The sequence below is a fragment of the Caretta caretta genome, chromosome 6, assembly GCF_965140235.1.
Source record: "Caretta caretta isolate rCarCar2 chromosome 6, rCarCar1.hap1, whole genome shotgun sequence".
In the NCBI taxonomy this organism is placed as follows: domain Eukaryota; kingdom Metazoa; phylum Chordata; order Testudines; family Cheloniidae; genus Caretta; species Caretta caretta.
In genome coordinates, this window is record NC_134211.1 from 17,868,097 (window position 1) to 18,009,790 (window position 141,694).

Here is a 141,694-nt window from a genome sequence, read left to right on the forward strand (position 1 = left end):
TATGGCCCCCTTCCCCAGTTTTCTTCCAACTGATGCCCTGGGTGCTAGTGAATGGTCTCCATGTTATGCCTTGGTTTTAGTGCTGCTGCGCCCTGTCAAGCCACGTCCATTGAGTGAAGGGGATTCAACAGCTGCTCTAGACATCATGCCCCTTTGGAAATTCTCTGCGTATGAAGAGGTTACCCCCGGCTGGCAGAGAAGGCATTAAAATGGGCCATTCTACTCCCCCATTCCCCTCTCACCCACCCACCCCACCTCTCTTTCTCTCTTTTTCTCCCATCTGGAAAACAAAGCCAAGAACTAGAAGAGCCTGGCCATGGATATCAGCCCTAGAGGTGAGCCATCCAGTTCAGGGTTAAGGGTGATCACAGGGCAGCATGGGGGAAGCTTATACTGGTGCTGCCCTTGCTGTACCTATTTGGGGAGCAAACAGATGTGAGTCTCCAGCAGTCTGTTAATCTGGCCCCTCTCCCTAGCAGTCAATCCCCCAGAACCCTTGTAAAGCCAAGGAAAATGCAAACCCCTGGGAGAGGAGCAGCAGCTGCTGTCCTCCTGGCTTCACAGCTGGACCTGCCAAGGAACCCAGCCATGTGGGAGAAGAGTGGGTGTGATGGCTTAGCTGCACTCAATGACCTTACTGTGTAGATCCAACCCCAGATTATAAGTGGGAGAGGATGTGCGGAGGTGGCTTTGGACAGAGTTTGACAAGTGCAAAGCCCAGAGGGGCCTTTCCCTCAGCCCCAGGAAAGTGATTATTTTGTACCACTCCTAATGGTTTGAACTCTGTGAGGCAGGCGCTGTGTTTTGTGGTCTGGCAGCCAAACCAGATGATTATTGTCCTATTGTGTAGGGCTCCTGCGTCTTGCAGGCTGCCTAGAAAATAGCCACTTATACCTCTGATGTTGCCATACTGATCACTTCATTGTCCTGGCTTCTGTCCTCTTCTCGCACGAGTGCCCCCTGTCAGGCTGGTGCAAACTGGACTTCCGTCTGTGCTAAGGGATGGGAGCATCCTCAAAGCCCTGGGTACAAGCTGCCAGAAGAGAGTCATGCAGCTAACACACGCAGCAACTGGACAGCAAAAGCCGATCATTAAGCAGGTTTGTTTTGTATCCAAAGCCCCATTAAGAAGATACGTTGACCAGATAAAAAAAACTCCAGGGCCAGGAACAAAAGTTCAAGAGTCCAGGGCATTCCATTCCGCTCCTCTAAGTGTTTTTGTGGCTTTCTGCTGTACTTAGAATAATAATCATCTAAATGGGACTGACCACTGTCCAGACTCTCCAAGCTTACTCTTTCCCCTCCCCCCCCCGCCCCATTAAACCTACTTTCTCCTCACACCCGCCAGTCCTGCTGGGTGGTAATTTCTCCCACTTGCCACCCTCCTGGCTGCCACAGCGTTCCATACTCCCAGAAAACTTTGGCAAGCACTTCCCGGCTAATGTCGTTCAAACATTTCATGCCGCTCTGCACGGTTTAAAATAACAATGTGGTATTTGGCGCCAGCCTTTGCACTGGAGGAAATGGACGCCTCGGCCTTGTGGTCTGACGCACAAGATGATTTCCCCGCATTGAGCCAGGATGTCGGGGCATGACCAAAGGAGAGTTCAGCATGTCTCTTATGCTTCCTTCTTTACAGGAGAGGGAACATGGTGGGAAAAGAGAGGACGTAGGTGCTGTCACTGAACTTCTACTGCACTTTAGCGCTGAGGTGAGTCCTTCAAAGCAACGCCGCCACCCCCCCCCACTCTAAACACACCTTCCTCGCCAGCGTTCACACAGGGCAGCGAGGGGTAGTGCCCAGCACGGCCAGGAAGGGGGTGATGGTTCCATTCCTGGCCTGTGCTCTCTCTCACTGTAGGCCTGGGAAGAGCTGGGGGGTGTCCAAATGAGGCAGTTTGCCTAGCTCGGAAAGCGGGGCAGCACCTCACATTGCACAACGGCGGTGCCTTGTGGCCCATTCAAGCTGCAAGATTTAACCGCTTTGAAGATAGCCCTGCCCAGTCCCATTCACCCAAAAGGTGAGTAGCTATAACATGAGGCTTTAAAGGTAGCAAAGGACAGGTTTGTGATTAGGCCGCTAGCTTGGTACTCAAGATCTGGGTGCAATTCCCAGCACTGCCGGCGTGACCTTTGGCAAGTCACTTAATATCTGTGCCTCAGCTCTCCGTCTGTCAAATGGAGATAATATGTACTTTGGTCTATTGAGACTGAGCTCTTTCAGGGCAGGACTGTCTCTCCCTCTGTATGTCCAACACCTAGCACAACGGAGGCCCTAGCTGAGCCTGGAGCCTCAGCTGCCACGCTATGATGAATGAATAAAACTAATGACTAAGAGGCGGTCAGCCTGGAAGCAGAGAGCCAGGCAGAGGACAGGCTTCTGAGGCAACAAGTGCAAAAGTTCTCAATCCTCCTTTGCCGCCAGGCGGAAACCAGCCCTCAGTCCTGGAGGGTCTTTATCCTGAACTGACCCCTGCATTTTTTTTTATCTCGAAAGGAATTCAGAAATGGCTTTTAGCCAGAAGCCTAGTGTACCCGCTGCCCTTATTTAAATCTCTAGCCACTTCCCAAAGGTCGGAGGGCTGGTTGTCTTGCTCATATGCTATAATTAGAAAGAAACGGTGTTTCTGTCAATCTCAAATGATTGCAGCCCTTCAGAGGCACTTTGCTAGTGGGGGTTCATTTGGCCTGCTAACAACAAGGCTGCAGGGGCTTGACTGAAAGCTTGGGGTGGGGCTGAGTATCCTGTATAGCATCCCTGAAAAAAAAAAAAAGCCAAGTAGTCTGCAGTAATGTCCCCAGCCCTGCATTTTATAGTGATGTGACTGCAGTGATCTGGATCCTTACAGCTGATATTTTCATTAGTGACATGTCCTGAGTTTCTCTTTGACATTTTAAAACAGGGGTGGGAAAACTACAGCCTGGGGGCAGCATCCGGCCCTTCAGACATTTTAATCCGGCGCTCGAGCTCGTACCGGGGAGCAGAGGCTTGCTCTGCGCGACTCCTAGAAGCAGCAGCATGTCCCCTCTCCGGCTCCTATGCGTAGGGGCAGCCGGGGGGCTCCGCTCTGCACTCCACCTCTGCTTCTCCCATTGGCTGGGAACCACAGCGAATGGGAGCTGCAGAGGCGGTGACCACAGATGGGGCAGCGTGCAGAGCTGCCTGGCCGCGCCTCCATGTAGGAGCCGGAGAAGGGACATGCTGCTGCTTCTGGTAGCTGCTTGAGGTAAGCACTGCCTGGAGCCTGCACCCCTGACCCCCCTCCAGCACCCTAACCCCTTGCCCCACCCCGATCTCCCTCCCGCCCTCCTAATGTCTCGGTTCCACCCTCCTGCACCCCAGAGCCCACACCCCAGCCAGAGCCCTCACCCCCCTACCTGCACCTCTGCCCCAGCCCGGAGCCCCCTCCCGCACCCTGAACTCATTTCTGGCCCCACCCCAGAGCCCGCATCCCTAGCCGGAGCCCGCACCCCAACCACCAGCACCCCAACCCCCAATTTTATGAGCATTCATGGCCCACCATACAATTTCTCTACCCAGATGTGGCCCACAGGCCAAAAAATTTGCCCACCCCTGTTTTAAAACATATTAGGCCCAGCATCTGCTACAACGCAGAGTTCTAACCCACAAGCAGAGGGGATGGTGCTCTTTGGTCACAAACTCCCGGCTTCCATCGGCTTTGCACTGCCTCTGTGCATCCGTGTGCAAGGCTCTGCATGTGGGGGAAATTAAATAATCAGCCCACTCTGTTTTGGTATTTAAAATAGGAGAGCACACAGAGTGGCTGAGCCAAAGCCCCCTGAAGTCGAAGGATGTCTTTCTAATGATGCCAGTGGATCATGCCGTAAGTGCTCATAAAAGGCCAGACAACATGACCAGTACCATTGGCTTAAGGCAGGCAGGAGATATACCTACGCTTCTTCCACCGCCCCACCAGGGCACTTCACTCCTGACCTGCAGTACCCCTGCTATTGTAGTGCTGCACCCCCTTCTCCAGCTCTGCCTGTGCACCTTAATCCTTGCCTGTGGTTCCCCTGCTATTCCAATCCCCACAGACACCACACTGTGCAGAAGACTTTGTGTAACATCGCTCATTTCCGGCTCTCCCACCCTCTCCCTCCACTGCTTTGCCTAGTGGTCATGCGGAGTCTGTAAAATGTGGGTATTTTTCAACTCCTGCCCTAAACTATTATGTTGTTTTGTTGTGTATTGTTCACTCTTTGCCTCCTTTCAGAGGAACAGCCGTGTTAGTCTGTATTCGCAAAAAGAAAAGGAGTACTTGTGGCACCTTAGAGACTAACCAATTTATTTGAGCATGAGCTTTCGTGAGCTACAGCTCACTCCACGGTATACATCTGATGAAGTGAGCTGTAGCTCACAAAAGCTCATGCTCAAATAAATTGGTTAGTCTCTAAGGTGCCACAAGTACTCCTTTTCTCTTTGCCTCCTGTCACCCCAGAGGTGGCTGCATTTCCCCATAAGTGAGGGAAAGGGTCCCTAAAGAGTTTGTCAGTTAGGATGCATTGTGTGCAAGCCAGGCAAGATCCTCCTGAAAGAAGGGTGCTGTCTAAAGGTAAGTCACCATCAGTCTCATTCTGCATGTCACATCAGCCAGCCGGCTGTTCATTCCACAAAAGCTGATTGAGCCCAGTCAGCTTTCCTTTATAATGAGGTTGTTTGGGGGTTTTTACCTCCAGGTGTGGTAGACCAGCTGCAGCTTGACATCTAGAACTAGCTCAGAATCTCTTCTGCTGCTTGCTTGGAAACACACGACTCCTGGGGACAAGTGCTTCTTAGTTTTATGCGAAGTTCATTTGAGCCAAGAGAACTCGGTGTTCCTTCTGGAGTAACCTGCTGAGTAGACAGAGCGTCCTGTCAGCAAACTCCATCTCTCCCTTGCAGGAACATACCAATACTTGTTAGAAATCCTGTATGTCTTGGCATGTTTTTGAAAGTAAAACCCCAGGATGCTGCAGGTACTGATAACTCTACAGCTGGCAAATCCCTGGCACCCAGCTGCGGGTTTGCGGTTGATGTTGCTGGCTGAAGGTAATTGTATGCAGATTGCTGATGGAAGAGTAAATACTTCATACTGCTACAGACTGTCAGATATTTAAAAAAAAAAAATTCAAACAACCCTCAATCCAAAACTATAGTTTAATAATTTGGGTCGCGGGTTCAAAGTCCCCCTCCTGTCCAGGGATGAGGGCCAAAGTGCATAATCTGAGTTCCGTCTCCCTGTTCTTAGTGCTGGGGATGCCTCCCTGAGACTGACATCTGCGTTCCTTCAGGGTCCCTCTGCTACAGCTGCACCATCCGTACAACAATACAGCTGTATTGTTTCTTGACTTTAGCAAAGCTTTTGACACGGTCTCCCACAGTATTCTTGTCAGCAAGTTAAGGAAGTATGGGCTGGATGAATGCACTATAAGGTGGGTAGAAAGCTGGCTAGAGTGTCGGGCTCAACGGGTAGTGATCAATGGCTCCATGTCTAGTTGGCAGCCGGTATCAAGTGGAGTGCCCCAGGGGTCGGTCCTGGGGCCGGTTTTGTTCAATATCTTCATAAATGATCTGGAGGATGGTGTGGATTGCACTCTCAGCAAATTTGTGGATGATACTAAACTGGGAGGAGTGGTAGATACGCTGGAGGGGAGGGATAGGATACAGAAGGACCTAGACAAATTGGAGGATTGGGCCAAAAGAAATCTGATGAGGTTCAATAAGGATAAGTGCAGGGTCCTGCACTTAGGACGGAATAATCCAATGCACCGCTACAGACTAGGGACCGAATGGCTAGGCAGCAGTTCTGCGGAAAAGGACCTAGGGGTGACAGTGGACGAGAAGCTGGATATGAGTCAGCAGTGTGCCCTTGTGGCCAAGAAGGCCAATGGCATTTTGGGATGTATAAGTAGGGGCATAGCGAGCAGATCGAGGGACGTGATCGTTCCCCTCTATTCGACATTGGTGAGGCCTCATCTGGAGTACTGTGTCCAGTTTTGGGCCCCACACTACAAGAAGGATGTGGATAAATTGGAGAGAGTCCAGCGAAGGGCAACAAAAATGATTAGGGGTCTAGAACACATGACTTATGAGGAGAGGCTGAGGGAGCTGGGATTGTTTAGCCTGCAGAAGAGAAGAATGAGGGGGGATTTGATAGCTGCTTTCAACTACCTGAAAGGGGGTTCCAAAGAGGATGGCTCTAGACTGTTCTCAATGGTAACAGATGACAGAACGAGGAGTAATGGTCTCAAGTTGCAGTGGGGGAGGTTTAGATTGGATATTAGGAAAAACTTTTTCACTAAGAGGGTGGTGAAACACTGGAATGCGTTACCTAGGGAGGTGATAGAATCTCCTTCCTTAGAGGTTTTTAAGGTCAGGCTTGACAAAGCCCTGGCTGGGATGATTTAACTGGGAATTGGTCCTGCTTCGAGCAGGGGGTTGGACTAGATGACCTTCAGGGGTCCCTTCCAACCCTGATATTCTATGATTCTATGATTCATCCCCATTTAGCATTACAAGCTCCTTGATGTTGCAGCTGGCTGTTAAGGGATGACTGTAAGGTCAGAGCAGAACAAAGGCCTGGAGACTCACCGTGCCGAACACCTCCAGCTCTTGTTGGGCCTAGTTTTGGGTTGTCCTGTCTGTTGCTTAGGCTGCTCGGCCATAAAGCAGGCAGAAATAGCCCCGGGGAATAACTCCAGAATAGGGGGTTCTGTGGCTGGTGTGGAGTTCCCCCAAAGGTGCTACATAGGCCTGCCTACTCTTTGCCCCTGGTATGGGACATGTCAGGAGAGGGAAGGATGGAGGGTGGTTCATAAGAACCTATTGCTGTCAGAAAATAATGAAGGGCAGTAATTCTCTGCTGTAATTTACACTGCGGGCAAGGAAGTTCCCAGGCAGCCTGCGAATATGAGAGGTGCAGAAGTGGCTGAATCTTCCTGCAGGTGGAAAAAGTCAGCCGAAGCTGTGGGGGCTGCTAAGAGACAAATGGTCCTACAAACAAAACAACAGGATAAAACCTACCATGCTGTAGAAGCAGAATGGTTCAGTGAGAGCCAAATCTGGCTCAGGGAGAGGTTTTTGCAGGAGGGGAATTCATTTAGATTTGCTTGTCACAGTGTTTATAATTAAACCTTTCTGTAGCTCAAAGACTAACTGACAATTATGGTAATGTCTGCTCTGGAGATTATTCATCAAGATTTCAAGATGAAAAAATACCAGCCAATTAAAATAAAAGCTCCCCTTCATTCAAACGGCTCCTTTGAGTCTCATGTATTAAAGAGCATGGTCAGGCACACTCAGGGTTGTGGTGTGATGGAGCACTTGAGCATTCATAGGTCGTTCCTCTCCGTTTGACTGTCATCTATTTAGCTGAGTCTTTAGAGAGACAAGGTGGGTGAGAGAGACAAGCTTTTGAGTTTATACAGGTTTCAGAGGAACAGCCGTGTTAGTCTGTATTCGCAAAAAGAAAAGGAGTACTTGTGGCACCTTAGAGACTAACCAATTTATTTGAGCATAGTGAGCTGTAGCTCACGAAAGCTCATGCTCAAATAAATTGGTTAGTCTCTAAGGTGCCACAAGTACTCCTTTTCTTTTTGAGTTTATACAGGGGCTCTTCAGGTCTGGTACCCAGAAATCACCTACTACAGGACAGGCCCAGCAAGGAAAATAACAGAACACCACTGGCCATCACGTACAGCCCCCAGCTAAAACCTCTCCAGCACATTATCAGCGACCTACATCCTATCCTGGAAAACGATCCCTCCCTCTCACAGATCTTGGGAGGCAGGCCAGTCCTCGCTTACAGTCAGCCCCCCAACCTGAAGCAAATACACACCAGCAACTACACACCACACCACAGAAACACTAACCCAGGAACCAACCCCTGTAACAAACCCCATTGCCTACTCTGTCCCCTTATCTACTCTAGCGACACCATCAGAGGACCCATCCATATCAGCCACACCATCAGGGGCTCATTCACCTGCACATCTGCTAATGTGATATGTGCCATCATGTGCCAACAATGCCCTTCTGCCATGTACATTGGCCAAACTGGACAGTCCCTACGTAAAAAAATAAATGGACACAAACTGGACATCAGGAATGGTAACATACAAAAGCCAGTAGGAGCACACGTCAATCTCCCTGGACATTCTATAACAGATTTGAAAGTAGCTATACTTGAACAAAAAAACTTCAGAAACTGACTTCAAAGAGAAACAGCAGAACTAAAATTCATTTGCAAATTTAACACCATTAATTTGGGCTTGAATAGGGAGTGGGAGTGGCTGGCTCATTACAAAAGCAGCTTTGCCTTTCCTGGAATTGACACCTTCTCATCTATTATTGGGAGTGGACTACATCCACCCTGATCGAATTGGCCCTGTCAACACTGGTTCTCTACTTGTGAGGTAACTCCCTTAGTCCTCTTGGCCAGCAGTCATTCCAAGTTAATGGTCTGATCATGGGTCTCCATTGTCAATAGTTACCTTGGAGAAACATGTTCATAGAATATTAGGGTTGGAAGGGACCTCAGGAGATCATCTAGTCCGACCCCCTGCTCAAAGCAGGACCAATCACTAATTTTTGCCCCAGATCCCTAAATGGCCCCCTCAAGGATTGAACTCACAACCCTGAGTTTAGCAGGCCAATGCTCAAACCACTGAGCTATCCCTCCTTCTCTTCATGTGCTCGTATATTTATGCCTACATCTGTAATTTTCACTCCATGCATCTGAAGAAGTGGGTTTTTTACCCACGAAAGCTTATGCCCAAATAAATCTGTTAGTCTTTAAGGTGCCACCAGACTCCTTGTTGTTTTTGTGGATACAGACTAACACGGCTACCCCCTGATACTTGACAGGTCTGGGAAAGGTACTCAGTGTCACAGCTAAATACATGGTGGAACAGATTGTTTAGTGTAAGTAATTTAACACCCCACTTGAGGTGAAGTGGCCCATTAACTCCCCTCCAGTCATAGAGAGGAAAAGAAAGGGAAGGGGGGAATCAGATCGGGGGAGGGGGGCTTCTTTGTGGGTTATAGATTATTGTAATAGACCATAAATCCAGTGTCTCTATTCAGTCCATGATTTTTAGTGTCTAACACAGTTATGAATTTAAGCTCCCAGGCTCGTCTTTTGAAAGTGTTGTGCAAGTTTTCTTTTCTTTTTCTTTTTCCCCACAAAGCAATCATTCTCGATCAGACCTATCAGTTCTCATCCTCCAAGAAAACCTGAACAACACTTTCAAAATACAAGCTCACGCGCTTAAATTCGTAACTTTGCTAGACACTAAAAATCATGGTCTTCTTAATAAAGGCACTGGGTGTATGGCTTATTACAACAATCCGTAACCCACCGACCTCCCTTTTTTGTCCTATGACTTCAGAGGTGCTAATGGTGTGCAGTGTAGTCGTAGCCGTGTCAGTCCCAGGATATTAGAGGGACAAGGTGGGTGAGGTAATATCTTTATTGGACCAACTTCTGTTAACGCCTTAATGCTAAACAATTTGTTCTTCCTTGTATTTAGGTCTGAGCACCTTTCCCAGACCTGATGTAGCTTGAAAGTTTTGACTCTTTCACCATGTTCCAATAAAAGATACTACCTCATCCACCTTGTCTCTCTGCTTCAGTGAAATACATGACTGGGCTCAATTCAGGGGTAATGGGGTGAGATTCTATGGCTTGTGTTAGACAGAAGGTCAGACTAGGTGATCAGACTGGCCTTAAGGTCCATGACGCCCCAAGGCCCCCATCCTGCCTATTTATAGGGGGAATTAGAAGAGTGAGGAGGAACCTCTCCACCTTCTTCTTCTTCTTCTTCTTTTTTTAAGGAGTAAATTCCTAGCACTTTTCCATGTAAAGAGCCTTAAAACTTCAGAGTTACAAACCAGCCTCTAAGGCAGAAAGTGCCTTGCAAGTGGGCTTCAATTCTGCAGCAACAGCGTGATGTGGTTCTGATGCTCTCTTACCCACTCTGGTAAAGTGAGGCAGTTAAGTGTGAAAAAAACAAAACCAAACCAGAAGTACTTGTGGCACCTTAGAGACTAACAAATTTATTCGAGCATAAGCTTTCAGGGGCTACAGCCCACTTCATCAGATGCATTGAATGAAACATATAGTAAGAAGATATATACATACAGAGAAGGTGGAATTTGCCATATAAACTGTAAGAGGCTAATTAATTAAGATGAGCTATTATCAGCAGGAGAAAAAAAAATTCTCCTGCTGATAATAGCTCATCTTAATTAATTAGCCTCTTACAGTTTGTATGACAAATTCCACCTTCTCAGTATGTGTGTAGAGATCTATCTATCTATCTTCTTACTATATGTTCTGTTCAATGCATTCAATGAAGTGAGCTGTAGCCCACGAAAGCTTATGCTCTAATAAATGTTAGTCTCTAAGGTGCCACAAGTACTCCTGGTTTTTTTGCGGACACAGACTAACACAGCTGCTACTCTGAAACCTGTCAGTTAAGTGTGAGGGGTATATCATTAACCTTCTCTCCTCCCACACCCCCAGCCCAGTGCGTAATGATTTGATAATGGTGGATAGGAATTTGGTTAGAATTGAGGTGAGAAGTAGGGTGACCATATTTCCCAAAGGGAAAAACAGGACACAGTGCGGGGCTGGCCCAAGCTGATGGCCCTAGAACCTCCCCTCCAGGGTTGGCCTGAGCTGCTCGCCCAAGCCCTGTCTCTTCCTCCCCCCCGCCACCTGAGCCCTGCCTCCCCTCTGTGTGGGGCTGGAATCACTGCTTGTTTCCCCCGCCCCCCGGCACATTTCTCCACACTTTATCCCACTTTTTTGGCAGAAGTGGGCGTATTTTCTGTTTGCTTTTGCCAACTGATCAAGTCAGCAATAACAAATGGGACAAATACCCACTTCTGCCAAAAAAGTCGGGATGGCTGGGACAGGGGTTAAAAAAGGGATTGTCCCGGCCCAAATGGGACATATGGTCACCCTAGTGAGAAGTGGGTGATGAAAAATATAACACAGTCCCGCCCCAAATGTCAAAGGCCAGTCCTGGATTCCAGCATTCACAAATGCAAGTGCATATACAGCTTTGTACATTCCCTCAGCACAGCCATGGTCCCTGAGTACACCCATCCCCACTTACAGTCCCACAGCACAGCCATGGTCCCCACCTCCAAAAGGAAGGATTTAAAGGTTGCTTTTGGGCTCTGTCAAAGCCACACCAATGAAAACGAGTGAGGTATGAAAAAATTAGGCATGTAATTTTAAATGTCTCATTGAAACACTTTGCAAACCCCTTATTCAAAGAATCAGGGGCTTTTTAAGCTGCCTTCCAATTAATCCCTAATGAGTGAGACTTGGCAGAATTTCTTCCATTATTAGCTTTATGGTACTGGCTCTTCTGCTTAAATGTTTAAAGCAGTTTGGCTTAAGCTCATAGAACTGGTTTAAACTAACTTTAGGGCTGGAACCCAAATCTGGAAAATGCAGTATTATTGTGGATCGCTGTTCACAGAAATAACTGCTTGCGTACACACACTGACAGGTGGCCTGTATGTAGCAGAGGATCAAAAACAGGATGTTAAAAACCTTGTTTTCTCTTTTTATTCTTTTATCCCACTGAGACTTAGTGATATTTTGCACATTCGTTTATTCTTTAATATCTTCCAGCTGGCAGCACGTGGCACATGGCACAATCTCCCCCTTGCTGGGTAACGAAGGCAGAAGTTTTCCAGTAAGGAGACTGTACTATTTTGTTCTCTGTGGAGATGAAAGACCCTAACCTCCAAGGGTTACACACAGCCACAAAACCTGGCACTCTCTGTTCTTCATGCTAAATGCTTACTCCTGCAGTGCTGGATTAGCTGTAGAGACACAATCAAAATGTCCTTGCTTTAAACAAGACCAAGAGAGGACTGATTATGCAGGGGCAGGGAGAAGGGATCCAGAGGCAGTAGGGAGTCATATGCAAGTGGAAATAATGTGCAAGGAATGAGCGAAACAGGCCCATATCTAGGCAAACCCAATGGCCATTGGCTAAAGCAGGACATAGGACTCCCTGCTGCACAAATGCATACCTGCATAACTTGAGCTAAACAAACATTTCCATAAGGTGCTAGGGCTTAGATCCTGTAGCCAGTGTCAGATAATTGCTGGAGAATTTGTCTGACATATTCTATCCAATAGAGGGCAGCTGAGCACATGCACACACTAGAAAATGTTAAGTATTGTGCATTATTAAAGTCGGGCTGGGGACACTGATTCTCCAGGATCACATTCTAACTGGCTGATGGGGTTTTTGATGATGCAGCTGTGCGCTAACTCCCAGCTGCCTGAATCTGGTACCTCCTCAGTGGAAACTCACAGAAAATGCTTAGACCTGTTACGCTGAATGGAGAGAGGTACTAACAGTGCAGTTAACGTTTAAGGGTGGGAAGAAAACAGATACCCACAAACACATTTTAAAAAGTTATTTTAAAAGAGTGTAATTTTAAAATGTGACTGAATCAGGAGGTGAGTAAAATCAGAGGAATGGGCAACTTTATGAAATAAGTGGAGAATAATCTTACTGTAAAGTTACATTGTGATACCTGTAGAGTCCATCCAGTTATTCATCACCTGGCCATCTTTTGCACCCTTTACCGTTTCTCAGAATCAGTGGGAGCTACCACACAGCTGCATCATGGAAAGCCCAACCAGCCAATCAGAATGTGGCTTTGGAAAAGGCACAGACTTCCCCGTTCCATAAATTGTGGGGCCGCACTAAACAAGGGACTATTTGCTTTGTCTTTTGGCTCTGGTGCTTTGCTGTGGATTGCTGAATGTTCTCTGATCACCTGACAACTCAGCACAGGCCTTGTGTACGCTAGGAGCTTTCCCTGCTGACAAAGTCAGCATCAGTACCTTATGCAGAACTACAGAAGGGTGAGGTGGGGAAAGCACGTTTTTCCTACTTGCCATGAAGCAGGCCAGGGTTACAGAAAGGGTCAGTTTACCATTGCTCAGGGCTCAGCAGGCACTCATCACTAACGGTGGTCTAACAGGATGGTCTACCCCTTTAAGGAGTTGGGCGGGAGGCGGGGTAGGAGGCTGGAGCCTGCTGGGATGGGTCAGGTCACTGATGCCTGTAAAGGTGTGCAAAAATTACAGCTGGAAAGGAGCTCGAGGAGTGAGGTGAGAGCTGTGTAGAGCAACGGGCTGCTGTAGCCTGTGGTGGTCAGGGGAATAGCTTTGTTTTGCAGTAGAGTTCTGAGTTAACATATTGTTGCCTGAGATAAGGGCCTGAAAGAGAATTGGGGGCAGCATTAGGCCTTCCTGGGCTGGGGAAGTAGGCCAACAGGCCTCCAAAGGGGTACTCCAGAAATGGTCAAAGGAAAAGCAAAGAACACTGCCAATGCACTGGGTGGGGGGGAGGTTCAAAATGTTGTCCCTATGATCCACTGACTGCTATGGTGTGTACCCATCACCAGTGGAGTGAGAGAGAAATCTAATAGTCACATCGGCCTGGATTAATCGAGAGTGTAACTCCATTAACTTCCTTGAAGCGACACCAGCAATGAATTTGGCGGGCAGAGTGGAAGCTCTTCGCTCTCCACCAGATAGAAGGTGTCTTAGAGAGATCCTCAGAATTGGGCATCAGGCAAAAATGGTGCGATAAGCCATGATCCAAGGCTTTAGAACTTTACAAAATATCTTGTCAGTTTCAAATTGAAAATCTCCTTTTAGTTTGTTAATCCCTTTATAAAAAAAACAAATCTACAAGATCAGGTTATGTTGTTCCAATGATGGGGAGGGGCGAAGGGGTATCCCTGTCCAGCTACTGTGTCTATGTGACTTTAATATTTCCTCATGGGAAGTCTCATTTAGAAAAGAGCTCGGAGAAATGTCTAACTACTGTGATCCAGTAGGTGGTGGTGCTAACCCAGGAGGTTAGGAAACAGGCAGATTCTGGCTCAGCCTTGCATTGCAAATAACCTCCAGCTTTTCTGCCTGGGAGGGGAGCTGCTGCATACAAATAGATATAAAAGTGAGAGCTGATTGAGTCCTTTCAAAGCAGCATCTCATTCTCCCTCCCCTATTAATTTCCTGCATCTCTGATTTCCGCATTAGTCTGCTACCTGCACAGGGCAAGGGTTACTCTGGGGTCTTATGATAGGAACTTGCCTTATCATTAAAACAGGAGGAAGGAGTAATGATAACAATACTTAGCCCTTCTCTAGAACTTTCCATCTGGAGACCTCAAAGCGCTTTTACCAAAGAAGGTAAGTGTTGTTAACAAGGCTGTGACCTTTATTGTAGCCTCACAGCCTTTCCTGTCTGCTACCGGAGAATAAATGTGTGCAGAAAGCTCAGGAAGATAAGAAAGTGGAAACCTTTGGTTGTTTACTTCCCTTGTTCTGGGAAGAGGAGGAGAAACCCCAGTGAGGTTCCCCAGCAGTGGATCAAGGGTTTTCCAATGGGGGAAACAAATAGGATGCAACTGAGTGCTGTGCAAACTAGCTGGATCTTTAAGAAAGACAATGAAGCACACAATGCTTTGCACAAGCAGGTTTCAGAGTAACAGCCGTGTTAGTCTGTATGCGCAAAAAGAAAAGGAGTACTTGTGGCACCTTAGAGACTAACCAATTTATTTGAGCATAAGCTTTTGTGAGCTACAGCTCACTTCATCGGATGCAAAGTGAGCTGTAGTTCTCGAAAGCTTATGCTCAAATAAATTGGTTAGTCTCTAAGGTGCCACAAGTACTCCTTTTCTTTTTGCACAAGCAATCATCCTGGGACTTTTTGCCACGTGCTCAGTTGTATTTTCTACCAGTTTATTAGCGTCTAGGGGCAACTCCCAGTGAAAATCATAGGAGTCAGTCCACTCAAATGGTCGTTTGTCATGGGCATGCGTGGATACATTTTTGGGGGGCTAGGAAAGAGTAGGATAAGAAAGTTCCCCAATGGCAGCAGCCACAGGCAAGGTGACAAACTCCCCTATCAATATACAGATTTTAATGTAAAAAAAATATCAGGCCACATGGAGCCAGAGTTTTGATAATGTCATTGGGTGTGACGTCCTTTCACTGTCATTTCCCGCATTGCTTAGTATTTAATAGAGACCTGGGGTGAAATCCTGCCCTTACTGAAGCCTGTGGCACCAGGATTTCACCCCTGAGGTTTATCAGCAAGTTATTATGGTAGATAATCCCTAACTGAATGTTCACCATAAACATATTTGCTAAAACATCCGAGGAAAGAAAAAGCAATGAAATTGGGGGCAATTTTACTGAAAGTTCCAATGCTGTCATTTAGTTGCACTAGGGAAGCATCCATAAATAGAAGGAATAGTGTACGTTTATGATGTTACCGTACAAGATCTAATGGTACAGTCTGCCTGTGTTATTGCTTCACAATACAGGGCATTGAAAATTCTAGTCTGGCATCACCGCCCATTCATCTTGCTTTTGCAAAGCATTTGTCAAATTAATCCTCATTTTAAAGTCAGCCCTGGAAGCTTTTTCACCATGTTGTTAAGGCTGTTGGCCACAAGCAACTTAGTTGCTGTGCACTGCAGTCCAGTGGGGGCTTTATTTTCCTTGTGCAAAGTGGTTACAGAATGCTGAGTGAGATGGGAAGGTCTGTAGTCTGTAAAGTGTGAAGAATATTTGCATCTCCTGGTGTGTTCCAACCTTCTGAATCCTGCAGAGTGTCCAAAATATATGGACCAAGTTGGTGGATACAAATGTCAGCCAGTCACTGAATATCATCTGGTGGATTACACTTCGGTGCTCATGCTTCACTCTAATTGCAGATTCCTTTGCCTAGCTGCAGGTGCCTTTGTAGCCCCATTGAAGAAGACCCATAGGAATTCTGCTGCTTTTCATTCCACCTCTGGCCAGGCTTTAGGATCACAGTCACTGGCTCAGATTCCCTGCTGGTATGAAAGGGGCTCAGCTCTGTTGCCCCCAGTGAAGAAGAGCTAATTTGGCTAAATGACAGTAGGTGACTATTGCGGCCCGGATGCTGATTGGATCGTTCTGGCGACGATGCACCCCCCTCAGCCCACCCAGCCTCCGTGTGCAATCCTGACCCTGACGCCCTCCCAGTGACGGGCGTGATACCATGAAGCTGAGGAAGGAGCTGATCCTTCATGAGCTCCAATCGGTAGGCCTCCGTTTTGGGAAGTTAGCATCTGCCAGTAATGAATTATGAATACTGTGGCGTTGTGAGAGGCAGGTACCTTTGAGGTCTGATGTGAGCGATATACCTTGTAATGAGGGGTAATTGAGAAGCACATTTTGCTATGAGCTGCATGAATAACTTCCGAATGTGATGCACCAGAATGGTGCATGGGATCTGTGCATGCACCACTGCCCTCTGTAGGACGGAACTCAGATCAGCCTTGTTCAATCACTTTTCTATGAACACATCTAACATGCTACCCTCTTCCCCTGCCAGCCGAAGCTGTGGGATCCATTCCTGATGCTGCATGTACAGCTAGTGTATGTCACCACCCGGGAACATAACCAAGATGCCTGCTCCCTTCCAGGAGAATTCAGAGATGGAACAGATCTCATGGACCATCCGATTCATCTATCTCCTGTATGGGATGCAATCTCACCTCGGAGGGACCCAGGAACTTTCAGAAGATGAAAGTTACAATTCAGAGCCCTGGATCCATAGTACTGCTGCCCCTGCAGCTGATCCCATAGAGCAGCTCCTATAAACAGCTGCCTGGATATTGCATTACACCAAAGGGCCCCTCCGGCTGCTGTCACCTGATGGCCCTGGATTAGTAGTTAGTATCTGCTACTCAGCTGTGCCTGCAGAGTTCCGGCCATTAAGGGGGTTCTCTGATTATTCCTACTCAAGTGATTCCCGCTTCAATTTTATAGCTCATTTGAATGTAAAAGATATAGATACAGGTGCATTTGAATGATAGACTTCAGTGATTTAATGTCTTCAGCTGCCCGTTTGGAAATCTACAGATAATGTTGCTAATCAAAGATCCTTCATGTGCCTGAATTTTTTACCTAACCTTTGACACACGCAGACTGGAATATGGTAGAATGCCACACCATTGGGGGAGCAAAGGGAGGCTAGCTGGGTAGACTGATCAGCGTACAAAGCCCTTTGAGGGTAGCAGTGCAGTGTGTGTGGAGACAGAAGTGGGATACCCATAGCTTGGGAAGAAAAAAAGCCAACTTTCAATATATTAAAAACAAAATTGTCCTTACAATGCTGCCATTGGGAGAAATATGGACTTACTAAAGTAGCTGAAGCCTACGTATGGTTCTTGTGGGGGGAAGCACATGCTACTTTAACAAGAAAAACTCAGAATAGAGAGTGCTGACAAAATTAAAGAGGCTAATTAAAGAGCACTAGCTTATTGGTGCAGTCTTGGCTTTGCCAGGGCAGAAGGGCCTTCCATGAGCATCTCACAGTAACACACAGTCAAGATATAGATGTTGACTGGAAAGCTCTACAGATGATCACAGGACACAGAACAGAGCAGACCTGTTGTTCCTCTGTAACCCCAGGTATTGAACAAATACTGTTTTAGTACAATAAGGGAACAGTTCCTCAGCTGGTGCAAACGGGCATAGCTCTGACTTCAGTGGAGCTCCACTGATTTACACCCACTGAGGAACAAACCCCAGTTCCTGCCGCCAGTGAGATTCATAACCTGCTAAACCTGCTTTGCTGTTGGGTAAATTGGGGCCACTTGGACTCTGCTTGATTTGTCCACCTGATGTGGTCTGCCCCGTGCTTGGCTTCCACAAGCCGCACAGCTAATGATCAGTGTGGGGTTATGAGCCATGAGGGTCAACAAGAGGTAATGGTGGAACTGATTGACAAACACGAAATCCCCTTTTTGTGTGTGCAGCTAGTATTACATTGCAGCAGGCAGGGTGTTAAAACTGCTGATAACAATAAAACTTCTAGTGTCTTGTAACAGGATGTTATAAATAGCATAGGAAGGAAAGCCGGAAGGCTCCTACACTTGTGTCCTGGCTGGAATGGTGTCCATTGTGAAATGTAATAGGCAATCCATTTCAATACACAAAGTCAGGCACTCTCCTTTTAAAAATAAACTGGGTTCAGTTTCTAACAGGGGTGGGCAAACTTTTTGGCCTGAGGGCCACATCTTGGTATGGAAATTGTATGGTGGGCCATGAATGCTCATGAAATTAACAATGGAAAATTAACACTACTCAAACATCAGAGTCACCTAAGCCAACAAATAGCAGGCACGTGGGCTTGCATGTTCCAGGCTCTGATGGCGTGTGAGGCGGAGCTGGAGTAACATGGGGGTCCTCACGCCCATCATGCAGGTCCTGAACGTGCAGGAGTGCCGAGTGGGCGGAGCGGATCAGGGCAAGCACCTGACCTCGTTTCCCAGCTGGAGAGCCGGAATGGGGCAATGGAGCTTGCTGGCCGGATTAAAAGGTCTGATGGGCTGCGGGCTGTAGTTTGCCCACCCCTGTTCTGTCAGCATCTGACTGGTAACAAAACTCACGTTAAAAAGCGTCTAGACTAGCGTGTGTTATTGCAGAGTTGGTGAGCAGGCCTCGTGTACTCCTCTGGCCTCGTGTACTCCTCTGGCCATTTCCTGGGAATATGTTGGCATGAGACAAAGGTTTTCAACTGAGTATTTCTTACATGACGGGCTGTTAGCGAAGGGTCAGTGTGGTAAACATTGTGAAGGAAAGGGCTAGTCTAGGTCTGCTACTCAAAAGGGCCACTCTCTGGTTCTATATGCAGTGAACTTCCTGGCGATGTTCAGAGCGCTCTTCCTCCCATGCTACAGTGCAGTGGTTCTCAACCCACGGGCCACTTGCAGCCCAATCAGCACCCAGCTGTGGCCTATGTGACATCCTCAAGGCCACACAGATAGTGTATATATTGTTTGGATGTGCCTCATGTAATGCACAGAGTGCTACATATGTCTTCCAAAATGGTAAATAGGTTGAGAATCAGTGTTACCATGTATGTGTGTGTGTGAATGCGGTGCGAATAGGATTTGCCTGCATGACAAAACCACACCAATTGGTCCCCTTACCGGGAGCCTCAGCAAAGAGGCCAAAGCTTAAATTGGCTTATCAACGGAAATACCCCACTTCATCCACCTAGATGTACATTCGCTTCGGCCATATGGCAAAACATGTAGAAGCTTGCATTGCTTTTGGAGGACAGAGAGGCTGTTCCCTGCTCCAGTGATGGACCTTTGGAGCATGAGCCCTCTGTATTACAGCAAAATGTTTATCCCCCACCCTGTCCCACCAAGTGGCCACCCCTCTCCCAATGGGGTCAAACAGCCTGTCCCCATTGCTCTCCCCACATGGCCCAGCCTTCACGTCAGCTGGTATCTGCTCCAAGCTCTGCACCCAGCCCTGCCATATCTGATTCCCTGCTCACGCTGGCATGGGGATCGAGACTGGGGCAGGCACCAGGCCAGGGACCTCCTCTCTGAACTGATACAGATGACAGAAACATTGAAGTGCTAACAGCCTAATCTGGGGGGAAGGAATGGGGTGAAAAGCTGAGGGAAGACTCTAGGCTGTGTCTGTGTGGATGGGATTACTCATGGGGGACTAATGGACTCCTGGAGGATTCTAACCAGAGGGATTTCTGTAATCCCCTCTCTACTCCCTGCCCCCACAACAGTCCCATGGCCATGGACTTAGAGCTATGGCGAGCATGACACTGGGCAGTGCTCTAGCCATCTTCCCCTGGACTCAGGTCTGGGAGCGGCAGTCCTAGCCAGGGAACAGCCAGAGACACGCTGCCCCACTGCCAGGGAACAAGGACAGAGTATGTCCTAGCTGAGGGCAGGAAACAGCCAGTTCCCCCTCCCAGCCCAGGGCAAGCAGCAAGGTCCAGAAATCCAACCACAGCCCTCCACCATCCAGCCCTGGACAAGGGGCAGCCAGAGGCTTCAGACTCAGCAGGTACATCTAAACTGCGATTAAAGCCCCGCGGCTGGCCCAGCTCAGCTGATTCTGGCTCACAGGGCTCGAGCTGCAGTGTAGACAGTTAGGCTGGGGCTGGAGCCCTGGCTCTGAGACGCCGCAAGAGGGGAGGGTCTCAGAGCCTAGGCTCCAGTCCAAGCCAGAACATCACAGCAATTTTTAGCCTCGCAATCCAAGTCCTGTGAGACAGAGTCAACTGACCTGGGCCAGCTGGGGGTGTTTTATAGCAGCGTAGACATAGCCAGAGACCCTGCTGATGTGACAAGCTAGACAAGGGATGCCAAAGTGTGGGGAAGAGGTACAGCCCAGACAGGACCGGGCTATAAGGCTGTGCCTGGGGTTCGTTCCACTGTATCCGTTCGTCATTATGGTCCATCCCTGATCACTAGTGGGAACCTGCTGTGTAGTGTGATGCCCCTCTGCTGTCTCACCTTTCTCCCCAGGGCCAGGCACAGTGTCTCCTCATTGCTCTTTGAGGAGATGTCTTTGACTGATTCCTGGTAGTTTGCGGCAATCTCTCTGCCTTGCACTGCTTCATACTTGGGACACTGGAGTAGAAAGCATCTCTCTAGCTAGTACACAGGTGACTAGACCTTGATCCATGCACATGGTTGTACCAGAGCCCCGCTGCAATCCACGTCTAAACCCCAGAAGCGTGGGTTTCAAGGAGTGCCCAGGGCAACGATGCTAGCGCACCTCGGGGGCGTGGGTTTGAACATCCCTTGGGCTGTGGCACAGCTTCATAACTAAACCACTTTGTAGTGGGCATGGGGCTAAGGAGTGTGTACAGGTCCTGGGTTCAGTTGTCCTCCGGCCCCATTCCCACAATGCACTGACCCTTTCCTGCTTGACTGTTACCCAAATCTACAAAGGTTCCGTTCCCCCACAATTCTCACCAGTAGTAGGGAGCTGCGCTGACGACTTTCCGTTTTCCACTGCACTCTCTGCACCAGTTCATGGAACCTGCTCTGAGAGCTGCCTCCTGATCAGCCAAGTACATCCGGGTGCTTATCAATGTGTGGTCAGAGAACGCCGTCCTCTATGGCTTCTCTCACAGCACCGGGAACATCCAGCTGTACCGAGACGTTTTGGAGAGGCTGGCACAGGAAGGCATTCATTGGACTCCAGCCCTGGGCTATGAACAGGTAAAGTCCCTCAGACTCTTCTGTTACCAGACGGTAAAAGACTCCAGTTGTTGTTCCAGGAGGGGTCCTGCAATGTGCCTCTTCTTCAAGGAGCTGGACCAGGTGCTCTCCAGGCTCCCAGTACCAAGCCTGAGGTGACTTACCCCCCACTGGCCTCATCACCCAACCATATGCTGAGGAGGCCGTGGAGACTGGAGGAGGCAGCCCCGGAAGACCCAGAGGAAGAGGAGCACGTTATCCTGCACCTCTACCTGGAGGAACCAGCTCCAGAAGCCCCTTCTGATGAGCCAGAGGAGGACCCTGAGGCTCAGTAGGAACCAAACCCCAAAGCTGGTAAATTAAAATCCCACCCCTCTTTCTCCAGGGCGGCATGCAGGACAGGAAGGCCCCGCCCGCCCAAACGGTCCTTGACCAAGACACAACTGCCAATTGAAAATTTGATTGAATTACCACGAACCACTATAAGCTTCTGGCAGAAGCTATAGCACAGGTTATCTGCGAACTCTTGGATTGTCCCTGGGCCTGTGAGGTTTGTCAGCCAACTGGCTGACAGTGAGAGAGGGGACGGGAAAAGCCCAGTTAGGGGATGAGGGGAACTTTTTTGCTTCTCCAAAGTTACAGCTGTTTTTGACTCCTTTCAAGATCACAATCTTTCACTACAGTAACCTCCTTCCCCTGCCCTTTACAAACAGGAGCCATGCACAAGGGGTGGGTGGGTTTAGTATCAGGGCTGGGTATGTACAGGAAGGAGAAGGGGAGCCTTTGCTGCTCCAAGGAACGTGACAGCGGTCCTCTATCACAGTACAAATGTTTTCAAGCATTCCTGGTCCCGGGGGTCTCACAAGCTGGTAGAAAGACGACAGGGCTGGGAGGGGGCCACTCCAGTGTCTGCACAGACACCCTGCAGTATCCCTTTGCAGGAGGGAGGTGAGTGGCTTACGGTCTTAATCAGAAAGTTCAAGGACCACAGTACAGTAGCTGTGACTCCTTTCTCTGCTCTTCGCTGGATGAAGGAGCCAGATTCCCTGAAGCTGCAGGGGCTGGCCTGGGGATGATGGGGGCATTTGATGTGGTTTGCTTCTCCGCATTCATGCAGGCTCCCCTCTGCTAGCTTGGAACAGTGAGTGAATAATTACACTTTCGACTGAGGTACTCACTCTGTCCTTTCAGTGGGCAAAGTACTGGGATTGTGGGTGCCACCAATGGCCCCCGCGCAGTTCGGAAATCCTATTCTCTGGAACCCAGCTATTCTTTTTGGAACTCTGGTGAAGGCAACCAGTCATGGGCAGATGAGTGTGGATAACTTTGCAAACCTGCACCCATAAGAGCCCAACAGTAGACTTCCCCACCCTGAAGTGGTTTGTGACTGACTGGTAGTGGTCTGGAGTTGCTAGGTTCCAGAGGGCAATTGTCCCAGACTGGCATAGAAGCACGTGGCTGTGGGATGGAGCGTTCTGCCATTGTAGGGTTGGGGTCAGCGCCTCACAGAGCTCCAGAAACCGTTGTTTCCTCGTTCTGAGGTTCTGCAGCCACAGGTCATCATCCCAAATTTCCAAGACGATGTGATCCCACCACCCTTTGCTGATTCTCCTGGTCCAGAAGCAACCGTCCACCCATAAACATACAGTTGCAAGACAGGCACTCTCCTGTGTCTCTGAATCATGAGGCAACAGCGGATCAATCACTGTTCTGATCACCCATCTTCAGCTTGTGAGAAAGATTAGAGTCCCATTCGTGCAAGATTCTTGCCGGTCACATGCTGCAACAAAAGCACATTTGTCCTGCATGAAGGATCGGAAACACATCATCTGTCTCTTGCTCCATGTCTTCCACCAAGTTGGACAGTAGAGAGGGGTAAGTGGAAACTGCCATCCTCAAATACGTGAAGGCAGCAGACCGTACCAACAACATACTGCGAGGAGGTTCCTAGAGTGTCTCGTGTGATGCACAGAACTGTGGGATACCACCCCTGAAATGCTAATACCAAATGCACGTACCAACAGCAGCAGTGGGACGCATGTATACAGGTTGTACTCATGTCCAGCACAGAATATGTGAACACTAAGCAGAGGGATGGGATACATGCACAAGCATAAACATGGGGAAGTGTGTGTCCCAGTGTAGACATAGCTTCTATTTCACAATGTCACGTTGTCTGCACAATTGCTTCTCCCTGGGTTAAGACTGTGCTTTGTCCTTCAAGGAGCTACCAGAGTTGCATGGATACCAACCCAAGGAGAGGCCAGTGTCAGCATAACAATTCCCATGTTCCTACAGCCATTCCACACTGCAGCCTTGTCAGGCTTAAGTTCTCATAACTGGGATATTTCCTGTCATTTATTTAAATAAGGTGATACATATTAATCAAATATGCAAATTATGCTTCACTTGCACAAAATCTCCAGATTGCTAGAGCCTCAGACTTAACAAACGTGTAGAGATGCCCATTGAGCTTTGTAGCAAGAATCCAGTCGTTTTTCAGTGGCAGGCGTAAGTGGGAGATAATTACTTTGAAACTGTCTCTCTTCTGCAGTTGACGAGAAATCAGCCAATGGGCTTCTAATATCCCTTTGGTAGTCAATGTACACCTACAGCAACATTTAAAAACTCCAAGTAAATAATTATTTCAGATGCTTATGTGGAAAATGTGGTAAAAAAAATCTTGGATCACAGAGGGGAACGGCCACTGCAGGAGTGCAGCAATTTTATTCTCTCGTTCGTGAGATCCTGCACTAAGTAGCAAAATGTGAAGATTTCAAATACAGTTTGTGACACTGGTAAACCAAGTGCCAGCTCTAGCCAAGGCCATAGGCGTTAGCTAAGAACTGACAAACTCATAGCTGGAAACCAAACCAGCTCACCTGTATGTTAGTTTTGTTCAAAACAGGTATTAGTCTTATAAGAATGTATTTAGTGTTTAGACTGTATGAAATGCATGTAAGTTGCTGCATGCATTAATCTCACTTGTAATGTCTGTATTCCATGCTATAAGGACAGATGTAAGTTTTCCTTTATAACTTTGAAAATGTTTGCTCTGAACTTGTGAACCCAGGCATGGGAATCATCCCCACCACCCATCCAGGAGGACTATCAAAATTTAAGTGGGCCATCAAAGGTAAAAGCTTTGTAAATTTCCCCATCCACCCATGGAGAAGGCCTTGTCCCATTGGTTTGACATCAATCCCAAGCAAGATAAAGGAGTAACTGGTACAGGACTTAATTAATAAAGAACTAAAGGGGGATAATGTAATTAATGCAAATCAACATGGCTTTACGGGAAATAGATCTTGTCAAACTAACTTGATATTAGGGCTGCCAATTGATCGCAGTTAACTCACGCGATTAACTCAAAAAAATTTACTGCAGTTACAGAAATTAATCACAATTAATCGTATTGTTAAACAATAGAATGCCACCTGAAATGTATTAAATATTTTTGGATGTTTTTGTACATTTTCAAATATATTGATTTCAATTACGACACAGAATACAAAGTGTACAGTGCTCACTTTATATTATTATTTTTTATTACAAATATTTGCACTATAAAAATGATAAACAAAAGAAATAGTAGTTTTCAATTCACCTCATACAAGTACTATACTGCAATCTCTTTATCGTGAAAGTATAATTTACAAAGGTAGTTTTTTCATAACTGCACTCAAAAACAAAACAATGTAAAACTTCAGCTCCTACAAGTCCACTGAGTCCTACTTCTTGTTCAGCCAATTGCTAAGACAAACAAGTTTGTTTATATTTACAGGAGATACTGCTGACTACTACTTATTTACAATGTCACCTGAAAGTGAGAACAGGCATTTGTATTGCACTTTTCTAGCTGAAGTTGCAAGGTATTTACATGCCAGATATGCTAAACATGCATATGCCCCTTCATGCTTCGGCCACCATTCCAGAGGACATGCTTCCATGCTGATGATGCTCATTAAAAAAATTATGCATTAATTAAATTTGTGACTGAACTCCTTGGGGGAGAATTGTATGTCTCCTGTTCTGTTTTACCTGCATTCTGCCATATATTTCATGTTATAGCAGTCTTGGATGATGACCCAGCAAATGTTCGTTTTAAGAACACTTTCACAGCAGATTTGACAAAACACAAAGAAGGTACCAAAGTGAGTTTTCTAAGGATAGATACAGCACTCAACCCAAGGTTTAAGACCCTGAAGTGCCTTCCAAAATCTGAGAGTGATGAGGTGTGGAGCATGCTTTCAGAAGTCTTAAAAGAGCAACACTCCGATGTGGAAACTACAGAACCCAAACCACCAAAAAAGAAAATCAGCGTTCTGCTGGTGGCATCTGACTCAGATGATGAAAATGAACATGCATAGGTCCGCTCTGCTTTGGATCGTTATCGAGGAGAACCCTTCATCAGCATGGATGCATGTCTTCTGGAATGGTGGTTGAAGCATGAAGGGGCATATGAATCTTTAGCACATTTGGCACATAAATATCTTGCGATGCCAGCTACCACAGTGCCATGCGAACGTCTGTTCTCACTTTCAGGTGACATTGTAAACAAGACATGGGCAGCATTTTCTCCTGCAAATTGTAACCAAACTTGTTTGTCTGAGTGATTGGCTGAAGTAGGACTGAGTGGACTTGTAGGTTCTAAAGTTTTACATTGTTTTATTTTTGAATGCAGTTACTTTTTGTACATAATTCTACATTTGTAAGTTCAACTTTCATTATAAAGAGATTGCACTACACTACTTGTATTAGGTGAAATATACAATTTCTTTTGTTTTTTACAGTGCAAATATTTGTAATAAAAATAAATATAAAGTGAGCACTGTACACTTTATATTCTGTGTTGTAATTGAAATCAATTTATTTTAAAATATAGAAAAGACCCAAAAATATTTAAATAAATGGTATTCTATTATTGTTTAATAGAGCAATTAATCACGATTAATTATTTTAGTCGCTTGACAGCCCTACTTGATATCTTTTTTTTATGAGATTACAAGTTTAGTTCATAAAGATAATAGTGTTGATGTAATATACTTAGACTTCCATAAGGCATTAGAGTTGGTACTGGACAATATTTTGATGAAAAAGCTAGAACAATATAAAATTAACATGGCATACATTAAGTACATTAAAACTGGCTGATAGGATTCAAAATGTAATTGTAAATGGGGAATCGTCTCTGAGTGGGTCTGTTTCCAGTGGGGTCCCACAAGGATCAGTTCTTGGCCCTACTCTGTTTTTAGTATTTTTATCAGTGACCTGGAAGAAAACGTAAAATCGTCACTGATAAAGTTTGCAGATGACACAAAAATTGGAGGAGTTGTAAAGACAACAGGTCACTGATTCAGAGTAATCTGTATAACTTGGCAAACTGGACGCAAGCCAACAATATCCATTTTAATACATCTAAGTGTATATATCTACAATCAAAGAATGTAGTCCATACTTGTAGGATGGGGGATTCTATTCTGGGAAGCAGTGACTCTGACAAAGATTTGGGGGTTGTAATTGTTAATCATCTGAATATGAGCTCCTAGTGTAATGTGGCCAAAATGCGATTTGGGACACAGAAACGGGAATCTCAGGTAGGAGTAGAGAGGTTATTTCACCTCTATTTGGCACTGGTGTGACCCCTGCTGGAATACTGTGTCCTTTTCTCGTGTTTGCAATTCAAGAAGGATGTTGATAAATTGGAGGGGTTCAGAGAAGAGCCACAAGAATGATTAAAGGATTAGAAAACATAGTGGTAGACTCAAGGAGCTCAATTTATTTAGCTTAACAAAGAGAAAGTTAAAGATTGACTTGATTGCAGTATATAAGTATCTACATGGGGAACAAATATTTAATAACACGATCCAATGGCTGGAAGTTGAAGCTGGACAAGTTCAGACCGGAAATAAGGTGTAAATTATTAATGGTGAGAGTAATTAACCATTGGAACAATTTACCAAGACTCATGGTGGGTTTTCCATCAGTGGCAACTTTTAAATCAAGATTGTTTTTCTAAAATAGCTGTTCTAGGAATTATTCTGGACAAGTTCTATGGCTTGTGTTAGACAGGAGGTCAGACTAGAACTAGATGATCGTAATGGTCCCTTCTGGCCTTAGGATCTATGACTTCTTCCCCAGGAAAATGTTGTGACTCTCTGAACCAGTAGCATATGATAATAAAATGATATAGAATATTCCACAGCAGCCGGGCAGTGATTTTAAAATGCCACAACTATTTATATTATCATTAAATTTTACTGCAAATCCTGCTGTTTGTTTCATAGTTATTATAAATAATTGCTAAGCTACCCAGGTGTCTTCTGAAGTTCCCTAAAGTCAAGGGTCACTTCCCACCTATGAAATGGGGTGTCTGGTAGTATATGTGATCCAGCACTGAGAGGTGCTACTCAGCAATGCTGCAGCCAGTTTTCATGCCGGGCTTCCTCGCACCTTTAATTGCACAGCTTTTTACGTCTCAGGATAGAAACTCTCAGAAGTTAGAGACAAAAAAGCTGTGTTCCATCATCGGGTTTCACCCTGCTCCCTACAATGTCTTCTGCAGAGATTTGCCCATAGAAGATTTTTGTCCCATTCCCCCTCACCCTTACTAAAAGATGTGGATGGGGCAGACTTTCCTAGCCCCTCTGCAGAGACCACAGAGTTTAGTCTTCAGAAGGGTCCCCTTCCCTGCATCCTAAAATACCCAGGGGATTTTTCAAGAGCAGGGTAACTTCATTTTGGTTGCTTCAGACAGAAGAGGAACCCTCTCCCAAATAGCTGGCAGCCAGTTGTACAGTACTGTACCATGGAGGAGGGGAGATGGCTTCCTGATCTCAACTCGTGAGTGGGTGGTGCCCTGCAGCAGGCGTGACAGCCCTTGTAACTTTATCCTGGCAAGTGCAACCGAAGGTTCTACTTTTATTCCTCTTGTACAGTACGCATCTAATCCTCGGATTGAATTTTACAATGAGAGCTACTCGGACCGTGGTGCTTGATTCCCATTTATTTATTTCTAGTAGAAAGTGAGGAAGCGCAGGGACATCTTGTTCCTTTTTGCTTTATTCCAAGTGAGTCACCAGGCGGGAGACATTTAAAGCAGCTGAAACACAACATCTCAGCAAGCTCCCTCTCTCGGAAAGGGTAGGGACATTAGTATCTATTAAGTTATTCCTACCATCCTTCTGATTCATCTTTACTAGGCCTAGGCTTCCTTCCAGGGCACCTGTGAACTCCCACCTCCTTTCTCCTCCCATCTCAGCCTTGCTGCTACATCATGAGCTGGGGCACTGGTGCCGAGAACACTAACATGGCAAGTGTTTGGAGACCGCAAAAGGGAAGGCTGCCAACTTGGAAATGATCATCTAGTACCCACAAGCATTACTAAGGGAAAATTGCTCAGCCCAGCAGTTTGAGAGGTCGCAGGCTTGGGGGCGAGGGGGAGGCTAATAAGCTGTGACTATATTGGGAAATAAAGGGGTTTTTTTATTACACTTGGGCTTTTCAGAGCTTCTGCTGATGCCAGCTTGCTAAGGAAGACATCACGTGCGACTCTACTACCAGCGGCATGGGGGATTCATGACAGCAACTGTAAGCTTGCTTCAAACATGCCGGACTCCAGTACAGTTATCCAGAACTTCACCATCAAATTAAACATACTAACGTCAGTGGAGCACCACTGAGGTACACAAGCTGAGGAACTGGCCTTAAGGGGCTCGGGTTTTTTTGTTTTTAAATGAAAGCAGGATAGAGACTTTTCCTGGACAATCTCTGGCACTCGTTCCCATAATGTTAGCGTCACAAACTAGGTTCCTCGTTAGCAATGGCTATCCTCTCCGCAATGCTCAATTGTAACTAAATATGAAATTTTAAATACACAGCATGGCTGATTCCTGAGGGGGTGATCTCTCCCTGTGAGTGTTTTGATGGCAGGGTGGCTGTTTCCCTGCACAAAGAACAACCCTATATGTTAAACAAGTTAGATTAAGGAAGGCAACAGCAGCAAGAAAAAACAAAAGTAATGTACCAATTGGAAAGCGTCAAGTGTATGTCTCCTCTGTAACGGGCTTCAGCAACTCCTCCTGTTAAGAACAAAATGGCTGCAGTCACCGGAGAGAGGAAGAGTTCTGAGACACTTAAAGTCAAGGACACTTAACACAAAAGGTACGACGGGGTCAAGATGTATACATCAAGTGGTATCTTCCAAAATGGTGGCATTTGGGGAAAGCCGGTTGAGTGGTAAGAATATCGGATTAGGTAGCAGTACCCCAACTTCTAAGCAGCTACTGTGCTTGCCTCTGGCTGTCTTTATGGGTAAGTATAAATTACCGTGTGTTGGTTAGGAATAACATACGTAAACTGTTGTTGTGGGGTCACAGCAGACTGCTTTGTATTTATTTTTAAAGCAGGTTTTGTGTCAGGTAGAGGTGCCGGACTCACTGACAGCACCTGTCACCAGAGAGGAGTGCAACAGAAATGCACGCATCCATCAGATAGCTCCACCAAGGCCCACTCTGACCTGGAGGCAACACTTATAAGGGTAAGAGGAGAGTTCAGTCTCTATGGACCATTCAATCCCTGACTTGTCCCCTAAACCTGTCAGACGTGGGGGGTTCCCCCTTCATGAATGCTCATGCCATGGGGAAAATTTACTGTTGCAGTGATGTACACCCTATACATATATTGCTGCCTACCTTGTGTTACAAGGTAATTTTCCAGTGGTTTGATCATACAATTGTGTGACCCCAATAAATTGTATATGGGTGGTGGCTTTGTGCTGTGGACATCTGCTGTCTATTAAGACTGGGGCCACGGGCTAATTTAAGAAGAATAAGCCACTGAACAGCTGTCACTAAAATCTGGGAGTTGTTTTAAACTAACAACTTAGAATAAAAGGTTCCCTATGCCCCTACCCACCCCCTGAGCCACCCAGTATTAAAATGCTCACAGGAGTAATTGCCCTTTAATAATCTGAGGATCTGTATGGTGTCAGGGTCAGATCCTTCGCTGGTATCAGTGGACACAGCTCCACTGAAGTCAACGAAATGAGGCCAATTTACACCTGTTGAGAATGTGCTCTGTTGTGCCTGAAACTCGTCAATGAATTAAATAGCTAAAGAAGTCAAGGCTGCATTGACTGACCCTGAAACCTCAGAAAGCTGAAGGGAAATTAAGCCCAGCCTCAATCTGTTAACATTCAAAAGGAGATTTAGGAATCAGACACAAAAGAAAATGAAGACAAGCGGGAAAATAAAAGTACCAGCAACTGCTTGTCAGTTTCCCTGACGTTATTCATAGATTCATAGATTCATAGATATTTAGGTCAGAAGGGACCATTATGATCATCTAGTCTGACCTCCTGCACAACGCAGGCCACAGAATTTCACCCACCACTCCTGCGAAAAACCTCTCACCTATGTCTGAGCTATTGAAGTCCTCAAATCATGGTTTAAAGACTTCAAGGAGCAGAGAATCCTCCAGCAAGTGACCTGTGCCCCATGTTACAGAGGAAGGCGAAAAACCTCCAGGGCCTCGTCCAATCTGCCCTGGAGGAAAATTCCTTCCCGATCCCAAATACAACCCCAATTCAATGTCCACAAGACCACCCACCCCACCCACACACAAGGCACGAGCACATGTCTGCCACATGTCAGCTGCTTCACAAGGTTAGACACTGAGGCATGGTCATTGTCGTGGTTTTCCCAGCACTCTCCACACGCTGGAAAATGAACGCTATTCAGGGCAGAACTAGAGTGAGCGTATCTGAGTGGCAGGAGGGAGAAGCAAATGCCAAAGCCCCATAATACACCAGCTAGAGAAACAGCCTGGGGTTAGGAGAAGAATGATAAGGACCAAGCAGCAGAAACCCCCTGGGAGGGGCTGAGGCGATCCACTATGTAACACAGAAGGGGGTACGGGAGAGGCTGAGAGAATCTGCTGGCCAAACACAGGGAAAGCAAGGAGTGCAAGGAAGAGAATTCTTAGCACCCCTTGGGAAGGATTTGCTGCCAGTGTGCCAGCCTGTTCCCAGCAGTGAGAGACCAGGGAAGGCGACAGCTGTTGCTGAGATAGAAGATCAAAGTGAGCACTCACATACTGCAGCAATTCTGGCACCCACAAATGTGGCAATAGCCCAGCACTGGGTACTGGTACCCAAGAAGGGAAAAATACTTTAGCAAAACTATGAGATAGGAGTAGATTATAAACCCACCCATCAGTTATTGGTCTTTCTATGGAGACAATTATTGATTTACCTAGTAAATTACACCTATCAATATAATAAAAGGGGGGTGGGGAATCACAATGATCAACAGGGCCACAGACTTAAGGTTGAAGGGGACTATTATGGTATATCTCTTGAGATGAGGATGGTGGGAATTGTATTACAGACAAAGAAGCAGAAGATACATCACTATATTTACAATATAGTGCAAAGAAAAGCAAGGTAAAAAGATGGTTCTACTACTAATGCCTAAAACCAGACCAAGTTCATTAACAAGGACTCCAAACTTTCTAAGTCTTTATTGGATACGTGATTATTTTCCCCATTGACAATCATTAATGCCTTTAATTCATTCTGGTAGTGAAGGGATCAGATCCTTTCTCCAGTGTCATGTGAGATGCCTCGTATGGGCGTTTCAAACGTGCCAAGATGACTTCGGAACACAAATCCCATTGAAAGTCAATGGGACTCGTGCAAAGTCACTCAAGCACTGCTGAAAATCCTACCCTTCTGTCAAGGTTCCTTCCCCACTCTGAACTCTAGGGTACAGATGTGGGGACCTGCATGAAAGACCCCCTAAGCTTATTCTTACCAGCTTAGGTTAAAAGCTGCCATCACCAAAGTGTTACACAAAGAACAGGGGAAGTGCCCACTTGGAAACGTCTCCCCCCAAAAAATATCCCCCCAAGCACTACACTCCCTTTCCTGGGGAAGGCTTGATAAAAATCCTCACCAATTTGCATAGGTGAACAGAGACCCAAACCCTTGGATCTTAAGCACAATGAAAAAGCAATCAGGTTCTTAAAAGAGAATTTTAATTAAAGAAAAAGTAAAAGAATCACCTCTGTAAAATCAGGATGGTAAATATCTTACAGGGTAACCAGATTCAAAACTTAGAGAATCCCTCTAGGTAAAACCTTAAGTTACAAAAAGACACAAAAACAGGACTATCCATTTCATTCAGCACAGCTTATTTTATCAGCCATTTAAACAAAACAGAATCTAACGCATATCTAACTAGATTGCTTATTAACTCTTTACAGGAGTTCTGACCTGCATTCCTGCTCTGGTCCCGGCAAAAGCAACACACAGACAGAGCGAACCCTTTGTTCCCCTCCCCCCCCAGGCTTTGAAAGTATCTTGTCTCCTCATTGGTCATTTTGGTCAGGTGCCAGCGAGGTTATCTTAGCTTCTTAACCCTTTACAGGTGAAAGGGTTTTTCCTCTGGCCAGGAGGGATTTAAAGGTGGTTAGCCTTCCCTTTATATTTATGACACCTTCATTGCTATTGGCAACACTACACTGCTGGACACAGCTCGGGGGGTATGTTTTTATCTAGAGCACAGATTAAACCAGGGGCGGGCAAACTTTTGGCCTGAGGGCCACATCGGGTTTATGAAATTGTATGGAGGCCCAGTTAGGGGAGGCTGTGCCTTCCCAAACAGCCAGGTGTGGCCCAGCCTCTGCCCCCTATCCAACCCCCCCTGCTTCTTGCCCCCTGATGGCTCCCCTGAGACTCCTGCCCCATCCAACACCCCTGTTTCCTGTCACCTGATGGCCCACCCTGGGACCCCGCCCATCCACCCCTCCCTGTCCCCTGACCAGCCCTGGACCCCCTGCCCTGACTACCCCCCGCCGCCCCTCCAACCCCCCTCTCCTTCCTGACTGCCACCCCTGCCGCCATTCAACCCCCCTGTTCGCTGCCCTCTGACCACCCCGACCCCTATCCACACCCCCGCCCCCGACCACCACCCTGAACTCCCCTGCCCTCTCTCCAACCCCCCCTGCTCCCTGCCCCCTTACCGTGCTGCCTGGAGCACTGGTGGCTGGCGGCGCTACAGCCGTGCCACCCAGAGCACCAGGACTGGCAGCCGTGCCACCTGGCTGGAACCAGCCACGCCACCGCGCAGCACAGAGCACCGGGTCAGGCCGCGGCTCTGCAGCTACGCTGCCCAGCAAGAGCTGTGAGCTGAGGCCGTGGGGGAAGGGAAACAGCGGGGGAGGGGTTGGGGGCTAGCCTCCTGGGCCAGGAGCTCAGGGGCTAGGCAGGAGGGTCACATGAGGTGGATGTGGCCCACGGGACATAGTTTGCCCACCTCTGGATAAGACAGATCACACAGGAGCTTTATCTGTAGCCCTTGGAAGCTTGAGATTGCTAAACTATCTCTGTGAAATGTTAAAACTGAGGACAAACCTTCTTGGACCACCATCCAGTTCTGTGATTTGTCCATTTCCACCTTGCTCTGCTCATACACGCATGCCCCTCTTTTATTTTTCTTAGTTCTGTGCATTTCTTCTGTTGTGAAACACATTGTTACTGGGGATTTTTTCTTTAAATAGTGCCTAGATCTTCAAGAACGTGAAGGCCATACCACCAATTGTTCTGTAGACCTATTTTATGTCTTAGCTGATCACATATTTCTAAACGTTACGCACAAGTTTGCACAGTGCTTTCATTAATGTCAATCGCAAAACTCCCATTGGCTCCAAAGGGAGCTGGATCAGGACCTGAGGTAGAACCACATAGCTTGTGATATTCTAGATCTCATTCTCCACTGCCCTACACCTTGCACAGTCATTGACATCAGTGCAACATGGATGTAAAATGCTACCACATAACAATGGTAGTGTTTTACACCCACATTGCCCTGGTGTAAATAAATAACATAAAGTGCAGTGCAGTAGGGGATCAGGCCTATTGCATTTATGTAGCACCTTCCAGCCAAAAGTGCTTTGTAAACCAAAATACAAGTTATATCTGGGGATCACATAACTTAATCCACAGCTGAACTGCATCATGTGGTGAAACAAGGCTCCTATGGCACCTACAAAAGTATCAAAAAGTCTGATAGTTTGTGCTAGACACATTAGGCCAGTGAGTAATCCTTGAAAGAGAGGACAGACAATGGAAGAGTTGGGATTTTCAACATGCACTGTTGTGCACCTGAACCTACTTACTATGGGCTTAAACCAAAATCCACTGAAGTCAATAGGAGTCTTTCCATTGCTTTGACTAGGCAGGGGTGATGCCCTACATGACCTAGGCTGAGGATACGGTCATGTTGTGGTACATCATGGCTTCCAAAAAGTGGGCATCGAAACTATGCATGTTTATCCATCTCTGAGCCTTAGGGCATGGATGCCTAGAGAACATCCAGACAGCTGGTCAAAAAGCATGTGTGCAGAAGGCTAAAAGCCACAAGCAGACTAATGGCCTGAAGTGAGGGAAAACGTTAAAGGCAATGGACAAAGTGGAATATAGTAGACTGTGAAAGAGATGTGTTAATCTTTTATAGAAACCTTGTTCTGGCTGGTTGGCTGTGGGCTAGAGGCAAAAGCTTTTCAAACACGAGCAAAGTAAGAAAAACATCCCATCGCAGAGAGGAGGAGGTTGATTTTTTCCAAGATAAACATGAGACGAAGAGATGGAAGAAAAGGTCGGCCTTGCTTTGAAAAATAGGAGAAGTGCACCAATATTTTCCCTTCACTCAGGTCAACGAAAAGCCATTTTTCTTGGCTGTGGAAGGTAAACACTCAAGATCATTTGAGGAAGACTAAACAAGGTGAACTGCAGTTTTGAGCTCTTAGTTCCAAGAAACTGGATCACACTGTGATTTATGACCAGCAAAAAAACCTGTTAAAACCCGTGCTCAGAGAAAAGACAATTCACAAGAGGGCAGGGACAAGTTTCCACCCAGTTTAAATCAGACACAAGGTTCAAACTGCTTCCCCAAAGATTGTTAATTTGGGAGCACAGATTAAGTTTTTCAAAGCCTGCTAAAGTATTTAGATGCACAATGCATTAAAATTAATAGGAGTTATGCAGCTAAATCCCCTAGCTGGCTTTGAAAAATCTCAGCTACTGTCTTGAAGAGGGGAATCCATTAAGACCACCTTGAGAATAACAGATCCACCAACCCCATTTTCTGCAGAGAATGGGAGTCTTCCCGCTTGGATTCAGAGTCAAGCAATATTGGAACTAAACAAGAGTGACTAAAGAAACTTTCTATGCAGGCCAGGCCTTGATGTACAGAATAACCATTAAAAGCAGTAATATGAGAGCCTCCTAGGCTAGATAAATATTGAACTGCCCTCAAGATAGTACATCTCTTTCTGCCTGCTTTTTGAAGGATGGCTCAGATTGGGCCAGCACCCATTCTCGCATCCCACTTACTGGTGACCAAAGGCTATTGTGCTTCTAAAGTCCATCTTTCATCCATGAGGAATTGCTTCCTGGAACCCCACCCCTCTTGCATATACAGGCCCACACCCCACAAACCATAGCAGTCCATTTCCTTGCCACTGCAGGATTTCTCCATATTGGACACTGAATAGGATTTTGTCCCCTTTAGTTTTAAATGTCCCATAGAGAAGGGGCTTCCACCACTCCCATTGAGAGCCTATTCCACAGCCTTAGCTATTTCACAGTCTTCCCCTGATATTCACCCTAAATTTCACCTCATTACTTCTCGTTGTGCCCCATGTGTATCACACTAAATAGCTCCTCTCTCTCCTTGCTGTTTACACCCTTCACATACTTCACTCTTTAGCCAAGCCATACTAATTTAACTCTTTTAATCTTCTCTCTTAACTCAGTCCCTCCAGTATTCTCCTTGTTTCTGTTCTCTGAACCTCTACACATTTCTCATTCTTTCTCATAAGGAATCTATGTAGTATTTGAGGTGTGGGGATGATAATCTATCAGATGTCTCCCACAAGATTCCCTCGTTTTTACCAGATTGGAAATAGCATAAAAACTGTGTGTGTCCGTGTGTGTCTTGAGCATTTTGGTGCTTTCAAATCTGGATCAAGCCCAAACTGAGAAGCACAGAGGTGTGTGGAAAAAATGGGGGAAAATTAACCAAACTTGTGAACCTGAAATATGGTTCAGTTTGAATTTGGGGTATGGAACCAAGTTGCTCCTTATTTTACCCCGACAATCTTTGGGCTTTGCCATTTCCTATTGATAAACAGAGCTGGGATTTAAAGATTCTCCATGGTACACAGACATATACAGGTAGCTGAGGTGTCCTACTTGTATGAACTTTGAACTCATAGATCTTGCCATCTTGGGTCATTATTGCTCCTGGGAGCTCCAGCCTTGCTGACAGTCTGATCCAGTTCCCACTGATATCGATGGAAAACTTGCCACTGATGAGAGTGGGAGATGAATAGGGCTCTGAATGTCTGATCCAAAGCCAATTGAAGTCAATAGAATGGCTCCCATTGGCTCCAATGGCACTCTGTATGAGATTCTGAATGCAGTATTTCCTGGGGTATTGCATTGCAGCTTGTAATACTGCTTGGCCAGTAGCACTGCGACATCATTGCTACTTGAAATATTATAAAACTAAGACCCTGACATCCACCTGCTTGGTTCTCCCCAGATAGGTGGGTCACAATGCAGTATGCGAGAAAGACATTGGCATGTCATTTGCATCCTCCTCATTATAATTTAGAGCCTGTGTTAATCCTATGCTGATTAAGGACCATTAATTGAGATTTTAAAAAAATCTTTAACAAAGTATTACAAATATTTTTAGTAACATATTTGTATTTTTTAATTGAATGAAACTTCTGTTACTCTGAAAAGTGGTTTTGTAACAATGGCATAGTGGCCGTGTCACTGTGTCTCAATGTTTTTCAAATCAAATTTTCACAGTTTAAAAGTAAAAGGTTTGCCCTCCTCCCTCCCCCAAACCAGACTTACAAGCTCAAAACAGGGGATCTGAAAGTCAAGCTGGGTTTTTATCTTCTCATAGATTTTAAACCATTATGATCACCTAGTCTGACCTCCTGCTTCACCCAGGCCATAGAATTTCACCCAGTCATTCCTACATCAAGCTCTCAACTGCTGGTTGAGCCAGAGGTTCTCAAACTGGGGGTCAGGACCCCTCAGGGGGTTGCGAGGTTATTACATGAGGGGTTGTGAGCTGTCAGCCTCCACCCTAAACCCCGCTTTGCCTCCAGCATTTATATATTTAACGTATATAAAAAAGTGTTTTTAATTTATAAGGGGGGTTGCACTCAGAGGCTTGCTATGTGAAAGGGGTCACCAGTACAAAAGTTTGAGAGCCACTGAGCTATAGCATATGTCTTAGAAAGTCCTCCAGTTTTGAAAAGCAGCAAGCAATGGAGAATCCACCACATCCCTAGGTAAGTGATTCTAGTGGTTAAAAAGCTGCATCTTCTTTCCAATTTGAAGTTGCTAGTAGTTGGAACTTCTAGTAGTTAGAGTTTTGTTATGCATGTGTTTGCTAGATGAAAAAGCTCTCTTCTATCAAATATTGTCTTCCTATGTAGGTACATCCTCATCACTGAAATAAAGATTCTGCTGACCAAACTGGGCCTTCAGTGACAACCGTGCAGCTCCATTGTCTTCAGATGAGGCCCTCAATTACCTCTATTGCCTTGAGTGGAAATGCACAGATGTAACTGATATGAAGACAATGGGGTTCCGCTGGTGGCCCTGCAAATAGAATTTGGTTGATGTGCAAGACAAAAAATCCTAGTTCACTCAGGATGGGTTCTTTCAGGATAACAGGAGAGAATGGTAATAAAATCTTACTTGTCACCGAAGTTAGCAGACAGGGCTCTCTGAACACCCCTGCACACAGAGCAGATCTGCTGAGTGGGAAGAGGATACCTGTACATATTTACTTTGTACAGTAAAACTACACTGTAAGAACATTATTTATACTGTTTGTTGAAAAGTGATAATGTACTGAATGATAGAATACAGATCTGATGAAGACTGAGGAACAATTTAATTACACACATCCAGACCACACCCTTCTATACAAATACCCCAAACAAAATCACTTCCTTCATCCCTGACTATCATACAACCTGTGCACACTGCAATCTTCTACACACCATTCACCCACACACCCAGGCTCCACCTTCATATCCCCTGTGCAGCACACACACTCAGCCTTCATGCGCTCATCTTTCCATGCACATCAGAAAACAATCCTCTGGCTCTCAAGAGGGGCAAATACATTGGGATGTCCTGATTAGAACTGGTCCAAAAAAAAAAAAAAAAGGAATAACAGTTGTAAAGCAGAACCATTTCTTGGATTTTTGAAAATTTTCCATATTTTTTTTTAATTTTGAGACTTGACCCTCCCACCCCCTCTGAATGCAATAGAATGAAGGATTTCCAGCAGGATTCTTTCTTTCTTTCTTTCTTTCTTTCTTGTTTCAAAACTCTGTCAACTGTTAAAAAGTTAGAGCAGCAGAAGAAAAGTGAAACTAAGAGAGAAATTTTGAAAGGGGTTGTCACAGGGTGGCTGGCTCCTGTGAATGAAGTAGGTCCAATTCCCCTTATGCCAGGACAGGGGCTCCCAGTTTGGCCAATTAAGAGGGCGGGAGCAGCATGTGGAACTATAAAGGATGAGGGAACCTGGATGCTGAAGAGGAGAGGAGGATGAAGAAGAGAGAGACTGTGACCGACCGACCAATCAACCTCGTGGGTGATGGCTGCCAGAGTCCGTCAGAAAAGGCAGATAAGAGCTGCTAGAGCCAGAATGTGTTTCTGGGGGTGAAGGCTGAAGGCAAGGAGAGCAGCAAGGGGGGTAGGGGAGGGTTGCGGCTGACCTCCCCAAGGTAGGGCTGGAGACAGCTGCAGGCAGCAGGAGGAGGAGGAGCAGGAGCAGCTGCTGCCTGCTGGCTCTAAGCTGGGGAGCTGAAGCCAAGGGACGGAGAGGGCTGAAGCCAGGGGAGCAATGCAGGGGCTGATGTCTCCACAATGGAGAGCTGGACCAAGGGGAACAGTGAGCGGGCCAGGAGAGTGAGGGGTGCTCTCCTGGTGAGGAGGCTCTCCCGGCAGAGATGCTGGGGTCGGGTGGGGGTTCCTGCTGGGAAGAGCAGGGCTGCACTCCAGCTACAAGGATTGGGGTGGCTGTCCTGGCAGAGCAACAAAAGAGGACCAACAAGGAGCCTAGGTGTGGCAGACAACACCGGAGCATGGTATGGAAGGACTCCCAGCAGAGAAACTGGTGGGGGTGCCCGGTGGGATGAGCAGAGTCGTAAAACCCTATATACCCTGGGTGTGGGAAATGACTGTGTTTGGGGCTCTTTGTTAAGGACTGACTTGCATTATGGTTTCTAATAAACAGGCCCCATGTTTCTGCTGTCTCTGCCCCATACTTCCTTTCGGGGCTGGCTCGCGCCATTTTCGAATTGCTGTCAGCCAGCATGGACCCAACAATGATCTGCACCGCTATGTGGCACCCTCCTTTTCTCACGGACCCTCCTGCAGTAGATCTGTATCTGCATGACTTTTATGCTGGATAGCTGTAAGGTATTTCATTTTAGGACTGTCATTGAAAACCACTCACGGCTCTTGTAGAGCCCAGCAGCACGATTGTTCAAGGGCATCCACCCACAAGCATCGCTGACACATTGTCTCTGACAGCTGCAGTAGCTGCCTGTTGCTCAGCAAGTGCATTTCAGGATATCACTGGTAGTGTTTTGAGGCCTTGGATAACACCGGACTGCTCTGCCTGAAGCATTGTGTGCTGCCCTGTCTTGTGCTGTGGCTACTAAAATCTGCAGGATGGAACTGCTGGCCACCTGACGGCATAACTTGGTAAGGCCTCTTCCATCAAAAGTCTGTGACTATGGAATCGTCTCTACCTTGATACATGCAATTCTGCAAAATCCTTCAGAGCCAAGCTCAAAGCTGTGAGTTTTCTTTTTAATTCAGTGTTTGTGGGGTAGGAGTGGCTATCATTTCTGGAGAGAGAGGGAGTTTGTTTCGCTCTTCTCTGAGGTGTGGTTTATTTGGGATATGTTACTGCATAAAAAAATGTTGGTTTCAGTTATTTTTTGGTTAAGGTGGCCAGTTGAAAAGGTGGGCCCTGCAACTACCAAGTTCTCCCTGTGCCCACGCTGACTTATACCAGCTCTTGTTCCTCTCGTGGGCAGGCCCTCATGGTTCCTTTGCTTTTGATTGGATGCTGTCAGGGTTCCCTCCCCACTCTGAACTCTAGGGTACAGATGTGGGGACCCGCATGAAAGACCCCCTAAGCTTATATCTACCAGCTTAGGTTAAAACTTCCCCAAGGCTCAAATTCTTTGCCCTTGGAGGGTATGCTGCCACCACCAAGTGATTTAACAAAGAATCAGGGAAAGGACCACTTGGAGTTTCTATTCCCCCAAAATATCCCCCCAAGCCCTTACACCCCCTTTCCTGGGGAGGCTTGAGAATAAAATCCTAACCAATTGGTTACAAAGTGATCACAGACCCAAACCCCTGGGTCTTAGGACAATAGAGAAATCATTCAGGTTCTTAAAAGAAGGATTTTACTTTAAAAAAAAGGTAAAAATCACCTCTGTAAAATCAGGATGGAAAATAACTTTATAGGGTAACAAAAGATTCAAAAACACAGTAGAACTTCCTCTAGGCTTCGTTTCAAAGTTACAAAAAACAGGAATAAACCTCCCTCCAGCAAAGGAAAAATTCACAAGCAGAACAAAAGATAATCTAACATGCCTTGCCTGGCTTTTACTTACAATTTTTGTAATATGAGAGACTTTTAGGATGGTTTATAGGAGAAGGAGTTTTCTGACCTGGTGCTTCTTGCTTCCCAAAAGAACAAACAAAACAAAGCCTTCCTGCCCCCCCCCCCCCCCAGATTTGAAAGTATCTTCTTTCCCCATTGGTCCTTTTGGTCAGGTGCCAACCAGGTTATTTGAGCTTCTTAACCCCTTACAAGTAAGGAAGAATTCTAGGCTACCGTTAGCTGTATGGTTATGACAGATGCTTATCTCTGTCTCTCCCCTCTGGATCTGAGGTTACTTTTTCGTTGACTCAGCCTTCATTATGGTCTGAAGCCAGTTCCCTTTCCGTAGCTGTGTCCAGCAATCCCTGTCCCCAGAGCATTGTTCCAGGTACCGTAAACAAAATAAGGTTTAAAAAATCACAAAATAAAAACAATACAAATAAAAAAAAATTAAAAATAGCTTAGACTCCATGTCCTAGCCAGGTGACCTTCCATTGCTCCTTCCTCCTCCATGGATGGAGAGCCTCTGTTTTATCATCTCTCTGGGGCTGTGCACCCAGGAGTGAAGTCTTCATTAGCGCACTGAATGTGTTCCTCATCCCTTAGGGCAGGTGGGCAGACTGTTGCACAATCATCCATTGAAGACAGTGGGGCTTGATGCCAGCCCGGCATTCTGCCTAAGCATTGCAGATTGCAGGATCAGAGTCTGCGCTTAGGTGTCAATACGCAATTACAACTGTTTCTCTGTGTCACCTCACATTTTAATTAGTTTTCCCCTTTCTCTTGATTAGAGCTGCGCGAGTGCGGCAAGAAACATTTCTGTGAATATTTGTTTGGATATCAAAATGACAGTGTTTGTGCCCCTTGTGTGCATACCTACAGGTTTGTTCATCCGAACAGTGAATTTTTAAACAAATGCTACAGGATGTTTGCAGCCAGCACATCTCAAATCCATACCTGTGAGTATTTGCTCTATGCAGTGTTGTGGTAGCCGTGTCGGTCCTAGGATATTAGCTATAAGGTGGGGGAGGTAAGATCTTTTATTGACCAACTTCTGTTGGTGAGAGAGAGAGACAATCTTTCGACCTACACAGAGCTCTTCTTCAGGTTAGCTCACTACCAGCTTGTCTCTCTCGTATTTGCACTAAACACCTGATTCCAAGAATTGCACTTAGCTAATGAAGACACAGAAACATACCACATAACATGTACCCAATCCAAAGAGCGCACAACGTGAATATACACTATTCAGTTTCCATACACTTTTTTTTTGTAATTCCCAGCTAACTTCCATGGGTATTTCAAAGGAGTTTTGCTCCTTTCAAAGGATTCTTCTGAACCTTTATAAAAGGCTGTTGAAATACAGACATGGGCACACTATCACATGCTATGAAAGCTGTGATTAGGGTGACCAGATAGCAAATGTGAAAAATCGGGATGGGGGTGGGGGGTGGGGCGTAATAGGTGCCTATATAAGAAAAAAACCCAAATATCAGGACTGTCCCTATAAAATCGGGACATCTGGTCACCCTAGCTGTGATATGATCACTGGTGGCCATGTGGCTAACAAAATCAGCCACTTATTTGTAAAGCGTGTTGCGATCGACTGATGAAAAGCACTATGTCAGAGCTGGGTATTTATTATTTAAATCGAACCGATAGGAAATGGCTTGACCAACATAATAATATTTTAACCAACCAAATATATTCCAGGCACATGATAAAACATGTAACAACCACAGCCCTTGTCCTGAAGAGCTCAAAATCTAGATTAAAATGAGAGAGTGAATTATTGGGCCAGATCCTCAGCAGGTATACATTGGATTAGTTACATTGCAGCCAATGGAGCTATGAGAATTTGCACCTTCCAAGGATCTGGCCTACAGAGTACAGAATACAGATACAGAGTGTGAGGGTATGTATGAAAGCTTTGAGTATGAGGCTTTGGCTTCACGGCAGATAAAAGGTGTGTGTTTGCACTGAGATCACTAATTTGATGTCAAATCCTAGAGGAGACAAGGCACAGGGAGTCTAATGTAGCTAACCAAAGTCATCCATAGGTGGAAGGTACAAGGTTGACCTTGACTAGCTACAACGAGGTAAAAAATATAATCCCTTGTCTCCGCCAGGATTTTAGACTGTGTTGGAATATCTCAGTGTAAACACACTCTTTGCAGTGAAGATGGAGCCTGAGTTTGGAGAGATGCATTACGCATAAAGTAGCGAAGTCCTCGAAGCCGTATTTGATTTTATTTAGTCATCTCTGGCACATTTCCAGCACTCCTCTATCCACCTCTCAAAGTGTAAAGCCCTCCATTAGAAAACCTAAAAAGAAAATTTCACGACAATATGCTGATTCATCAGACTTCCAGAGGCCTTTTTTCAAATAGACTCCCACAGAACAGATTAAAGACATTCTCTCCAACTGCATCCTATAGTGAGAGACTTCATATAATTCACCCTTCCATCTCCGGCCTCTCCCCTTTGGAGGCCCCCAGCCCCACTATGGCCCTGATCCAGGAAAGCACTTAAAGTTAAGCACACCAGTAATCTAGCTGAAGTCAGTGGGACCAGTCACATGCTTAAAATTAAGTTCCCACTTAAATGCTTTGCTGGATCTGAGCCTAAATGCCTAGGAGAAAAGAGGCTTAGCAGCCTGCCTGGAAGTGAATGAATCCAGTCTTTGCTGGACCAAGCAGGGAAGTAAATTCAAGAGATCCTGTCAAAGAAAATGCCCTCCTATCCACTTGCATTTGTTTGTTATCAATTGCCCTCAGACATGCCGGCCCCCACAGTGGCAGCATGGTGTGGCAGACAGGTGGTCCCTTAGGTAACTGGGTCCCAAACCATGTGGGATTTATAGGATAAAGCCAGCACTTCGAACTCTTCCTGGAAATGTACTGGGAATCAAAACCAGCTCATCAGCGGTCACATGACATCCGGGCGTCGGTGACAACGGCTTACGTGAAAAGGGAACATTTGGGAAACAAGCCAATTAATTTTTACCTGCCTTAGGGAGACGAAATGAATCACGCTCTCTGTGGAAACTAGCGCGAGCGGAGAATCGGGCCTTTGAGTGCTGCAAGTGGAGCTGGGGGGGCCACAGGTACCTGACTAAACCCAGCCAGTCTGTGTTTGTGTTTATGCCTCTTTTTAAGTCAGGGAGACGGCATCTTGTCTTTTCATGGCAATGCCACCATGCAGAAATTGAAATGCCCTGCGAAGAACAGATACCCATAACACCACGCTCATATATAGCATCTTAGTTCAAAGGCTGTGCAAAATAAATATAAATAACATTGTAGGCCCAGGCATGCCCCTGGTGAATAGGAAGTGTGACAGAGTGAGTGCGGCGAAAAGATTCAGCTTTATTTCCCGGACCCAGTCATCTGAGCCGGGCCAGACTTCCGAAGATTAATAGCCCTGCGTGACATGGGTCAGCGTGTGTTAATGCCCCTGTTACAGGGAAGTGACTTTCACAGAGACTTCACCTAAACCTGAGCAGATGTGCTCGTATTAGTGTTTCTCTTTGAGAGAAGGAAAAAAGCCAAGCAATGTTTTTCCTTTGAAACAAATGTTATTTCACATGCAGGAAACCCAGCTGAGTGCCGAGCACTTGTAAAGAGAAAGGAGCTGATCCTCCGCTGGTGTAAATGAGCATATCTCCATGGGCATCAAGGGTACTACACTGATCTACACCACATGAGGTTTTGAATGAAATTATGCTTTACAGAGAGCTTCCAGTTTTTACTACGCAACAGGTAGATTAATCTAACGCTTCTATTTGGGGGAGGGAGGGCTAAAGAACTTGTTAAACTTTTACCTGAGTGACTTGCACTTTTGGGGAATCCCATTCACACCCTTCTCTTTATAATCAGCAAATATCCACTGTGATCTTCTCTGCACCACATGTCCCCTTAACGCTGCATTGCAAGCTTGAACCCAAAGCTGCGTGGAGACTTGAACGCTGCATTTTCCCTATACAGCTGCTGCTGCCCTCTCCCTTACTCCCAATCTAATGGTTATACAGGATCCAAGCTTTTCAATGCATGTTTGTCTCTATAGGGCCACAGACAGTGTTCCTGATTAGGCACAGTCTGGCATGCCAGAGAAACGTCACAGCTCAAGCACCTGGGACAAATCTGGCAGGGGGGATGGATCTGACACCACACGTTTACAGCTATATTTTGCAGGCACTCTCCCTTTATGCAGCTAGTGCACTGCTGGCTAGAATAACTTCCCCTTTAGCAACATGTGCTGAGTGGTGAAGAAAGCTTTAAGAAGTGGGTTTACTTGTTTTTATTTCTGGGAGGGGGAAGTTGTGAAGTTATTTTTGGAGAGGAGGGGGAAATAACCAAAGTTAAAGAGAGCTTCCCAGCAGGTTCCGAAAGAGAGAGCTCCGTGTCCTGAAGCAGAAGGTTTCCTTGCAAGATTGCTTTAATAATTTTGTGTAAAATGCCCCATGCTCGTCCCAGGAACCAGAGTCCGATCCCAGAGGTGACGTGGGACTCTGGGCTCAAGGAGATGAATGAGACCTGGAAGGGAGCTATTGCCTGCCTTGGGGTGGCTGTCTTCTTCGTGATGACCATCGGAATTATCTACTGGCAAGTGGTGGACCAGCCAAACAAGAACTGGATCTTGAGAGGGAGCACCAGTGGTCTCATCTGGGAGCGAAAGTCCCAATCCCTTGTCCTGCAGACCCTGAGCGAGGAGAAGACCCTGGTGGAAATCAATGTGGACAACTTCCCAGACATGGAGCAGCCCTTTGTGAAGAACTTGTGCTGGCTGAACAAGACGGAGTTCTGCTATACCTGGGAAGCAACGGCGGATCTGGAGATCTCCCTCGAACCTGGTCCCTCTGCTGGCACAGAGTGCTACAGGATAAACTGGACTCCTCTGCACTGCAAGGTTACACTAAAGGTAATGGGGATTTGGTTTAGTTATAAAAGAAATGTGTTGTTTTATTAATGCATCCTGGTGCTTTTTGGGCCAGATCCTCAGCTGGTATAAATCAGCACAGTGACTCCAGTGAAGTCAATGGAGCCACACCAATTTACATCAGTGGAGGATCTGGCCTTATATATTTATTCTAATTAAAAATAAATAAAATAAAATAAAAAAAATAACATTAAGCTTGTCCTGCTGGCAGGGCCGGAAGAGAGAGGGAGATCTTGTGTGTGTTTACTTTTTGTGGAAGGCATCTGGACCACATAATGATGGGATGATCATACAAAACCCTAGACAGATGGGTACTCCAAAGTACTCCGGGTGCTACTGTCACCATTAAAAATACATTAATAATACTCAACCAGTCAACTGTAGCTACCTCCTCATAGTGCTGTGGTGTTAACTAGAGGGCAGGAAAGCCACATTTAGATAGAGACTGAATACATATATACACTAACACATACAAAATAACAATGGTGTTTAAAATCAAAAAGCTAGAAAAGGTTATTCCTAAACACAGTTGCAATAGATTTATTCCAATGGTCCCTGGTGGGAGAACGGCAGCACCCTCCTTCCTCTGTAACTAAAAAGAACTTCTGTAAAATAAATACCTACCACATATTTGCACTGGCACTGAAATCCTGTGACTGTACCAGGTTTCAGAAGTTGCTTCTCTGTCTATTCTAAAAGTTGGGGAACTTCCTCTTGTGTTCCCTCAGTTTGTGTGATGTTCTTGTGACTTACAGAGGGCTTAAGAGTATTTTGTTATACAATATTTAGGAAACGGAAGAATGAATCAACTCGTCTGGATCTGAGCACAGCACTTTCCTTTCTCCTGATACATCAGGTGTCAGCACTGAGAACATTAATAAAATCTGATTTCTTTGCTGATCTATACATTATCTAGATAGCGACATCTCTGCTAGCTGTACAGTAAATCCACATTTAAAACACACTTTGCTTTGGAGTAATTTTTGAACGTAATCGGGGAGTGTAGCATACGTGTGTGATTTGTTTTAGTTTGTTCAGATCTATACTGCCAAGGTGATGAGTAGGACAGAGTTGATCATTTTCCAAGTAAAAATCAAAAACTGTTGGAAAATATGATATGGGGAAAGTCAGAAACGGTTAGTGGGCCAGAGTCTCAGCTGGTAGAAGTCAGCTACTGAAGTCAATTGAGCTATGCTGATTTACATCAGTGGAGGATCTTTATTTTAATACTCTGGGCCAAATTCCTCCACCTCAGCGAAACATTCAATTTGAGGACAGGAGTGGATTTGCTCTGTTTTTCAGTAGAATTTGTCCCTCACTAGCACCCAGATAAAAAATATTTTACAATGTAGTTAAACCATTACAGAGTTCAGAGATTCAGAAATTTTTCTTGACATTTAGGATCAGTCTCAAAGGGACCCCATAGGAACCTGAGCCACGAATACACATTTCATATTATCAGGAGACAGAGAATAATTATTCTCTTGTAGATTTCAATCAATCAGAATAAGGCAGGACTCCGACACACATAGGTGTTTCAAAAAAGGTAGGAAACAGGAGTCTGATCCTTCACCATGCTGAGAGCCCGCAACTCCTGCTGACTTCAGGGGAAGGTGAAATTCCTCAGACATTTATAGGTTCAAATCCAGGCCAGTGGAGAGTAGGGGGTGAATGTGGTTGTAAAAGGTGAAAGGGATTAAGCTGGGAGAGATGAGCAGTGTCTCTAACTTGCAGCAACAGAGCTGGTCAGAGAGGAGAAAATGAAATGGAAATAAAAGGTCTTTTCGGAAACAATCCAGCAAATTAGCTGGCCATATATGTCCCTTTATCAGAACATAGGATAAATTATAAATGTTGTTGCTGGCTGGCTGGCTTTTACAGTTGTACTGAGAATCTGCCCCAGATTGTCTCCATGTCCTTAGAAGTTTACACTAGAAAACAAAAATAAACCCCCTAACAGTTAAAGCCATTTACTGATGCACCGTGTGACACCAATAAATCCTCTCTCTGTGCTGAGCCATAGAAACAGTCCTGTGAGACATGGTTCTGTGTCTTGTTTTGACTGCATTCCATAGTTACACATATAGGGCCAGATCTTCAGCTAGCGTCAGTTAGCATGACTCCATTGACTTATTCAGTTTGCACCAGCTAAGGATCAGGCTCAAATATGTTAAAGTAATCTATGGCTGGCTTTGAGTCACAGTTGTTTGGCTGGTAGCGCCTGTTTTTCATGGACTCAGCTGTTCATTTGCAATGCTGAATACAAACTGAAATAGCCCACTTGAAATAGCTGAATTTCCCTCCCCAGTACCCCAATTCTGCACGAATCACTACACAGAGTTTGGAGCTGGTCATTCTTTTCAGTAGTTGAAGCTGTAAGTGGGACTAGCTGCTAATGCTTAAATAACCAGAAATCTCCTTTCCCCCTTGAAATACATCTGGGCTTTCACAGAGGCACTCAAGAGGCCTTGTTCTAATTGCCAGAGAATTTGAAGTCATGTGGGAGGTTAAGTCTCGCTGATCCTGCTGCTTGGCAAAAAGGGAAGGTTTAGAAAGAGCAGAGGCAACAAGAGCATTTGAACTGAAATAATATAATTGATTGTATTTAGGTGGTTTAGGAAACCAGGAGGCAAGGGGGGAAAAGCCACGTAACTCTTGATACTTTCCAGGTTTGTCTTTGTTTTGTATTATGGAGTGGCAGTAGCTTGTTGACTCTTCTGAAAAATATTCTTAGCGGTTTTTTGGTTCATCATGTCACCAAAACACCTTGACCTGGAATCTCCAAATTTGTTTTGCTTGCCTTGCTGAGGAGAGGCACCGTTGCTAGCACTGGGGGACCTTGGTACAATGTTGGGGAGGAAAATATAGTGGGGGAAATACATATACATATATTATGGCAGCATCAATAGGGACTCGATAATTAAGGATGCATTGAGATTTGCACTTGGAGTAGGATGTAAAGTGTAGAAAGACTCACGTTTTACATTTTAGTGACTGAATTGGTTTTCAAGTTCAATACAGTAACTTCAGAAAACTGAATTTTCATAATATTCGTTAAAATATTTAGCAGCTGTTGCAAAGGAAACATTTAAAAACTATCCCTTCTTGGATTTCCTCCTAGCAGCCTGACCAGTCTCTTATATTGCCTTCCTGAAGCTAAAGAACCAGTCACCACAAACTCAAAACACACACACACTATGTTAAAAGAACATTATTTAGGTTGCAATGTTAAGTACCATTAGGAAAACCATGTGTGATGGCTCATGCAACCTTAATTACTGGCTCAGTGGGCATCCATTCTCTGCGCAGAATAATGCAGGATCCTATAGATATAATTAGGGTGAGCAGATGTCCTGATTTTATAGGGAGAGTCCAAATTTTTGGGTCTTTTTCTCATATAGGCTCCTATTACCGCCCACCCCCGTCCCGATTTTTCACACTTGCTGTCTGGTCACCCTAGATATAATAGTATGATTGTGTAAAGACCGTACCATAATGCATACCTGAATTATGGTTAAAAGAAAAGGAGGACTTGTGGCACCTTAGAGACTAACCAATTTATTTGAGCATAAGCTTTCGTGAGCTCCAGCTCACTTCATCGGATTATGGTTGTAATCCTAAATCTGGCACTTCGTAACTTTCAGGTGCTTGACTCTTCAACATAAATAACATGATTTTGAAAGGTACAAGGTAGGTGTGGTAATGTCTTTTATTGGACCAACTTCTATTGGTGAAAGTCTCTCACCAACAGAAGTTGGTCCAATAAAAGACATGACCTCACCCACCTTGTCTCACTAATCTCCTGGGACATGCATGGCTACAACAACACTGCACACATTCTTTTAAAGCAGCATTTTGTGTGTAATTGAGCAATTTTGGGGCGGGGGGGGAGGTTAAGATAAAAACAGATTCTGTTGCATGCAACTGTAACAACTCCCCAAATCATGGATCATCAACAGGATCTGTATCCCAAGACTTCAGCATTGCGGCACAGACTGCTGCTCCGTGAGCTACAGGACCAACATGAGTGAGTGGTAGGAGAAGGCTGTTTTCCAGGTGTGGGAAGGTGGGAGGGGATTGGATTGCTGAGTCCAGGTGCTGGGTCCGGGAAGAAGCCCATTCCAGCGTGGCTCTTGCTCTCTCCAACCCCCAGAGTGGGGGGAGCTCCTGCCTCACATCTTGCCGGAATGTGGGGTTGGTGCCTGGTGCCATTTGCAGGATTTGGGAATGGGGGTGTTGCCATGTCTGTCTGTCTGTCTGTCTGTCTGTCTCTCTGCCTAGTAGTTAAGGGAGCCAAGCTTCTGCTCCATGCGGTACCCTGGGGTATAAGTGTGTATGTGTAAACGGGCCACTGGGGCCCTTTGCTGGTTCCAGGGACTTGTAGGTGAGTACAGCCTGGATGGGCACTCTTCTCTCCACACTCTGCTCTGGCTATTTTGGAAGCTGCCTACCGTGTGATCAGCCATTTGGGCCGGCTGCCAAAAGTTCCCTGAGGGACACAAGTGAGAAAAGGGAAATGGTGATTTAAAATCTACAATTACATATATCTCAGCCAACCCTGAATGGAATTTCTTAGGAGAAAGAAAAGGCATTTCTGTAGCCCATGGGGATTCCCCTGGCTGAATATCAAAGGCCTACTACAAAGAATGAAGGGTCTGAGAGCTTCTCACAGAAAAGGTCACAACAATCTTTTATAATAGGAAGCGGTAGGCAACCTAGACTCACCACCAGCTCCCCCCATAATATATATTCTTATAACGTAGCAAGGATGGGCCTGAGATGTTACAAGAATATATATGTTGCTGGTATGGTTTCAGCTGTTGTATGGACAGGGCTTAAATGTACCGTGTAGCACGTGAGATTCTGTACATAGTGTATAGACCCTACTTTACACTGCCGTGGGCTGTAGAGGCTCCTACGCAGTTGCTACAGGAATTTTTTGGACGGCACGTATGTACCACATAGACTTGCTCAAAGCATTCCCTGCGCCCTGCAGAAACTCAGTGCAGTTGGGCTTTGTGAGTGTGAAGCATGAAAGGGTTAAGGATGCAAACACACCCCCTAGCTGGGGCCAGAGCATTGAGCCGCAGAGTAATAATCCCTTCAGCCCACTCCCTGTGGCTGCAACCTCTCGGTGCCACTTGCACAGGGCGTTAGGACAATTGAATTTATAGTAACTGAGGATCCGGTGGCCTTTTCTCTAACCTATCCCCACCCCATGCATGACTGCCTCACCAATTACCCCTCCCGCCACATGACACAGGAGGTGCAGAAGCTCCTTTGCATGATAATTCTGCTGAAGCAGCACATCTCCTAGCCAGGAGTCCTCTTCAGCGAGCACTGCCCACTTCTTTGATGATACTGCCCAGCTGCAGAAACCCCAGTGGCTGGGAGGATACAGCTGCAGCCTGCTTATGGGGGATGTTCTGACACCCATTCCCCTGGGATTTAGTTAGCAGAAGCCAGTGTAATCCAGGACTAGAACTAGCTCCTTTGTCTTCCTGTCGAGAGGCCAAGCAGCATGGGGAAGATGGTGCTTTGATCTGTTCTTGATTATGAAATAAAACAGTCAGCTGCGTATTTAATATGAAACATACAGAGTTGTGCTTACCCTCTGCTAATGTCATAAAGCAAGCCTGGCCTGCCATGTTGTAGCATTTTGGATGCTAGAGAAAACAGGAGAGACTTTCAAGTTCTGAGGAGGAAAGTCCTTTCCAAGTCAGGGATTACAATGAGAGCAGTAAGTAGCCAACGTTAGGATTATCCTCAGAGTTATTTATTGTATGATGTCTGCCTGGAAACCTTATGGCAAGATCAGTAAGCCTATGTTATCGTGCTGAGCATGCTTACATAATTACTGGATTGATGGAGCGCCAAATTCTCTGCTGTCATAAATTGATCTAGCTCCGCTGAATCTGGTCCAGCCCTTAGGGGAAAGAAACTTCTATGAGTAACCCAGTGTTTGGCAAATATGGGGTTCACTCCTGCTCCCATTGAAATCAATGAGTTGCTCCCATTGACTTCTACAGAAGCAGGAGTAAATCCACAGCTAGCTGAGTGGAGACTTGAGGAACATATTCCAGGTGAGGAGGGCTAAATTGGAAGGTTCAGCTCATGGTCACATAGACTGTTATAGCATTAACCACTGGGATATCTTAAAATATGGAGATGGAAAATAGTGCTTGCTACTATAAACAGCTGTGGGTCAAATTCTGCCTACACTTGCACCAGTGTAAATCTAGACTAGCTCAGTAGATGTCACTGGAGTTCCTCTAGACTTAAGCTGATGTAACTGTGGGCAGAATTTGTCCTGTTGTCTTCACAGCCCCTTGGAATTTGGTTCTCCAGAATGAAAGGTGCCATATATTAAATGTACAGCAAAGCATCCTTGGTTACTTTCATAATTTTGAAAGGACTTAAATATTTGAGCACAGGTCCTGCGTCCGCAAATATCACTAGCATCTAGGAATAAATGTCTGTCTAGATCTGTGAGGGGAAGATTCTGAAATGTGAGGCCATCTGGTCTCAAAGCCAACAATGAGTTTCTCATATGTCTGAAAGGGAAAAAAGGCAACTAGCAGGTTTGCAGGCATGCTATTGTACGATAGTGATGTTTAATAGAGGGAGGATTCTTCAGATTGTTTCTCTTGCCCAAAGGAAAGAGCTCAGCTGGGATATTAGCACTTCTCATCTCTCCACAAACCCATTTTCTTTATTGAAAGGTTTTATTTTAATGCTTCACTCCTCACATACTGAGTGTGTCTGCATTGCAGTCACAGAGTATGATAGCAACTGGTGTAGACATACCCGAGGGAGCTTCAATCTAGCTAGCTCCGGCACCAGAGCAGTGAAACGGCTGCAGCTTAGGTTTCAGCGTAGACTAACCGACCGAGCAATTAACTAGTGTTTTGGGCAGGCTTGTGCGTTTAAGTACATTGCTGAACCAGGGCTATGTACAGTAACATACCAACACATCCTATTATAATGAGAGGGGATGGGGGAGAGACGGTGATGATATATGACGGTGTGTTGTGCTCTAAAGGAACGTAAGAACACTAGATCAGACCAGCAATCTGTCTAGTCCAGTAATCTCTTTCTGAGAGTGGTTAGCACCAGCTGCTTCAGAGGAAGGTGCAAGAAACTGCAGGAGGTAGTTATGGGATAACCTGCCCCTCCGGGAATGGACATTCTAACACCCCGCCCCACTGTACACCATTCCCAGAAGTTGGTTTATGCTCTGAAGCAAATGGGTCTGTATCTTATCTGAAACTATTGTTAGTTTTTGCGTTATTCGCGATTGTAACCCTGGAGAGTCTTGTTGTGAGCATACATGTATAATCTTGCCTAGCTCTTGGCCTCAGGGATAATTTTGTTGCAGTGAGTTCCACATGTCGCATGTTGTATAAATAATGTTTCCTTTTAACTGTTTGGAATTTGTCACTTTTCACTTTCATTGCCTGTCCACTTGAAGGGTTCTATTCGCAGGAGTGTGGGATGGCTATGTTGTTTAGATATACTAGACATATTTGACACAAACTGTTTCAGAAGTATTTTCTAGGTGCTTTGTTTTAAATGGAGGCACTATTTTCCATATCTTACCACCTAAGAGTATTCATTTTCTTGTGACTCTCTTGCAGTGGACTAGTGCCTATTTCAAAACTCAAGAAACAGTGGTAGGTATTTGAGAAGTTATTCACAGGCAGATCACAAAGGTCAAGACAGCCCTCTGGATAAAGTACATCTGTGCCATTTTATACCTCAGTGTGTGTTTCATTTAATTATTGTTTTATAAAGAACATTACTGGAGGGGTAGAAAAAGCTAGAGAGGGGGAATAAAACCTAACCAACGCTGAATGGCGGGTTTCCGGCTTTAATGAACAGCTCACCGAGAGCCTCCCTCAGTGGTTTTACTGTTCTTCGTGTTCCCCTTCCTCCTTTGGCCAGGCCCAGGGGATGGTATAAAATGGGTAAAAGCTGGTAAAAGCTTTTCTTTTCCCCATTTGGTCCCTTCCTTGTCCATGTTCTTTATGTCTATCCACATGGCCTGTGTTAAATGAATTGAAAACAGGTTACCTGATGGATATGAAAGCATTCTTAATTCCCCATTAACAGCTCTGAGGGGAGGATTTCTAATGGGGGGTCCCCTATGGATTGGTTCTCGGCCCTTTTGGGGTCAGTTATCTGGAAGAAAATATAAAATTATCGCCGCAAAATTTTGTGGAGGACGCAGACTGGTGGAGAGGCAAACAGCAACCTGTCACTGATGCAGAATGATCTGGATTGCTTGATAAACTGGGCACAATCCAATATGTGTTAATACAGCTAAAGGCAAGGTCACGCACCTTGGAGCAAAATATGTAGGCCATGCTTACAGGACAAGGGACTGCATTCTGGAAAGCAATGACTTTTGAAAAGGAGATGGTGGGGTGGGGGAGAGGAAATTGTATATAACCAACTGAGCATGAACTCCCAGGGTGATGCTGGGATACACAATATGTATAAAGGGGTGAGTATTGAATAGGAGTAGGGAGGTGGTGTTATCACTGTATGGCATTGGTGAGACCACCCTTGGCATATGGTGTTCGGTTCCAACATCTACATTTTAAAGAGCATATTGAAAAGATGGAGAGAGTTTAGAGAAAAGCTATAAGAATGGTTTGTGGTCTATAAAACATTCCTTATGATGAGAGAGACTTAAGATAAATAGATTGAGTGTATCAAAGAGAAGGTTAACAGGTGACTTGATCTGCACAGGGAAAAGATATCTGGTACTACAGAGCTCTTTAATCTAGTAGACAAATGTAGAACAGCTGGAAATTGATTTCAGCAAAGTTCAGACTGGAAATAAGATGCACATTTTTAACAATTAACCATTCGAACAGATTACCAAGGAATGTGGTAAATTCTCCATCATTTGGCCTCTTTAAATCAAGACCGGATGTCATTCTAAAAGATACATTCTAGTTCAACCACAAGTTATTGGGCTCAGGGAAGGAACCACTGGGTGAAATTCTATGGCCTGTGTGATGCACGTTATTATCATAATAGTCCTGTGATTCAGGGTGGTCTCTCACACTATTCCCCATTATGGTTTCAAGTCCGTAGGTTGGCAGTAGCACCTAGTGGCTCAAGTCTGTGGATTTCTTGTAGGGGAACCCAGGCCCTCCCTCTCCACCAAGCTCCAACCCAGGGCCCTGGGCCTGGCAGTTCAGCTGTGCAGCAAAGGCAAGAGTATCACCAAGACTGCTCCTTGGGTCACTTCCTACTACAGCCCCTGTCTCTTTAAAGGCCCAGTGGTTGCCTGGCTATTGACTTGCAGTGTATACTCAACTGAAAGGGGTCTGGAGGTTCTTCCCTCTCACTCAGAGACAGGCGCTCTGCTGTCTCTCCACTGGCAGCCTGCATCTCCCAGTTGAGGTCTGTTCCAGATGGCATTGGACTCCTTCCGTATCCCCGAAGGCTACCAGAGCAACACTGCTCACTTGCACTGACCTCCCTGACTGAGCTGTGCCGGGCCTTTTTAAACTCCACCTCTATTGTGAGCACTCCCAGCAAATATGTCGGGGCAGAGCCTCCCGGGCTCAGATCTGCTCTTTAACCCTCTGTCCCCAGTGTGGGGTTTTTACAATCCAGCACATGTCCCTTCTAGCCTTAAAAATCTAGTACTCTTATTTCCACCATCTCTATATCACTGCTTTATGCTTTGATGCACTGCTATTGAGTGTTGTTCTTATATTTAAAAATAAAAAAAATCTAGACTTGTAGGTTACTGTTTTCCTGAAAGGACTGCTTTTTTCTTTATTTTTTAAATAAGGATTACTAGTTTGGATCAGAACATTAGCAGCTAAAGTTAAAGTTGCAGTTCTGCTCTTCTCTGCATGCTCTCTCTCGTATATAGACCACAGCTGGTCAAAACCTTCTGTCAGCTTTTAGATGGAAAATTGTGTTTTGATTAAATGGAAATTCCAACACAAAAAACCCCTAATTTCATCAAAAAATTGAAATTTTGTAAAAATAAATTTAGAAACTCACTTTTCAGTTGCTAAAAACCTGATCAACCTCCAGATTTTGGATTTTTTTGTATTAAAACAATATTTTGTCAGTGGGTTTTTTTTTTGGGGGGGGGGATATTTCCTGGTCAGCTTTAATATAGATAATAAAATACACATTGAACAATATTTATAGTACTTTTGCTGTATCTACAGAAGTGCAAACCATCAAAAATCAATAGGGTAAGGGAGCTGGACCAAAATTTCCCTCTCGAGTCCACATGGTAGTAGATATCTGCTTTGATATTCCACCTTCCCTGCATGTGTGGAACTCCCCAGACAACAAGATCCATTGAGAGGATTTAAAAGGAAAGTATCGCCTTTAGTTTTTGATTGATAAGAAGTAGACACTTTTTAAGGCATGTAATGTACATAGTACCTGAGATGATAGAATAACAGTGTTGCCAACTCTTGTAATTTTACTGAGTCTTGCAATACTTGGTGTTAATAAATCCTCAGCTCCTGGACTCAAGTGATTATGCAGAATTTCAGCTTTCATTTAAGAAAAAAATTCTAGCCTTATGGTTGTGCAGAAACATTTGAGTCACATTTTCAAGTTAAGTTAAAAGCTCAGATACCAAAAGACAAAGAAAAAGTACCTACAATTGATATATCTTTTTAAAATTTCATGGATTAAGGACTGTCTCATGATTATTGAATATTTGGGGCTGGCAACACTGGTAGTATTGTGCACTTGCAGAGCAGTCTGCCTCAAAGCACTAGGAAAACATTCACTTCTTAATCCTCACAGCATCCAGTGCGGGAAATGTCATTATCCTGGAGGCTACCAGTGGGGAAGCTTGAGACACGGAGGTTCTGACTTTCCAAAGGCCCCCCAGTGAGTCACTGGCACAGAGTTCCTTGCTCAATCCACTTAAACCTGTTCCCTTTCTAAGCACATACTGTAAAGAGCCCTCTCTCACTTCTTTATTACCCTATGTATGTATTATCCTATATATCAGTCCCTGGCACAAAGTTTTCTATCTTCATTTCTAACAGAGCTCTGTGTTTGGTTGTAGGATTGTTTTTCAATGACTAATGTCTCCTGGTACGGAGGAGCAAGCATCAGAGCCCAGCGCTGGCCTTTGAACAATGTGAATACAAAGTCCCAGCCATTTGTTATCAGCAACCTCACCAAAAATCCCACTGGCTATGGATCTGTCTTAGAAAAATACTTTTTGGGATCAACAGGTAAGAAGAGTTTTCTTGCTGTGATTTCTCATTGCTGCTGACATTAATTAGCAAACCCACAGCTTTGGATGTTGGGAATCCTAATTTAGGATATACTTTTACTGATTGAAGGAGTGTTGTCTTGGACCATTGGCATTCTCCTAATGCGGAACTTGAACCAAAGATCTTGTGACCCAAAGGTGGAAGTGCCATCAACATGTGCCCCTCCATTGATCCACTGGTGTCTATGAGCATTAACAAATTAGCCAAATTGCATGCCTTATCTTTTCTCTTCACACTGTTAATTTGAAGCATTCACTGCTGCAAGAGGTCCCTGTGACTGGATTTTGAAAAGAACTGGATAATTTTATGACACTGATATCTCTATTAGTTATGTACATTCAGAGAATAAAGGATAATCAGATCCCATGCCTCAGGGTAAAAGATGATCTGCAAGATCCCAGTTCCAAAATACAACACTGCACACCTGGTTACGTGTTTACCCCTTCCTCTGAAGCATCAGGTACTGGCAATGCCAAAAGCCAGATATTGGACTACATGGGCCAGTGATCTGCCCTGGCAGAGAAATCTTCTATTTATTCTTTGCAATGCATGCTGACCTGACAATATCATTCACTGAGGGCAACCCAGAGATACAGTACTGGAAAAGCCCTTGGCAGCTAGCACTATGTATCGTTGCCGGGCACATGGCATGTGTGTTTAGGTCTTTAGTGGCATCAGTTACTGAAAGTCTCAGATAACTATTTCAGCTGCTACTTTGGCTGCAGAATCCATTGTGGAAATTCTTCTCCTTCCATTCATGCCGAGTGCTAGCAGAACAGATTAAATGGTGCCTCAGGAGGATGTGCATGGAAACTCAGTCATGAGCACAATTCCTTAAACATGCCCCCTGCAGGGCTGAGTCTCCATTGCCCCACACCTTGGGTAGACAGTTACATCTGTGTAGAGCCGGTGTAGAGGTGCTGCCATTCTGATGACAGGGTACATCTACACTGCAGCTGAAGGTGTAATTTCCAGCTCAAGTAGATATACATGCACTAGTTCTGATTAAGCCAGCACACTAAAAATAGCAGTGTGACTGGGGAGGGAAAGGTGGTGCAATGGGCGAGCTGCCTGAGTTGGTACCTTTGCACAGGTACCAACTCCTCCATGTCTGTCTCTGCCAGCTGACAAGCTACATGCAGTTGGAAGTGTCATTTGAGGACTAGACCTGGAATGCCTGGCGCAGCTGCAGTTACATGCAGCCCTTCTGGCTGGCTTGCAACCATTCTTGGTCCCCCAGCCAATCAGATCCTTCTGCTCTTACTCCTCTGCCTGCCTATTCCTTCCCTCATTATTCCAGCATCCAAGCATGGCCCATGACACTTCCTTTCTCTCCCTGAGGCTGTGATACTAGTCATCTAGCCCTCCTTTATTAACCTCCCCGGCTTCCACAAACTCCTCCGACAGTCCCAAGTCTCAAATCTATTGCATTTTTTAAAATTCAGGAATGAAGAGACTTATAAAGTCAAAGGGCTGTATTGTGTCTTTAGGCACAATCATGAGCAAGAGCCTCCTGTGTATGCTACATCTACCTTGTGACTTGGGTCACAATTCCCTTCCTGCTCCTAGAAGGTAGGTAGCCACACAGTGCTGGCTAACAGTATCAGCAAACTACCTCTGCCCAATTCTATATGCTGGCTCAGCTACACTGGCCATCAAGCTGGAGAGAAAGTAGAGCCAAGGCTCCACCCACTCCCCACCCAACTGCTTCAGGAAGGAAGGAAGTAGACAAATAGCAGTGTCTACTCCTATGCACCTGTGACCGGGGTCCTAAGTGAGGAGCCAGCTGCGGTACCTTAGAGACTAACCAATACTCCTTTTCTTTTTGCGAATACAGACTAACACGGTTGTTACTCTGAAACCTGTCAACGCAAAGAAGGGTATTAATAAAATATAAATACGTGTAACTATTCCTTACGCGGTCAGTAACACTGATGATGATCTACACTAACAGTCTATCAACATAGCTGTAATGGCAGGAGCTTTTTAAAGTAACTATTCATACAAAATACATTGCCACTTTTAACATTCTTCCCAACTACTCACAGCAAAGAATCATACATGCTGAACTTCATACCTCAGACTGCTAGTCCATGAGGCCCCACCCCTGACCGGCCTCTTCCCACCCCTTCCCCGCCCCCATTCCAACCCCTTCCCCAAAGTCCCTGCCCCAACTCTTCCCCTTCTCTGCCCCTATTCCAACCCCTTCCCCAAATCCCCGCCCCGGTCCCGCCTCTTCTCTACCTCCTCCCCTGAGTGCGCGGTGTCCCTGCTCCCCCCCCCCCCCCCCCCCCGCATGGAAAGTCCTAAGCACTGCCAAACAGCTGTTTGGCAGCAGAAAGTGCTGGGAAGTAGGAGGAGGAGCGGGAACGTGGCACGCTCAGACGGGGAGAAGGAGGGGAGCTTGGCTGCCGGTGGAGTCGGTGCCTATGGTGGGCCGCAGGAAACAACTCCGCAGGCCGCATGTGGCCTGCAGGCCACGTGTTTGAGACCCCTGCCTTAAAGTGATCCAGCCTCAGGCCCCCATCCAGGTACCAACATCAAATATGATGAAAGTTTCTGTAAATCTTATTTTATTATATAAAAGAACAGGTTCTACCAATCCTAAAGGACTGGACACATTACCTCCCAGATTAATGAATGTTTCAGATCTTACCCTAATACACGCTACAGCCAATTCTTATTAACTAAACTAAAATATATTAAAAAACAAAAATAGAGGGAGTATGGTTAAAAGATCAATATACATACAGACATGAGTTCAATTCGTTGAGGTTCAGATTCACAGAGATGGTGAGCTTTGTAGATGCAAAGAGTTCCTTCAGACTTCAGTTCATAGGTTATAGTCCAATGTCCAAATCTCATATTTAGGGCATTCCAGCATAACTGGGACTCAAACTTCCCCTGATGAAGTCTAAGCAGATCTGAGATGACAGAATCAGGACCCAAGGATCTTTTATACAATTTCATGTCTTTTGACAAGTTGGAATTCCTCAGGGAACAAAAGGTAATTATGATGACTTTGAAGGGGGTCCATAGAATTTCAGGGTTGGAAGGGACCTCAGGAGGTCATTTAGTCCAACCCCCCTGCTCAAAGCAGGACCAATTTTTATCCCAGGACCAATTTTTATCCCAGATCTCTAAATGGGCCCCTCAAGGATTGAACTCACAACCCTGGGTTTAGGCAGGCCAATGCTCAAGCCACTGAGCTATCCCTCCCTCCATCACTGGTACTTAGCTATAGGAATTAACATAAGGCTATTTGCTTGTTCCTCTGCCATTCACAGCACATTTTAAAGAGAGATGAATACTGAGGTATCCCATGTTTACAATTCATTTACAAGATAGGATGTTCTTTTCACAAACGTTATCTCCCCACATCTTCCCTGGGTTAATTATTTTGCAGGATGTTTAACCCTTTCTAGCCATGCATCACAGCACCCAATCCCAAGGCCTAGGTAGCCAGCCTAGCAGTGTATGGGGTAGTTCCTGTTACCTCCTGGCTCCTGCTCATCTGTGCAGACACATAGTCAGTCAGAATCTAATATAATGTATGACTCTGCTGCCAATTCTGTTTTATCTGAGTCTCATGGTATCTGGTACTTTTCTTGAAGCCCCAACTCCTGGAATCAGGTGATTATATGAGAATCTCAGCTTTCATTTAAAAAAAACATGTCTAGCCCTCGTGTTTGCAGATAAAACTTGAAACATAACTAGAGGGCAACCTAAATGCTCCGAAATGAAAAGATAGAACCCCCCCACACACACACACACAATTTGTTTGTAAGGTCATAATTTTTAAGCCAATCGCGTGATTTTAGGGAGCCTGGACTTCTGATTTTTTGGAACCTTCTGGGTTAGCAGTATTGCAAATAGAAGGGTGTGAAATGTATATCATGATTTGAGACCCGTGAGAGTTTGCGTGATGGTTTTTACACATCCACTGCCTTCTGCTTGTTTAACAGAAGTACCCTCAGAATGCTAAATGAGGCAACGAAGGGCTTTCCTTTTGGCAGCATTATGGCAGGATGTCCATACCAGTCAGACAGCATGTGTATTTGCACAAACATTTATGGAGCTGATTAGAAGTCAAAATCTCATGCAGAAACTAGAGGCCTGATCCGGGACCACTGAACTCAATGTTCCTTTTGCCATTGGCTTTAACAGAAGCAGGATCAAGACCTAGATGTAGAAAACCCAATCAGAGCTTGTGTATTGAGAGCTTTGAGTTACAGGCTTCAAAGACTGAGAGGGTCATGTTGGATTTGTAAACTAAACTTTCATGCATGAAATATAAAATCTGTCATGGGAAATGGATTTACGGGTCCCAGCAGCTGAGCAGTGGAATGTTTTAGTGAAATCCAATGTGTAACAATGACTTTTTTGGTTTGTGTCTTTGTGGCTTAGGCTGAATAGAATGAGGACAAAAGAAATTGCTTGCCTAGGAATTTTATAGATAATTCACTGCTCAGACAAGAGTTCAAAAGCCTGATATACAACTTTATATAATATAAATGTATCTTCTCCTCCCCCAACAAGGAAAGCTCTGCTCCAATGCAGATTCTTTTTGGGGATGGTGGTTCAGTCAGATTCTGAGTTTTACTGTAGTTATTCTAGCTAGGTTGGAAAGGAAGTGTGGTCTGACAGTTAAGGTACCAAGACTCAGGAGATCTGGGGTCAGATCCTGGCCCTACCACAGGCTCCTTGTCTGATCTTAGGCATGTCACTTAATCTCTCTGTGCATCACTGCCCCAGCTGTAAAATGGGAGACAGTAGTGCTTCCTTTCCCCCCCCCCCCACATTTGTTCTCTTCCCTGGAAAGAAGAAACAGATAATGTGTTATTCTGGACATATACACCTAGCACAATGAGGCTCTGATCTCAGTTGGAGGCCTTTGAATTCTGCTGTTCTTCAAATTCCTTACATTTCTTTCACCTTTTACTAATGGCCCTGCTGTGTCATCCAGATTTTTGTTCACCCTCCAGCCCTGTCAAGAAATCAAATAATTTAGGGTGAAAATTTAGTGTGGTTTTTTCCTTGTGGGTTTTTTTTTTTTTTTTGAAACAAGAAGGAGCTTGCTAAAGCCAATATGAACAGAAATGTTTTTGTGAAATTTAAAAAATGGTTAATGAAAACTTTTAATGTTGAGCCCCCACCCCCATGAATACAAGGGCGGTATCAGAACGCTGAAGGTGGAAGTTTAGCTTCACTTGAGGAGAGGCAACATGGGCCAATGGAGAAGGCATCAAACTGGGTCTCAGGAGACATGGTTTCTATTCCCAGTTGTGAGAACCAAAGCATTAATTTAGGGAGGAATACCTGGGCTCCAAGGTAGATCAGCTCATGCCCTCCAAAGGCTCTCTATGTTTTGGGCCCAGATTACTTACTTAGGGGGAAAATGGCTCTATGTTATTAAAAATAATAAATAATCAAAAAGGTCATATCAATAAGGCTAAACTATGACAGTTTCTATCAAACTCAGCATTAATCAACTCCATTATCAAATTAAGGTCAACTGAACTAATTAGCAGCAATACTGGCATGAAATCAGTTTAGTCAAATCAGATTAACACAGCAAATAATCAGTTCTTAATCCTAAAGCAGAAGTTCAAGGAGATAACTGTTTGCTTAATTACAAACCAGTCAGAACTTTTACTCTCTGGAATGACACCAATCTTTAGCTGGGTGGATATTTTAGTATAGAAACCAGATTTGTTTACATCTGTGCCGCTGTCTCAAAAGTCAATTAAAGCTTTCCTCCTTGCATACACTGTTAGGTACAGAGGATAACCCAGAGCCGGCGCTAGGCATAAACAGACTGAGCAATTGCTGAGGGCCCCGAGCAGCTCAAGGAGGCTCCTATTTGCTTTATATTATGTGTTGTGTGGCGAGCCCCCCAAAATATTTCTGTTTAGGGTCCTGTAGGAGGGTAGCTACCTTGCTCCTAAAATAGAAGGGGTTAAAAGCAGCCCTGGAGAGGGCTGTGGCTGGGGAAGGCTGATTGGGGAAGCAGCCGCAGCGGGGCCATGCCCCAATCAGGCGTCAGCTGGCCTTTGTAAAAAGGCTGTGAGCCAAGGGCCCAAGGAGTCTCTCTCTAGGCTGGGAGAGAGTAGGGCCAGCCTGGGCACTGAGAGTAGTGCCATGCTGGGGAAGATGCAGGCTGAGTGGGGGCACTCCAGGCTGGCAACTCCCCAGGCTGTGGGGCCTGGCCCAAGGCCCATAGAGGTACTGGGAGGCAGAGGAAGGCAACAGGTCCAAACCCCCTTGCCTATGATGAGTGGCCTTTATACTGCAGTCTGCCCCAGGGAGTGGGGGCTTGGTGGTGACTGGTAGTAGCCCAGACTGAGGCAAGGTGGGGATAGTGGGTTGGGGGTTCCCTGGGAAGGGGAGAGGCAGAGTGTGCGGGTACTGCCAGGGGGCAGAACCCCAGAGAAAGGGGCACCGGGGTCTGTGAGGGACACAGGGGCCAGAGCTGGGTGGATCACCGGCCTGCAGAGGGCACTCCAGGCTGGAAAAGTGTTAATTCCCAACAGCCAGTAGGAGGCGCCGCAGGGGTGAGTCCGCTCCTTTACAGGTCTCCACTGGGCTAACACCACCTCTGAGCTAATCTGTTTCCTCTTCTCCCCTCAAATATAAACTTTTCCAAGATACTTTAATAAAAGAAAGTTTTACCAACTTTTTCACTGAACAATGACAGTTTTGTTTCTATGAAGACTTTCTGAGAACAAGTAACAAACACATTGTATTATTTTAAGGCAAAGTTTAGGGAATATTCTCTAGTTCCTCCCTCTGTGTCCTTAACAGGATCTACTATACCTATAAGCATCCAACCACGCATGCACACCCTAAAATAGTAAAAAGTAGAGATGTCTCCCAAAAAGGAAAAATAAAATATTTAAAGTGAAAAACAGGTTTGAACTCATCAGCTCTCTGACTTGTGTGGTGTAGGGACCTGTAACTGCAGTTGTGGACCAGACAGTGATTGCTGGCACTCGGCACTTCACTAAGGGGCGTCTTCGGATACAGGAAAAACTAATCAAGGTTAGGAAGATGATGTTATGACTCCCGTTCTTCTGGAAGTGATTAATTTCAGGGTCTGGCTGGGCAGGTCAGTCTTCTTGTTCTCATTCTATTCAGCCTAAGCCACAAAGTCTTCTTGAGATGGCTGGTGACCCAAAAGGCACGCAACCCTCTGCATGACCTTGGTCTCAGCTGACTATACTGCTTTATTCCACCACCCAGCTGCTTCGGAGTGGTGAGCAAATCTGGGGTGCAGTACACCCTGGCTATAGATGGCATGGTCCAGTCCCACCACAGTGACCACATTCCAACCTGTGGATAGTTCAGAGAGTTCCCCTTTAGCCCGCGATTTCTTTCAGATGTCCTTTTGAACAACCATAGACAGAAAGAGGAGGAAATATGAGGCAAATCTGGGGGATTCCTGAATATTTTTAGAAGCAAACTGAGGGTTCATGCAGGGAGAAGAGAGACATTTGGGTGGCAGAAGGGAGGAGGAAAGGGGGTGTGTCTGAAAAGGGGATGTTCCCTGAATTTAATGCTGCCTCTTGTTGTCTCTAAAGGGGTGACAGTGACAGTTGCACCAGATGTCCCCATCTCCCTCTCAGTGGAGAGCAACAGGCACTTCTGTCTGGAGAGCCCTTCCAGCATATCCATGTTCCCCCTACAGTACATGGTGTGCATCAGTCAAAACATCACCTCTGCCCACCAGGAAGTGGGGAGTCAGCTCTCAGAGCAGGAGAGGAGGCTGCCAAACACTGACATATTAGGGTAAGAGAAAAATCTTCCCATTCCAGAAGGCACCAAACAACTATCCAGTGGCAGCAACCCTTGGTCCCTATTAAACTGGGATGGATTTCCACCAGCAATCCAGAGTGAAAAGCTCTGTACCCAGTGCCCTGAGCCATGCAGTCTCCCAGTGAATGTAAAATAAGAAATTTAATGAAAACATTTTCATTTCTTCTGGTGTTCAGTAGTAGCTCCATTAATTGATTGGTTCAAAAGCAAGGATCCAAAAGTCTAGTTCAATGGGGAGGAACATTCCCATTCCTTCTGCAATCAATATCTAAAGTAATGCTCCAAGTGGATCTAGATCATATACTGTTTGGTGGGAAGGGGGTTGTATTCTCCAACCATTTCCTCCTTTTACTCTCTCCCACACCCCCCCTAGACGCACTGTCTTCAGAGACCTTGTGTCATGTATCTTCTGCTCAGCTGTGGGAGGCTAGACATAATAAATATCTGGTAAGATCAAGCAAGCCTTTTTTTTTTTTTTTTAATTATCCTGATGCAGGTTGCCAATCTGGAGGCATTACAAAGCAGCAGATTCTGCTGCCAAAATGGAGCGAGGATTAAGGTCTTTCTTCAACAGATTGAAAAGACATCATCTCGGGGAGGGGCTAATTGCTCTCAATGAACATTCCACAATGTTGCTTTCCAATGCGGTATGTGCATTTATGCTGGGTGAGGGCAAACTGACAGACTGCTTAGGAAAGCCCAGAAAAAGGGGTGATGGGGTTCTGCTATTCTAGAGCAGGGAATGGGCCATTTTTTGATGTAGAAACCCGATGCCCCCAGAGATCTACTTTAGGAGATATGGCAGAGAGGGCTTCCTCTTCCAAGAGGTCCCACCCCGAAAGGTAAGAAGTGGTGACCAGTGCATGGTTTGGTCGGTGGGAGAACGTAATGGAATATTTGAACCTTTGAAAAGGTTGTGTGCAGGGGAATGGGAGAGTATCGGAGATGGTTTGGATGTTATCTGAGGCTGTCCCCCTCCATCTCTATGGCAAACAGTAGGGCTGGATAAAAGTTTTCAAATAATTTTTCTCATTGGAAAATTGACTTTGTTCAAAAACAAAAAACCTCATGGTTTTTCTAAATTTTCTCTGGGAAAAAAAATGAAAACTAAAAACGTTCAGCTTTTGGCTTCTTTTTTTCTCCTCTCCCTGCCACCCCCTTTTTCAGTGACCAAATGGAAAAATGAGAGAGAAGATGGGGGTGAATGGGATAAAATTTTTGCAAAAAAAAAAAATAATAATTTTTTTGAACAAACAAAAAAATTATCCTTTCTGAAACCTGAAAAATGAAATTTTTTGAAGTTTTCAAAAATTCTCAAAAATGACCATTTTTGGACTAGCTCTAGTAATTTGCATGTAACGTAATTATAAGCGCATCATTAAAGAGGGGGTATGTACTTTTCTAAATCTAATCTTAAGAATAATACAAGTTGTTTTGCACGTAGGGTACGTCTACACTGCAGTCAGAGGTGTGATCTGCATTCCTGAGAGTATCCCTGAGCTAGCTTTCATTTAGCTCACATGCCTAAAAATAGCAGTGACAATGCGGCAGTGCAGGCTAGGAACACACGTACTTACCCGCTCTGCCACATCTTCACTTAGCTGTGCTAAGCTAGTATAAAGGCCGGTATATATGTGGGGATGTCTATCCAAACTATAATCACACCTTCGATTGCAGTGTAGGCTTACCTTTAGTGTGCTCCTGAATTGTTTGCGGGTTGTGGTTATTTTTTTTAAGGGATGATGAAGGCTATTTAATTTGAGAGGAAGGATGTTCTTGTGGTTCAGGTACTGAATTGGGACTCGGGAGAGTTGGGTTCAGTTCTCAGCTCTGCCATAGACTCCCTGTGTGACCTTGGGCCAGATTTTCAAGAGTTCAGCTCCCATTTTAGGTACCTGAATCAAGTGGCTGGATTGTCAAAACCGCTCAGCTCCCAGGAGTTCTCAATGAGTTGAGTGGTTTAAATGAAAGCTGAGCTCTTTTGAAAATCTGCCCCTTAATCTGTCTTTACTTCAGTTCCAAAACTGTAAAATCAGTCCCTTAGTCTTTCTATCTTGTCTATATTGATTGTAAACTCTTCAGAGCAGAGCTTCTCTCTCATTCAGTGTATGTGCAGCCCTCAGCACAATGGGACCCCCAATCTCAGTTGGAGCATCTACATGATACTGTGATACTGCTACTCATGAAGACTGTACTGTTAACTAATCTGACTTGCCAAGCCTTGCATTCTCTGGCCATCAGTTTCAAGTTACCTTGATGACCTGTGTTCAAAGTATTGACTAATAGTGCACTCTGCTCTTCCTTCCCTCCAGGACCATATGCACTTGCCCATGGCTAGCAGGAAGATGCATGCTCTGAGACACACCAGGGACCCCTCATTAATTAAACCTCTGAAGTTTTCTATAACTCTGTCCCCGTACACAAGCATTAACTCCCAGCTGTTTCTGATGTCTCTGCAAGAGGGCAAAGAAAATTACTGGCTGAGCCTCCAATCAAAATTCGACAGCCACCCGGTACAAGCCTATATTGCTTTTCTGATCCAATCACTTAAATCTAGAGAGTCTGAACTCAGAAGAAGCCAACAGGTATAAGAAACACTTGGCTGGTTAAACACTCTTTCCGCAGTAATAGATAATCAGTGCGGCACACTATACTAGACGGTGTTTAAATATTAGTGACCCAGTCTCAGACATGTAACATTTAATATAAATAAAGCCATATCTTGGATTTTTTAATAGAATGTGTCACTGAAAAAAATATTACCCACTTTAGTTGTCTGTTAACCAAAATAACTCCTGACTGACACAGATTTGTGTGCTATATTGAAAAGCTAAATCTCTTTTGCTAGAGGCTCAGTTTCATACCAATACTCTTGTGGCACTGGGGTATGTTACTACAGAGAGTAAATTATGAAATGTTTTAAAATGTGCATTGTAACTGGATTTAAAACCAGGCACAGTTAGGTCAATGTGGGGCCAATTATTAGATAGTCTTATCTATATCTTTTCCTACATTTCCTGTGAAAAGCCCATAAAACTCTTTCCCCCTTTCAGTTCTAAATTAGAAGAGAGTCCATAAGCCCAGTCTTCATAAGCAATCTTACAATAAATGGGCAGTACTCATAACTCAGTACCCAGCTGCAAGCCTACCATGATAAAACCAGGGTATTTGTAGCCAAAGCCATCCTCTCTTGGGCCATCAGGGGTAAAAGCTTGAGTCTCTTCCACTTTAGCTAATGGACTAAGGCCTGAAGCTGGCAGCTGTAGCAATCACTGGCCTCTGACGAGGACCAGCCAGTAGAAGGGGGCAAAGACCCACGCTCTCCTACAGTAGATTACAAATGCAACGCAGTATTCCTGGCAAATCTTACAATAATGAACCATTACATGGTGGAGCAATGCAGATCATTTTTTGGTAAGCAAGTAGATTTCAAGCTTCCAGAAGGATATCTTAAATCAAAATAAAATAAATAGTTAAGTATGAATGTGGCGGGTTTTGTACCTCATCCACCCCTTTGATCTAGGGGGAGGCGAGGAGTAACCCCGCCTTTCTGCAGCTACGTCTGTTCTACTACCCCTTCGGCAGTCTGTGTGGTGTGTCTCAATGGCCAGAGTCCCTCTAAACTCTCTCCCCCTAGTGGGATAGTGCAGCCTGGCAGCCAGAATCCATATAGTACACTTCTAGAGCAGTATGGCCCAATGGCCAGAGTCCCTCTAAATCCTCTGAGGCAAGCAAGTGGTCAGGGAATTAAGTCGTCTCAAAAAGGGGGGGGCAGCGACCCCCGGTAGGGGAGCCCAGGCCCACCCACCTTCACCACTCCAACCCAGGACCCTGTCGGGGTGGAATGATCCGCCACAGGGTCAGCGGGGAATCCGACTGAAACACGCTGACCTCATAGTGGTGGGAGGTACCACTCCCTTACCTTCCCTGGGCCTCTTCCTACCAGTCCTCCAGTCACCGTAGTCCCTGTAGTGTCAGGGTCTCCAGGGCTCTCAGCACCAGACACTTCCTGGGGTTTTGATAGCTGCAAGCCTCTGGTCCAGGTTCCTGGCTCTTCAGCTCTCCCCGGTAAGGGCTATAATGGCTCCTGGGCTGGCACTTCCACTGAGCCTTCCTCCTCAGCCACCAGCCCTGACTGAACAGCTCTGCAGGCTTTTATACCTGACTTCCAGTCGGAGCTTGCCCAGCAGAGCCTCAGGGGCATGGCTTCCTCTGCTAGGAGGGAAGGGTTAACTCTCTCAGTCGCAGTGCGGGGCCGGTCCACCCATCACAATGAAAAATACCTCGCGATGCTCTTTTCAATATTTATTCACTGACACACATGTCATAATTTACAAAGGATTTTTTACTGGTAAGCTTGATTTTCAATTAAAGGAATTTTCAGGCTTGCTGCCAATAGCCTGGGGAGAAGTGTAGGCACTTAGGGTTTGATCCAAAGCCTGTTAGAAAGACTCCTCATGACTTCAGGTGGGCACTGGATCAGGCCTTTCACCAGCAATACAGTGCTGCCAGTTCTCGTGTGTCAGCAAGTCATGCTTTCCACAAGTCACTTCAAGGGTTGCCCAACCAGTATACATCCAGAATATTATCTCTAACAATGCCCTATGCCATTGGCTTCAGAAGAAAATAAAAGCTCAGTGCTATCTACTTTAATAATAATGCAAAATAATAACATGGCATATTATATCATGGGAGAGAACATCTTCCTGACCTCACCTAGTGACCAGCTTATGTCCTGGTGCATGGGGACTGAGAGCTTTTACAATTCTATCCTAGCTAGTGTAACGGTAGACACTCTGGAATTAGTAAGTGTATAATGGTTCAAACCCAGCCTCATAATACCCTTGCTGTATCACAGACTCCTCTGCTTACCAAGTGGAAAGGGCAATTTTCTGTCCGGCTGAATGTGACCAATGATGCTGCAAGAAACTGGTACATGGACAGGGTGAGCCTCTTGTGGCAGAGACTGGGAGCCCAGTATGTGACTTTTGAAGGTGCTGAAGGAAACACATTTGCGGAACAGACAGTCCAGCCACCCAAAGAACTGGAAGGGGATAAATACATTGGCATTTTTGCTCTTATGGCAGCTACGCTGGGAAATTCGACAATAATTAGTGCCGTCACAAGGTGAGTCTCAGGAAAAGCGCTCGAAAGGTGAAATGAAAACAGACATCTAAAGCCTGCAATTGGTCCTATTTCAGTGCAAGCAGGATAGCTGGGCTAGGGTCCAAACAGCCAAGGAAGAGGGTGAACTCTACGGGAGCCCTGTTTTAACCCTGCATGGGAACTTGGGTGGGCATTGTGGAATGAGAGATTCTGCATGTGGCACAATTTAAAGCACACAGGGTAACTCATCTTCATGCCCCTTATCTGAAATTGGCTTCAGTGGAGGAGAGCAGTGGTTGGTTTATCTCCCACTGAACAAACAGACCAGCTAATGGCAGCTGCCAGTTCTGCTATGCAAGCAAGCAGAGAGTGCATCCACATTTGTACTGTAGGAGGTATGATTCCAGGCATACCCGTGCTGGCGCTACTCGAATCAGCACCTAGAAATAGCAGCAGCATGTGTGGCAGCTCGGGCTAGGTGCCCCCATTATGTACCCGGAGGTCAGGTGGGATTGTACTCAGGGCAGATAGCCCAAGCAGCTGCCTGTGCCCCCAGGGACACACTGCTATTTTTAGACGCTAGCTCAAGCAGAGCTAGTGCTGGTACGTCTATCCAAGCTGGGAGTCACACCTCCCAGCTCAGATGTAGCCATGCTCAGATCCTCAAAGGCATCTAGATGCTGAATTACCATTGATTTCAAATACCTTTGAGGATCTGGGCCATAATGGCAGTTTGCTCCTCCCAGCCTGCAGCCGCACCATTATTGTGGGATGCATTAACCCTGCCAATCTGAAAGCACCACTCCTGAAACTTGTCACTGGAAAGAAAATGCACACACTGCAGGGATGGATTCAGCCCCAGTAGGGACAAGGAAGTGGTTGGATGATTGGGTCTACTGCCCCATGTGCCTTGTTACCCTGTCAATTAACCCATTACCCAAGCAAGCTATAATTTGCTGATCTTCTGGTTGGGGGGCTCATAGAACTAAACTGCAGAGTCTACTGGAACGATTCTTGCCAAAGACCGTTCGACTTTGGTTCAGCTCTTGCTGATTTCAGTTCCTTTGCTGAAAAGTGCAAAGCAGAATTAAATGTATATGTTTATTTTATTCCAAAACTCAAAAAAAAAAAAAATTGAAAATGGCTTTTTTCCCCACAGAAAAATTCAGGATTTTTTTTTATTAATTCCCTGCTTTTTATTTTATTTTATTTTGGTAGGAAAATGTTTCAAGCTAGAAAATTGTGATCAAATCTACACATTCCATTTTGCAGGCACATAAATGAGGAAATATGCAAAATGAGGCTGGCCAATAAATTTCTGCTGCAGCTTCTAGAATCCAGGGACACAAATCATTGTTTCCCAAAGAGAAAATCCAGCCCAATTAGTATTATGAGAGCAAACAGGCTGAGGCTCCATCTCTCTCTCTTTCTTAGTGATAAATGGTGTTAATTTTAAATGGCCATAAAGAATGATAGACTGTTCTGATACAGTTGCAAGTCTGCTCTGATACTCTTGCAAGTCTCTTGAAATGACCCAACTGGAGGGCTTGTCCTGCAGCGTGAGTGTGTGAGGAGGCTTTTTCTTTCCCTTCCTATGACTGGGGGTTTTTTTTGTTGTTTTTCAGTGTGTGTTATGTTTATAGGATGACACACAAATCCAAGGTCTTGGCCACTTATGGTAATCCAAGCTCCCACAGCACCTTTTGCAAAGCAGGGACATTAACTCCAGTGTTTTAGCCAAAGTCCAGTCTGAGCAATTATTTTGCCACTTAATTATCACCTGTAGTTTCAAATGGATACAGTCTTCTTCGCTTTCTCTCCTGTAATTTTGCTGTACGCTACCACAGCTGCCATATTCCACACCAGAAGTGGGTGTATTTCAGTGGCAGGGACAGAGACCAGTGGTTAATTTGTGCCAGGGCTTGCCAGGGCTGAGACCTGGCACCTCTAGGCTTGGCAGTTCATAGCCCCGGCACCTCTGGGCTTGCCACATAAGTTATTAAAGTAAATCATTGATTGATCCCTGGCACCCCTTTCATTATGAATTAAGAAAAGGAGGACTCGTGGCACCTTAGAGACAAACCAATTTATTTGAGCATAAGCTTTCCTGAGCTACAGCTCACTTCATCGGATGCAACTGAATTAAGCCCTGCAGTGATCTCTAAATAGCCTTTACATATCACACAGCAGGCCTAATTAGTCAGTTAATGTTTGCAACACACTTTGAGATTAAAGGCACTATGGCAGTGGAGAGCTTTGTTGTTTTTACGTTGGGATCTCTTGTATTTACCAGATGGCGAAGGGATACAAATTATTTGGGAAATAAATATTTTCAAGCTTCTTATGAGGCTTTTACAGGAAATTGGAAACAAAGATCATTTTAAACGGTTCATTTAAAAGAAGAAAAGGCTGTAACTCTCCTTGGGAATGCCTAGTTCAAAGACATTTCTAAATCGGCTGTGGGACTGACAGTGATTCAGAAAGACGGTGCCGTCTGTGACGATTCAGAAGAGTGTCAGGTATTGCCTAGGAAATGAAAGCAGTAGGGTGGCAAGCTGTTCCTACAAGCTGGTCATCTGTTGATGCAGATTTGCTCAGCCACTTGTAATTAGTAGCTCTCAGATACCAGAACTGCTCCATAAACCATTGCATCAAATCCCATGTCACCTCTGAGAAAGCATCACCAGAAAGTATTTTTGGGAGCACCTGTGGACCAATCAGTCTGTTATTAGTAGTACTGTTGCTCATTGTTTATGGTGCTATTTATATTCATGGCATATCTTTAGATACCTAAAAGACACTATCACTGCCTTGAAGATCTTGTAATCAAAATTACCCAGTTGGGCCTGGGTCACAGTGTGATAAAGGTTAAGAACCCCCTAGTTAACAGTGTTCTACTAAAATCAAAGGTTACCACTTCAGAGCCCTAAGAGCATTTAGGCACAAATCCTGAAGTTTTCCCCTAATCCTTGCTTGCACATAATTCCTGTTGACTTCACAGAGAGTTTTGCTGGAGTAAAGTCTGCAGGATCTGGCCGTGACTGCACATCCAGAAAAGCAACACCCAAACTATCTTATGGACCTATACCAGAGGCAATATGCTATCAGAAGCCTTGTGACCCCTGAGTGTGCATTGAGGGCCCAACCTAATTCCCAATGAAGTCAATGGAAGGGCTCCCAGTGGCTTCAATGGGCATTGGGTCAGAGCTTGAGTAATGGCACACAGAGCAATAAGAAAACCGTGAGGAAGGGTTTGCTGAGTACTGTAAGGATAGGTGTTATGGCATTATTACAGTAGTGACACTGCTAATGACTGTTCTGGAAATGTCCAAATGTTTCTAGGAGCTGGAGCAGTCTGAATCTGATGCTCATGCAGTTTATAAAAGTGTTGTACCTTCTCTCTAGCCAGTCTAACTCCTGTGTGCTTGCTAAATACTATATGGTGTCAGGAGATACATAAAAGCAAAATTGGAGGACTGACTTCCTCTGACCCCATTGGAATTGCAAGGAATCCTCACAAGAAAATGGTGTCAGCATGTAAACAGTTTGATGTTTTTCTCATACTGATGGAGATCTCAGAGAAAGCAACTAAAATGCCAGCCATGATGTTTCTCTGCATGTCAGGATCAGTAGTATTGCAAACGTCTGATGCTTTTACATGGAAGGAGGGACTAGAAGACATAAAGAGGATTTGGCATAGATGATGTATACAGATACTAGGAAAACCTTTCTAACTGTAAGGATAGCTAAGCACTGGAACAGGTTACCCACAACAGTTGTGGAATCTTTGCCACTGGATGTTTTAAAGAATGGGTTAGACAAACATTGTCAGGGATGGACTAGGTCTACTTAATGTTGCCTCAGCACAGAGGGTAGGACTAGATGACCTTGTGAAGTCCCTTCCAGCCCTACATGTCTATGATTTTAGAATTACTTAAACCTAGAAAAATATTACATCTGAGAGACATTCAGTTTTTAAAAATTCATAGTCAAGGGCAATATGAGTCAGTTAATTTATAAGTGACTAACTCGGTGATTAAAGCTCAAACTTGAATTTGGGGAATAATGTGACTCTTAATAATCAAGAGGCATGTATATGGAATACAAAATGACCAAGTGAGGCAAACTTGTGGAAAAGATGATTTAACCCACATTTTAGACATGTTGTTGGGCCAATGAGTGAAATGTAGATTTTGGCTTTTGATGATCTGGCACAGATAAGCAAGTAGTCCAGTCTCGTCATGTTAAAGAGACAAAACTAGAAATGAAGGAAATCAAAATCAAAATCTCTCTCCATTAGATGTGGTCAAGAACATTAGCCAAGGAATTACCCAGCATTTGGTCAAATATGGTGTGAAAGCAATGAAAAAATAATTTTTCAAGGCTATGTCAAAAACTGTAGTTAAACTCAAGAGTGTCTCTGTTTTGGCAAACAATTCTACAATTCAGATCTCTTTGTTGGTAGTATCTGGAGAATTTACTGCTGCAGACTAACAAATACAGCTAAGCATTAATGATAGAACTGTAGCCTTTTAACCTAGACACTGGAGTACAATGTAGTGTTATTCCATTAAATATCTAATACTGTAGGTAAGGAAAGGATACAGAAAATTAAAGTAAAGCTTGTTTCATATTCAGGTCAGAAAATACTGGTATAAAGGCAAATAACTATTACAATTTGCTTTAGAAACCAGTAAAAAATAATATCTTTTCGAACAGTTAAATGCAGATGGTATCATCTGTTGAAGACTAAAAACCTATCTACCCACAAAATTAGTTTAAAATATGTTTGCTGAAAACACCATAAAATTGCATACAGAGAGTGTAGGCTGTATTTGGAGAGACTTCTCAAATGACCTCAAAGACTCAGGGTATCTGAAAGAAAAATTCCAGTTAAGAGAAACAAGTCAATTTACTCTAGTGGTCCAATTATGAAGGGAAAAAAATTGTGCTTATAGATACCGACAAGTGTAATTTTAACTGTATGGAAAAAACAGTAATTACTGAAAATTTAGATCACCTTACAGACAGATCTAACTCTAGACATGTAAACTGAAAGCCAAATGAATTAAGAATATGTATCAATCCATGTGGTTTAAATAAAGTCAGAAAATGTGAACTGTATATGACTAAAACTTGAAGAATTGGGGGCCTAACACTTTGTACCAAAAATATTCTCAGTGTTAGATGAAGAACCTGCATTGTGTCAAGTTCTAAATTAGTGACTTTTCAGACACTGTTTGGGTGTTTTAAGGTGTGCCTTTAATTGTTAATTGTGTTCCAGAGCATATCAAACAGTGTAAAGACTTGTGAGGAGTTCTAAGGGTGAAAGTCATAATGGATGAAATTCTGATTTGGGCTAGAGACCTCAAAGAACACAATGAAAGACTTCGCTGATTTTGGCAGACAGCAAGGGAGAGGCACCTAACCATGAATTTAACCTCTATTAGACCAGTTGTTGATTTTTATCTGTATTGTGCACTCGAAGAGTAGCCTGTTGCATTTGACTTATGATACCTAAACATGGCAGAAAGAAATGACTTCTAGATTGAAAAGAAGGTGTTTGTGTTTGTCTTACGTTATGTACGTACCCACGCCCGAAAAGAGCCATTAATAAACTGGTTGAAGACTGCTTGGAAATGTATTTAGATTTAATCTTCAGCACAACCTAGATCCCAATTTGTGATGCTGAAGTTGGAGAGAATTATTCCATACTTGAAATAAAAATTGAACAAAGACTTGCCCCAGCTGATACCAATAGCAGGGCAGTAAACACAGTAATACCACCAGACAATAATGTAGATAAATATGAAATTCATGAAGTGAAACCTATGTCTATTATAACCTCAAAAATAACAGAATTCCTAACTGGAACATGAAGTTACCCAGCTTTACATGAAATGAAACTAAGAGTTTTGCAAGGACAGCACAATGAAAGAGCAGAGTTAGAAATAAACCTAGCCATTTCAGGACAAAAGCAGGGAGGACAACGTTTTGCTAAAGCCAGACAGATTAATTGTTCCAACATCACCATACAAATAAACTCTTGCTAAAATACACTGAAGTCATCTAGGTACTGAAAAATGTAAGCAAATGGCAAAAGGTGTCTTGTTCTAGAAGGGATGAGCATTCAGAGTATGTCTACACTAGCACTGGAGGTGTAATTTCCAGTTTAGGTAGACACACAAACAGCAGTGTATCTGTGGCTGCACAGGTGGCAGGACGGGCTAACTACCCCAAGCTCTACCTAGGGGTTCAGACTATCTGTTCTAGCTCCAGGATGCGCACACCCTCAGTTGACAGATGCCACAGCACAGGGCGAGGCAGGCAATGCTTTCTGAAAGAGTTGAGGCAACCTGGCTTACTAAACATTACATGTGTTTTTCTGGTTTGCTGTTCATCTGCCCTTGTTGCTCCTAGATCTAACCACCTGCCACTCTTCATTCAAATGACCCCGCTCCAGTCGGACTGGAGCTATGCTGGTTTGAAGGGAATTATACCTTCTGTGCTTCACTACAGTCTTCTTGGCTACAACTTCTTCATTCCGGATGCTGTAGGTAATATATTTTTGTGATCTGTTCGTATCCCCGACCATTCTGCATGAATTTTGTAAGGTCGAACCATTGCCTCTTGCTACAGCAGGAAGAATGCATGTGGTCTGTTAGCTCCATCAGCAAGCTGCTAAAAACCATAGAAAGCTATATTAAGACACAGCCTCGGGGGGGGGGGGGGGGGTTGGTATCCTATTCTATGCCACATCAAGTTTATTTGATTTATTAACCAGGGAATTTAAAGAAAGGTTTTTATCAAATTAAATATGATTCTAGGTTCCCTGGGATTAGATTTCAGAGAACTCCTTAATTTTGTACCAAGGGCAACTTAACTGGGTCCAGCTCATTGAAAATATGCCAGGAGCCTGAGGACTGCATGTAAATTTGTATAAACTGGCATAGATTGCATCCACTTTTGTCTCTTGGGTAGACTGTGAACTGGCCATGTGGCATAGTGGGAGCCCAAGGAACTGTGCACCAGCTCCTTGAGGTATTGAGCCAGAGCCTCACCTGGTGTAAGTTAGCATAACCCCACTGCATTCAATGAAGCCTCTCTTATGAAAAAAGAAAAGGAGTACTTGTGGCACCTTAGAGACTAACCAATTTATGTGCCACAAGTACTCCTTTTCTTTTTGCGAATACAGACTAACACGGCTGTTACTCTGAAACCTGTCTTATGAAAGGAGACTCAAAGAGCTTGGCTTGTTTAGCCTAACCAAAAGAAGGCTGAGGGGAGATATGATTGCTCTCTATAAATATATCACAGGGATAAATACCAGGCAGGGACAGGAATTATTTAAGCTCAGTACCAATGTGGACACAAGAACAAATGGATACAAACTGGCCATTGGGAAGTTTAGACTTGAAATTAGATGAAGGTTTCTAACCATCAGAGGAGTGAAGTTCTGGAAAAGACTTCCAAGGGAAGCAGTGGGGGTAAAAGACATATCTGGCTTCAAGACTAAACTTGATAAATTTATGGAGGGGATGGTATGATGGGATAGCCTAATTTTGGCAATTAATTGATCTTTGACTATTAACAGTAAAGATGCCCAATGGCCTGTGATGGGATGTTAGATGGGATGGGATCTGAGTTACTACAGAGAATTCTTTCCTGGGTGTCTGGCTGGTGAGTCTTGCCCACATGCTCAGGGTTCAGCTGATCACCATATTTGGGGTCGGGAAGGAATTTTCCTCCAGGGCAGATTGGCAGAGACCTTGGGGTTTTTCGCCTTCCTCTGCAGCGTGGGGCACGGGTCACTTGCTGGAGGATTCTCTGCACTTTGAAGTCTTTAAACCATGATTTGAGGACTTCAATAGCTCTGACATAGGTGAGAGGTTTATTGCAGGAGTGGGTGGGTGAGATTCTGTGGCCTGCGTTGTGCAGGAGATCAGACTAGACGATCAAAATGGTCCCTTCTGACCTTAAAGTCTATGAGTCTATGAAGCTATGCTGACTCACATCCGCTCAGAGTCTGGTCCCTTGTGTCTGAGGCAAGGGTGATACCTCTGGGAGCAATGGGGAAGCACGTACAGCAGCACCATCCACATCCTTTTCTCAGGGCGGGGCATATGCTCACCCCAGTCTGCCTCTCACAGGAGTTTCTCTGCAATGCTATTGGTGCTAGAGTCTCCTGGACCAGGGATGCAAGATTGTGCCTGCACAGAGGTTTCTTGCAAGTTTCTTGTGTATGTTGGCAGGGCTGTCCTATGATTTATGGGGCCCTATGCAGTATTATTAAACTTGTGCCCCTATGCTCCATTGAAGGCTGTCCTCAGCTGGTGCCACTGACCCCAGTGTGTCAAGAGGGCACAGACCCCCAGGACCTCCCACCACCATTGCTGACACACACGGAGCTTCGTACGCAGCAGACGCTGCAGTAGTGACTCACGGCAGGCTTCGCGCTGTCAGATGGAGGCTGCATCTTGCCAGAGCCACGGCCCTCCTGCAGCCCCTTGCCACTCCTGGCTCACCACAAACATTTTGACCGAGCAGTACCAAGCAGTAATAACAACGACAATGATACAACTGTGTGTGTACGTGTGTGTGTGAGACAATCAGTATTGGAGGACTGTGACTCGTGAGAGGCAGAGTGTATGTGGGTGTGAGAGCCAGTCTGTGTGTGAGGGAGACAGTGTGTGTGTTAGGGAAGTGTGAGAGACAGTGAGTGCACTCTCACTTTAAGTCCCCTCCCTCGCTGCCTCCCCCTCACCCCATGTGGAAGTTTCGCTCCTCCTGTCCTGGCCCCGGCCTGTGAGGGGCGCAGGCAGGCTGGGTCCAGGGAAGGACTCCACTCCGGGCGGTGGTGGGCCAGGCCGCCACGCCACTCTGGGCTCCCCAGGGCTGGGGCGGCAGAGCCGGAGGCTGGAGCCCTCAGCCAGCCAGCTGAGGAGGGAGGGAGGGAAGGAGGAGCTGGGGTCGGGGAGAAGCCCCCTGGCCCAGCAAGGGGGAGGAGCCAGAGAGGAGAGGATGCCAGTGAGCGTGGTGCCCCAAATTTTCCGGTGCCCTCCGTATGCCTAGGGACGGCCCTGTGTGTTGGGACGTGCCAAGAGCTGTACCAAGAGGGCCTACAGAGGCTGCATCTTAGAGCTCTACGGGCTGCATAGCTACCTGGTAGTTACGCTTTTGCCATCACCTGCCCCAGGCCATCTCCCCACTCAGAGGGTAAGAACAATGGTGGTCTCTATGAATTTCTGCTGCCACTTTAAAATGGTTGAGCTGAAGTCTGCATTCGAGTCCAGCACACTCGAGTCAGGTCTGAGAAGGAGGATCCCTTATGAAAGGCCTAATGGAGAGTAGCTGTACAATCCATGGGTGCCATTTTCTATACTTAGGGCTCTGCTCCTCATTAGTAATTTGGTGCCAAGCTCCCACTGACCACAGCCTTACAAACGGCTGCTCCCAACGCCCTCGGATTATTTTTGACCTGCCGCTCCCCACCGCCCCTTGACCAGCCAGTATTTTCATGGTGACACTTATCAGCACTGGGAGTTCAACCATCGCTGCAAACTCTACTTACATGAAGGCAGCATCGTTTGCACTGGGTGCAGTTTACCCCAGTGTGAAGCCCTTATTCCAGCCCAGTTATGGAGTTGCTCAACAGCTCCCCCTGCTGATTGGGGTGTGGGCTCAGTAGTCCAAGTACAAAACCACAGCACAGTTTGCTAAAGTACCTAGGTCTCCTGAGGGAAAGGAACTTCCTCTTCCTCCATTGCAACCTACAAAATGATCCAACTGATGTAGCTCTGGATCATTCATAGAGGATCCTTGCATAGAGATACCATTGCTAAGTTAAGACATAAGCCAGGGCTGATGGGCAGCTCAGTGGCCTTTTGACAGAACTGTGTTCATTCCAGAGGCACAACCACAGGTCAGTGTAGATGTCTCAGATCATTTGTAGAGAGCCATGTTCATCATCTCGGAGCCAGCCGGGTTGAGTGGTGCCTCACGCCCTGTTGGGAGAACCCATCTTATCCCAGTGGACAAAATCGGAGTGACTGGTGCCTTGTGCTCTCAAGGAGGAAACCTGTTCACCCTAGATGGAGAACTGAGGGGGACTGTTCACTCACTCCCTATAGGGACACAATTATGGTAGAGGTTCAAACTGGTGAAGATCCTGATAAAAGGGGACAGACCTGGGCCAAAAGAAAAGGAGTACTTGTGGCACCTTAGAGACTAACCAATTTATTTGAGCATAAGCTTTCGTGAGCTACAGCTCACTTCATCGGATGCATACCGTGGAAACTGCAGAAGATCTTTTTATATACACACAAAGCATGAAAAAATACCTCCTCCCACCCCACTCTCCTGCTGCTAATAGCTCTCCTTACAATGTGTATGATAATCAAGTTGGTCCATTTCCAGCACAAATCCAGGGTTTAGCAAGAATGTCTGAGAAGGGGGGGGTAGGAAAAAACAAGGGGAAATAGGCTACCTTGCATAATGACTTAGCCACTCCCAGTCTCTATTCAAGCCTAAGTTAATTGTATCCAATTTGCAAATGAATTCCAATTCAACAGTTTCTCGCTGGAGTCTGGATTTGAAGTTTTTTTGTTGTAATATCACAACTTTCATGTCTGTAATCGCGTGACCAGAGAGATTGAAGTGTTCTCCGACTGGTTTATGAATGTTATAATTCTTGACATCTGATTTGTGTCCATTTATTCTTTTACGTAGAGACTGTCCAGTTTGACCGATGTACATGGCAGAGGGGCATTGCTGGCACATGATGGCATATATCACATTGGTGGATGTGCAGGTGAACGAGCCTCTGACAGTGTGGCTGATGTTATTAGGCCCTGTGATGGTGTCCCCTGAATAGATATGTGGGCACAGTTGGCAACGGGCTTTGTTGCAAGGATAGGTTCCTGGGTTAGTGGTTCTGTTGTGTGGTATGTGGTTGCTGGTGAGTATTTGCTTCAGGTTGGGGGGCTGTCTGTAGGCAAGGACAGGCCTGTCTCCAGGAGGTGGATGGATGGATGGATGGATGCTAGGTTGTAAGGCTGCATTTAACTGCACTGTTTTTTGTTTTCCTTTTGTGTAATTAAGAGCTAGTAATTTAATATGAAGTTGCTGCCTCTTGTGTCTGTGTACCTCAGAACCTCCTCCTTTTTGACCATCTCACTCTTGCAGTGGGGTTTGTTTGAATCATTCACACCTGGCAGAGGAGAGATGTGGGGAAAAACACCCCCAGAGCAGGCGGGGGTGGGGGCGGGAGAGAGTTGCCATTAGAGCCGCATCTGCACAGGTTGTTTACACTTTCTTTGACGTTTCTGGCTTCCTGCTTACAACGTGCTTGGCTAAAGTTCCCTCAGGCAGTGCAGGGCCAGAGCAGCACTTAGTTTCTCTCAGGTCTAATTTAATATTGTTTTATACAGCTCATTTTTCGCATTTAAAACTTGCTTTAGCAGAGCCAAACCCAGAAGTATATTATTGGCCTGTCTAAGCATACCCTTAAAAGGAGTTTATCTTAATAATGATGAGATTTCCCCCTTTTTTTTCTTTAAGTGTATATATAACATTACAGTGCATCCAAAAAAAAAAAAGCCTATGTCAAAACAACATTAAGCATTACAAACTTAGAAAAGATCAGAATTTAGGTTTCCTGCACAACTTTCATCTGGCCCCTTGTGCATATCCATTAAGATACAATCTTTAATGACATGAGCACATACTATTCTTTTCCACAGGACTCTTCCCTCATTCAGTGCAGGCTGGTCAGTGAATTTTGTTTTATTCCCATCACTCAGTGTATAGCCTTAGGCCTTATTTAATGTACACTATTCAAACCTTGCCCTAAGGACAGAATAATTAATTTCCTCATGGTTTTTTTCTATAGCTCTCATTAAACATTAATTAATTTATTTTCATAACATCCCCGTGACGTGTAGGATTGGTATTATCTCCATTTTATAGATGGTGGGACTGACACACAGCGAAATTAAAGTCAAAAGTGTCCACAAATTTTGGGTGCCTGATATGTGATGCTAAAGGCCTGATTCTTAAAGGTATTTAGGTGCCTAAGGCTGCAGATACGTGCCTAGTGGGATTTTTAAGAGTGCCTATTAAAATCGTACTAGACACCTATCTGTGTCTTTAGGCTCCTATATAGCTTTAAAAATCTGGCCCTTAGGGTGTGAATTTTCAGAATACTTAGCATTATCTGCAACCCCTCTCTACCCAGGTCCTCCCTACCATATGTTCCTTACCCTACTGCATTCTGTGTCATGCGACTTCTTCTCTCTCCTCATGACCTAGATGCCAGCAGGGGGAGCATTGAGAGCACAGGGCAGACAGTGTCCCTGCTCTCAGTTCTAGTGCCCTGTCCCAGAGCAGCCTGAAACAGCAATTGCAGGGAAAGTCCTGCTCAGCCCCAACACCGCGGGGATGGTGCATGCACAGTCCAGCGGCATGTAGGAGCTGTGAGGGGCTGGAGCATGCTCAGTACAGACAGACTTGTTGGAGAATTTAGAAGCCAAACTCTAACACGTCTCTATTGGGTGTATATGAACGGTAATTTTTTCTTGGACAAATTTGGGTAGTTTTTTCATAGAAACAGCAAAAGACACTTTCCTGTCACAAAGGCCACCCCCTTGCCAAATTTCAAGTCTCTGCTCCAAAGCCTGGAGATATTAGCGCTTCTAAAAATAACATTCCTACAACCACTTCACTAACATGGGCAAGACAACATATTTTTTCCTTATCCTGTTCTTGGAAACAGCTGAATTATTTTTGCTGAAAGTTTCCCCCAAAGAGTTCAGCCACAGGCAGACACCCAGTGTGGAAAACTTCAGCCAAAGGGTTTCAGTTTGGCAAGGTTATAAACAACAGAAAATAGGGTCTTACAAATGAAAAGTTGTGGGCAACTTTAACTGTAGGGAGGACTACCTGCACCGTCTAAAATGGTTATTTTTTCAGTCACCTTTTTCAAGCACATTTTTAAAATAGGGTTTTTTTCTGTTTGAGTCCTTTCTCCTGCTTTAAAAATAGCTTTTAGTAGGAGACAGCCTTAGCCAATGTTAGGATCTTCAAGTGCCTGCCAATTTGAGCATTCTCTCCCTCCAGCTTGAAGTACAGAGCAGCACTGTTTTTTGCCCCGTCACCTCTAGATGTATTGTTCTTAAGCCTCCCTACTTGGAGCAACTTACTGGGGTGATAACGTTCATGGCCAATAGCATCCCCAGGCTTTTGATTTACAAATGGGTAAGTTGGATACTTTTAGAGAGAGATTTTTTTTACTCTCAGGGATTCTGAAATGTCTGGTAATGCAGACATAGCTGGACAAGATGTTCAAAAGTGGGTACCTAAAGCTAGGCTCCTAAAGCCATATTTAGAAACCTAAATAAGTGCCCCCATTTTCAAAAGTACTGAGCACCCAACAGTTCCCTCTGAGGTTAAAGTGCATGATGGGAAGCCAGTGCATCTGATAACCAAGCCACTGATCTAGGTACATAGAATCATCAGGTTAGAAGGCACCACAAAAGTAATCTAGTCTAACCCCCTGTCAAGATGCAGGATTTGTTGTGTCTAAACCAGGGGTGGGCAAACTACAGCCTGGGGGCCGCATCCATCCCTTCAGATGTTTTAATCTGGCCCTTAAGCTCCTGACGGGGAGCGGGGTCCGGGGCTTGCCCTGCTCTGCACGTGCCATGGCGCTGTGAGGCTCCCGGAAGCAGCAGCATGTTCTGCCTCCTGTTCCTACGTGTCGTGGCAGCCAGGGGGCTCCGCACGCTGCCCCTGTCCCAAGCGCCGCCCCTGCAGCTCCCATTGGCTGGGAACCGTGAGCATTCATGGCCTGCCATACAATTTTCATACCCAGATGTGGCACTCGAGCCAAAAAGTTTGCCCACCCCTGGGCTAAACCATCCAAGACAGATGGCTATGGAGCCTCCTTTTGAAAACCTCCAGTGAAGGAGCTTCCACAACCTCCCTAGGCATCTGTTTCACTGTCCTACTGTTCTTACAGTTAGGAAGTTTTTCCTGAGATTTAATCTAAATCTGCCATGCGTAGTTTGAACCCGTTGCCTCTTGTCCTGCCCTCTGTGGCAAGAGAGAACAATTTTTCTCCATTTTTTTATGGTAGCCTTTCAAGTATTTGAAGACGGCTGTCATGTCTGTCCTTAGTATCCTCTTTTCCATTAGGAGCTAACTTCTGTTTTTGAACATGTTGGCCAGTAATACAGCACAGAGTTTTTCTATCTTCATTGAACTCTCTACTAGCAACCCAACCTATTCCCATGGAGAATATAATAGAGAGAAAAACACCAGAGGAAGTCAGTGAGGGTGCTAACGGTTGTCCTGTACTGTGGCACATGTGAACATACACAGTACTGTTAAAGACAAGCTGACAAGTGTCTTCCTAGCTTGTATTCTTTCAGGGCAGGGACTTGTGTGCTCGTGCTAGCATCTAGCCCAGTGGGGCTCTGATCCTGGTTTAGGCCACTGGGTGCTCCCACACTACAAATAATGAAGAAGAAAAATGAGGGAGGCTGGTGGCAAGAGGTGTGTACGAGAAGCAAGTTCAATATTGAAGCTTTCCTGCCAGGCTTAGGTGGTAGAAGTGTATGGGCTCTGTATTCGTACAGTGAGCTGTTACTTGTAAAGCTATACCAAAACAAATGCTCTGTTTCTGAAAGCCTCTTACTATTAGAAGGGGATCTGGGTTTTTAATTCCTGCAGTAGGTTTTTAAATCAAAACCAGTTCCATTATCTTTTTCTTTTCCTTTCCTTTTTTTTTTTTAACCCTCAAGCGACTGTCTAGTGTTTCAGAGGGGAATCGGAATCTGCTTCCATTTATCCCATGAGTTTCTTCTAAATTAGTCATTGGTACCTGCCCCCTCCACCATTTTCCATGTGATGGAGCAGATCCAATTATTACCACCAAGCTATTTAAGGAAGGAGCAACAAAGCCAGGGAGAATAGGAATACATCTCAGGCCCTATCTGAACTCAGTTTCTTCTCTAGAATGAGTGTAGTAATCCCGGTGGTGCTACTCTTTGCATGAAACTTTCTAGTGCTGTGTCTGGGGGTCAGTGCCCTCTGTGTTTGGTCAATATCTAGTCTACTGATTTTGTTTGGAAGAACTTTGGAAAAAACTAAGGATTTAAATCCTGTGGCATAGTGTCATGAATCTGGGCACAAACCATGGACCTCCAGGTTGCCACCGTCCTGTGATAGCAGGATCAGCTATCCAATCTGCTCCCAAGCCCTAAATCCCCTATTGCTTGAGACCAAGAAGCATTCAGTTGATGTCAGTGAAGCTAGGCCGATTTAAATTATCTGAGGATCTGGCCCAGGGTCTCCGATGCAGTGTTTAATTTGAGAAGGAAGAAGTGCCGGGGCTCAAGCATAACAAAATGGCGTCCACCATACAGGCAAGGTCATGCCGCATGGAGAATGCCATTTTGTAGAACAAAATGGTATCACCTGCACAGCATGACCTCGCACTCACAGTATATACAAGGTCATGACTTGCACGCAGGTGTAGAATTGCACGCCTTATTAAATGCCACTGGCGAAAGAGGCACGCGGGCTGTGCCCTAGCATGAAAAGAGGTGCCAGGGCTAAGCCCCAGTACAAATTAAACTCTGCACCTATGCCCATTTCCAGTAATAACTTGGGCTGGATTCAAGCTGGCAACTTAGAAATTAAAATCTTCCTATCCCAGAGCCATCTATTTCCCCAGTTTATGACTTTTGAAATCTCATGACACCCATATTCCATATTACTCACTCTGGGTAAAATTCACCCTCAGGGCAGAGGATCAGCACAAGGTCTGTATATTATTTAAATCCCATTTAAATCCTCAGCGTAGACCCTTACTAAAGGATGAATTTCATCTTCTGAGAACATTGGAAAATGGAATATATTGCATGTCCAAATGCCTTCTGGCTTTCTGCTGATATTCATCTCTCCATAATGCCTTTCTCAGTGGTAATTACCAAGATTCTGGCAAAACAAAACAAAGTTTCTTTGTTTTATAATAATCTCTTCCCTACTGCTGCTTGATTCATTCAGTTACTCCTCAGTCTAGGGTCTTGTGATGTCAAAATGACTTTCACAGTCACTGGATTGTGTTTGAATGAATCTGAGAGAAAGAGGAAGCTGATTAGAAAGGAAATAGCTTCTGTTTACATAAGTATACTGGTAATCAGCAGAAAATAGTTACAGAAAAGGACAGTTTTCACTGTGATTTCATAAAATTGTATATATTTAGCTTGCTAGAGTGGTGTGCTGTAGCTGCTTTTCTCTTTGACAAGACTTACAGAAACCCGGCATTACTGTTAAACCATTCAGTTCTGAAAAGAAAGAAGGCAAGAGAAAAAGTTAAAGATTTTCCTTCTTTCAGCAGGTGATTTATCTAGAACATTTGTCTGTAATTTAACCACTACAGCCTGTGCACTGTGATACTCCAGCTGGAGTTACCACTGCATCACTTAATTAATTTTAAATCTCCATAGCATGGACTGACCTAAATTATATTTTATTTTATTTATTTATTCATATTTTATTTCAGCAGTCAGATGGCCAGTAACATTAACCTTTTCTTCCTTACCTGCACTCTCTCTGTCCCATTCAGTCAGACCAATAGATCAGTTCATAGACCAACCAATTGTACTCATTTTGAAACTCTCTGGAAAACTTTTGTCTCCACATAACCACCTGTGGTGGAACATGTGGGGTTAGATCCATAGCTGGTGGTAAGTCAGCATTGCTGCATTGACTTCAGCAAAGCTATCTTGGTTTACACCAGCTGAGGATCTGGTCTGTGGTGTCCTGAACCATGCTTGCTTCTGTAGCTGTTATGACTTTCTTCTTCTTAAATACTATACAGTGGAAAATCCTTATAAGACTAACATATTTTCAGATGTATTACCCTTTCAAGTAGAGAAGCCTGGAAAACTGGGATTTTTCTTGAAACATTTTTTGTAGGAAAAAAATCCCCTTTTGAAATTTTCCCAATGGGAAATTCCAAAAATATGTGAGAGTGGGGTGTTTTTGTTTTTCACTTTCCCACCCTTCCTTGCTATTTCTCAACTTTTTCCAGTGAGAGGGAAACACTTTTTTTCTTGTTTAAAACCATATTTTCAAGTGTTAACGCTTCAACACGCTATTAGTTTTCCAACTGACAAAAGTCTAAAAACTATCAGAAAGTGGGAGGGAGAAGTAGGTTTTACCTGGTCATTTCAAAACCAAATATTCTGAAGAAAAAAAAATCCCCCAACATGCTTTTGGGAAATGAAAAACTTAATCAAAACAATCCCCCCTCCACACACACACACACACACACACACACACTCAAATATTTTTGACAAACACTATTTTCCGGTGGGTTTTTTTTTTAAAGAATGCAGCCAGTTTTACTTACCAATGTTGCATTATCTGTTGTCCACAAAAATCTAGATTTTTGTAAAAACAAAAACAAAAGAAATCGTTTTTCTGCTGCAGATACACAGGGCCAGATCCTTAGCCTTAGTTATATGTAGTTCCATATAACTTGGATAAAGATTTACATTGCCTAAGGATCTGGTTCTGGTCTATCTATACAGTGTTGTCCTAGGGACTGCTCCCTTTCTAACCCAGGCTGGCATAAAAATGTCACCAGCTAAACCATAGCACAGAAGAGATGTGACCTCTCCCACCTCACTAGGTGAGGTCTACTGCACCCATTTTTCCTTAGTGAGGTGGGAAATGAGAGAGGCTTCAAAGTCTACCTGGGTAATTTAACTACTGCTAAATTTGGACAATCTCCCATCTCTACACTATAGACTTCTGCTGGAACAGCTAGGTTGGTCAGAGGTGCGAAGCTTTGTGATGCCTGACTGTCATAGTTGTGTTGCCAAAAGCCCTGAGTGGAGGTGCAGTTAGGCCAGCAAAGCAGTGCTTTTACTGTGTAGTTTATTTTGCTTGGGGTGCGGATGTGGAATTGGAACAAAATATACCGGAAAAAGCAGTATCCAGGGATAGCTTGCAGGTGAAGTGTCCTATGTAGTCCTGGCCCTTGAGGCAATGTTAACCTGATCTGATAATGCCAGCTGCTTTCTCACTCCACCCTTCCTGTTGATGCATCCGATGAAGTGAGCTGTAGCTCACGAAAGCTTATGCTCAAATAAATTGGTTAGTCTCTAAGTGAGCTGTAGCTCACGAAAGCTTATGCTCAAATAAATTGGTTAGTCTCTAAGGTGCCACAAGTACTCCTTTTCTTTTTGCGACTATGTTTATGTACAGCGCCTAGCACCATGGGTCACCATTCTCATTTGGGGACATTGGGTGTTACTGCAATACAAATAACAAAGAATTACATAGTACTTCCTGTAAAGAGGTAAGGATTATACTGTGGGGCTGATAGTGGGCAACATTTTCTAAAGAGAGTTAGGAACCTAAATCCCTTTGAAAATCAATGAACTGAGCTGCTTTTGAAAATTTTGCCCACTGTAAAATGCAATCTTTCACCTCTTCATCACTCATTTATTGCTTTCCCTGTTCAGTAGTGATGACGTGTTACAGGTGCCAGCTGTTCTGTGGCCTGTATGTAACGAGTCAGTGATTTCAGCCCTCTTCCCAGTGGGAAAGTGTCCACAGCCATGGCCTCTGACTTGCATGTTCATTTGCCGTCTGACAGAGAGGCTAAGGAGCGAATAGGCCTGAGGACTGAAGTACTTTCTTACCCCTCCAGAACAGGTTGAATTACATTGCAGGGCTGGGGGCAGGAGGGGAAGCTGCTACTGCCTGTACTGTGGATAAACTATGGACTTCTAGGGTTTTCTGTCTGGCACCTTGCAGCAACACAGATCCTGGGATTAGAGCATCTCATTATAAATGACTGCCAATGTCACATCAACAGACCCCAGTCTTCGGCAGGCGGGATCGAAGCTGGGATCTCTGGAGCTAAATGTATGAGCCTCTACTGCATGAGCTAAAAGCCACAAGGCTCTTAGCTAAGGCTGTAGCGGACTCGTTAATCTCTAAATGGTCTCAGTGCCACTAGAGGGGACAGAACACCACACCCAGGAGGTGTGTGGGTTCCACATATACTTTTGATTTGCCTTTTCACAAACTGAATATGTCCTGCGCAGGAGGGACCCTGGCAAATGAGTTCCTGACAGAAGAAGAGCTGTATATTCGTTGGTTGCAGATTGTGACGTTCCTTCCTGTGATGTCCTTCAGCACTCCGCCATGGGTCTGCTGTGACAAATGGGTACGTACTCTCCACGTACTACACCAACGCATGCTCCCTGATGCACACAAGACAGCTAAACTGCCCTGTAGCACCTTTCATCCAAAGATCACAACAGAGCTTTATAACGCCCCCGTGAGGCTGGTATTACTCTCTCTTTTTTACAGGTGAACAAGCTAAGGCACAGAGATGTTTAAGGCCAAAAGGTTCAGAATTCAGAGTTTAAAAAAAATAATAAAAATCATTAATACAAGCTCCCCCGACACAATCTGAAGAATGGATTTTCATTTCTGTTCAGTGTTTCTAAATTGGAAACATTAAGTAATCCCAAAGTAACAGGAACAAATAACCAATAAGAAGTCAGGCTCCTAAATCCATAGATTCCTAAACAAGTGTGGGTGGATTTTCAATAATGCTGAGAACCTTCATCTCCCACTGAAATCAACAAACCTGGGCTTAGTCAGATCAGTGAAGGAAGTGAATTCCAGGACAAGAGCAGTTCAGTGCGAACACCCTGCTTCTGGAACCCCAGATGTTTATATCTATGGTCTGTTGGCTCAAGTGTTTCAGCTGTTCTAGAAAGCCATGGCACTTCCTGTAATATAGTGCCCATGGCTAAACTTGTTCAACAGGTTAGCAAGCTACTTCTGCCCCAGCTGTTGCTTCTGAGAGGTTCTCAAGAGCAGTTCAGAACAGGACACATTGCGGTTAACCAGTCTAGAAGTCAGAAAGATATGAACAACAATGCAAGGTCTGTGTTTGAGAGAAATACCTTACCTAAAGGAGATAGAGAATGCCTTTTGGGCTACCAGTGCCACCTGAGATTCCAGGAGCAATCAGGCAACCTAAATCACCATCAAATTGTTCACCACTAAAGGCTTGGCTACACTTGCAAGTTAGAGCGCATTAAATCAGCCCCGGGTGCCCTAACTCCTGAGGTGTCCACACTGGCAAGGCACTTAGAGCGCCTGGACTCTGCAGCTGGAGAGCTCCTGGTAATCTACCTCCACCAGAAGCATAAAGCTTGCTGTGCCCCGGCTGAAACGCCCAGGTGTCAGTGTGGTTGATGTGTTGCATTACTGCACTGTGATTGGCCTCTGGAAACATCTCATAATATCCTGAAGTCAAGTGGCCACTCTGGTCATTGTTTTGAACTCAGCTGCAGGCATGCGGATATCCCCTTTCAAAGCTCCGTTTCTGACAGCCGGCTGCTTATCTGCTCCGGGACAAAGCAACCCATTACTGTGGAATGCTGCTGCTGTGAGTGTGTGTGAGAGAGAGAGGCGGGGCGAGGGGGAAGGCGGTCTGCTGCTGTCTGAACTTACAAGACAGCATGCTGACACACTGCCCCCCAAAACACACTGTCTCTCCCCCCACGTACACACAACACACTCCCTGTCACACTCCACCCCCACCCTCATTTGAAAAGAACGCTGCAGCCACTTGCACACTGGGATAGCTACCACAATGCACTGCTCTCTGTGGCATTGCAAGAGCTGCTAATGTGGTCACGCCACTGCGCTTGCAGCTGACGGTGTAAACACACGGCAGCGTTTTCCCTGCTGCTGTCTCCGAAGGCTGGTTTAACTCCCAGCACTCTACATCTGCAAGTGTAGCCAAGCCCTTGGACAAACACTAGCGAATACCCCTGAACTGTAGGAAGCAAACCACACCTACTGGACTGGCAAGGTCCTTTCCCCAATCTATGGGCACTGCTATCTTGTCTGGGTTAAGCTGTAGCCAGGTCACTCTCATCCAACCCTCAATAACAACAAAGCAGTGATAAGTGTCACTCCCCGCCGTTCAGGTCTGATGAAAGTGATACCTAGAGCTGTGTACTGTCAACGTACTGATGACACCGTTGCCCGTGAAGTCATGCCATCTCTCCCAGCAGTTCCACATACACATAGAAGAAGAGTGGTGGTAGAACAGAACACTGCAGAACTGCACTCCTGACTTTCCTTGAAGCAAATAAGTGCCTGGGGGAAAATGCACTTCCAATGCTCCCCAGTTTAGCATGGCGGTGGATCACCCCTGAAGAGCTGACTTTCCACCAAGATGATTGCACTTCAAGGGAACACTCTGCCGAACATTCAGAAGCAGAAATGACAGTCAGAGAAACAGGGTGTCCTTCTGTATGCACATCTCCCCGCTGCCTCTGAAACAGCAAGTATCTAGAATAGAATCAAGCAGGCTGATCTTGGACATGGAGCTGAGGGAGACTATAAGGGGGAAATGATTCGTGGAAATTCAGGGTGGGAGAGTGAGTGCTTAAATCACACCCTCTATGTGAATAGCAGAGGGTTAATCATTTATGGGTTAGAAGAGATGAATCCAAAGGGGATATTACCAATACACACAGCTCCTAGTGGAGTTCATAGCTACAGCTATTATCAATCTATCACAGCTGTTTGCACATGATTGTCTGGTGTGTCTATTGATCATTCTGCTAGGATTTACTGTGTCTGCTTTTCTGGGCAACTACTCTTTTCCTCCAGAAATAGACAAGTAGGCTTAAAAGTCTCGTTTTTCTGCTCTTACATTGCCATCTATTAAGTGAGAGAATATGCTAAATTCTTCTCCTCAGGTACTGAATCTCACTAGGCAATACATACAGAGGCATCAAGATTTTGTTGTCCCGCTCATTGTAAAATTCAGCAAGCAATGGCTCTCCTGGGGGTATCCCATCTTCCGGCCGCTGTGGTGGCTCAGCCCTAATGACCCAGTCACCTTCACTATAGATGACGAATTCCTCATTGGAGACGAGGTAAGAAACATTGAGATTTGGGTACTAATTGCACGCAGCAACATTTAAGATTATCATTAAGACCAGGTACCCCCTGATGCCTGCACTTCACTCCCGACCCATCTTCACTGAATGCTCCAAATTAAATGCCATTCCTGTGTTAGAAACATAGGAACTGATCCAAAGCCCAATGAAGTCCCTGGAAAGACTCCCATTGACTTGAGTGGGCTTTGGGTTAAGCCTACAGACATTAAAGAGGGAAAAGACCAATTAAGTCATTGGCACTTATCCAAACCTGGAGGCCAATGGAAGATTTCCCCCTATATTCTCCAGTGCTTTCCTCGGTCTAATTTTAAATGGCTCTGGTGAGTGAGCTTCCACCACATCCCTGGGGAGGCTCTTCCACAGCCTATCAGATTTTACTGCCAGTTGTTTCCTGGTAGTTGACCTAATTTTTTTCTCTTGAGTTTCATCCCGTTACTCCTAGTTATGGGCCCTTTGCCTACCCTAAACAACACTTTTTCCTTTTGACATTTATATCATCCAAATACTTGCACTCGTGATCAGATCCCAACCTTTGTTATCTCTCTGCCAAGCTAAGCATAGTTAGCTTTTAAAATCTTTCCTCATAAGTCAGAGGCTTCAGCCCCTTCGTCATTTTTGTTGCACTTCTCTGAATTCCCTCCAATTGCCCTACCTTTGGAGAGCTTGGCAAAGACTACTCAAGAATAATTTTGATTTATGGGATGTTCTCTGAAGTCTCCTCTAACCCCTGCAGCATCAGTATTTCACTGCTGTGTTTACAACACTGCCACTTATAGCGTTGGTATAAAAGACAGGAATTTCCAACTATCTGAAACTTCATTCATCTCCTCTGCCCATTCATTTTCCTTAATGACCCCTACCAGTCCAGTTGCAGAAAATCATTGGTTTGTTACTGTAGGATCCTCTATACATGTGCACTGGTTTGTTTCTCATAGGGTTGGTTGTGAGCACTAGCAGAGGCCCTCTTGGTTGCTTGTGGGAGCAGGGCTGTGTGCTTGCCTATTGTTATAGGTTTTCTCTGGAGCACTGAGCTGTGTGCATCTAGTTTATTATTGTAAGGTTAATCAGGTGTTTATTGACTCTTCTAATTTTGATGAGGAGCTGAGAATTTACAAAAAAGATTGAAACTTGGAAATCAAAATAAATATTAGGTGCAATGTTGGCTACTGGATGATGCCCCCATAGCTATGTGTGTTTCCATTACTGAAAAGAGAGCACACAGCATTGCAGTTTATAATGCATTTCTTGATTACTCATAGACTATTCGGTTGTTTGTTTAACCAAGTACTTTTTTTCTGCCAATTTTTCTGTTCTATTTCCATGCAAAAGGCAGATAAGAGGCAAAAAGCTGAGAGCCAGGAATTCCTAAAATCTGATCCCAGCTCTGTCACTGACTTTCTGTAGTCTTGGACAAGTCACATAACCTTTGTTTCAGTTTCCCCATTTGTAAAGTGGGATAAGAATAATAATATTCAGACATTTCACTGGCATTCGTTAATGTTTTTGAAAATGAAAAGCACTGAGTCAATTTTCAGCTAATCAAAATGTCAAAAAATTTCAGTTTCGGTTGAATGAAACATTTTGTTGTGACAAAATCAAAATGGTTTTGATGTTTTTAGTAAAAATTAGAGGAAAATTTGAAGCAAAAATTGTTTAAAACTGAAAAAATGGAAACGTTTTGATTTAAAAAAAAAAATTTTTTCAGCCAAAACAATTCAGTCAAACTGACATGAATTCATTAAACATTGTAGCCCAAATATGCATTTTTCACTGAAAAAAAGGTATCAGCTGAAAAATTTTGCCCAGGTATGGTCATGATGTGAAGGAAAACTGAGATTGCCTGGTGTATTCACACAGGCTGAGGTCTATGCCCTGCTGAAGGGATTAAAGCCTGTAGACCAGGGGTTCTCAAACTTTTATACTGGTGACCCTTTTCACACAGCAAGCCTCTGAGTGCGACACCCCCTTATAAATTAAAAACACTTTTTTATCTATTTAACACCATTATAAATGCTGGAGGCAAAGCGGGGTTTAGGGTGGAGGCTGACAGCTTGTGACCCCCCATGTAATAACCTTGTGACCCCCTGAGGGGTCCCGACCCCCAGCTTGACAACCCCTGCTGTAGATAAACAGGCTGGTGAACTTGCTTGAGGCTATTTTTGACCCCCTAGATGCTCATATATAAAGCCATTTCAGCATTAAAGAGCAGTTAACATTCTTACTCATTTTCTAGTAGAGTTTCAAACTCAGCTGATATCTAATTAAGTTGCCTGGGAGCTTTTTTTATTTGATCGTATCAAGATTAATTTAAATGTCTAAATATTTTTGTGAATTTGGAATATTCACACATTGATCTTGGCTTTTATAGCTTTGAGTTTATTGACTATCTGCCTCTGCAGTTTATCTCTTTCATTGCATTAAAACTCACTAAGTGTTCACTTAGCATATAAATGGTGTGAAATTTAGCATCTAGTTATGGCCTTATTAAATCTAGAATGTATGCTCAAAGAGCAATTGATGATTCATTTAAAACTTTGAAAAACTTATTTCTAATATATATCAGCTTTGATATTGTATATTTTCGTTATCTCTTCTCTAACTCTTGATTATGAGAAAAATTGCATAAAAACCGAGGATCATGGTGGTTTAAGATTTCATTTGCAGTTTATTCCCTGAAGTCAGAATCTTCTGTTGGGACATCACATTCATCTCCACAGCAGTGCATTGTGATGTCACAAACAGAATGATGATTTCAGTTTCAAAACCAATCCAAAATACGCCATGTGTCAGTTCCTTGGTAGGGTTTTGCCAAAAGTAGCTTTGATTTGAAGGGTTTTAAAATGGGCAGTGGAAATTTTAATGCCTGATTTTTAAAAATGAATATCATTCTGGAGACTAACAGTCATCTGGGCCAAAGTTTTCAAAAGTGACTAAAGATTTGGGGTGCTTTGGTTTTGGGTGCCCAACTTGTAGCCTGATCTATGGATCGTGTATTAATTATACTGATTACTTAGGAATTCCCAGGTATTACTCTGAGGTTTGACAGGTTCTTGTCCCAAGATTGGGCCCAGTATTATTAAAATTACTGTTCAGTTGGGAATCCTGATGTGCACTGTTGCAACATTCACACTTTAGGAACCTTCTGTCTTTGTAATAGTTTATTAATACATTTAGCAAAGTTGCAAGCACTCTAACCCAGCAAGGTAGATGGAGATAATAGAGAATGTACATCTGAACATCCATATACTCACACCATCCCTTGCAAAACAACCTGAAATGTTAACCAATATCTTCCTCACCATCCATCACCTTCCTCATCCTCACCAGTGGCCATCATCCTGGCACCTCCCAAGGGCTACGTCTCTCTCTCCCTCTGCACAGGCCGGGCTACAACCTTTATAATATGCTGTGCTGACACCACTTCCTTATTTGTATTTCCTTGCTCTACTAATGTTGGGGAGCCCTTCTCCTACAGGCGAGTATATTAATGATCTCAAATTATTATCATATATGTCAGTTCGTTGCCATGGCCCTCTTGTGGTCAGACATCTGCAGATGTTCCTATCTAAAATATCCCAAAGCTGGTGTTAGCTCATCTTGCTGTGGTTGCCGGTGTCATTATGTACAAACTTCCCCCTTAAACACTCTATTCCCCAAAACTTAGGAGTGACCATTGGGCCATTTATCTGTGCCAAAATTCATAGGCCTTAAGCCTTATGCTAACTGCTGGAGCCAGTGTCTTACAGGACACAGGCCTGCGCTGTAGGTTCCTTGCATTACTGCTAAACCTGAGACACCTTAAAGTGGCCTAAGGCTCAGAAAGTGTTAGGCATCCATCCAGAGATGTATTCAGGCAATTTGGGACTCTATGCACACCAGGACATGCAACCCATTGTGGCCCTGCCTCTTAGGGTTGCCAGCTTTCTACTTACACAAAATCGAGCACCTTTGCCCTTCCCCTCCCCCGAAGCCCCACCCATGCTCAACCCCTTCTCGTAGGCCCCGCCCCCACTCCACACACACACACCATCGCTCGCTCTTCCCACCCTCGCTCACTCGCTCATTTTCACCAGGCTGGCTCAGGGGGCTGGGATGCGGGAGGAGGTGAGGGCTCTGGCTGGGGATGTGAGCTCCGGGGTGAGGCCGTAAATAAGGGGTTCAGGGTGTAGGAGGAGGCTCTAGGCTGAGGCAGTGGGTTGGCATGAGAGTCGGGGTGAGGGCTCCGGCTGGGGGTGCAGGCTGTGGGGTGGGGCCAGGGATGAGGGGTTTGGGTGCCGAAGGAGGCTCTGGGCTGGGGGGTGGAGCCAAGGGGTTTGGAGTATTGGAGGGGGCTCCAGGCTGAGGCAGGGGGTTGGGCTGTGGAAGGAGGTATGGGCTCTGGGCCGAGGGTGCGGGTTCCAGGGTGGGGCCAGAAATGAGGGGTTCAGGGTGCAGGAGGGTGCTCCGGGCTGGGACCGAGGTGTTCGGAGTGTGGGAGGTGGCTCTGGGCTGGGGCAGGGAGCTGGTGGTGTGTGAGGGCTCTGGCTAGGGGTGCAGATTCTGGGGTGGGGCTGGGGATGAGAGGGTTTGGGGTGCAGGAGGGTGCTCTGGGCTGGGGATGAGGGGTTTGGAGGGCGGATCAGGGCTGGGGCAGGGGGTTAGGGTGCAGGGGGAGGGCTCTGGGGTGGGGAACCTTTTTTCTGTCATGGGCCATTGACCCACAGAAAAAAATCAATCATGGGCCACTCACTCACCCGTGGAGGGGTGGTGGGGGGCGGGAGCATGGAGGCTCGCGGCTTCCCCCCGCAGCAGGACAATCCAGTGCAGTGGCTCCTGTCCTGTGGCGGGGTGCTGCGGGCCAGATGAAATTAACCATGGGGTTGGATCTGGCCCACGCCTAGGTTCCCCACCCCTGCTACGCATAGGAGCCGGAGGGGGAGACATGCTGGCTGCTTCCCAAAAGCCACGTGAAGTGCGGCGCTGCCAATCAGACAGTCAATGGCCCAGTCTGCAATGCTGACCAGAGCCCCCAGGATCCCTTTTCAACCAGTATTCCAGTCCAAAACTGGACACCTGGTCACCCTACAGCCCCTGCACCATAGTGGAGGCTGGTGGCAGGGACCCCTCACATCCCAGAGAGTCAGTGCAGCAGAATGGGACCCCCATACCCCCCCGCCACCAAGCAGCAGCAGGGATTACTTCTTCCCTCTGAAGTGGCAGCAGGGTGTCCCTCAGCCCGTAACCTAACAGCTGAAGTGTATCTGCTTCGGTGGGTGGGCCAGGCCTACTACACTTTTCTCCTGTCACCTCACATAAACAGAGTCTTCTGCTGGGGTGGTCTTGGCAGGGACCATCAGGACATTGGACCTCAGAGTTCACACCCCTTTGAGATGCATGGGACAGTTCACATCTCTGAGTCATTATTTCAGGCTCTCTGCAGACTTGGGCAGACGTCACTAGGCCAATTTTCAATTTTTTCGTTATAGCCATAAGGGCTAGAGATTTTTTTTAAAATAAAAGCTTAGAATCTGAAGTCATCGCATGACTCCAGGTGCTGGGACCCTATGTGTGGCGCTATCATGCCTATGCCCTAATCCAGCCCTATGTTTGCCCTCTGAAAATCATATCCTTTCAAGAGGTCTCAAGCTGGGCACCCAAAATATCACTAGTCTCTTTTAAAAATCTTGGCCTCAGGTACTAGCATTTGGACCTGCAGTTAACTGTAAGCACAAGTAATTTGGGTTAGAGAAGTGTGTTTGCCAAAATTGAGACTATTTTTAAAATCAGGCTCTGTGTGGGCACATGGGTCATGTTTTAGGGATGATACAGGATAATGTATGTCAGAGATGAGCAATTTTCGAGTGTGGGATGGAGCAAACTCTTTAAGGATAGCAAGTACATTTCTGTGTCTTTTGATAGTCTTATGGCAAGCATTCTTTATCCCTCCTCTCCTGCACTCACACAGCTGCACCTTGGGATTTCTCTCATTTTGCCTGTCCCTAATGTAGCCCCTAAGTGGTTTTCCGCTTCTGATTTCCTGCTCGATACCATGTGCCATTTTCTATACCATGTATTTTGTCTGCTCGCCAAAGCCAGCAGCCCCAATATTTTCAGTCTGTCCTCATATGGAGAGCTCTCCATTCATTGAACCATTTTCATTGCCTTGTCCTTTTCATCCTTTGGAAATATCATCCAAGCAATACTGCCAACGTCACGGTGACTGTCAACCCAGTCACAGGTTGCTACACAAGTTGAACTGCCTGAGAGCTGATTTTTCCTTAATCTCCACTCGATCTTTGGGAGTTTTAACTGTCTTTGGCAGAGCAGGACATACCGCAAGTTGCTCAGCATGGCCACGTTCCATCTTTGAGCTTTACTTTTTCTGCTTAAGACATAAAGACTCAACCCTGCAGCTGCAATCTTTGCCCCATGCACATATCCCTGTTCCCTCACAGTTTACCACCAGCTGTGAGGCACAAGACTTTGCCTCCTTGGCAGAGTCAGACACAAACCATAGTTCCAGATTCATACGTGCGTCAGTTTTCAGCTCAAGTTTTTCCTCTATAATGGTCCAAAAATGAACACTGAATCCAATTCCCTTTGACATCAGAGCTGGAGTTTGAACCTCCACTAGTTCGTGTGAGGAAGAGTGATCTTGTGGTTAAGCTTCTGCACCAGTATTCAGGAGACCTGGTTCAGTTCCAAGCTCTGCAACAGACTTCTTGTGTGACCTTGGGCAAGTCCCCATGTCTTTTTCCGTGCCTCAATAGGTAAAACAATGAGGCTTCCTTTTCCCCACCTTTTTCTGCTTTGTTTAGGACTTCCTAGCCTGTCCCTATCCTACCTATCATTTTCCATTCAGTATTAAGACATAGACTCCTGCCTTCAACTGGCCCCACTGCCCACTTGTTACATTTTCAAACAAGCTCCTTTGTGCTTTCTCCCACGTTGCCCCTCATGCTTGGCAGGCATTCCCCAGAGACATTCACCAGGCTACCTCATTAGCCACCTTCCAATTCTTCCGTAAAACTCTCCTTTTTCATGATGCCTACAAAAAAACATGACAGCGGTTGGGCTGCTGATGTGCTGAGACCATTGCCTTAATCTTGTCTCCTTGTACTCCCGTCTCTCTGTCTCCATCTGTCGTCTCATGTCTTATGCTTAGATTAATAGCTTCATGAGGCAGAGACTCTCTTTGTGTTCTATGCCTGTACAACACCTAGCACAAAGGTGCCCTGGTCCACGACTAGGTCTCCAAGGCACTGTGGTAATACAAATAGTAACTAATAATAATATTTAGATTATCTGTTTTTCAGGACAGGAACTCTCTCACTATATGTGTGTGCAGCACCTATCGGAACGGGGCCCTGACTTTGACTGGGACTTCCAGGCCCTACTGTAACAGACATACTTAACAATGAGTGGATCCAGGATTTTGGTTCAAAGAGCGCCACCTCTTCTCCCCCCACAAATCTCCTCTCCCCCATTCAGGGTGGGGAAATTTCAGTATGCAAGATCAAAGCCCAGAAGACAGCTTTAAAAAATGGTATTCTTTGGAGAGCCACATGTTTCCACATGTGGCCTTTCACCCGCAGGCACCCTGTCCAGCCCATTCCTTAGGTCCCAGGTTCACTGGTGCCCTAGTGAGTTGTCCAGCAACAACCTTAAAGCCACGTCTGCTACAGATCCAGAAAGAATGAGGAGTACGTACTCCTCCTTCTTTCTGCTGATACAGACTAACATGGCTACCACTCTGAAACCTGTCACCATACAGATTCAGAGTTAGTTTCAACAAATGGATTGCTACTGAACATAATGGTTGTATCTGTGAGTGGGTACTCACTGTGCCACAGGACAGAGAGATGGTGTCCAGGTCAGGGCTTCATCTGTCCTGCCAGGCGTGCTGGGCTGCACCTGAGCAACGGGACTCTCCGCTTTGTCAGACATGCCGAGCTACATCCGGCAATGCCATGCGCTGTGTACCAGCACCTACTCAGTACACCTGGAAGACACCTGCACTGGTCAGTGTGTTGAGATGCATTTGGGTGACAACATCCACGGTGCTGCCAAATGTACAGGGCTAGATCTGGGTAAGTAGCCCGCTATGCCGACTGGACAGGCCAAGCTGTTTCTGAGCAATGCCACCCACTTTTCTGCCAGATCCATTGGGTTCGTTTGGCTGACGGCACCTCACGGGCATGGTCTGCCTCTGGATGATGCCACTTGCTTTGCTGCTGGGCACCGCTACTGGGCCAAGCTGTTTCCAGGCAATGTCCCTCATTGTACTGCCAAACAGATGGCTTACTTGGGTAACAGTGCCTGCTGGACTGCGTCTGTGTGACGTATCCCACCACGCTGTCAGATGTGCATCCGCAAGACTCCATCGGCTGGGCCGCCAGACTTACCTGGTCCACATTCGTACTATGCTGCTGCCATGCGTGCCAGACTGAGTCTAGGCTTGGTGCCCGTTGTGCTGCTGAGCACATCTGGGGAACAGCACCCCGGTGGCGGCCAGATGTGCTAGACGGAGGATAGACAATGTCACTCACTGCACTGTCAAACTGTGTCTCTGTGATGGCACGCGCTGTGCTGTTAGGCATGCTGGGATGAGTCTGAGTGACAGTACCAGCTTGCATTGCCAGAGGCACTGGGCCATTTCCTGATATTCCCTTGACACCACGAGCAGCAAAGCAGTCACCAGTAGCTGAGGGGTTAAACAGCCAGCAGAGCAAAGCGATTCGGAATGCAGCTTGCCCCAGCTCCAGTTGCTGTCTGGGTGCCTGGGTGAAAGGAGAACAACACATGTGTGTCAGGGAGAGAAGTATAAACATTTAAATTGAAAACATATTTTATTATCTGTGTTTATTATTTGATCTTGAAATCTGTGGGCTAGGTGGGCTTTTCTGGCTGCGTCGGGGCTGACTATCATATATCAGCAGTCTGGGAATTATGCCAGGGCTCAGCTCCAACAGTTCACAGAAGGACCGTGGGGATGGGAGGTCAAACTGGATGAAACAGGCACCCCGTACTCCACCCCCTATTTCTGACAGGTGAGTTCCAACACTGCAAGCCCAATCCTGCTCACTCACAAATCACTGATAAAACTCCCATTTTCAGTAGGGGGCCATGTGTTTTTATACTGGACCAGTGCCCCAGTAAGATGTTTTCATGCAGCTGGAGTAACAGTCTTTTTGATTAGAGGAAAGAGCAGGACCCTGACCACTTGTGGTCATTAAAGACTCCATGGCATCTCTCACAAAATGTGGTGAGTTAACCCTAGCATCTTGTGACCTGTACGTTTAGTTATTCGTTTCAATTGTCTCAAATCCCTTGTTTTCCCAATAATTTGGGATGAAGAATGTCCCGATTGCAAATCCAGGCTGACCATGGAAAATGTTCTTGAATGATAAACTTCACAGAAAACATTTCTACAATAACAAAGGTCTGGAATTTTGGCTGTAATGTTGAAGATTAGTTACAATCACAAGCAATCGAAAACATATTTCCTTCCTGAAAACCCCTTGAATTGAAAAATCTCTTGTGCAATTGAATCAGACAGTTCCAGTACAGTAATGTGATCTGCATTAGCATGAAAATATTCTCTTTTAAGATACCACAAGCTCAAAAACAAAGATCAGAACAACCTCAGACCTATCTCCTAAAAGGTGGAGAGCCAAAGTTTGGCTGAAAGTTCGGCTCCTAAAATAAGATACAATTTAGTGTGTTCTAGGCAAATACCGCAATCAATCTCTAGTGGTTCTGATGAAATCAGAACTGATGCAAGCATAAGCCTATTCCACCATTCAAAACAAACCTGAGCCAAACGTTTTATGAGCTCAGAAAGAGGTTGGATATTATTATTTTACATTTTCATGCAGCCTAGCTCGTTGGGGCTGGAAGTACTAAAATATAGCAAAAAAAGGCCATTCTTGTGTAATGTCTGGCACCTTCAGCACCAGAGAGTATTGGGACATATGCAAAACTGTTCTGAAATGTCCAACCACTAATGTAGCGAGGGATCTAAATCATAGGACAGTTAACTGAACTGAATCTTTGACAGTCTTCCATTACTATAAGCAACTTCTCCGAGGCAAAATACAAACTGCCATTTTGATAAGGCTGAAAAATTGTTGCTTGATTGATTTCATTGAGCTTTGCATCATCAGCAACATTGGATTAGGGAGAAGGTCCCTGCTTTTGGGCCCAATCCTCATCCCACTAAAATTCATAACCAAACATCCATTGATTTGAAATGGGAGAAGGATCTGGCCCATTGTAAATCCTTTCCTACATGCATATTTAAATTCACTGTGAAGACACAGGAAGAGAACACGGAGACTGTGGCTGTTGCATTGATACACTGGAAAATATTTGGTGTACTGGCACTTGATAGCACTGCAGCAAATTGTGGTACTGCATCTTTTTTATGCCCTTAAAGTGCGAAGTCAGAATGTCAATGGAGGGAAAAACAAGAGGAAGGAAAGCTAGGAGATGTTGCCATCCCTGTACATTAAAAACGCTTCAGTATTAAAAGTAAACATAACAGTGTCAAAAGCATTCCACAGAGCCAGCCAACTAATAAATTCTTTCATTTGTGAATAACTATTTGATGGAAAAATGGCCCAAATTCACAATGAATATTATTTGCAGTGAATTATTTGACCAGCTGATAACCATATGGAATAGAAAACCAGAAAGGTGCTCAGATGTCGCAACAATGCTCATGGAGTACATAGAAAAGGAAGCCATCATATGATCCTGTGTATAATCTGTTATTTCTCTAGAAATTTACAGTTTCTCTACAGTGCCACACTATTTAGAAACTCCTTCCATAGTTTTTCAAAAATGAGAGGGAAACAATTATACTAATCTTTTGGGGGATAGGTAAACCTTGTACTCCTGTCTGTTTCCAGCTGTCATCTCTTGTTTCATATTTTGATTGTCAACTCTTTGGGGCAGGGACTGTCTTAATTCTGTGTTTGTTCAGCATCTAGTACAATGGGATCCATGACTAGGGCTCCTAAGTGCTACCATAGTACCAATAATACTTAAGGATAATAATAATCTATGTGTGACGGGTTCGGTCACAGAGACCCCCTTGGGACTGCCACCTTATGTGCTGAGACTATCTCTGAGCCCGTTTTCTCTGCCAGTTTAGGCCTCCAGAACCCTGCCTTGTTGAGCCACACATGCCAGTCTGCTCCAACACAGACCCAGGGTCTGAACCATGCCCCCCAAAGCTGCAGACTTAACTGAAAACAGCTTAAGAAGTGCTCCTGTCTCCAGCACCAAGACACCCCGCTCCCAATGGGGCCCAAAAACCAAATAATTCCGTTTTACTCTGTATAAAGCTTATACAGGGTGAACTCATAAATTGTCCACCCTCTATAACATCAATACACAGCTTTTTGCTCCCCCAGGTATTAAGTACTTACTCTGGGTTAAATAATAAGCAAAAAGTGATTTTATTAAGTATAAAAAGTAGGATTTAAGCAGTTTCAAGTAATAACAGACAGAACAAAGTAAGTTACCAAGCAAAATAAAATAAACATGCAAGTCTAAGCCTAATACAGTAGGAAACTGAACACAGGTAAATCTCACCCTCAGAGATGTTCCGATAAGATTATTTCACAGACTAGACTCCTTCCTAGTCTGGGCCCAATCCTTTTCAGAGCAACATTTTGGTTTATGGACTGGGTCCAGCAATCACTCACATGCCCGTAGTTACAGTCCTTTGTTCCAGTTTCTTTCGGGCATCTCTTTGGGGTGGAGAGGCCATCTCTTAAGCCAGCTGAAGACAAAATGGAGAGGCTTCCAGGGCCTTTTACATTCTCTTTCTAGTGGGTGGAAACCCTTTTGTTCTCCTGTGCAAAATCACAGCAACAAGAATGAGTTTGTAGCCACCTGAGCAAGTCACATATCCATGAATGAGTCAGCTTTTTGCAGGCCAACGCCATTGTTTACATGTTAGTTTGAACGTTCCTAGGAAAGCTCAGATGTGGACTGGGGTCTCCCAAAGTCCATTGTCAGTTAAGTGTTTCTTGTTTGGACATTTACTCAGAATAGTCCTTTCTCAAGAAGCTGACCAAATGCTTCACTGATGCTATTTAGAATCAAAAACATTGAGATACAAGTACATAGCCAATATTCATAACTTCAAATACAAAAATTATACACGCAGCATAATCATAACTAGCAAATTACAACCTTTCTATAGACACCTTACTTTACCTTCTTTGTACAAGATTTGGTGCGACTATAGGACCTTGGTTGCAACAATGATCTATACGGTCACAGTTCATGTCAATAACGTCACACTATGGTGAAAGTTAAATGTCGCCAGCCTATGACTGGAACAGGCAAACATTATTTTAACCCAGTCCCAGCCATCTAATCTTCCACATAATAATGGCTAGAAGAACCATAGCTGAAAGCTCAGCAGGCACCAATGAGTAAAGTGACCATATGACCTGGTTTCACCAAAACGGTCCTGGTTTACCATTGTTGTTTGCAGTGTTGTAGCTGTGCTGGTCCCAGGATATGAGACAGACAAGGTCGGTGAGGTAATATCTTTTATTGTACCAACTTCTGGTGTCTCTTTCACCAACATAAATTGGTCCAATAAAAGATATTAACTCACCCACCTTGTCTTTCTAGTTTACCATAATATTCTCATGTCCTGAGAACTTCTTTCTGGACTCCCTAAAATGCCCGTTTTGTTCATTTTATCAGTCAACTTTTTTTTTTTTAAATAACTACAAAATATTTATTCACGGTATATTATTATGTTGAGTAAAATTTGCATTGGGTTTACTGGGAATACACAGTCCCAGTGGAACAAGTGTTCAGTGTGATAAACAGTATTTGGCATAAAGAGAAAAGCCAAAGGAGCATAGGCACTATCAAAGCTGTTTTTTAGCTCAACATGAATGTTAATGGCACTTGTTCCATTTTTCATGATAAATTTACTGAGATACTGGAAGAAAAAAAATCTTTCCCTCTGCCCACGTGGCGGCTGAGCCAGCAGCTGTCAGAATCACACCAGCACAGTGTTTTGTGTTTTTTTAAAGTGCACTTTTGCATGCGTATTTCACAAGCTTAAAAATGTCACCACAAAAAATTCACGTTTTTTATTTAGTATGTGTGGTCACTTCATCTGTAAGTAGCCTTTTATAGAATGTTGATTGTTTTGAATAGTGGTTTTTTTCTCATTAGCATCTTTCTCTCATTTCCCCCTTGCTTTTTCAGTCTTTCTGAAGAGGCGCATAGATCTAGTAACATTTCAATTTGAATAAAAAACACAGTGTTTTAGTGGGTTCAAAGTTAGGCAAAACCAGCTGGCTCTTCCCTCGAAAAGGCAATGCATTTTTTTTTTTTTTTTTTGCAAAACTTGTGTAGGTTCCTGAAAGCCTTTTCCAGTTTCTGAAGTGAAATAATTTCTCAGTGATAAATATTTTCAAGAGCTTGGAATTTGCCATTTATTTTTCAGAAGGGAAAAAAGACATTAGGATGCATCCATCAACTAAAGCTTTTAATCTTTTAAAAAACTGTTCTTTTCCCATAAATTTAAAAAAAAAAAAAGAGCTTTAAAATTCCCTGGAAATTGTGGATTATCGTGAAGGAGGCATACTGGAGAGGCTGGCTTCCGGGGTATTTTTAGAGGACATAAGGTTACTCCAGATCTCAGAATGAAAATCATTTAATCGGAGGTTAACTCTTTGGGGTTTTTTTATCCAAAGCAATTATCCACACAAGAAGGCATCAGGCTTGGATTTTTAAAGGAATATAGCAAGTTAGGTATCTAAATTCCAGAAAAACTGTCTTCACTGCAGAGTTAACCTGGGCTTTTAGCTGGGTTTTAGCTCAAACACCCCTACTGTCCACACATAAAAACCTCTGACCTGGATTTGGGGGTGCTTTAAGCCTGGCCTAGTTTACACGCTGGGGTTATGGGTTAGAGCCCAAGCTCCACTTAAACTTGAACCCACCACTTTGCAGCGAGGATGCAGACAAATATCACTCAAGTGCTTGGTAGTCCTCCAATGCCCTTCCCACAATTCCCCTCAAAGGACAGACAAGTTCTCATGCAATTGACACAATGGACTGGGAAAGAATCCTAGAGCATTTCAGCCCAAAGAACCATTAGATATGCCCCCAGACACACACAGGTGAGTGCAGAACAGTGACCACACAAGTAACGCGGGTAGGGCTCTGCTGTGCAGACACTCACCTGGGCTAGGCTAACCTGGGTGCCAATCCCCTGGATTAGCTATGCAGTGAAGACAGAGACAGAATTTCAGTGGGAGCTGGGAGCTTTAACTCCCCGAGTCTCTTTTGCAAATCCCAGTTTCAGTGTCTCCTGAGCCATTACAGAAAAGATATGGAGACTCTCACACTGAGTCCAAGGAATAGTCAACCAGAGGATTAATGCACTGCTATATAGTAAGTTACCAGCCAACAGATTCCAGGTAAATCATGCAGCCTGCACCACTGTGGACTAACTGTAGCAGTTTAAGATCAGCTCTTCTGGATAGAGAAAAGAAGAGAACAGAAAATGAGCTGGGGGAAAGTCATAAACTAAGCAACTGCGGCTAAAGGAAGCAGTGCATAGTAGAGTCCATTATGGAAAAAATATTATACACATTTTTTTAATTGGCGCCTAGATACCATAGTGATTAAGTACATTAGTGATGCCTAGTCTAGATTAGAATCAACAATCAGCTAGCAATGGAAGGGGCACACATTGGTGCGAGTGCAATTTAGTGTGGTCTTGGCCATTAATTTTGATGTAAATGTTCCTAATATAGCATGAGAGCAGCCTTCCTTGCAGGATTACAGGGCTTTCTGGGTTTGCTCCAAAGCCTGTTGAAGTAATTGGGAATTCTCCCATCCAAATCAATAATCTTATTCCTAATTAAAATAAAAGAGTCAGCCTTTATTATTAATTATTGCTATTTATTGTTATTATGCCAGAAATATATGAGGTGATAATAAATAACAAAATCTAAGCTATTGAGCAAATATATGAGGTGATAATAAATGACAAAATCTAAGCTATTGAGCAAACTTTGAGCCAGATCCCTGGGTCTGGCCAAGCTGCACTCAGTGTGTGATCTAAACAAGTCATTTAATCTCATAGTCATAAAGTTTGAGGCCCCAGAAGGGACCCACTAAAAGATCATTTCATCTCTGTCACTTTTCCCCCATCAGTAAAATGGAATAACAACATCCCCTTTCTCTCTCCCTTTGTCTGTCTTGTCTATTAGGATGCAAGCTTTTCAGGTAAGGGGCTGATAAGAGCTCCATGTAAAGAACTGCATACCAGAAACCATTTGCAGTGCATGCCATCTTTTATTTTTCATGAAAAGCCTATGAACAATGCTGCATATTTTTGAGTGTGGTCTACTGGCAGCTTTTCTATTAACTCTGTATTAGAGGTGGCTGGAAACAGGAATTTCCATTTAGTGGGCAATTTTACATTTCTGGGGGTGGGGGAAATCATTATGAATTAGAACAAAAAATACAAAGTTTCCTGTGAAACAGAAATTTTCAAAAAATTCCAGGGACCCGGGCCGTCTAGGGAGCCGGCCAGCCCAACCATACATCAAGTGGGAGCAAAGGAGCCTGGGAAGCCTGGCAGCCCACCCACACATCACCAGGCACCTCATGGAGCCAATCACCTGGGGAGCCAGAGATTCTGGAATCCCAGGGAGCCTGTGAGCTTCCCCCACCAGCCATCTAGTGGGCCGACAGAAAACCAAGCAGGCTGGCTGGTTTCTGTTCAAAGTTTAGACAGAACTGATACCTTCCTGTAGAACGTTTGGACTCCATCAAATCAGCATTTTCCGGTGGAAAACTTCCACTGGAAAATTTTCAACCAGCTCTATTATCTACTTGTATACAGACATCTCTTTTGTAGAGCACTCATGCAACAGACTATCACTTGACACAATGGGGCTCTGCTGTTGCGTGGGGCCTCCAGGTGAGACAGTGAGGTTATGTCTACACTGCACACGCGTTGCAGTGGCATGTAGGTATGCGTAGCTACATGTGGCAGTGAAAATCAGGCTGCATCCACACTGGTATGTGTAGCCACCTGTGGCAGGGAAAGGCTGTGGTGGAGGGGAGGCAGCAGGAAACGACACTGTTAAAAATAGCCGTGTAGACAGGTAGGCACTGCTTGGGTGTGTAGAGAGCGAAGTGGGGCACATACCCTAAGGTTCTGGCCGGTGCTAATCAATCTCTTGCTCTGCCAGGTCTGCATGAGAAATGTCTGTGGGCCAAATTTTGACCTTGTGATAGTGGGTGCAACTCATTCAGAACTTATGGAAGACTGTATGGATTTCCATTCAGTTGCACTTGTCTGAATCTGGCCCTCGGTTTGCTTAGATTTGCTGCAGTAAATTCTACCTATCCCTGCTGAATGCTGTGCTTCTTTTAAATGCAGGTACTGATTGCCCCAATTACAGAACAAGGGCGAGTTCAGAGAGACATCTACCTGCCTGGGGAAGGCCTCACATGGATGGACACCAACACCGCCCAGGTGTTTGATGGAGGAACCTTAATCAGGAACTACTCAGTCAGTCTTGTGGATGTGCCAGTTTTTGTAAAAGCCTCCTAGATTCCAGGCAGTCGCAGCTCTCAAAAGAGTCACCTACTTCTCAGAAGAGCGATGCTGCAAGACAGGCTCTCTTCCTTTTCAGCCATTTGTGCTTTTCCAGGAACTCTTTTTTTATACAGGTGTTTAAATCTTTTACTGTGATTTGCTACCGTTCTAAAATAGTGAAATACTGCAGGAGCTTTGGTACAAAAAATACACACATGTAGCACATCTGCTGAGATCATCCAGGTTCATCTGACCCTATCCTGTGTGTTAACTACCAGGAACGTCTCTGATTAGCAGTGAAAGAGAGACACCCTCAAAGTCACAGGGTGATGAGAAAGCAGATGGATTCAATGTCTACTGGAAATATTCCCCTGTTTGGGGGAAAAAATAATTAAAGTAAAGAGGAAGCTCTAACAGAGCCAGGTATGGACAGACAGCAGGACTGGCCTTCTTGAAAAGAAACAGTATTAGTTGACCAGGTCTAACTGCCGGCCAGAGTCTTAGTGAAACAGGATTGCATCATCACCTACCTTCTACAGACTGCAATGTTTGGTTTGGGAAACCTGCAGCATCCAGTTCTGGGTCGTGTCAATGTCTTTATTTTCGTCTAGGAAAAAGTTAGAGTCTTATTATTAGACAAAACTTACAAAAAAAGGAGAGGGCAGAGAAAACTGTTCTGTAATGTGTGGCTGCAGGTCACAAATGTGAGACATCTTTTCCATTCCTTATGGATGATTATTTACCTTGTGTAGTTTTAGAGACTATCCTGTCTGCTGCCTTCTGCCCCTGCTTTCTCACTTCAGAGTGCCCCCTCCCATGGCTTGGGAACACCCCAAAACTGAAATCAGCCTTTGCTTATTTTTGGAACTAAGTAGCCTATCTGAAGCACAGGGATGTGTGTCTTATGCAGCATCTGGGACTCAGTACACTGAGGATGTTCTAGAATGGCAACACTTAAAACATTCAAAAGGTTCTAGGAGGCTACAAAGAGAAGATTATTTTCTGTAATGTTAGGAGCTCAGCAAACACATGAGTTCTTAGTAGCTGATAAGATGCTGCAGAGGCTGGACATACATACTGTTAGCATAACTGGAGGGAAGGAACAGCTTCCGAGTGAATTCAAATGACCATACCAAGGGGTGCATATATATAGGAGGGCGGCTCAGATTTTCAATGCTAAAATTAATGTAAATGGTACAATTTCTTTGTGTATCCCATGACAAGTACCCAACTTCACTCATAGGAAATGTCTTACTGCTCTGTCAATCCCTTGGGATAAACGGGCCAGATGCTCAACGGGTAAAATGTTCTATTGATGTTAGTGGAGTAAGGCCGATTTACATCAGCTGATGATCTCTCGTGGTCTTCCTTTTAGATCAGGAACCACTCAGGATTTTCCTAATTTTATCAAGAGCATCTAGGACTTTCTGGAGTGTGAGGGGGCCCAAGGGCAGTGTCAAAATGCAGGGTGCCGCAAGGGGTCAAAGGCTGTGTATGGGAGGGGGAGCCCTGTGTGCCACACAGGGAAGGGGCTCACTCTGACCATGCACAGGAGGTTGCTATGGCACGGTGTACAAGTTTAGCTTGAAAACAACTTGCATACTGTAGGAGACAGAAGAGACTGTCAAAGAAGAGATGCCTTTTGGTGCTGCCCTGACAGCACTGAGTGGCCTTTTAAATGGAGCCCAAACAGAACAGAATAGATTTTAGCTGCTGCCCTGAGCTTGTAACTCGACATGGTCCCCTCCAGGTGTTCAGTCTCATCAGCAATTTATATGAAACAAATTGATACTGCAGGCACCGTCCAAGTATCCACATCAGACCTTGGCTGTTTGTAAAAGAGGAATTTGCTTCAGCCTCCTGCTCCAAACCAGGACCTTTCAATATTCCCCTCCGACATTGTGCTTATCGAGCACTGACTTCTTCTAAGTCTCCCCGTACTCTCGGTGTGAGAGCCTTTTCCTCTCCTCTGCAGCTCCTGTCATCTGGAAGAACCTTGGGATGTCTCACTGCGTGATCAACCCTCTGTCTCTTTCAAACCCCAGCTCTAAATTGTTATTTTGTTTTCTGGCTTCTGCTTGGTTTCTCCCTCATGCAGCTATTGTATATTGTTTAACGCTGCAATTGTATGATTTACAATAACTTTGTAAAGCATTTTAGGGTAAAGTTTGTATGAAATAAAGTTGTATTGTTAATTAAAAAAATAAAATACACACCCAACATAATTGATTCCAATAGGCACCCTTAGCAAATGTACCACACTCATAGTAGCCCTCTGTGCCCCTCTAGTGGTGGCTGGGCCGTGTATAGAGGTTGGTGAAACTGCTACAGCCTTGAGCAATAGAGCTGGGTCTTTTAATTTAGGCAGTAGAGACATGGAACTGACCACTCAGCCCTAGCAGTGGTCTCTCTGAATTGGGGTTTTCAGGCACATTGACAGGTCAGGGGCAAGCTTGTACTGCTTCCCATCCTGTCCTAGAGAAGGCCTCCCTGGCTCTTAATCCAGCACTTTTCCCCCATTTAATTCCCCCCCCCAATTGCTTCCTTTAGCACAAATGAAATTCTGCATGGTTGCCCATCCACAATCCAGTGAAAAGCAACCCAATCAACAAAACAGATTTTGTGCAAACAGAGTAAGTACTAATAAGTACTTAATCATACATTCACCTTGTATTATGGATCTAGAGGGTCTACTATAGTAAATGCTGGGAAAGAGCAGCTGACGCTGCATGGAAAAAAATGAAAAACCACCTACTTAGAAGAAGGTCTACTATTTTGGAGGTTCTTGTTTTGTTTTCTTTTTAAAGTTCGGCACAGTATGAAAATGGAAACTTTGTTGCTGAAGTTCATCCACTCTTGCTGCTTCTCCCCCTCCCTTGTAGGCATAATGCCAGATTCCCAGCTGCTATCAATTGGTGAAGCCAATGGAAATGTGTTGATTTACACCAGCTGTGGATTGGGCTCCTCGCTGTCAGATTCAGATTCACAGTTCATTTCCTAGCAAACCACAGTGGGGGTGCCAGCAGAAGAGGATGGCTTCAGGTGAGTGGGAGGCAGCATGTTTTATTAAAAGCTATACCCCAAACTTTGGTGAAATGTGAATGTGTTTGCTATCAGACCCCCCCCCCCTTTCCCCTGAGATTACTTAAATGTACTCTCTTTCGGTAATAACACAAACCCTTCAGAAATTAAATGAAGCCACAGAATTCCAGAGTCTCATTGCCATAGGGTTTGCAATTCAAAACCCGTCAGGAACCAGGAATTCCAGTTAGCATCACTGGCTTGAGGCAGCAGTAGATTATATGATGGTAGCCACCCTCTCTGACAGTTGTCAAGGGGCCCTCAATGGAAACGATGAGACAGGTTGGCTGTTCACAGACACGCCTCATACAGTGTTAAAGTAAGGAGGAGCATAAGGAGCGGGAGAGCTCCCCCTAATCTCCCCGGCTGGGTAAGGGGCAGTCCCCACAGCTCCCTCTTCTCCTTGGCTGGTGCTGTGAGTGCTCCTCACCTTCTGTTCACTTTATTCACTGGTCTAGTGTGAACTTGACCAGCCCTGGCAATTTGGGCCGGAGCAGCGGGTCTCGTGTTTTCATTGGCATAGATCACATTTGAATACAGAGATTGTCTCATTCTTGCAGACACCACTGCCACCTCACAATCGCACAACACCCCAGTACCAACCACAGCTATTGTTTATATGGAAAGGTTAATCCATTAGGAGAGTGATTACGTAATTTAGATTCTTTTAATGTGAATTAGCAGCTAGAAACAAGGAGCAGAGTTGGCCCCAGGTGACCTGCCAGTTCCCACAGCCCACTAGCAAGTGCTCCATGGACCACAGCTTAGGAACCTGTGAGCTGTTGCACACTGGCTTCCTTGGCACTTTGTCCCGGGTGGAGCAGAGGTCTGTGAATGCTGGATAATCTCACATACTGTTCAAGGTGTGTGCTACAATACTTTCATTTCCTTTGCTTTTATGGCTTTACATCAGCCCATTAACAGCCCCTGAACATAAGGTTATGGCCCAACGTAGACAAAGGTGTCATTCTGAGTGTACTTCATTCTGCGATCATGTGCATTTAGGAGGTGATTTTAACGTTGGCAAGAATCTGAAAGGTAGACAGACAGGAGAGGGTACCATCCACAATAAGGAACCAGCTCATTAGTAATTCACCCTTTTGTGAAATGGGATGACATTTTTCTGCGGAGCTGCTGTTCTTAAAAGCTGTCGTGGTAATGATACAAGATTATTCATGTGGCCACTTTCTGCTGCAGTCTGAGCAGCTCTCATTTCATTAGAAGAGCTTGATACGGTCTTTATATGACAATGCCATTCAGCAAAGCTTGTCATTGCAGAGCCCAGATTCAGCACGATTTCCCCTTCTACAGAAAAGTTGATCCTTAGGGCTGCAAGTCTTTGCTTCTTGCCTGCACCACTGAAACTTTTTTTATTGGATAAAATATGATCTTCCAGGACACAGAGACTGAGCATGAGGATCAGGTTTGATTCACCCATTTGAACTGAAATTTATTCTGACAAGCTGGATCTAGATTTGAATGAGACCCAAATACTTCTACATTTAGTCACAGAAGATGTGAGTCTGTGTCCTCTCCCAGAAGTCTGATTTGTGATTAAGTACCTTCAAATCCCAGACAAAGCAAATGCAACCCTCCAGCTTGTCCTAAAAATCAACTCCCTAAAATATCTTGGAAGAAAAGAGGTGGGCCATGGACAATGCTGCTTTTGATGTCCTTGACTTTTAGAAAAACTAGTAAAGTCATTTCTTTTCTATTCCCCTTCCCCCAGCAGGTTAAACAGGCAACTGAATGTTAAAAAAAGGGAGCCCTGGCCAAAGAAATGGTAGAGTGATTATCCCTTTAAGACTGGCAGATTGTGAATGCATTTCCTTGTCAGAAATGAAGCCCAGAGCCTTGCAGTGCACTTCAGCTTCCCCGTATGAAAGTTATGAGTCTAGCATTGCAGACAGCTTCAGCTGGACTTTTAGCCTGTAAGAGAAGCAATGGCTCCCCCTTGCACATCTGGGGCTTTCAAAATTGTTCAAGCACTTTCACTTTATATTCCCAGGGGACCAGCTGAATAATTTGCCTTTGCTTTTGCTTTGAGGAGGCTCTGCTGATCATGGTATTCACAACTGAAAGACAGGAAATGATGCTTCTAAGGACAAGAGAGCTGGATTCTCAGATCCTGGGTACCTTCTGCAGCCATGTACTTCAGTACAAAGTGGATGTAAAACACTACTCAGTCAGAATGGTAACAAGTTACACCCACTTCACACTGGCTTTAATGACACAGTGCAGGACAATGGACTATTGTTCACTCCCAGGTGCAGTGTAGACATACCCCATGTTTCAGTATTATAGGGCAGTATATGAGATGATGTTGTTTAACAAAGTTATTATATTTCTACCTCTTTTTCAGTTATGGATTTAAATATTTTGAGGCCGGATGCGATCATTAAGACCATCAAGTCTGGCTTCTTGCATAACCCAGGCCATAGAATGTCCTGCAGTAATTCCTGCTTTGATACCAATAAGTTGAGTTTGAGATAGTGTGTATCTTTTAAAAAGATATCCAGTCTTGATTTAAAGATGTCCAGTGGTGGAGAATCCACCATATCCTTCAGTAAGTTGTTCTAGGGGCTAATTACCCTTACTTTAAAAAAGTGCACCTAATTTCCATTATGAATGTGTTTAGTTTCAATTTCTAGCCACTGGATCTTTTTATGCCATTATCTGCATCAGATATTATTGGAGGCAGAATACTGGAGTTGATGAACCAATGGCCTGCTCCAGTAAGGGCAAATCCTGTGTACTAAACACACCCCATCATAGTGGTTTCCACATAATAGGCTGCTAGCAAAAGTGAGGGATGCATAAGGGATGCCAGGGCTACTCCAGCCAACAGAGACAGAAGCATCCTCTGTGGAATCGCTCTGCAGCCATTTTGAAGTCTGGGGAAGTCCCCCCTGTGCCCCTGTCGCATATTCCCAGTGCATATTCCCAGCACTCATCCAGCTACTCAGGCTGATTTGGCCTTAAGAACAGCCCTTGCTGTCAGAGAGAAGGAGCAAAACGTGAGCTCTAGGTATTCTCAGAGACGGTTACCTGCTGCTTAAGAAGAAATTCGTGTAAGGCTATGTCTACACTGCAGACCTTACAGCGACTCAGCTGTAGATAGAGGTCGCTGCTGGCATCATTAAACCTCCCCAACAAGCGGCAGTAGCTGTCAGCAGGAGAATGTCTTCCGGCGACATAGCACTGCCCATGCCAGCACTTTTATCAGTGAAATGTATGGCGCTCGGGGGGGGGGGGGGGGTGTTTTTCACACCCGTGACTGACAAAAGTTTTCCTGACAAAAGTGCTAGTGTAGACAAAGCCTTAGAGATTTGAGCACTAAAAGGCAGCTGAAGAACGTCTCGAAAGCTGAGAAACACTCTCCTCTTCCAGGTTGCATTTGGATAAGTCAGAAATGGCTGAATGGCTTTTTATTACACTTAAAAGAAATAATAATACTCCTGTGTTGAACCAAGCATGAGAAATGAGAGGCCCACAGGTAATTTGCTGAGAAAGTTATATTCAACTGAAGACGAGGGTTAGAAAAGAAGTGTCCCCTGCAGCCTGCTTGAAGTCTGAGGCAATCTAGAAGCTCTGAGTGATTTATATGGCTAATGTTTTCTGCAATGAGGTCCCAAAGGTTACTTGGGGGCTACAGGAAAGGATTAAGAGATAGAAGGAAAAAATTAATTGCCTGCCTACCGAGCTATTTTCCCCAGTGTTTGAAAGGATTTATGCTGTGAGGATCCTGGAGGGATCTCTGAAATACAAAGATAATGGGAAACTAGAAGAGCCATCTGAGCTGGGTGTCAGGCTGCATTCTAACCTGAACGCCTGTATTAATCTCCTGTGAACAAAGGCAAGGTTTACATCTGCACAGAATAATCATTTTTATTGTTTGGTGCCAAGTGTTTGGGAGCCTTCTGGGCATGTAAAATGTAATAAACTAGATTACCAAATTAAGGAATTATCAGATAGACTTTTTAGACTTGACCTTTTAATGTAATTTTTTTCTCAATTTAAACAAACTCACTACAATCTTTTCTCAATGTATTGCTTATGGAAATTCATGCTTCTGGACATAAGCTGATTGGCTGTTGGAGGAAGCAAGAATTTTTGCCCCTCCAACCCCTATCACCACGTACAGCCTTGCCCAAAACTAACTATATTACAGGGCAGCGTTCATCTTTCTCTGAAGCAGGACGCAAGATTCACCATGTTGCATCCTACATGGATCAATAATCTAATGTAGCAGGGCAAATCCCTGCTGATTCCTTTTTTAGTTCCTACTCAGGTATATGGCCAGCTGATGTCTCCCACCACCACTCCCAGATGTTGGGGTGATGAGAGATCATCTCAAATTTATGAGTCATATGTAGCAATCAGCCATTTTAGAGCACGGCTGTTTAATATAAGCAGAAGATCTACAAAGCTGGTGAGAACAATCAGATGGTGCAATAAATCTTGAAAAGTCTGTAGTTATTATACCGACTATTTTCAGAGTAACAGCCGTGTTAGTCTGTATTCACAAAAAGAAAAGGAGTACTTGTGGCACCTTAGAGACTAACCAATTTATTTGAGCATAAGCTTTCGTGAGCTACAGCTCACTTCATCGGATGCATACTGTGGAAACTGCTGCAGTTTCCACAGTATGCATCCGATGAAGTGAGCTGTAGCTCACGAAAGCTTATGCTCAAATAAATTGGTTAGTCTCTAAGGTGCCACAAGTACTCCTTTTCTTTATACCGACTATATAAGTCAGATCCATGTGGCAGCCCTTTTCTTTCCTACACTACATAGTACGAGAAATGTCTTTTAGGCAGAAGGTGCGCATTGGATTTTTCTGTTACACAGACCATTTAAGCACTGCTGGGAGCCCATAGGTATTTCAGGAATCAGAAAAGCAGATACATCTATAGGAATCTGTAAGCACCTCTTTGTCTAATGGGCTACAGGAATTGGAGTGTCCTGCAGAAGACTGAGCTTCGTACAGGTGTTCCTGATTACATAAGGAGCTGCTCTTTAGCTCAAGTTCTTTCACTGTATTTTCCCATCTTCCTCATCCACACCCTTAACTGGACATCTCATTTCTATTTCATTCCTTCCTCCCCTCCCCCCCCCCATTGCACTAGTACACTGAGATACTAGCTTCTTGAATATTATCTGATGGTGACATCTAGTGGAGATTATCTAGCTATGCTCCAAAATTTCTGCTCAATTTTTAAGTTATTATAGCTTGCTTGTCACGCTTTTGAATGGACTGGAGATCTCTGAAGTATCAAAAAAAAGTTTCTATATAGGTACTGGAGTGCTTTCATTACCCAAATGGTGTTTAAAAATCAATACTGAATTTAGGTGCCTTTAGTGCTGCAGAATATGGTTTCATACTGGTAGATTTGGGAGAGGTCACTCAGACAGGAGGGCTAAAAACCCATATGTAATATGAGATGCTTAAATATGGCATTTTACATTAATGTTGCCTAAATCATTATGGATTCAGTCATGCACAGTGCTGAGGACTCTGGTCCCATCCAGCAAAAAGTACATGCTTAACTTTAGGTGCAGGAGTATCATAGAATCCTAGAATCTCAGGGTTGGAAGGGATCTCAGGAGGTCATCTAGTCCAACCCCCTGCTCAAAGCAGGACCAATCCCCAACTAAATCATCCCAGCCAGGGCTTTGTCAAGCCTGACCTTAAAAACCTCTAAGGAAGGCCCCTTACTGAATGAGGGAGGCAAACTAGTGACAGAGGATGTGGAAAAAGCTAATGTACTCAATGCTTTTTTTGCCTCTGTTTTCACTAACAAGGTCAGCTCCCAGACTGCTACGCTGGGCATCACAAAATGGGGAAGAGATGGCCAGCCCTCTGTGGAGATAGAGGTGGTTAGGGACTATTTAGAAAAGCTGGACGTGCACAAGTCCATGGGGCCGGACGAGTTGCATCCGAGAGTGCTGAAGGAATTGGCGGCTGTGATTGCAGAGCCATTGGCCATTATCTTTGAAAACTCGTGGCGAACCGGGGAAGTCCCGGATGACTGGAAAAAGGCTAATGTAGTGCCAATCTTTAAAAAAGGGAAGAAGGAGGATCCTGGGAACTACAGGCCAGTCAGCCTCACTTCAGTCCCTGGAAAAATCATGGAGCAGGTCCTCAAAGAATCAATCCTGAAGCACTTGCATGAGAGGAAAGTGATCAGGAACAGCCAGCATGGATTCACCAAGGGAAGGTCATGCCTGACTAATCTAATCGCCTTTTATGATGAGATTACTGGTTCTGTGGATGAAGGGAAAGCAGTGGATGTATTGTTTCTTGACTTTAGCAAAGCTTTTGACACGGTGTCCCACAGTATTCTTGTCAGCAAGTTAAGGAAGTATGGGCTGGATGAATGCACTACAAGGTGGGTAGAAAGCTGGCTAGATTGTCGGGCTCAACGGGTAGTGATCAATGGCTCCATATCTAGTTGGCAGCCGGTATCAAGTGGAGTACCCCAAGGGTCGGTCCTGGGGCCGGTTTTGTTCAATATCTTCATAAATGATCTGGAGGATGGTGTGGATTGCACTCTCAGCAAATTTGCGGATGATACTAAACTGGGAGGAGTGGTAGATACGCTGGAGGGGAGGGATAGGATACAGAAAGACCTAGACAAATTGGAGGATTGGGCCAAAAGAAATCTGATGAGGTTCAATAAGGATAAGTGCAGGGTCCTGCACTTAGGACGGAAGAACCCAATGCACAGCTACAGACTAGGGACCGAATGGCTAGGCAGCAGTTCTGCGGAAAAGGACCTAGGGGTGACAGTGGACGAGAAGCTGGATATGAGTCAGCAGTGTGCCCTTGTTGCCAAGAAGGCCAATGGTATTTTGGGATGTATGGGTAGGGGCATAGCGAGCAGATCGAGGGACGTGATCGTTCCCCTCTATTCGACATTGGTGAGGCCTCATCTGGAGTACTGTGTCCAGTTTTGGGCCCCACACTTCAAGAAGGATGTGGATAAATTGGAGAGAGTCCAGCGAAGGGCAACAAAAATGATTAGGGGTCTGGAACACATGAGTTATGAGGAGAGGCTGAGGGAGCTGGGATTGTTTAGCCTGCAGAAGAGAAGAATGAGGGGGGATTTGATAGCTGCTTTCAACTACCTGAAAGGGGGTTCCAAAGAGGATGGCTCTAGACTGTTCTCAATGGTAGCAGATGACAGAACGAGGAGTAATGGTCTCAAGTTGCAGTGGGGGAGGTTTAGATTGGATATTAGGAAAAACTTTTTCACTAAGAGGGTGGTGAAACACTGGAATGTGTTACCTAGGGAGGTGGTAGAATCTCCTTCCTTTGAGGTTTTTAAGGTCAGGCTTGACAAAGCCCTGGCTGGGATGATTTAACTGGGAATTGGTCCTGCTTTGAGCAGGGGGTTGGACTAGATGACCTTCTGGGGTCCCTTCCAACCCTGATATTCTATGATTCTATGATTCTATGAAGGAGATTCCACCACCTCCCCAGGTAAAGTCCCAGAGAAGTCAATGGATCTACTCCCATGCTTAAAGAAACACTTTGCCAGATTGGAGCCAGAGTGCACAATTAAACGTTCAATAGCTTGTAAGGGGAAGGAAATGGCAACTGAGCTTGCCCTTGCTCATAAGACAACTTCATCATTGTAGATGGAAAGGTAATTTTAAAAACCTGAGCTAGTGCTATATTGATCCAAATGCAACCAGAACTTGGGTGGAATAAATATGATTGGTAATGTCATACAAGTGCTGCAGTTTCCTAGGTCTTCCTGCAACTTATAGATTTCCTCCAAGGCACAAACTACACAAAAGGTCAATTACCTGCAGGATACCCCTCAAAATGGAGGCCTTTCACACTACGTGCTAAACAAACTCACTACAATCTTTTAATGTACACACTCAAAAAGGGCGATGGCTGTAAGCAACGCCCACAGAAGTATGCCCTGACACATGGTGAGCCTGCTGTTCTTAGTTACAGCCTGTTACTTCGTTTATATTGACTTGTGCTAAGTGCAACAGATTGTGTAAACTGAAGATGTCACAGAATAAATGGCGTGTTTGAGATTGTGTCGTTATAGAGACAGACAGTCAAGAATAGAACAGGGTTAACGTATTACGATGGTATTGAACATCAGCCTTTGCTGGTGACTGACAGTCAGTCTAGCAAAATATTCTAGGAGATTCCTAGTGAGACCTGGACTAGCACAACTTCCTAGAAATATTAGCAGAGATTTGCAGCATTGTTACTGATACAGTGTAAAAACCAAGGACCAGATCCTTGATTGCATCTAAGGGGCACACTGTGCAAGCCAGGGGGTGGCAGGAATTAGGGTTTGCAGCTGAGCCTGGGTCCACCTAGCTGCACCTCCCTAGAGAGCAATAGAGGACTTACAGCTGAATCACAGTTAGCTTGCTGCAGAATCACCTGCTTGGCCAGGCTGCCTAACTGGCTGCAGGAACCAACTACCGTGCTCCTAAATCCAACGGCAGCAGTAGGCTGATAGCTGCTCAAAGCATTTGCTCAAGGCTGTAATAGTACCTGCACGTTCCCAGCCTTGTTCCAGTCCTCCTCCTGCCTTTCTTCACCCTGGGTAATCCGACTCTTACCCTCGGCTCCGATTCCTGATGTCCACTCTGGCTTCTGACACCAGCTCTGATGCTGGGCTCCTATTCCTAGCTATTGACTCATGCTCCATCCACTAGGCAGGACTACCTGTGCCCTGGTCTCTGATAGGTGGTGGCATAAAATTCACTTTTGCTGTCCTCTGATCATGGGGCTGGTTGTGTGCCTACCTGGGTCCCTTGGCATAAGCTAGAGTAGCCCTCAGCCTGCTCTAATGTATGCCAATTTCAAACTGCAGCTGGGGATCATTGCAGGATAGAAGTGTCCCACACACATCACTTTCTTTTAGCTGCACTTATTGTGCAGGTGGTTAGAAGGGGAGTGGTGTAGAAGACTCTACATCGCAGGTAGAATCCCCTGACACTTGTATGATCCTACTAGGCTCCAGGGCCAGACTATGCCAGTAACACAAAGGATTACAGCAAGTGCCATCCTGGATCAGACCAATGGTCTGTCTAGTCCAGTATCTAGTCACCAGCCTCCGTACCAGAAGCTTTAGGGGAAGGTGCAAGAAACCCTGCAATAAGATTCTTCTTAACCCCATTAGAGGTTTGTTTATGCCCCGAAGCAGGAAGGTTTATATACCTTCCAAAACTCTTTAATTGTTGGTGTTTTCTAATATCTATGACAACCCTGGATATTCTCATTATCCATATAAATATATAATCCCTTTTTGGATCCTCATAAACTCTTGGCCTTCATAATATCTTGTGGCAATGGAAACCCTCAAGCTAATTGTGTATTGTATATATAGGTTTGAATTTGCTACAACAAACTTCACTGAATCATAGAATCATAGAATCTCAGGGTTAGAAGGGATCTCAGGAGGTCATCTAGTCCAACCCCCTGCTCAAAGCAGGACCAATCCCCAACTAAATCATCCCAGCCAGGGCTTTGTCAAGCCTGACCTTAAAAACCTCTAAGGAAGGAGATTCCACCACTCCTTAGGTAACCCATTCCGATGCTTGTCCCCTTGGTCTTGTATTATAAGACGGGACAAATAGAAGGTACTGATTAAGCTGAAGGAGTCACACCACAGTTAGGATCTGGGCCTGAAAATCACAAAACAAACAAAAAATAACCAAAACAGTGCTGCTCTTGGGTGGGCCAGAGAGGGCTGTTAGAATGACACAAGATGTTCCCTCTCCTTGGGAGAAGAGCGAGTTGCTTCTGCAGCCCTTCAAATTGCAAGTTATTTAGTGTTTTAATGTTTGTATATATTGTCCAGTGTGCCAAACACTTCCCCTTGCCATCAGAAGATTTTCACTTTCCTTAATACAGCTACTAGCTGGTTTCAATCTGTGCAGATCTATCTCTGCTTTTGACTTCTAACTAGTACATTTCCTTTTCCTTTCCGCAACCCCAATAGGCAGTGAAGGTGTGTCTGCTTTTCAGACAAGTATCATTCAGATGATTTGAGGGGTTGGGGGGCATCTCAGCTAAGAAGGGAATCCTTTTAAGCAAGTTTCGGATGTGGTGGCAGCAGCTGATTAATATGAGCCCAACCCGATTTCTTCATGTCCCAGCTACAGAAAGGTGTACAAGGCTGCCTGATGCACCACTGGAACAAAGTGATATTGCATCCAAAATCAGGGAAGACACTATTGTTTGGTGCTTGTTGGGACACTTTCCAGGGACAGGCCTGAGATCAGGTTTCAACCACTAGAACTGATCTCCACTGGCTTCAGGGATCAGATTCTCCTCCTTTCCCCCTTGGCTTTCTTTTCTTCTGCAATGAAACTCCCCACCTCAAAGGCTAGCCCATAAGGAAGGAGTGTGAAGCAGGAACAGAGGGATGGAGTGTGAACTAGATAGATGAGATTGCCGTACTCGAGCATCAAGAAACTTGACATTAGGCACGGGACTTTCTCTGGTTCAGGAAAGAGAATCTGTGGTCCCTTCTGACAATTTGTCATCTCAGATCAGACACTTAGAGGATAATGTCCAATGCCCTGGAGGATCCAAAGCAATAAAAGGCTTTTATGAAAGATTAAACGCCAAGGTCTTTTGCTAAAGCAATTGATAACTGCAATAGCTGGCACCAGCAAGTACTAGTCCAATAACGTGAACATTATATAAAAATTAGATGACAAACCACAATATATAAAGAAAAATCTTTCCTTCTTGACACATGAAGGATGGTAAATTCTGTTCTGCCACCATCTTAGATTTTGTTTCCTGGGACCTTGGGAATTAATCATGATTCAGTGACTGAGAGCAAGTAGTCAGTGTTGCTGCACCAGTACTGATCCCAAAATATAGTCAAGGATTAGTTGGGGTTTGCACCAACTGAGCTAATCAACGTTTACCTCTGTGCAAACACTGGCATGTCCTTGACTGCACTTGAATTGCTAGCCATCAAATGCTGAATGAACTGAGAATGGGCAAGCCCTTAGACCAGTGGTTCTTAACCCGCAGCCCACGGGCTGCTTGCAGCCCAATCAGCACACAGCTGCGACCCATGTGACAACTTCAGGGCCGTAAAGGCAATATCTGTATTGTGTGGATGCAGCCCACATAACACCCAGAGAGCTGCATCTGCAGCGCGCAATGGTAAATAGGTTGAGAATTACTGCCGTTGAATCTCCACGGGCTCACAGTGAGGTTGTGGCTGGGAGGACGGAGTGTTCGAGGTTGGATTTAAAATAGGATTCATTCTTTGAAGGACCGATCTGCATGGAAAATGAGTGATCAATAATGCTGGACCAAATTTTAAAAAAATAAAACAGACTTTACATTTAAGTCATTAGCTGACTTCCCCCACTGGAGAGAGAATGCCTGTTGTATTTTTGCTGTAAGCAGTCAGCAAGGCTAAACTGGGTTCTTTAGCCAAATAAATTTGCACAAAAATGAGAGCTCAGTCATCTTATTTCCCCCTCTTGCACTCCTCTCTGTTTCCCTAAGCTCCTTCTACTGTTCTCAGGCATATATTTACTCACTCCTACTCTAATCAATAAGCATCATTATTATTAGTGATGATTGAAATTTTTTCAGTGGAACAGTTTTCTATGACAAAATGCAGTTTAATGTAAATTAAAACATTTAATGGGAAAGTCTTGATTTCAATGAAATTTCAAATGGGGAAGAAGCTGAAATGAATCATAAGGTAAAAACATTTCTTGTTTTCATAAGGTAAAAACATTTCATTTCAAATGTATTGTTTCAATTCCTCTGGTTTTACAATATGTTAAAATATTGACATTAATATACATATATTTTAATAAAAGAAAAGGAGTACTTGTGGCACCTTAGAGACTAACAAACTTATTTGAGCACAAGCTTTCGTGAGCTAAATTTGTTAGTCTCTAAGGTGCCACAAGTACTCCTTTTCTTTTTGTGAATACGGACTAACACGGCTGCTACTCTGAAACCTGTCATATATTTTAATATGTATAATATGAATTATAATTTATATTTTATAATATAATGGTTTGGCACTATTGAAATCATTCAGCATTATCTAAACAAAATGTTTTGATGGTCTCAAATAGAATTTATTTTTTCCATTTTTGATCTATTGAAAATGGCTACATTTTGGCTTTTTGTTCCAATTTGGAATGAAAACAAACTTCAGAATGTTAAAATTTCCTATTGAATAGAAATTCCAGTTTCTGGACAGCTCCTATTATCTATATGTGTTTTGTAATGCAACTAATAACCATACATAGCACTTTACAAACCTATATATGAGATATATTGTCTGCCTGGAAAAGCTTACAATCTAAGGGCCAGAGTCACAACCACAACTCACACTGAACAAAAACATTATTTGCATTGAACTACATGAGACTACTTGTGAACTAAAGTACTACTCAGTTTGAGGAAGGATATCAGCATCTGGCCACACATAAACATTGGATATAAGTGCCATCTTAATGCAAGACCAGCAGTTAGGGGGATCCTGAAGACACAAATTTCCATCCCCACCCCCAAAATTGGTCCAGCGCATTTTATATCGGATTTAGCCAGGACTGATACTTACAGGATGAAAGGATTAGATGGATTTTAGGTAGTTAAATTAATTAGGTTAAACAGCAGCATTTCAATTCAATGTGCATTTAAATAGAGAGTAAATAAAGTTTACCTACTATCATCCTCTAAATAATCCATATGCTTACTCTCTGTAAACAAGAACCTGACCAGATAGGAGATTCCATACAAAATGGAATCTTCATCATACTGCTTTAAACCAGTATAAATTGAGATTTTCAATTGCAAAATGTCAGGGTTCCAGTTTTTCATTTCCATGGCCACTCTCTCCCCTTTTTCTACCCACGAATGCACTGGTATCATTTCAGGCAGAAGATCCAGCAGCAGCAGCAATGAATGGCCCAAGTGCAGAACTTCACTGATCTCAAAGAGTCAGTGACCTGGTAAATAAGCAGTGTTGTTCCTGTCTCCCTGTTTTCTGGAACATGACTTCTTAGCTGGTACATAAAGAGTTTGAACAGAAATCAAATCGGCTCCAACTATCAGCTGTTTCTATTTGTTAGGATCCTGCTAATAGATTAGATGTAATATCTGTATAGTATTTGCCCAGCTTGGTTTGCCAGCAAGATACCAGTAGATATAAACCAGGCTGATGATAATGTACTAGCATAAATATTTACTTAGGAACAGATAAATATGAGAATAAATCTTGGACCATAATGCCCGTCATAACAGGCCAGATCAATAGTCCATCTAGTCTGGGGTTTCCCAACTTTTTGTAACTGAGACTCTCTTTCAAAGGAATTAACTATTCAGGAATGATCCCTTCCTCCCTCTCACCCAAATCCAGAATGTTTTTCTTTTTAGTAATTTAGCGTTACAGGTCTAGTATTGCTTTTTTGACAATAACAAACAAAATCTTCTGGAGAAAAACGTGCATCATGCTACTTTCTAAAAACAAAAAATTCTGTTCTCTCTTAGACGGAGGGTGCCCTGTCATGTATCTCATCCCACTAAGGAGATCTGGCTATTAAACATTTTCCTTACATGTAAACACATTCCTTAACACTGCCCTGCATATGACAACTTTTACACCATTGATACTTGTTATTGGCCAGTGATTCAACAATAGCCACACAAGACCCTTGCTGGATGTTCTAATATTGTTCTTGCCTCCACTGAAACTTCACGTTGAGTGCTGTCAGATTCCTTGGACCTCAGTTGGAAACACCAGCTGCTCTCGCCAATGTCTTTAGAGTTCACTTTCCCCTGTGATAGTGCCCTCGGTTGTAAAGCAAAGAAAGGGGAAAGATAATTTAATACATTCTCCTGTGAGTACCAATCCATCCTTGCAACCCACTCATATAGTTACTTAAAGGCATGACATTCCCTCGCTTGGAAGAGACTGGTTATAACAACCAGAATATTGGAATAGATACTCTGGGTGACGCAGGTGCCAGAGGCATGAATGACCCTTTGGGCTGCTGAAAATCCAACAGGGAGCCTCCAGAATTGACAATCGTTCAATGAAGTGATGGTACATGCCCTGATAGGATTAGGAAGGTATGACCCCTTTAAATATAAGGAAGCAAAAAGATCTCATGTGCAGAACCACTGTCTGCATTCACTCCTGAAAATGACAATGGGGCAGCCATGCTAATGGCAGCCAGAAGAACCAGAGGCTCCAGCTGGGAGGCTGATGGCAGGAGGGAGGGAGTGACATCCACGAACCTGCCAACATCCCCTGACAAAAATCTAGCAAATGGCAAATTTGCATATATATTCATTTCGTCGGCTTGGTTGGTCTTGCCCACATGCTCAGGGTGTAACTAATCGCCATATTATGGGGTCGGGAAGGAATTTCCCCCCAGGTCAGATTGGAAGAGATCCTGGGGGGGGATTCACCTTCCGCTGCAGCACTGGGCATGGGTGACTTGCAGGTTTAAACGAGTGTGAATGGTGGATTCTCTGTAACCTGAAGTCTTTAAATCATGATTTGAGGACTTTAGTAACTCAGCCAGAGGCAGGGCCGGCTCCAGGCACCAGCTTTCCAAGCAGGTGCTTGGGGCGGCACTCAGAATGGGGCGGCCGGCCGTGTCCCGCGGCGGCAATTCGGCAGCAGCTCCAGCGCTGTTGCGGCGGCGGCAATTCGGTGGCGCCTGCTTGGGGCGGCAAAATTGGTAGAGCCGCCCCTGGCCAGAGGTTAGGGGTCTATTCCAGGAGTGGGTGGGTGAGATTCTGTGGACTGCGTTGTGCAGGAGGTCAGACTAGATGATCATGATGGTCCCCTCTGAGCTTAACGTCTATGAGTTGCATGCATTTGGGCAAAACCCACGGGATCTGCATGCTTCCCCATGTCACACTGCCCGGAGTAGCTCACAGCTGGGAGTGCCGACCTCAGGGCAGACTGTGAGAAAACAAGCCAAACACCCCAAACTGGTGGTGTGTTCCGTAATTAGATTTCACCAAGCCAGTAACAAATGTGAACTCCTGGATCACTGTACTAGTCTTACCATGGAGTCATAGACAGTCGCCTTGAACTCTCCCAGCTATCTTCCCACCTTGACAAACTGGACTTGGTGATAAAAGGTCACTTAAAACAAACGTCACACCACATCAGGTTGCTCCCGGTCCCAAGAGACCAGTCACTGAACCTAGACCAACTGGTACTCTAGATCTCACACCAGAGACAACGCTGGTAGCCGACTCTATAGTAAACTAACTAAAGGTTTATTAGCTGAGAAAAAAAGAATGAGTTATTGAGAGGCTAAAGCAGGTAAAATGTAGGTACAGGTGAGTCACAGTCTATAATTCCAAATGGTGGCAGTGACGTAATAAACTGCCAGTTTCCCAAAAGTGTCTCAGGGCTACCCACAATAACTCTAGGGATCTCCGTCTTCTCGTCCAGTTATTCCATCCTGTTAGAATCCAAACAGTCCAGAGATGAAGGATCTTTCCTTTAATCCATTCTTATAGCTTCTTATTACAGAAAACAAGCTGGCAGTGTCACTACCCATGTGGACTTTTCCTTTGATGAAAGAGAGTGAGGAATGCATTTAGAGTCTTTGACCTCTGATCATGACAAGCAATGACCACTTGCTTTGAAATTAGCATTTTTCTGTTAAAGTTAGTCATTTGAGTACCACAAGGTGGCTTCTGCATTTGATGGGTTATTTAGCTACAGGAATATTTACAATGTAAATGTTTGCTATACATTATAACAGGCTACAGATAAGTAAACACAATGCATGTAACATCCCGTTAGTTTTCATGAAGTTAAAACACCAAATACACCCTTATCCATTTAACAATTACTTCGATCTATACTAATACACAAGTGAATTGACCTGGGATTTCAGCATGAGCTCTCACCTGGTCTGTCAGCATCACACCCCATTTAAAAGTTATTCTGTGTTAACCCCACTCAGGGGAGATAATTGCAGGCATTTGTGAGGGGTTGAGAATGTTTGATATTTATTGTATACAAAGCCAAGATATTTTTAAAGGGGCCTATAAGAGGTGCCTAATTCCCATTGAAGGCAGATAAAAGTTGGGTGCCTCTCTCTCTTAGGACCCTTTGAAAATCCCAGGCTAAATAAATAAGTGTTGATTTTACTCTGTTTCAAAGTGGCAAGTCATAAGAAGATGGAGAGGGAGAGGAATGACTGTAACTCCTTGTTTGTTTACAACCAGATTCTCACATCCTTACTCCATGCTGAATAGTACCTTTCCTCATGAACAGTTCCATCAACATCAAGGTACTAAAGGTGAGTAAGGGTGGCAGAATTTGGCTTCCAATTAGTACTTAACTAATTTCTAAAACAGGGGTGGGCAAACTTTTTGGCCAGAGGGCCACATTGGGTTTCGGAAATTGTATGGAGGGCCGGTTAAGGGAGGCCATGCCTCCCCAAACAGCCAGGCATGGCCCAGGGCCTGCCCCCCATCCATCCCCACCCCTGCTTCTTGCCCCCTGACGGCCCCCCGCAGGACTCCTGCCCCATCCAACCCCCCCGTTACCTGATGGTGGGACCCCTGCCCCATCCAACCCCTCCTCTCATTCCTGACTGCCCCTCCGGGACCCCTGTCCCATCCAACCACCCCTTCTCCCTGTCCCCTAACTGCCCCCAGAACCCCCACCCCTGACTGCTCCCCGTCACCCCATCCAACCCCCCCCCCCAACCTCACCTCCTTCCTGACTGCCCCTCCCCGGAACCCCTGCCCCCATTCAACCCCCCTTCCTCGGACCACCCTGACCCCTATCCACACCCCCACCCCTGACCACCCCCTTGAACTCTCCAGCTTTCTATCCAACCCCCCCGCTCCCTGTCTCCTTACCGCGCTGCCTGGAGCACCAGTGGCTGGCGGCGCTACAGCCGTGCCGCCCAGCTGGAGCCAGCCAGGCCACCGTGCAGCACCGAGCACCGGGTCAGGCCGGGCTCTGCAGCTGCGCTGCCCCAGGAGCTCCCACCCCCACCGCCCAGAGCATTGTGCCGGCGGCACAATGAGCTGAGGCTGCGGGGGGAGGAGGAGCAGTGGGGGAGGGGCCAGGGGCTAGCCTCCTGGGCCAGGAGCTCAGGGGCCGGGCAGGAGGGTCCCGCGGGCTGGATGTGGCCCGCAGGCCGTAGTTTGCCCACCTCTGCTCTAAAACGTCAAAAGAAATGCAGAAAATGAAACTCTTTTAAACAATTCTGTTTTAGAGGGGTTTTAGAGGAAATAGTAATTACATTTAAAGGTCCTGATCTTCAGTGAGCTTCATTCAGAGGAACCCCTGTGCCCTGTGGAGTGCTGTTAGCCTTCAATAGGGCTCCATGTGGACACAAGGGGTCTGCCTTTGTGAAGTTCACAGCAGGATTGGGGCCTACAGTTTAACACTGGAAAGTCAGGGATCAAAAAAATACATTCCTGGTTTAGAGTGGTGGGTGACTTTTTGTTTTGTTTTGCAAAAGTATCTGCTTTCTGGCTACAGCCAACCACCAGGAAAATCCCATGACTGGTTCAAGAAGTTCTCATAGCATATTTCATACTAGAGTAGGATGAAATGAGAAATCCAGGAAGTACTGGGGAAGAAACGAGAAATAAACTTAGAATTAGCTCTCAGTTTTGGGGGAATTTCAAATATTCCTCAAGAAAATTAAAATCACCCTATATCCACTGCTTATAATCTAGTATAAAATCAGATCGCAGAACAATTTGTGCAGACACTTAAAGTGGAAATGTGGAAAAAAATAAGATGGTAGAACCTTGAAACATTCTGTTACAAATTTTATCTGTGTTGTCAACCTGAAGCATACAAAAACCATGATTTTTTTTTAACATAATAAATGTGGGGGTCTTATTTTCCTTCTGTCTTTTGAGCCTTTAGGGTTTGCATTTTCAGGCTTTTTCTCTGCAAATGTGAGGTCAAGAAGTTACTTTTATTTTAACATGAAAACTGAGCTTTGCCTGCACTGACATGACTGCAGGATCTAGGGCTTTAGGATAAATACTGTCAGATTCACAATAAAATCATATGAGTTGGCAGCGCTGTCCCTACCACTCTCAACCTCCAGTTATTAAATGCCCGTCATGAATTAGATGTGATTCATTTAGACCAGATTTAGCAAAAGAACTTTATGAAAAGGAACAGACAGAAGGGCTCCCTATATCTATATCAATAGAAATACACACACACACTCCAAGTCTTGATGCCTAGACTAAAGGGAGAAAGAAAATAAGTGTGTGTGTGTGTGTGTGTTTACAAGTGAATGGAGAGTCCTACTTTGGCTACATTTTATATTCATTTTGCACAGATGTAAAATGACCATACAAAGTGTGAGCTAGTAGAGAGTCAGGTTTCTAGATTGTAGGGCTAAATTCTCCTGTATGACAGCACTTTCTCATGTTATAGGAACATACAAATTGCCATATAGGGTCAGATCCTAGACCATCTAGTCAAGTATCTTGTCTCTGACAGGGACCAGTAGCAAATGCTTCAGAGGTAGGGGCAAAAACCCGCACAGTAGGCAGATGTGGGTAATCTGACCCCTTGAAGGCCTAATCCCTAAATAGTTAGAGATTGATTGAAACATGAGATTTTTCTCTCTCTTTCAATTCTCTTTTTGTTAGTATTAGCCACATGAGGGCAGCAGGGCCTATTTTATTTCAAACTTCTGCACTAACAAAGGATTTTATCATATTGGAAATGACTCTTCAGCAAGGTACCGAACACACTGGCTAACATGTCTGTTCAATTTAACACCTATGGCCAATTTTTTTTCAAAAATAGCCTAACGTTAGGCTCCTACATTCACATTTAGGTTCCTATATAAGTGGTGTCATAAACATACAGCTAAGGGTAGCCTAGAATTCCTCCTTACCTGTAAGGGGTTAAGAAGCTCAAACAACCTGCTTGGCACCTGACCAAAAGGACCAATGGGGAAAGAAGATACTTTCAAATCTGGGGGGAAGGCTTTGTTTGTGCTCTTTGTTGTATATTCTCTGGGGAAGCAGAGAAGCATCGGGTCAGAAAACTCCTCCTAAAATGAGTCTCAATATTGCAAAAAGAGTAAGTAAATAAGGCAAGGCACGTTAGATTATCTTTTGTCTTTAGCTTGTAAATTTTCCCTATGTTTAGAGGGAGGTTTGTCCCTGTTTTTTTTTTTTTATTTTTTTTATTTTGGTAACTTTAAAGCTTTACCCAGAGGGAAATCCTCTGTGTTTTGAATCTGATTACCCTGTAAAGTTACCTTCCATCCTGATTTTACAGAGGTGCTTCTTTTACTTTTTTTTCTTTATAATAAAGTTCAGTTTTTTAAGAATCTGGTTTACCTATTTGGTTGGTAGATTATCTCAAGCCTCTCCAGGAAAGGGGGTGAAGGGACTTGGGGGGATATTTTAGGGAAATAGGAACTCCAAGTGGTCCTTTTCCTGAATCTTTGTTTAACTCACTTGGTGGTGGCAGCAGTACCCATCCAAGGACAAGGAAGGATTTGTGCCTTGGAGAAGTTTTTAACCTAAGCTGGTAGAAATAAGCTTCAGGGGTCTTCCATGTGGGTCCCCACATCTGTACTCTAGAGTTCAGAGTGGGGAGGGAACCTCGACAGGTGGCCTGGTGCTTTATGCCCTTCAATTCCCATTAAGGTCAGCAATTTTGAAAAGAAGATCACTTATTTAGGAGCCTAAATATTGATGTAGCAGCCTATTTTAGGTTACTTTTATAACATCATGGGTCAAGATTTCTTTTTAAGTTGAGTAACGTCTAATAGGTTGCATAGGTTTACTTTCTTCAGGGTCTCTTTCAGATGCTTGTAACTGTCAAAATTTTACCTTTTCAGGCTATATAGGACTCATGATTTAAAGCAATTTAGTTTCAATTTCCTAGGAAGTCCACTTAAAATCAATCACTGTGAAGAGCCTAACTTTTTCCCATAAATATCAGGCACTGATCACACAGAAGAATGCCTTCCTTTTTTAAATCATACTAGGAGAAACATTGCTCCAGACATAAGAATATAGGATTGGCCATACTGGGTCAGACCAAAGGTCCATCCAGCCCAGTATCCTGTCTGCCAACAGTGGCCAATGCCAGGTGCCCCAGAGGGAGTGAACCTAACAGGTAATGATCAAGTGATCTCTCCTGCCATCCATCTCAACCCTCTGACAAACAGAAGCTAGGGACACCATTCCTTACCAGACCTAGCTATGGAATTCATTCAGAGCCAAATATAATTAATTATAATCTTAGACAACTTTGTGAAATGGGAATATTGCATTTTCCTATGACTTATACATTTTAAATCTTTCTCAGAAGTATTATCTGTATATAGGTGCCATTTGAGCCCACTGACTGACTGATTCAATTTCTTAATGTTCCTAGAATAAGATGTTTTTCATTCAAGGCAATGTTCAGATTTGTTGGCACTACATGCTTTAATAATTCCATATGCTGATGACAGTCTAAAGTTAGCCAATTTTTCCCTTGGTGTTTCATTAAATTTAAAAAAACGCGTGCATGATGTGTGATATTATCCTAATTGCTAAGCAGGGTATTTGTGCAGTCCCTAAAAGCCATTATCTCCACTAACATAAGCCTTGAGAGCAATTTGTATGAGCAATAAAAGTAGAAGGAAACAAGAATGCAGATCACATGGCTTTGGAAGACTACCCCCTTGTCAGAAACTTTTTATTTCAAAAACAAAAATCACTTGTGAAAACTTTTTCTCTAAAGCTCATCTGTTTGCACTAAACATTCTACAAAATCATTATAAACTATCTTCTTTCAGTATCAGAAAATGCTTTTACAAATTTTGTTATCATTTGTGGTTGCATTCACCTTTCCTTATCTGTTTTTGGATCTTTATTAACCACATGCTTTTTAGACATTCTGGGCAAAATTTGTCCTTGGTGAAAAACCACAGAAGTCAGTGGAATAACACAGGGGGTGAATTTGACACTGTCTGTTCAGCCACAGTGTGCTTATGGACAAAGTCCACTGACAACATATAACATTTGTAAAAAGTCCACCAACTGCTTAATAATCATTTGTAAACTGGCTCAGTTTTCATTGCACATCTTGAAAGGGGCTGAAGTCTGTAGTTCAGTTTTTATTTTCTTTTGGTTGTAGCAAATATTTTGACTAGCCAAGATCTTAATAAAACACAAACCAGAATAATAAACCTCTCAGCATCTGTAAATCCTCACTGAGCCAGTTAAACAGAATTAAATACTTCAATTTCTGCTAAAAGTCTGAAAAATAATATTTTTTTTTAGGTGCTTGCCTTTAGACTCAAAATACTCTATATTGATACATTTTGGTCAAGTTTCAGAGGAACAGCCGTGTTAGTCTGTATTCGCAAAAAGAAAAGGAGTACTTGTGGCACCTTAGAGACTAACCAATTTATTTGGTCAAGATTACTGCAAACCTCACCACTCTCTTCTCCAAGTGCAAACATACTTTCTCAGTCTTGTTTTTCTAATATAAATACATAAAATGGTGTACATATAAAGATGCTAAATTATACATATTAAAAAATAACCCCCTACAATTTCCTTCTGGGGAGGGAAGGAAGGAAAGAAAGAAAGAACTAGATGTGACAGGTGCTAGTCAAATTGCCTACTGCACTTCTGGCAGATACTCAGATACTATGGTGATGTGCATAAGACTCTGAATAGAACAAAATAGAATAGACTTAACTGGAACATGAAAAATAAATTATGAATCTTGTGATTTTTCAGCTTTTAAAATATTGCTGAACATTTTTTATGTTCAAGAACATGTATTTGTTAATGTCCAGAATTTGCTATTGATGTTGCAGTCAGTATCTGAAGCAAAAAGGGAAATGCAAAACAAAATTCATCAGTGAATTCAAAGGCAATTATTAAACCAAAACCTTTTTGTTTGTTTGGGGTTTTTTGGGGGGGGGTGGGGAGTTAAGGTTAAAAATTCATAAGGAATAAATGAGGCCCCAATCCTGCAGCTTGTTTCATGCAGGCAGATCCTGGTACCAATCTGAGGCTACAGAGTGTCATTGACGTCAGGGGAAATTTATGTGAGCACAGAGATCTGGCCACACAGTAATTTGCAGGATTGGGGCTGTAAGCAAATAAGTACCTCAGCTGTAAAGCTCTAGTAATCAAGGAATCAGGACCAGGTTAGAAGAAAACTAATGAGGAAATCTTTCAATCCATTCCCACAGAGGAATCTAATTATATTCAGTACAAATCTCATGCTGCCTACTATAGCAAATTCAGTGTGAAATTTTTACCACCCCACCCACCCAAAAAAGTAGTAAAACTGCCACAGCATGCTTTTCCACAGGCTCTGCTTACCCTGGGCCTGAACTGAAGCCCATTAAAGTCAGTGGAAAGACTCCCACTGATTTCAATGGGTTTTGGCTCAGGCACCATTAATTAAATGGGTCAGACAGCATGGATACCCATTACGAACAATTATTATTAATTATTGTTGTTATTAGTTTTACAGTAGCAGCGACATGCCCAAATAGCCAATGAAGTCCTCTTGTCTTTGATGGTGTAGAAACACATAGTAAGTCAGTTCTTGGCCCCAGTGAGCTTACCTTTTAAATACACAAGGCAGACAAAGGGTGGGAGGAGAAACAGAGGCACAGTGGTGAAGTGATTTGCCTAAGGTCATACAGTTGATCAGTGGCAGATCCCAAAGTAGAATCCAGGTCTCCCAAGTCCCCGCGCTCTATCCATTAGACCATGCTGCTTCCATTTTTGCCTTTTATTATTGTGTGTGTGAAAAATAAGTTTGTTTAATTAAAGAAATGGCAATGAGTTCTGGTCTACAGTGAAAACCAAAAATAATTAGCTCAGCAATATCCTTTTTATTGAGAACCACATCACAGGCACTTTAAGATTCTACTTTTCTACAGGAGCTACTGGCCTCTCCTCTCCTGTCTACTATAAAGCATGTTAGTTAAATTCTGAATCACCCTTGTCTTGCATGACTAGAAGTATGTTTATCACAAGACTCAAGAAAGTCAAATTCCAAGATTTTCCCATGAGCCCCTGAACTTTCTTTTAGAAACTCTAAAGACAGTGGGTTGAAAGAGACAGTCAAAAACAAGACAAAGGGGTTATAATGCCACTTGTCCCTTGAAATGAGGATTCTAGTGTTTCCTGCCATCCTGCAAGTGTGTGAAGATTCCACCTCTGGAAAAATAGCATAGCAGCATCTGTTCTACGGTAAGACAAGGATGCACACTGAAATTTGCTGTCAGTGAAATTTCAAGCTTAAAACCTAGTTTTTGCAAGTGTTCATGTTAGTAAAGTTCAAACCATTGAATGCACATTGAAAGCAAGCAAAAAAGGGTTGTGAACACGGTTGAATTATTTAGATTGTAAATTCTTTGGGAGCAGGGACTAGCATATTTATACAGCACCGAGTACAGTGCACGCTGGTTGCTGACTGGGGCCTCTGAGCACTATCATCTGAGAACTACTGTAAGGCAAATAATAGATAATACTAATAAACTTGTTTTAGAACTCAAAGAAATATTCACAAATAATTTGCACTATCCGCTCAGCTCTTGGTACATGGCACACAGTTCAACATTCTGAATCTATCCACTAGATGGCGATGACATAGAATCATAGACATGTAGGGCTGGAAGGGACCTCAAGAAGTCATCAATCCCTGCACTGAGGCAGGACCATGTAAACCTAGATCATCCCTGCCAGGTGTTTGTCCAATATGTTCTTTAAAAAACCTCCAAAAACGGGGATTCCACAACATCCCTTGGAAGCCTATTCCAGAGCTTAATTACCCTTATAAATTAGAAAGTTCCTAATATCTAAGGTAAATCTCCCTTGCTGCAGATTAAGCCCATTACTTCTTGTCCTAACTTCAGTGGACACAGAGAACAACTGATCACAGTCCTCTCTATAACAGCCCTTATCATATTTGAAGAGTATCATGTCCCTGCTCAGTCATCTTTTCTCAAGACTAACCATACCCAGCCTTTTTTTTTTTTTTAAGCCATTCCTCATAGGTCAGGTTTTCTAAACCTTTTGTCATTTTGTTGCTTTTCTCTGGACTCTCTCTAATTTGTTCACATATTTCTTCAAGTGAGGCACTCAGAACTGGACATAGTACTCTAGCTGAGGTCTCATCAGTGCTAAGTAGAGCGAGACAATTACCTCCCATGTCTTACATATGACACTCTTGTCAATGTACCCCAGAATATTAGCCTTTTTCACAACTGCATCACATTGTTGACCCATATTCAATTTGAAATCCACTATAATCCCCAGATCCTTTTCAGCAGTCCTACCATCTAGCCAATTATTCCCTGTTTTGTAGCTGTGCATTTGATTTGTTTCCTTCCTAAGAATAATACTTTGCATTTGACCTTCTTGAAATTTCCTTTTGGTAATTTCAGACCAATTCTCCAATTTGTTGAGATCATTTTGAAAGTGCTTCCAACCCCTCCCAGCTTGATGTCACTGCAAATTTTATAAGCATACTCTCCACTCCAAGGTCATTAATGAAAATATTGACTAGTACTGGACCCAAGACTGACCCCTGTAGAACCCCACTAGATACAGCCTCCCAGTTTGACAACAAACCATTGATAACTACTCTTTGAGTATAGTCGTTCAATCTTTTGTGTACCCACCTCATCTAGACCACATTTGCCTAGTGTGCTTATGAGAATGTCATATGAGACTGTGCTAAAGCCTTACTAAAAATCAAATAATCACATCCACTGCTTCCCCCCATCCACTAGGCCAGTCACTCTGTCAAAGAAGGAAATTAGAGTTGGTTTGACATGATTTGTTCTTGGCAAATCCAGATTGGCTATTTCTTATAACCTGTTATCCTCTAGGTGCTTACGCTTGACGGTTTAATAATTTGTTCCAGTAATCAAAGTTAGCTAACTTCTATAATTTCCTGCATCCTCTTTGTTCCCTTTGTATTATATTTGCCCTTCTCCAGACCTTTGGGACCTCACTTGTTTGCCATGAGTTCTTGAAGATAATTGCTAATGGTTCCAAGATTGCTTCAACTGATTCCTTAAGTACCCTAGGATGAATTTCATTTGGTTCTGCTGACTAGAATACATTTAACTTATGTAAATATTTTTAACCTATTTTTTCTCCATTTTTGGCTTGTGTTCCTTCCCCTTGTTGTTGATAATTAGCTGTGTTGAGTAACTGGTTACCATTAACTTCCTTAGTGAAGACTGAAGCAAAACAGGCAAAACCTTATCCTTCTTGATGTAATCAGTTATTAGCTCTCCTTCCCAGCTAAGTAGAGGACCTGCACTTTCCTTTGTATTTCTCTTGCTCCTAATGTATTCATAGAACCTCTTCTTATTGCCTTTTATAGCCCTTGCTAAGTATAACTCTTGTTGTGCGTTAGCATTTCTGATTTTTATCTCGACATGCTTGTGCTATTCTTTACTACTACTTAGCAATTCATCCATGTTTCCACTTTACGTGAGATTCCGTCTTGATTTTCAGGTCATTAAAGAGTTCCTACTGGAGCCATATTGGCCTCTTACTATTCTTCCTATCTTTCCTTCACAACAGGATAGTTTGAAGTTGTGCCTTTAATGTTGTCTCCTTGAGAAACCGCCTGTTCTCCTGAACTCCTTTTCTCATATGCTGTCTTCCCATGGGATCTTACCTACCAGTCTTCTGACCTTGTTAGTCTGCTTTTTTTGAAGTCCATTGTCCTTATTCTGCTGCTCTCACTCCTTTCTTTCCTTAAAATCATTAAATCATCATTTCGTGATCACTTTCACCCAGGCTGCCTTCCACCTTCAGATTCTCAACAAATTCTTCCCTGTTGGTCAGAATCAAATCTAAAATGGCTGCCTGCCCTGGTTACTTCCTCCACCTTCTGAAACAAAATGTTGTCCCCCATACATGCCAAAAATGTAATGGAAATTTTGAGTTTTGCCATTTTTTTTTTTACATATATCTAGGTTGTTAAAGTTCCCCATTATTAACAGGTCTTGTGTTTTGGATATTTCTGTTACTTGTTCTAGAAATGCCTCATCCACCTCCTCTTCCTGATCTGGTGATCTTAGACAAGGACCTATAGACCTTACATGATGCCAACCTTTCTCCCCCCACTTTTATCTTTACCCATAGACTTTCAACTGGTCTGCTTCTCCCCTCCTTCTGGTCTTCATGTGTGTCCCCCCCTAACATCTAGACCTCTGTTAAGGTCACCTTTCTTTATACTTACCTGTGGGTTTTTATCACCTGCCCCCTTTGAATCTAGTTTAAAACCCTCCTCACTATGTTGGGAAGTTGATGTGTGAAGATAATCTTGTCCTTCTTAGTCAGGTGGACCCCATCCCTTCCCAGTGGACCACCTTCCTGGAACATCATACTGTGGTCAAGGAAGCTAAAGTGATCCATCTGCTCAGCCATGCAGTCATCTCCATGATGCATGTGTCACTGCCTGGGCCTGGGCCCTGAACTGGAAGGGTGAACGAGAACACAGCCTATGCCCCCAGTACCTTCATTTCTACTTCCATGTACTCAGGTCATGCCGAGCAGTATCATTAGTGTCCACATGAATGAGCAGTATGGGATAGTGATCAGAGAGACAGATGAGCCTTTGCAACCTTTATGTAACATCTCTAATGCAGGCTCCAGGCTGGGAGCACACCTCCCAGGACATCTTGGCAGATGGATTCCTCTAGAAGGGAGTCCCCAAGCACCAGCATCCTACACCTTTTTCTTGAGTGCAGTAGCTGTGAACCTCCCAGCCTTGAGGGCACGGGTCATCTCTTCTTCCTTTGCCATTAGGGTCTGCTTCTCACCTCCTGTTGCCAGTACAGCATACTGGTTCTTCACCTTGGTGGACAGGGCCCTGGGTGGAGCACTGTCTACTGCCAGAGATGGCCAGCAGCCAGACTCCTTCCTATAGAGCAGGTTCTCCTTCCTCTATGATGCCACTGTAGTAGGTTAGCATCCTCTGTTCCAGATGTTTCTACATGTGTCCTATTGATTAAGTCCTCACACAGCCAGATGCTACGCAGATAAGCCACCTCCTCCTGCAGCTCTCTTACCTGCTTCCTGAGGGACTCCCACAACAGACACCTCTCACCCCAGGTGGTTCCACCTGCCTTTCTTTCATCAGCTGTGACATGCAGGCCATGTTCCCAGTAAGTAAAGACCCGGACCTGGGTGGAAGCCTATAGGGTCAGGATGCCTCTCTGGCAAGGGTCTATGGGTGCAGGCAGAGGAAGAGCTAGCAGTGGTGATGGAGACATGCTGTATTTACTCCCCATTGCAGGGTCTTCCTTATAGAGCAAGTTAAAGAAAGGAAAAAAACAACACACAACCCCGCCTTCCTTTGCTGGCAAACTCCCTTAGTCTCCCAGCTGCCTTTGTCTCATCAGCTACTTGGAGCCTGCATGCCTTTTAAAGCTGAGAAACAGCTGGGCCCCATAGACAGCTAGAAGGGTGACTCCTTTGCCTCTAATAATAATCACTGGCCTAAATGGATCAAAAATGGCACCACTTTCACTTCAAAGAGTCCTGCTAGAAACCTGGCACTACCTCACCTTACTGCAAGGCAACCTAGCCCAGAGTCAGCAAGCAAGCAAGCCGAGACATATACATCAGTATCTTATGCATCTATTGGCAAAGCAACTGCAGTATAATAAATTTTGACACTGATACTATGCATTAAGTATTAAAGAAAACTGTTATCAGTGTTATGTGCATAAATATTAGGCTTTTGAGTGACAGCCCCAGAATGGTGGATTATTAGCAAAATGTTTCACATGTGGACATTATACATAGCTGTATTGCCCCAAAAGTTTCCAAGAATGCATTAAAATTCTACTCTTTCCTAACAATGGTCATGCACATTTTCAAGCTAAAAGGGTTTATTTCCCCCAAATCTTAGACGGGTACCAAGAATAAAGCTTGTAATAGATTGGTTGCAACATCAAGGCTTGGCAGAACTTGATTTTTATTTCATATCATTGTAATGGATTTTTATTTTCAAACATTTTTAAATTTTATTTTTATCAATTAAAATTTTTGCAGTGGTGGGAAATATGGTGGGGGGGTCAGACAATGGAAGGGGTTCAGAATAATTATATAATGCCAGATGCTGAGATTCAAAAAGTTAAAGCTTTGTACCCATTCAAATATAAATTGTCAACATCACATGTCAAAATATACAAAATAAATATCCTTAAATCAATGCTAAAGTTCTCAAGTAGCATGTCTCTTTCTTTGCCTATCTGTACATGTGATGGGTTGGATCACAGAAACCCCCTTCGGACTGTCATCTGATGTGCTTTGCTACCTCTGAGTCTGTTTTCCCTGCCAACTTATGACTTCAGTGCCCTGCCTGGTTTGAGCCAGACACGCTTATCTGCTGCAAACACAGCCCCAGGTCTGAACCACATCCCCCAGCAGTTGCAGGCTTAACTGAAAACAGCTTAAGAAGTGTTCCTGTCTCTAACACTCAGATGCCCAGCTCTCAGTGGGATCCAAACCCCAAATTAATGTTTTACCCTGTATAAAGCTTATGCAGGATAAACTCATATATTGTTCACCCTTTGTAACACTGAAAGAGAGATATGCACAGCTGTTCCCCCCCCCCCCAGGTATTAATACATACTCTAGGTTAATTAATAAGTAAAACATGATTTTATTAAATACAAAAAGTAGGATTCAAGTGGTTCCAAGTAGTAACAGACAGAACAAAGTGAATTACCAAGCAAAATAAAACAAAACACGCAAGTCTATGTCTAATACAGTAAGAAAGTGATTACAGATGAAATCTCACCCTCAGAGATGTTCCAATAAGCTTCTATCACAGACTGGACTCCTTCCTAGTCTGGGCACAATCCTTTCCCCGGTACAATCCTTGTTCCAGTTCAGGTGGTAGCTAGGGTATTTCTCATGATTGCAGCCTCCTTTGTTCTGTTCCATCGCCTTATATATCTTTTGCACAAGGCGGGAATCCTTTGTCCCTCTCTGGGTTCCCACCCGCGCCCCTTCTAAATGGAAAAGCACCAGGTTAAAGATGCATGTCAGTACCAGGTGACATGGTCACATGTCCTGTGAGACCTCAAGCCTTCATTCCTCCCAGCCTGACTCACAGGAAGGCCTGCCTGCAAACAGAGCAATCCACAGTCAATTGTCCTCGTTGATGGGAGCCATCAAGATTCCAAACCACCATTAATGGCCCACACTTTGCATAACTACAATAGGTCCTCAGTTATATTTCATTTCTAGTTTCAGACACAAGAATGATACATACATACAAATAGGATGACCGCACTCAGTAGATTATAAGCTTTGTAATGATACCTTACAAGAGACCTTTTGCATGAAACATATTCCAGTTATATTATATTCACACTCATTAGCATATTTTCATAAAATCATATAGAGTGCAACATCACAGTACATTTCTATTATAGATGGAAATATTTTTTTCACTGGGATATGTGTGTGCGGTGAAATAGACATTCACCAACGTTAACTGATTTAAAAATGGTTTCAGAGTAACAGCCGTGTTAGTCTGTATTCGTAAAAAGAAAAGGAGTACTTGTGGCACCTTAGAGACTAACCAATTTATTTGAGCATAAGCTTTCGTGAGCTACAGCTCACTTCATCGGATGCATACTGTGGAAAGTGTAGAAGATCTTTTTATATACACACAAAGCATGAAAAAATACCTCCTCCCACCCCACTCTCCTGCTGGTAATAGCTTATCTAAAGTGACCACTCTCCTTACAATGTGTATGATAATCAAGGTGGGCCATTTCCAGCACAAATCCAGGGTTTACCAGCAGGAGAGTGGGTTTGTGTGTGGGGGGGGGGCGGGGGGGTGAGAAAACCTGGATTTGTGCTGGAAATGGCCCAACTTGATTATCATACACATTGTTAAGGAGAGTGATCACTTTAGATAAGCTATTACCAGCAGGAGAGTGGGGTGGGAGGAGGTATTTTTTCATGCTTTGTGTGTATATAAAAAGATCTTCTACACTTTCCACAGTATGCATCCAATGAAGTGAGCCGTAGCTCACGAAAGCTTA

General features: G+C 44.4%; 1 protein-coding gene across 1 annotated transcript; it reads left to right on the forward strand.

The window, feature by feature from the left end:
* The first annotated feature begins 39,149 nt into the window (after nt 1-39,149).
* LOC125638964 (SITS-binding protein-like) lies at nt 39,150-110,743 on the forward strand. Its single transcript, XM_048855286.2, has 13 exons — nt 39,150-39,969; nt 41,673-41,749; nt 44,383-44,551; nt 45,266-45,710; nt 56,797-56,968; nt 64,591-64,798; nt 65,322-65,472; nt 67,138-67,338; nt 69,684-69,952; nt 76,352-76,488; nt 89,059-89,180; nt 91,747-91,926; nt 108,377-110,743. The coding sequence occupies exons 3-13, from the start codon at nt 44,505-44,507 to the stop codon at nt 108,548-108,550; spliced, it is 2,106 nt and encodes a 701-aa protein (XP_048711243.1). The 5' UTR covers nt 39,150-39,969; nt 41,673-41,749; nt 44,383-44,504; the 3' UTR covers nt 108,551-110,743.
* Nucleotides 110,744-141,694: the final 30,951 nt, after the last annotated feature.

What these genes read in the sequence shown, in the direction of transcription:
- LOC125638964 (XM_048855286.2), top strand. Translation starts at nt 44,505, where the DNA reads ATGAAATTATGCTTTACAGAGAGCTTCCAGTTTTTACTACGCAACAG. An exon ending in CAGTTTTTACTACGCAACAG is followed by an intron (nt 44,552 to 45,265) that starts GTAGATTAATCT and finishes TGCTCGTCCCAG; the next exon opens with GAACCAGAGTCCGATCCCAG. An exon ending in GGGTCTGCTGTGACAAATGG is followed by an intron (nt 89,181 to 91,746) that starts GTACGTACTCTC and finishes TCTTCTCCTCAG; the next exon opens with GTACTGAATCTCACTAGGCA.